Genomic DNA, 121,306 nt, shown 5'->3' with positions numbered 1-121,306 from the left:
CAAACTGCAGGAGAGGAACAGGGTAGGGGAAGGTGAGTGAAGAGGTGGTGTCCCGGAAGGGTGTGGAGGTTTTTACAGGAAGGGCGGGGTTGAGGAATGTGGCTGGAGGGCGTATGTTGGGGTGCTCATGGATGAGTATGAGGTAGAAAGGACTGGAAGGGAATTTTGAAATGCTTTCTAAGGGGAGCACAAGGATGGAGATCATTGAGAGAATGTTGATGAGAATATATAATGTAAATGCCAGAATGTTCATGCCGGTGGGGGGAAAGACCTGGTGCACTGAGGTCTCTCCCCACTCTCTCAGATATTATCCGTTCCATTTTGTGGGCAAAAAAACTGAGGCTGAGAGCTACATGACTCTCAGTGTCACCCCATGAGGGTTTCAATGAGGAGTCTTTCTGCTGCAAGTACCCAAAGCAACCCAAACTGGTCTAGATGATCAGGAAATTCATGCATGGTCAGAACTGGAAGTTCAGTGGTAGGCGGGCTTCAGGTCTGGCTGAATCCAGGCACTTCATGCCCCTGAGGCTGGATTCCTTCTCAGTAGCCACAAAAGTTCCAGGGGTCACCTAACAATAACTAACAGCTAGGATTTCTTGAGCACTTATGTTCCACACACTACGCAAAGTGCTTTCTTATCTATATTAACTCATTTTATTGTTACAAATTTAGAGTAGGTACTATAATTACCCCTATTTTAGGAAGGGAGGGGCGCCTGGCTGTCTCAGTCGGAAGACCATGTGACTCTTCATCTCAGGGTCATGAGATCGAACCCCATGTTGGGTGTAAAGATCACTAAAAAAATAAATAAATAAACCTATTTTATAAATAGGGTGTTGAGTACCCTTCTCAGGAGTTCAGAGTAAAGGATAGGGCTGGGATTTGAACCCAGGCTGTCTTGCTCCAGAAGGCAGGCTCTTAATCATGAAGGTGGCTGGGATCTTTCACATAACCACAGCTTTTTCCTCCCATAAGTCTGATCAGCCTTTTCTCTGCCCAGACATGGGCTCTCATCCTTTCTCTCAGAAGCCTTATTTCTAAGGTGAGGTCTCTAACCCCCACCCCCAATAGTTTCCTTCTTTTTCGCCCCCAATACAAGGCAAGAGACAATGCTATGAATTCAAGCCCCTTTTCATTTTCTTCATCCTTGGCACCAGAAGGATTGCTTTTATACAGGTAGCTTGAGCTGTGTGACTATTTCTAGCCAGTGAGGTGACAGGTGTAACTTCTGGGCCAAAGCAGAGAAGGCCAAGCGTGACACAATAAAAAGGAAGACTCCTTTTTGGATGACTGGCCAGTGATAGTTTTCCAGCCCCTTTGGCGCCACAACCAGGCAAGCCGGTTAGAAATCACATACCTCCTCCCTTGGCGCTGATGGGCAGCGCAGACCATACAACTGCTCTGCTGACCCCAGCCTGCTCTGTGGAAACCTCACTCTGGCCCCATCATCACAGTAAGAGCCAAAGCCACACACCCCTTCATCCTTGCCGCTCACACCTCCTTGCACCTGTCCTGAAGTTTCCTGTGTTCCAGTAATCAATCTTTTCCTATCGTCTTGGTTTGTGCATGATAGGTCCCAACATCCAAACCAATATGGGATGAGAGTTGATCTCCCCCTCCATGAAACACCCAGAAAAGCTTTGAGTTCTCCAGTTCTCTTTTGCCATGACCAGGTGGTGGGATAAGGTGGTGGCTGGGGAGTGGGGGCGCAGTGCCTGGGTCACTAAGTCACTGGGTGAGGGACGGTGACCCCGAGAGTGTCCTGATTCACAGCTGACTTTGCACATGTGTTCACAAGTGTGGTGTCAATCCTCTGTGATTCCTGGGTACTTTGTTCCCACAGCATTACCTAGCTTGACTTACCAGCCTCTAAGAAAATGTCCGGCTGCTCTGCCCTCTGTCTTACCAGCTGTTCCCACCGCCAAGGCTGTCACTTTGTGGACTGTCTTCACTGCAACCCACTCACAGTCTTGGAATGTCTGGCTTGGAATTCTTCTGCTGGCCTGCAGAGATGCCTCCAGGCATATAGGAATTTTCCCAGAGGGGGAGTTATTGAAATTCTAATTGAGGGGCACCTGGGTGCTTCAGTCGGTTAAACATTAGACCCTTGATTTCAGCTCAGGTCATGACCTTAGGTCCTAGGATAGAGCCCCACCCCTGGGCTCTGCACTGAGTGTGGAGCCTGCTTAAGATTCTTTCTCCAGCGCCTGGGTGGCTCAGTTGGTCAAGTGACTGCCTTTGGCTCAGGTCATGATCCCGGGGTCCTGGGATGGAGCCCAGAATCAGGCTCCTTGCTCAGTGGGGAGCCTGCTTCTCCTTCTCCCTCTGCCTGCTACTCCGCCTGCTCTGTCAAATAAATAAATAAAATCTTAAAAAAAAAAAAAGATTCTCAGGGGCCTGGGTGGCTCAATCATTATGCATCTGCCTTTGGCTTAGGTCATGCTCTCAGGGTTCTGGGATTGAGTCCTGAATCAGTGGGGAGCCTGCTTCTCCCACTCCTACTCCCCCTGCTTGTGTTCCCTCCCTCTCTCTCTCCATCAAATAAAGAAATAAAAATCTTAAAAAAAAAATTCTCTTTTTCCCTCTTCCTGCTCCCCCCAACCCCTCTTTCCCATTGCATGCTCTCTCTCTCTCTCAAAAAAATAAATAAATAAATAAATAAATTCTAATTGAAGGCCTCTTGGGGGAGAGAGTGGAAAGATGACAACTAGAACCTCATTTTCTGTTAATTGATAGCTTTGTGACTTTGGGGAAGTTTGGCAACTTCTCTGGGCCCTAGTCACCTCATCTGAGAAACAAAATATTCATAATACTGTTTATTAACAATAACATACAATCGGATTACATGGAAGATTCTTTTCAAATCCCTCGAACTCGAAGAACCTTGAATTCTAAAGATAATGAGAACCGCTTCCATATATTGGGCGCCAACACCCAGCGAAGCACAGTACCTGTTATTTACTCTGAAAGTTCCCTCCACCCCTGCGATGACTGCGTTAGCCGACGTGTTGCCGATGGAGAAGGAAAAGCAAAGCCTCACTCGGAAGTTAAGAAGTCCCCCCGAGATCACACAGCCAGTAGGCAGCAGAGCTGGGATTTGAACCCAGGTTGTGCCAGGGCCAGAACCTGAGTGCGGACTAGACTCTTCTGTGGGCGGCCGGATGAGCACAGAAAATGGTTCAGGACACAGCAGCTCTTCTGGAGAAACTCCCACTTTACCCCCATTGCTTGTTCTTCTGTCCCTGGGAGCTGGCAGCCGCCTCTCCAGTCAACCCTAGGAATGGGCATTCACACCTCATTAGCTCCCCTCCAGGCCCGAGTCACATGGCAGGGCGCTCCGATGGTCCTTCGAAGCCCACCACCTGCTCGGGGCCTTGACGCCCTGCTACTGCCCCTGCCCGTCCTCACCCTCCTTTTTGCTTCCCCCTCATAGCAGCTCATTTTTACCAGGGACAAATCGATTACTGGGCAAGGACCCGGAGCGTACAGTCACCTCCATTGCCACTGTGCCCAGACCCGTGCTGACTGGGGAGCTGGGTGGGCACAGAGGCTGATGCAGGTGAAAGCCGGAAGACACTGGCAGCGGAGAAGGTAGGGGGGAGGATGTCGGGGAGAAAGAAGAAAACCCATCCTAGTTGTGGGAGCGATGTCAGGACTGTGCTAGATGCTGCCACCGCACAGGTGAATATGACTCAGGACTCCCCGCCCCAGGCTCACATCTGGTAAGAGAGACATTCATTCATTCATTCAACAAATTTTACTATATATGGAAATTATCTTTCTAGGTGCTAGGGATGGGGCTGTGAGCAAGACCAAAAAGCTTTGCCCTTGTAGAGCTGACATTCCACTGGAGGAGGCAGATAGGGATAATATTTATATAGCACAGGCGATACACACCTGGTGACAAAGCAAACAGGGAAGGGGCTTCAGGTATGGGGGTGTAAGGAGAGGGTGGAGTTTGAGACAGTGTGCGTAGGGCAGATCTTATGGACCAAGTGCAATTTCAACAAAGACCTAAAGGTATAGAGTATTATAATATTCTCACTTACGCAGCACCTAAGCATTCAGCACGTACTGTGTGTGAGGACTTTAGTCCTAGGGGCTAAGAAATATGGCAGTGAACAAAATAGGGAAAGAGACTTGTCCCCTGGAACTTAGGTTGGAGCAGAAGGGAGACAGAAAGTTAAAAACAAAAAGAGAAAGAGAAAGATGAAGATAATTTCAGAGAATCCTAGTGTTGTGAACATAATGAGGCCAGCTGACGGTGGCTGCTGGAACTGGGTGTTCAGGGAGGCCTCAGTGGGAGGCAGCCAGATAGGGTTCACAGGGCAGCATGTTCTGGGTAGAGGCACCAGCAAGTGCACATGGCCGGAGGCCAGGTGAATCTGGTGCATTCAGATCCCCAGTGGTGGCTGCCGGGTGTATGTGTGCGCATGTGCGTGCGTGCGTGCGTGCGTGCATGCATGTCTTGGGGGTAAGGCAGCAAGAGATCTAGTGATGGGCAGGCAGCCCTGGGATGAGGAAACCTTGCAGGTCCAACAAAGCGTTTCAGTATCTAAATGCCCTAGGAAGTCCTTGCAGGCTTTGAAGCAAGGGAATGACATGATGGGGTTTACCTTTAAAAAAAGATTTCTCCTGTTCTGGGAAGAATTGGGGAAGGTGGGGGTGGGGGGAGACCCTTGAGAGGTGGAGGTCAGAGTCCTGGGCTGGGTTACCAGGAAGAGTGGAATCAGGGAGGCCAGTAAGAGGCTATTGCCAGTCCAGCCCCCTTCTGCTTTATTTCCTTTGTAGTACTTAGTCAAACATAATAGAGATGATCACACATATATAAGTAGTAATTATTAATTAATACTATCTAACACATATATGTTAGGTAAAAATTAGGTACAGTAAAATGCCCAAATGTTGATTTTACATTAAAATCAGTGAATTTAAAACCCATGAAAACATCCTCATAAACACCACCCAGATCAAGATACTTCCAACAACCCTACAAGGCTCCCTTACTCTGGCTGCCAGTCACTGGGTCCCAAAGATAATACTCTCCAGACCTCTTTTGTTGTAGATTACTTTTGCTTGTTTTTGAACTTCGTATAATAGAATCACACAGTATTTTTTGCTTATGGCTTCCTTCTTCAATGTTTTGTCTGTGACACCCGATCTATTTCACTTATTTATTTTTTTTTAAGATTTTATTTATTTATTTGACAGAGATCACAAGTGGGGGGGGGGAGCAGGCTCCCTGCTGAGCAGAAAGCCTGTTGCGGGGCTTGATCCCAGGACCCTGGGACCATGACCTGAGCCAAAGGCAGAGGCTTTAACCCACTGAACCACCCAGGAGCCCCATATTTCACTTATTTATTACCTGTCTTCTCCCCCAGAACTGCGTGCCCTTGTCCAATAGCGTAGTCACCAATCCCTGGAGTTACTTAAGTTACAATTAATTAAAATTAAGGAAAATTTAAAATTCAGCTCCTCAGTACCCCATCGCCACATTTCAAGTGTTCATTAGCTGTATGTGGCTAGCGATTACCAAACTGGAACTGGCAGGAAAAGCACATTTTGGTCATTGCCAAAAGTTCTACGGGACAGCTGCTCTGGAACGTCAGCTGGAGGAGGGCAGAACATGGCGTTTCTGGGCGGTTCTGTTTGTTTTGTTCCCAGTTGTATTCCCAGTGCCCGACAAGCTGCCCGGACACGGTAGGGGCTCAGCACTGAATGCTTGTTGAATGACACTGAGCCTGTCTGACAGAGGGATGACGGTGGCAGTGGTAAGTCGCGTCATGTCCTAAACCCCAGCACTGGGGATCACTGATATGTGTGTGTGCGCGTTTGCGTGTGCGTGTGTGTGGTGGAGGAGGGAGCCTGGAGGTGACAAGCGAGCTCCCCTTTAAGGATTAAGTAGGAGGGGCGCCTGGGTGGCTCAGTGGGTTAAAGCCTCTGCCTTCGGCTCAGGTCATGATCCCAGTGTCCTGGGATGGAGCCCCGCATCGGGCTCTCTGCTCCTCGGTGAGCCTGCTTCCTCCTCTCTTTGCCTGCCTATCTGCCTACTTGTGATCTCTGTCTGTCAAATAAATAAATAAAATATTTTTTAAAAATGGCAAAAGTCGACATTAAAGGGAAAAAAAAAGCATTAAGTAGGAGTTCGCGGCGAGAAGGTCGTGCAGCTCAAAGAACCGCGGGAAGCAAAGACAGGAAGGCCTGGATCGGGCGTGCGAGAGAAGTAACCTCTTTGGGGGACACTAAAAGTAAACCTGCAAAATCTCTTTAACCCCCTCCCGCACAAGTGAGGGGCCGCCGACGCACCTGCGCACCGACATCCGCGGTCCCCAGCTCCAGACCGCCGGGCCTGGCGGGAGTGGGGGCGGAAGTGAGCGTGCGGCGAGGGAAGTGGGGCGGAGCCTGCAGGTGGGAAGACCCGGGGCGCCGGCTCCCCGCAGGACGTCGGGGAGCTCTGCATCCGGAGCAAGAAGCGCAAGGGCGAGTGCTGCCGCCCGATGTCCGAGGGCTGTGAGTCGCATTGCGCCACCAAGAGGTCTGACGGCAGCGGGTGTCGCATGCTGGGGTGTCAGCGCCCTGGGTGGGGTAGGAGTGAGCGGGGAGGGCCCCCGGAAAGGAGGGGCCGAGGCGGTCAGGAGGGTGGCAATGACAGGGAGCTGCGATCGCACCTTCTAGCTGCCGGGGGGGAGCCCGTGGACTGACCCAAGGTGGGACACCCTCCCCCCACCCAACCCCAAAGGCTTGGAATCCCGGGTGGGAGGTGTGGGGCTTGGCGAAGCTTCTTCTAAGTTCCCGCTTTCGAGGTTTTATCTCAGCAAACTTTGAAAGTAGCCCTGTAAATGGGCACAGCTAGAAGGTCTGGTTCCAATCACGGTTCTCCGCCCATCCTTCCCAAGGGCTCCAGGTGTTCCTGGCTGGAGGTGGTGGGCTGTGGTAGCCTCTGAAATGGGTGTGCAGGAGAGCGTAATTGGTTTGCCCGTGAAAGGACTTAAGGAAAAAAAGAGGCCCCCTATGGATGAGTGTTTATTCACTCAGGATAGGCGCCTGGGTTAATAACAGGAAAGATAATGCCAGAGATTAGACTAGGAGGGCACCAACAATCCCAGAGGTCAGCCTGGAGGAGGCAACCAGAGACACAGACTGAACAGGGTCTGGGGGGGTCCCTTAAGCTCAGGCTCCACCGCTGTGTGCAAGCAGATGGACCCCAGAGCTAAACTCGGGTGGGAGTGGGGGCTGCCTCTTAGGGCTGAGGGCAAAGCCACCCCTAAGGTCAAGGTCAAAGTCCTCCCTTTCCTAGACATTCCTAGACCTGTATCATGAGTTGTCTCTGTCTGCTGGACCTGGCTTGTGTATTTCTGAAGATGAGAAATCATTTAAAATGATCTATGGCCAGGGGTGCCTGGGTGGCTCAGTGGGTTAAGCCTCTGCCTTTGGCTCAGGTCATAATCTCAGGGTCCTGGGATCGAGCCCCACATTGGACTCTCTGCTCAGCAGGGAGCCTACTTCCCCCTCTCTCTCTGCCTGCCTCTCGCCTACTTGTGATCTCTGTCAAATAAATAAATAAAATCTTAAAAAAAAATCATGTATGGCCATTATAAGAAAATTGATAAAAAGAAGTCAGCTAAGAGCATTTTCTCCTAATGCTCCTTCTTCTTTGCTGCCTCCCCCTCCTCTTCCCCCTCCTCCTCCATCCGTTCCCATGCCTACCCAAAACTATGTTCTTGCCCCTAGCTCTGAGAGCCTCCACCAGCAGGAAAGTGTGGGATGGAGGGATGATGCATCATCATTGAAATAGTTTTCAATGTTTGCTGCCCCTGGAACTGGGGGCTGGGGAGGCCAGGCTGGAATGGGCATTATACAGATTGCTGGGGGGAGTGAAGGGTCACAGAGAGGCAGGAAGCTTAGGCTTGGCCCAGTCCCCTGTTGTGGCATGAATGAAAGTCCCCAGAGGAGACTTGAGCTCCCCTCCCCACCCCAGTGGGCTTCAACCCATTCCATAATCCACCCTCCAAAAGCTCCGTTTACACCAGAACCCTTGGTTTCCCCTGACCTTCAGTACCAGAAATGTGAAAGAAAATGTACAAGACAAAAGTGTATAAAGAATTGCTGGTCTCAGTTGGTAGAGCATGCAACACTTGATCTCCGGGTCATGAGTACAAGCCTCATATTGGGCGTAGAGATTATTTAAAAAAAAAAAAAAAAGATTTGTCAGTGTTTATGGGGCATTTACTACATGCCGGGGTAGTGCTAGATGCCTTACACACATGATCTCATTTAATCCTACAAAAAACCTTATGAGGGATCAGAACTGTTATCACCCCTATTTTATGGGGGGAAGGAGGAGCCCGAGACAGATTGAGCAACTTGCTCCCAGTCACACAACTTTCAAGCTGGACTCTGGACTCTTCTGGGAGACCAGAAGAGAAAGGAGGGTTGAGAACGAAAGGAGAGCCAAGGAAAGAGCTTGAGGAAAAGAAAGATGGAAACACCTGTTGTGCTGTGGGGATTTCTGGGCAGAAAATGAATCAAGTGGAGTTTCAGGAAATTGTACAGCTGGTTGTGAGAGCCTTTCGAGCCAGATGCTGGCTCTCTGGCTGCATGTGTCACGAATTCTCAGCAGAAGCAGGCTTCACAGCAGCCCTGCTGTATTTGGGTGACATTTTGGAGATAAATAATTCAGATTATGGACCCAAAGTTCCCTACTTGGCTACGCTTCTGGGTAAGTGAGCCCCAGACCTAAGCCAAGGGTGTCCCCCAGGATGCAAGAGCTCAGGAGTTGAGAAGGAAACTGAGGTTCACTTAGAGTACCCCCTGTAAATCCTAGTGACACTATAACTTAACCCATGTCTTGGTAGAAATGGCTCCTGTACTCAATATGTCAGACAGATACTCAGTGTTACATGTACATCAGAAAGACACGGGTTACAGTACATAGCAGTACATGAGCTCCCCTTATTTGGAGAAAGTCTAGGAAACGCCCTTGGAAGGAGATATTGCAGGCTGAAAACCCAGCCTCCAAGGATTCCCAATGTCTTCAAATTTGGTAGGGGAGGGGGATGATATTGCTGATATTGCTGATTCAACTAGTTTCATGCAAGGCAGGAAAACTTTCCCTCTACCCTCTTAGGTTCATGTTTGGGGGGGGTCTGTAAATTAAACTGACAAAAAACAGATTGGCGGGGCATCTGGGTGACTCAGTCAGTTAAGCATCTGCCTTTGGCTCAGGTCATGATCCCAGGGTCCTTGGATGGAACCCCACATCGGGCTCCTTGCTCAGTGGGGAGCCTGCTTCTCCTTCTGCCTCTCCCACTAATCATTCTCTGTCTCTCTCTCTCAAGTGAACAAATAAAATCATAAAAAAAAAAAAACCAGATTGGCAAGAGAAAAGATAGGTTTGGGTTTTTTTTTTTTTAAAGATTTTATTTATTTATTTGACAGAGAGAGATCACAAGTAGGCAGAGAGGCAGGCAGAGAGAGAGGGAGGGAAGCAGGCTCCCCGCTGAGCAGAGAGCCCGATGCGGGACTCGATCCCAGGACCCTGAGATCATGACCTGAGCCAAAGGCAGTGCACTGCCTAACCCACTGAGCCACCCAGGCGCCCTTTTTTTGTTTTTTCTTAAAGATCTTATTTATTTATTTGACAGAAAGAGAGACAGCAAGAGGGAACACAAGCAAGAGGAGTGGGAGAGGAAGAAGGAGGCCTCCTGCTGAGCAGAGAGCCCGATGCGGGGCTCCATCCCAGGACCCTGGGATCATGACCTGAGCTGACGCTTAACCGACTGAACCACCCAGGCACTGCACCCCCCAGACAGATTTTTATTCACATACATATGTGGGGGGAATTTACAGAAAAAGGTGACTCAATGAGGCAGTTGGAATCTGGGACATATATACCATCTTAATTGGAGAAGGGGAATGGGAGAAGGACACTTTGGAAAATGGCTTCTTAATAGGGGAAGGGATGGGAAGAAAGGGCACTTGGGGGAAGTGAATTACTTTTAAGAAAGATAAATGGGCCCTTAGGAGAGTAGATGATAGATATGATAGTTTTGTTTTATTTTTTTCAAAGATTTTATTTATTTGACAGAGAGAGAGAGAGAGATCACAAGTAGGCAGAGAGGCAGAGAGAGAGGGGGAAGTAGGCTCCCTGCTCAGCAGAGAGCCCGATGCGGGGCTTGGTCACAGGACCCTGAGATCATGACCTGAGCCGAAAGCAGAGGCTTAACCTACTGAGCCACCCAGGCGCCTATATGATAGCTTTGTGACAATGTCTGTTTAGGTGTGGTGCTGACTTCTCCAGTGGTAAGACTCCAGGGATAGGAGTCAATCTTTCCTGGTTGCAAGAAACCTCCCCAGAAGGAAATTTATGAGTTGAGTTCTTTTGGGAGGCTCTGTTTTTAGGCAGATAAGGGGCTTCAGAAAAAAAGCTTATTCTCAATTGCTTTCAGCTTAAAATAGCTGCACTGTTCAGTGGAAATGAAATATGAGCCTCACATGTAATTTAAAATTTTCTAATGCCCATATTTAAAAAATGGAACCAATTTTGATAGTATATTTTATTTATTTTTAAAAAATTCTTTATGTTCAATTTAGTTAACATACACTGTACTATTAGTTTCAGGGGCAGAATTTAGTGATTCATCAGTTACTTATAACACTCAGTGCTCATTAAATCAGGTGTCTTCCCTAATGCCCATCACTCACAGTTAATCCAACCCCTCCAGCAACCCTCAGTGTGTTTCCTATAGTTAAGAGTCTCTTGGGGCACCTGGGGAGCTCAGTGGGTTAAGCCTCTGCCTTCGGCTAAGGTCATGATCTCAGGGTACTGGGATCGAGCCCCGCATCGGGCTCTCTGCTCTGTGGGGAGCCTGCTTCCCCTCCCTCTCTGCCTGCCTCTCTGCCTGCTTGTGATCTCTCTCTGTCAAATAAATAAAAAAACCTTAAAAAAAAAAGAGTCTCTTATGGTTTGTGTTCTTCTCTGTTTTCATCTTATTTTATTTTTCCTTCCCTTCCCCTATGTTCATCTATTTTGTTTCTTATATTCTACATGTGAGTGAAGTCATATGGTATTTGTCTTTCTCCAATGGACTTATTTTGCTTAGTATAATACCCTCTAGTTCCATCGTCAGTGCAAATAGCAAGATTTCATTCCTTTTGATGGCTGAGTAATATTCCATTATATATATATATTCCATTTTATACACACACACACACACACACACCCCACATCTTCATCCATTCATCTGTCGTTAGACATCTAGGCTCTTTCCCTGTTTTGGCTATTGGACATTGTTTTTATAAACATGAGGTGCATGTGCCCCTTCAAATCACTATGTTTTTAACCTGGTAGTGCAATTGCTGGGTCATAGGATAATATTTTTAGTTTTAACTCAATCAAAAATGTTATTTCAACATGTAAAATATTTGAGATATTTTGCATTCTTTTTTTGGTAATGGGACTTCCAAACCCAGTTTGTATTTTACACTTATCCCAGTTCAGGTGAGCCATACCTCAAGGGCTCAGCGTGTGGCTAATCGATACCATATTAGACAGCATATGTCTACTACAGTGTCCGGCATTAGGAATTTTTTTATGGATTCAAGCCTGCAAATACCCCTGCTTGCTTATATAGCTGAATTTCTAGCAGATCTAGAGAAAAAAGTTACAGCAAGATGGGGAGCTCCTGGGATTAGGATATTAAGATGAGGCATGTCAATTGCAAGGCTACAACCCATAGGACATCTTTTTTTTTATGGAGAGAGTGCGCATGCGGGAGAGGGGGTGGGGGGTGGGGAGGGTGCAGAGGGAGAGGAGACAGAATCTTAAGCAGGCTTCATGCTGAGCTCAGAGGCTGACATGGGGCTCGATCTCACAACCCTAAGATCACAACCTGACCCAAAATCAAGAGGCAGACACTGAACTGACTGAACCACCCAGACATCCCTCCCCCCACCAGAGGACATCTTTATGGGAGTTAGACAATGAAGACTCCTCTGGGCTCCAGGCTTGGTGAGAGGAAGGTGCTTTTGAACAACAACAGGACAACAAATCCTCCCTTTCTCCCAGCAGTCTTGTATTAGTGCAGAAAAACAAGAACCACTCCAAAGAGTTCAGGTAGAAAGGATTTAATACTTTATTAAAGGAACAGGGGGTTTGGATCTTTGCCTTTTACTTCCCACAGAGCCGAACTTCGCACTCATCCCGGGAAATGAGGGACATTTCCCTTGAGTCCTTTACAGTCTGTAACACAGTGCTGGACACTATGGTCATTCGGATGTGTGAAGAAGCAAATGAATACAGATTCTTCCCAGGGCTGAATGTGGGCACCAAGGAGTATGACCCAACCCTGTCTCAGGGCCTGAGACCCCTAATGGGTTACAGTACTGAAAGCTACTCTGGGACGCCTGGGTGGCTCAGCCCATTAAGTGTCTGCCTTCAGCTCAAGTCAGCGTTCCAGGGTCCTGGGATCGAATCCTGAAGCGGGCTTCTTGCTCAGTGGAGAGTCTGCTTCTCCCTCTGCCTCTCCCTCATCATTCCTTCTCTCTCTCTTTTGCAAAAATAAATAAAATCTTTTAAAAAAAAGAGCTATTCTGGTTGAGCCCTCACTTAGGCATGACAGACACTTACTTGGCTCCCCAACAGCCGTTGCCCACCTTGCTTGGTCACTGAACCCTGGTGCCGTTGGGGCAGTACTGTGCCCAGCCCTAGGAGAGGGATCATATAGTCCAAGCCAGTTATGGCGATCCCATACCCTCTGCCCAGCACTTGCTTTTCCAGCTTCCCTTGGGGCCAGAGGTGGTCATGTGACCCAGTTGGAGCCATTCAGATAAGGAGAAGTCAGCCTGGAGGCTGACGAGATAAGAAGGCCTGCTAAGAGAAACACTCTGCCTTCACCCCTCCGTACACCCACCCCCTACTCTATGCTTCCTAACTTTGAATATGGGGGGAGAACATGACGTTAGGAGCTGCCGGGAAGGCACCTGCCAGTTGAGAGGAGGCTCGAGAACGGCAGGGCAGCCAGCATCCAAACAGATGCCCCACTTCTACCTCCAGATGTCTGGATGTGTGGGAAATTTGTGTCCCTAGTCGTTTAAGCCATAATGACATGGACTTTTTGTTCCCTTCAGGTAAATCCAGTCCTACTTCAGAAACCAAATTCATTGACCACAAGCTACAAAATCCTGAGGCTGGGAGAACATCTCAACTTTAATTAGTTCACTCTCTTCTTCTTTTTAAAGATTTTATTTATTTATTTGACAGAGACACAGTGAGAGAGGGAACACAAGCAGGGCGAGTGGGAGAGGGAGGCTTCCAGCAGAGCAGGGAGCCCGATGCGGGGCTCAATTCCAGGACCCTGGGATCATGACCTGAGCTGATGGCAGACACTTGACTGAGCCACCCAGCTGCCCCTTACTCTTTTCCTTCTTTGCGTGAATCTTCTCTCCTGCATCCCCATTGAGGGTCAGTGAATTTCCACTTGTACAGCTCAGTGACCGGGACGTCAGTACTGCCTAAGGCAACCCAGGCTTGGTGGCTCCAGGGGCTATAACATTTTTGTATCGAACCAAACCCAAGGTGAGCCGAGTTGGGCTCTCTGCTCAGTGGGGAGCCTGCTTCCCTTCCTTTCTCTCTGCCTATTTGTCATCTCTGTCTGTCAAGTGAATAAATAAAATCTTGAAAAACAAAACAAAACCAAATTCCCTACAATTCCACTCATTTGTCTCAGTATGAGTAATTGAGAAAGAACCAGGAATTGTAGAAAGGGTAGGGGGATGGAGTTTGATGGATGTAGTGCCAACTTTTTTGAATTATGTGACATTGAGAAAGTTACTGAATCTCTCTGAACATTAGTTCATCTAGACAGTCAATAAATTCTCCCTCCTGGATCATTGTGAGAATTTGCTAGCACAGAGTCAGCCTGCAGCCATTGTTAGTGGTCTGAGCCCTTAACACATCGGTTGTGTCAGCTTGGGAATTTGGCCCAGAACGAAGGTATGAACCCAGGACAAGGACTGGGAAGCTTTGATGCAGGCAGGAATATGGGCCATTCTAACTCCCCACTAGAAGTGTGTGCATGTGTGTGTGCACACATGAACCTGTCTGAGAACTTGAGGGCCAAGGAGGGCATCCCAGGGAGGTGTGACTGGGCCCCAGAGGGAGAGATTCCCAGTGTGGCTGTTTCACAACCTTGTCTCCAGGCTGTCCAGCCTCTCCCCACCTGGTCCCAGACCCATCTGTCCTTCGCCTGATCTGACACCTGCCTTGATGGGACATCAAGGAAGACACTGATTCAGCAAGAACATTCAGGATCCCGGGGAAGGTTGCAGGAAGAGCTTTAATTGCTGAGAATCCAATCAGAAAAGGGAGGTACTGGTCAAGGGGGTGTGGGGGGACAGCCAGGGGGAGGTGGTCGGGAGGAGCATCCTTCAGGGGTTCTACTCTCTGGAGCGGCCGGCATCGAGGCAGACGCCGAAGTTGGTATTGGTGATGGAGCCCACGATGGTCTTGTCCACCTCACAGGTCAGGCCCCGCTCACAGGGACACTTGTAGTAAACCCCATAGAGCGTCTGCAAAGACACAGAGCCAGTGGAGTCACAGGCTGGTGGGGGGCTCCTTTGGGCATAGCCCACCCACCGGGGCCTGACCCTGAAGAACACCAGGCCCGTGTCCCTTTTCAGTCTGTCTCCTCCCGACTGCGACGCCAGGGGGCGCTGTGAGCCCGGAGGACCCAGGTTCTGGGTCCCACTCAGCCTCATTTGCGCTTACTAGCTAGATCTCCCTGGGGGAGACTCTATTTACCCATGCGCGAAATGGGCAGGACAAATCCCCGTCCGCACCCACCTCACTGGTCAGTTGTGAGGATCAAAAGAGTTGAGCGGATGGGAAAGTGCTCTGAAACCTGTTGACCTCCCCCTCTTAATCGCAGCGTTCAGTGTCCGGGATCCCCCTCCCCGCTCCCTGATTCTACCCCCAAGCCAGAGGGCCCTCCTCCTCTGAGCTGTCCCCCTTCCCGCCGGCACCTACCTTGGCAGAGCACTCGCTGTTCTCGCTGGCCTTGGGAGCGCAGCGGGCCAGGCTCAGCCCGGTGTCCCGGTGGCAGCACTTGCTCTTGCACTGGGCGCTGTTCAGGCAGAGCTCGCCGTCTTCCTGCCGGGCGAGGGGGTGGGGGGTGGGGGCGGTGTTAGCTCGGGACCCCTCCTCTTTGTCCCTCCTCTGCCCCACCCCCCACGCCACCACCCTCTACCGCTGACAGTGCCTCCCCCGGTGCGGACGTGTGTAGAGGAAGCCAGCCCGTGGGGTTGGCGGCCAGTCCGTTCCCCCTCCGCCCCCAGTAGTGGGAGAAGCGGGCAGGGTCGTGGCTGCGAAACGGGACACGGGTTCTAGTACCCGTGGCGCTGCCAGCTCCCTGGGTAATCCTGGGCAAGTCACGCTCTGCCTCAGTGTTCCCTTGGAATGTGCACAAGTGACCCAGAACAGGGTCTCCAGACCCTGGATCCCGCGTTCCCCTGAGGAGTCTATGGATGTGGAGGACCACTTCCCTGGAAAACTCCCCGCTCCCTGGACAAACTTTTACCTACAACCTCAGGCGGATCCTGGCCCCTCTGAGCCACCCAAGGCCCTGAGTTAAGAACCTTTGGGTAGGGGCGCCTGGTTGGCTCAGTTGTTAAGCGTCTGCCTTCTGCTCGGGTCATGATCCCAGGGTCCTCGGATGGAGCCCCGCATCGAGCCCCGCATCTGGCTCCCTGCTCAGCAGGAAGCCTGCTTCTCCCTCTCCCACTCCCCCTGCTTGTGTTCCCTCTCCTATCTCTCTGTCAAATAAATAAAATCTTTAAAAAAAGAAAAGAAAAGAACCCTTGGGTACAGAGGAGGCAAGGGGCAGTGGGAGAGCAGGGCTCTGGGGCCATCAGCCAGGGCTCCCCCATCCCTGCTCAATGCTTTCCAGCGGCGTGACCTCAGGCAGGTGGCTTCACCTTTCTCTACAACTGCTTTCCATCTGCAAATGGGTTTGATGCTAATAGTAGTTATCTCGCGTGCTTAGTATGAGAACCAAATGAGTAAATGTTCCTGAGGCATTTGAAACGGTGTGTGTCACTCAAGGTCAGAAGCCACAGTCACTGGGGGAGCTTTTTAAACTTTAGCTGGACCTTCTGAGCCAGGGTTTCCAGCACAGGGACCTAGGGTTTTTGGTTTTTTTTTTTTTTTTTAAGACTTTATTTACTTATTTGACAGAGAGAGAGAGGCAGTGAGAGAAAGAACACAAGCAGGGGGAATGGGAGAAGGAGAAGCAGACTTCCTGCAGAGCAGGGAGCCCGATGCGGGGCTCGATCCCAGGATTCTGGGATCATGACCTGAGCTGAAGGCAGACGCTTAACCACTGAGCCACCCAGGCACCCCAGGGCTCTGGATTTTTATAAAGCTCCCTCAGCCAGGTCCAATCACTGCTCTGAGCATGCTCCCTGCTGATCAGCTTAGTTTGAGCCACCCGCCCCACCACCACCACCCCAGCAGGGAAGAGGCACAGGGTAGACCTGGGCAGTAAAGGGAGAGATGCCTCACCTCTAGGGATCCAGGCAGCCCCGGGGCAGAGACATTAGAGGTAAAGATCTAAATTTTTAAAATCCCCACCTGGATCTTCAGATGACTCCTCCCCCGACGGCCCTCTTACCAGATTGATAATGATGCCCCGAGGGTCAGGAACTGCATAGACCACTGCAAGGGCCACGAGCAGAAGAACGAGGATCTTCTCCATGATGAACGGGCACAGCTGGGACAGGTGGCAGCTGGCGGGTCAGGTGGCAGAAGATAGCCCGCTAGGGTGGCAGAGCTATAAAAGGGGCTCTGTCCACATGTGACCCACCTTCCCCCGACCCACAGGGCTTGACGTGAACAGAGGCCCAGGTGTAGCCAATCTGCTGGGGGGAGGGTCCTGATAAAGCCACTGGGCGGCACCAGGCACTGTGTGTGTGTGTGTGTGTGTGTGTGTGGTGATGCTGCATCATCGTTGGGTGTGGACTTCTGGAACACTCTTACTTGTACAAGTTATAAACTGGGCAAGTTTTCTGTTCTGAGTCTCAATCTCCCTATCTGTCAACGGGGGATCCTTTCAAGAGTTGGGGGTGCTGAGGGAATGAATATGTTAGATGTATCTTAACACACTTATCTCTCACTCTGGGTGTTCTGCCCTCCTGCCCTCAACCAGGGGGCTGCCTCCATGAGAGATCTCAGGGGTCCTTAGGAAGGTCCTCCTCAGATAAGCCCTTCCTGTTTCCTTTCCCCTTCTGTTAATATCTGCAATCCCAGAGTTAGAGACTCACCCCTGCAGGGAAGGCTTCCACTCACCCTGTCCCCTACCCAAGGCCATGTGCGGGCATGAACAGTAAGTCAGTCCTGGCTGAGAATGAGGAGGTCTTGTGAGCTTCAGGTGGCCCCGGGGCTGGAGGCTGGGAAAGGCGCAGCTGCCCAAGTGTGCTCAGGTGTGGGACCAGAGCAGCTTTCCCTGGAGGACTGGTTGTTGCGGCCAAGGACCCTTCCCCATCCCAGGGCATGGAAGACTGCTCCAAGGGAGGCCCCCGATCAGGTTGCTGAGAGCAAAGCTTTGATCCAGACTTGGCTGCCAAACTCAGTGCTCACAAGCGGTGTGACCCTGGGCAAGTCATTTCAATTTGTAAGCAGTCTGAGCCTCCATTCCAGTTATCTACCTGAGAAAAATGATGGCTCCTTCTCTGTAAGGTCAGGATTGAACAATGTCTATGGGAGTGCCTGGCGTGTAGTAGACACTCTGCCCATGTAATACCAGCCCCTTCCTGTCCCCCTGACACCACTAGAGGGTGGAATATAGGGGAGAAGCTGGAGGAACCAGCCAGGAGACCCTCAAAATGGCAGAAACCTATCAATTCCAGACACAGAAATACCACTGATTTAAAAAAAAAAAAAAAACCACTGTTCTCTCTTATATATTTATGGATCTCAGTGTTAAAACTGCTTCTCCCCCATGAGCTCATTCTGGTCCCTCCTTTGCTCCGCACCTCCTCCACCCCAACACCCCTGTGAGCTGAGCCACAGGAAGGGTGATTATGCTTTCCTTGGCACAAGTCAAGGCCAGGAGGCGGGGAAAGAGACTGGAGGAGCTATTTCCATCTGTGAAGGGAATTGTGAAAAATGCACGAGTCCTATGTCTAGCTGGTCACAGCCAGCTTCCCAGAGGAGAAAGAATGGGTTTTTCTCTTATTAATGAAGAGTATAGCAAAGAGAACTTTGACCAATGTTTGTGCTTCCAAAACATAAGGAAAAATTAAATAGTTTTTTTTTTAAAGATTTTATTTATTTGACAGACAGAGATCACAAATAGAGAGGCAAGCAGAGAGAGAGGAAGCGAAGCAGGCTCCCTGCTGAGCCTGCTGATCCCAGGACCCTGGGATCATGACCTGAGCCAAAGGCAGAGGCTTTAACCCACTGAGCCACCCAGGTGCCCCGGCCTCAGTGTTTTTTAAAAAGCAGATTTCCCCCTGGCCAAGTCCTAGCACACGGATAGTGAGGGTTGGGGTGATGTCATGCCTCTTGGGGTGATAGTGGGGTTGGGGCACAGTGGCTGTAGACCTAGAAATGCGGCCAACTTCTTTTGGGTGTTCCCTGCTCTATATTCTCCAAGATCTCCCAGGACATACATACAAAGACAGGCCTCCAGCAGCCGTTCTAACAAATGAGCACTCTTGCCCCTATATCTATCTATCTATCTATCTATCTATCTATCTATCTATCTATCTATATATATATATCTCCCACATTTTCTTTATCCATTCATCAGTCAATGGACATTCGGGCTCTCTCCATAGTTTGGCTACTGTTGGTGATACTGCTATAAACATCGGGGTGCATGTACCCCTTCAAATCTGTATTTTTGTGTTAAGATTTTATTTTTAAGTAGTCTCTCCACTCCAGGTGGGGCTTGAACTTACTTAGCCAGTCAGGAGCTCCTGATCCCTTGTTCCTTTTGCTCTGGGTCAGGATCTCTGCTGATTAGAGTTCTTCGGGCTGTGTCATGGCCCAGACTTCTATTCCGGAGATATCTGGGTCTTGATGGGTCTGTCCCTGTGCTGGGTTACTAAAGTCTTTACTAACTGATTCCTGACTTCCATTAATTTTCACAACTGCATGTGACAGTAACGGGAGGCAGCCCAGGCATTTCCTGAGCTCTGCGTGCATTCCTTCTGCTCCCTCTCTGTATTACCACACTCTCCGGTCTAGATTGTCAGGATACCCAATCAAAATCAGTAATCTCTTTTGAAATATTAAAGTATAAGTGACACAGAAAAATTCGCGCTTTATAGTGTATAGTTCTATGACAAACGCATATATCGTGTCACCACCACCACCACAACCAAGATGCAGAACACTTGCATCATCCTAAACAATTTCCTCCGACTGCCCCTTTGTAATCAACCCCACCACCAGAGCCGTGCTGGCAACCACAAATACGTTTTATTCTCTATAGTTCTGGCTTTTCCATAATGTAATAGAGATGAAATCAGACAGTATATACTTAAATTTTTTCTTTTTCTTATGGCCTCTTAGCATAATGCATTTGAGATTCATGCATGTTGTGTCAGGCTTAGGGAGTTCGTTTCTATTGCTGACTAGTGGTCTGTTGTGTGGATGGAACCACAGTGCGCCTATCCATTCCCTGGCTGAAGGACAGTTGGGTTATTTCTGAAAAATTTTGGCAATTATTAATAAAGCTGTTATACATAGGGGCACTTGGGTGACTCAGTGGGTCAAGCGTCTGACTTTTGATCTCGGCTCAGGTCTTGATCTCAGGGTCTGATCTGAGGAGTTCTGATCTGATCTCAGGAGTTCAAGCTCTGTGTTGGGCTCCTGGGCGTGGAGCCTACTTAAAACAAAAACAAAAACAAAACAAAACAAAGCCCCCCAAACCAAAAAGGGGCACCTGATGTGGCTCAGCCAATTGAGGGCTGGACTCTTGATTTTGGGTCAGGTCATGATCTCAGGGTCATGGGATCAAGTCTCTAGTGGGGTTCCACGCTCAGCAAGGACTCTGCTTGTGATTCTCCCTCTCCCTTTGCCCCTCCCCTACCCATGCACACTCTCTAAAGTACATAAAATAAGTCTTTACAAAGAGAGAGAAAATAAAGCTGTTATACATACTCATGTATAAATTTCTGTGTGTGTACAAGTTCTCAGTCCTCTGGGACAAACACTCAGAAGTGAAATGGCTGAGTCTCATGGCAAATGTTTGTTTCAATGTCTCAGATATGTCAGACTGTTTTCCAAAGGGGCTGAACTAATATGTATTCCTTAAAAAAAAAAAAAAAAAAAGCATTCCTACCAGCAAAGTAAAAATGTTCCAATTGCATTCCACATCCTCACCAGCACTTGGCACTGCTGATTTTTTTGTTTTTTGGGTTTCTTTACTTTTTTTTCTTTTTTCCTTTTTTTTTGTTTTTTTACTTAAAAAAATTTTTTTAAGATTTTATTTATTTATTTGACAAAGAGAAACACAGTGAGAGAGGGAAAACAAGCAGGGGGAGTGGGAGAGGGAGAAGCAGGCTTCCTGCTGAGCAGGGAGCCTGATGTGGGTCTCGATCCCAGGACCCTGGGAGCATGACCTGAGCAGAAGGCAGACACTTAATGACTGAACCACCCAGATGCCCCTGTTTGTTTGTTTGGTTTTTTTTAGTAGTGAAAAATCAGAAACTGACAAAATACTCTAGAAAGGGGAAATGATTAAACAAATGATTAAATGATTACATACTCTGTATTAATATACAAGCATTAAAATCATGTTTTTGAAAAAATAGTAATATGAGAAAATATTAATGGTGTACAGCTAAGTGAAAAAATTAGGTACTAAATTGTCCAACTGTGTAAAGCAGTATATGCAGAAGGAGGGAAAAGCACCAAAATGTTAACAGAAGTAGTAACAGTGATAAACATTTTGAGTACTTTTATATGTGAGTCCCTGAGCCAAACAGTTTACATATGTTATTTTACCTAACCTTTATATGATAGACACTATTTTTAAAAAATATTTTATTTATTTATTTGAGAGAGAGAGAGAGTGAGCAAGAGAGAGAGCATGAGAAGGGGGAGAAGGTCGGAGGGAGAAGCAGACTCCCTGCTTAGCAGGGAGCCTCATGTGGGACTTGATCCTGGGACTCCAGGATCATGACCTGAGCTGAAGGGAATCACTTAACCAACTGAGCCACCCAGGCGCCCCATACTATTTTTTAAAAGATTTTGTTTATTTATTTGAGGGAAGGGGAGGAGCAGAAGGAGAGGGACAAGCAGACTTCCAGGGAGTGTGGAGCTCCCCAGCGCCCCCTTTCCCCATCTCAGGACGCTGAGATCACCACCTGAACTGAAACCAAGAGTCAGACACTCAACCACCAACTGAGCCACCCAGGCACCCCTATGATAGGTACTATTATCCTCCCCACTTTACAGATGAAGAAACTGAGGCTTAGGAAGGTTAAATACACAGACGGTCACATAGGTCGTAAGTGGCTAACTCAATACAGATCTGTCTAAAGTCAAACACTGTGTTTTTAAGATGATCATGGCTCTCCCTAGTTCTTGGGGTTGTGCGTGATTTATATTCTTCTATGTAACTTTCCGGAATTTTCCTGTTTCTCTACATCAAACATGTTTACCTACGCAGTCAGGAGAAACATATATATATATACATATATGTATATGTGTATATATATATATTTAAGATTTTATTTATTTATCAGATAGAGATCAGAAGTAGGCAGAGTGGCAGGCAGAGAGAGGGGGAGGAAGCAGGCTCCCTGCTGAGCAGAGAGCCCGATGTGGGGCTCGATCCCAGGACTCTGGGATCATGACCTGAGCCAAAGGCAGAGGCTTTAACCCACTGAGCCACCCAGGTGCCCCAGAAATATATATTTTGAAAAAGAGGGGTAAAAAAGAAATATGCAGGGGCACCTGGGTGACTCAGCGGGTTAAGCCTCTGCCTTTGGCTCAGGTCATGATCTCAGGGTCCTGGGATCGAGCCCCGCATCGGGCTCACTGCTCAGCAGAGAGCCTGCTTCCCTCTCTCTTTCTCTGCCTACTTGTAATCTGTCAAATAAATAAATAAAATCTTAAAAAAAAAAAGAAATATGCAACAAAAAGATAAACAGGAAAAAAACATAAAGGAAAAATGTACTGCATTGAACAAATCATGTGTAAGGTTTGGGAGGCTTCCTTTCAGGTACTTCATAGTTGTTATGACACTATCAGTCTGCATTGCAAATATACATATGCATATACATGTATGTAAGTATCTCACCATCTTTGAGGGCAGGGGCTCTGTCATTTTTATCTCTGTGGTTTTGCTTAGGGAAGATATCCTCCAACATAGGGCTTAGGACATAGTACGCTCTTAGTAATTGTTTGAGAGAAGCCACAGAGACCAGAAACCAGTGACCGGAAGACACAATCAGAAAAGGTTTTGCTGCTGGGGTGCCTGGGTGGCTCAGTGGGTTAAAACCTCTGCCTTCGGCTCAGGTCATGATCCCAGCGTCAGGTCATGATCCCAGCATCCTGGAATCGAGCCCCGCATCGGGCTCCCCGCTGAGCTGCTTCCTCCTCTCTCTCTGCCTGCCTCTCTGCCTACTTGTGATCTCTGTCAAATAAATAAACAAAATCTTTAAAAAAAAAAAAAAAAGGTTTTGCTGGACTCCAGGGGATTGGAAGTTCTGAGAAGGCGACTAGGGAGCCAGGGAGGGTTTGGATGGGCCGGTGTTGGGGGTGGGGGAACAGATAGTGCTCAGGACAAGGTTTTGGTTTTGCGGCAGGAATTGAGCGGGAGGACTGTGACAGTGACAGTCGCAGCCCCAGCCTCCCAGTTTTTGGAAGCTCTCCCACCCACACCCCGGCCCCGGCGCTCAGGGGGGTTTAGAAAGGTCTCAGTTTCCTGTGGCTGGAGTGCGCGATGGGCTGGGCGGGCACTCCCCGCCCCTCCCCCGGCCGGGTCTCGGTTTCCAAAGCCTCCTCTGACCCGATTCCCGAGGCGCTGGCCGCGGTGCTGAAGCAGCACTTTCGTAGGAGGGAGGAAGGAGGGACCGAGCCGCGCGAAGAGGCGGAGCTCTCTGGAGTCGGGAGCTGGAAATGGGGGGAGGGGCAGGGCGGCGCCAGTAGGCCCAAGACCCTGGCAGGCTGGAGAGGAAGACCGGAGACAGCCTGGCTAGAGCGGACAAAGGCATCTGGACAAGCTTACGCTGAAGAAACCAAGGTTGTCTTCCTGGTCTTATTAATCCTCTTTCTTCTTCTTGGAGGAATCCTCACCTTGTATCCTTACCTCAGCCTCCTTCCCCAGCCCGGCTAAGGAGTGACCCACTCTTAGGCCTCTGTCTGCTAAGCCACTGGCTTATAGCCCACAGGATCCCAGCCTAGGGCCTACGTCCTCACCATGGTGAAGTTGCTGCCTGCCCAGGAGGCAGCCAAGATCTACCATACCAACTATGTGCGCAACTCCAGGGCTGTGGGTGTGATGTGGGGCACACTCACCATCTGCTTCTCCGTACTGGTCATGGCCCTCTTCATCCAGCCCTACTGGATCGGTGACAGTGTTAACACACCCCAGGCAGGCTACTTTGGCCTTTTCTCCTACTGTGTGGGCAACGTGCTGTCCTCTGAACTCATCTGCAAGGGTGGCCCGCTGGACTTCTCCTCCATTCCCTCTAGAGCCTTCAAGACTGCCATGTTTTTTGTGGCATTGGCCATGTTCCTCATCATTGGCTCCATCATCTGCTTTAGCCTCTTCTTTGTCTGCAACACGGCCACTGTCTACAAGATCTGCGCATGGATGCAGCTGGCTGCAGGTGAGCAGGATTAATGGGAGGACAAGCAGGGGCCCAACCCAGGCCACCAGGGAAGCTGCAGCATTCCACCCTCTGTGGATGCTCTGGGTCTCTTACCCAGGTGCTCTCCTTTACATTTATTTTATTTTTTTTCAAAGATTTAATTTTTTTAAAGTAATCTTTACTCCCAAAGGGGGCTTGAACTCACAACCCCAAGATCATGAGTTACACGTTCTACCGACTGAGCCAGCCAGGCGCCCCTCAGCTGTTCTCCTTTAGCCCAGCCATACTCAGTGCTCTGCAGAAGCTTCTGAGGAGTAGAGAATTTTAGAATGGCTGAGACCGAAAGAATTGTTGAGATCAAATTGTTCAACCCCCTCATCTTGTAGATGGAACTGAGGTCCAGAGAGGGGAAGTGACTTGCCCAGGAGCACACAACTAGTTGATAGAAGGTGTCCCGACTCCCGGGCCACCACATCAGAGGTTGTTTGCTCTGGGAAGGAAAAAGAAGGAAACTTCCATTGTCGGCCATGTGGGAATAGGATCCAACCTATTGGATCCTATTGGCAAAACTGTCAAGCACATCCTAGATGTCTCCATATCCCACTTCTGGGCATTTGCTCTTTCTCCTTTAAGGATCCACAGATCCCTGTCCTCACTCCTTCCCTCCCACCCCAGATTGCTCTCAGGGAGATTCTAAGGTCAGTTATTGATTTGGTGTTATGCTGTGACCTTTCCCATAGAAACTTGCATTTAAGTTCCCTTTCATGGTGGAGTGAAAGTCTTTGTTCCCTAGTTATAGGTTTCCATACTTGAGGCAATAAATGGGAGTGGTATTTTGTGATGGGGGAGTAGGGTGGTGGCTAGGGTCTTTTTTTTTTTTAAGATTTTTTTTATTTGACAGAGAGAGAGAAAGAGAGAGAGAGGGAGGGGCAGAGGGAGAAGCAGACTCCCCGCCGAGCAGGGACACCAATTCGGGGCTCTATCCCAGGACTCTGGGATCATGACCTGAGCCGAAAGCAGACGTTTAACCGACTGAGCCACCCAGGCGCCCCAAGTGGCTAGGGTCTTTAAAACTGTGTGACTACTTATCTTGCCCAGAAGCAAGGCCTTCCCTGCCCCTTTTTCTTGCTCCTGGCCCAGGCAGGCCTCTCAGCCCTTGAGCCTGCTGGTCCTGTTCTCTAAGCCTTGTCCTGCAGGCCTTGGTCCTGTCCTATCCCAAGGACCAGGCACAGGCTGCCCATACTGGAAAATGTCTAGGAGCAGTGCTAGGACTGCAGACTAAAGAGAAAACCATCTTGACATCATTGGTTAGAATGAGAAGCAGTATTATCCATAACAGGGGGAATGGAGCAGGGATCAGAATCCCAGACAACCAGACACATAGCCTCAAACGCTCTGTCAGAGTTGGAGGGGGACCCCAGAGAGGTGTAGGTACCCCTGCCAACTACAGTGAGGAATCTGGGAATAAGGAAAAGACTTGACCAAGTCTATAGCAAATCAACCGGCGACTAAGGACCTAGGGGAATTAAGGCAGTGGGTTCCAAGAAACTGGATGTATTCCAAAGACATTTTTATTGAGCCACACATTTACATAGGTATAATGGCTGACGAAGCACTTTCATATATATCATCTGGAGGAACCCCATCCCTACCTTAGTGAGGGAGATATTCCTCTTATTTTATATATAAGCTCTTAGTGGGTAACTTATCTTTTAGCACAGGTAGTGATGGACAGAACCTTTGATTCAAAATCTTGTACTCAGGGTAGTCACCTGGCTCCGGAGCTTCTTCCCCAATCCATCTACCTTCTCCCTCTCCTCTGGTCTCTCTATACATTGAGGGAGAGGCTGGGACAGGGCTAAGGTAAATCTCGGTGGGCAGTGGGGAGAAGGTGGGAGAATGAAGATTTAGCAGTTCTGTGACAAAGAAGAGTAGAATGGACCCTGGCATGGTTACCAGCTGGTCCACCGTATCAGAGCTATGGAAGGCTGGAAACACAACCATTTCTCTCATTCTCCACACTGCCCCCTCCCACAACATCCTGCAGCAAGTGCCATTTGCTGAACAGGCAGTGTGCTTGGGAAGGCCTGGGTGGGGGAAGCATCAGGAGGCCATTTGAATTAGACTCCAGATCATGAAGCTAGAGACACTGATAGCAGAGGTGGCAGGATGCTATCCTGTGAAACATTTATGTTGGGGGAGGGTAAAGGTGGTGTCATGTTCCATTCTTTAATGGAGGGGAATGAAAGATGAGCCAAAGGGGGGGGATGAAGAGGGCAGACAGCAGATGGGACTAAACCAGTTAGTTTACCCTTGCCAAGAAGCCTGAGACCAGGGAGGGGAGCAGGAGAAAGGAAAGAGGATCGATGGCTGGGGCAGTGTGAAGCTGTAGTTTAACAATGTTAATCCAGCTTCTGGATGCCAGGTGTAAGCTGTGTGTGGTTCCAGCTCCTAGAAACCCAGGTAGGGCAGGTTGCTTGTCTCTCTGAGTCTTGGTAACCTCCCCTTGTAGAACGTAGCAACAGACCTCCTATCACAAGGTTCTGGTGAGGATGGGATGTTTAATACACATAAAACACCTTCTCCAGCACTTGACACATAGCAGGTGCTCAGTAAATGTGAAAAAAACACAAAAGCCACTTTATCAGTCAGGATGGATGAGGTGACAAATAACTCCCAAATCTTAGTGGCTTAAAACAAAGCTTTAGTTTTTGCTTGCAGTGCGTGCCCACTGAGGACCAGCTGGGGGCTCTGCTCTCACTGTTCTCTCCTGGAACCCTGGCCAATGGAGCATCTGCTGTCATCTGGCTGGTGTCATTGCAGAGCGAAAGGATGCTCTGGAAGGTCTCTCTCTAGTGGTTAAATGATCTGGCCTGGAAATGCACACATTTTGTTGTCTAAGGGAAGTCTTATGGCCTTACCTAACTTGAAAAGAGGAGAGCAAGGAAGTACAACCCTACTATGTACATGAAATATCTGTGAACATCTCTAATGACATCCACATCCACTGAAGTTGCTTCCATTCATTTCGCTTCAATGCCAATAATAATAGCAACGATGAACAGTGACTGGCTGCCTACAACGAACCAGATGCTGCCATGAGCATTTTCCCTACATGACCACATGTAGTTCTTACAGCTCTGCTGTAAGGATTTTTTTGGAAATTAGTATTTTAAATAAATATTAGGGATTCATAAATTCAGGGAAGTGTGAGCAGCTGCACTGACCTGTACTGGGTCAGGATGAAGAGACCTATTTGCTTGAATGAAAGGTTCACAAAGGAAGCAGTCATAGATGGGGCTGGAAAACTTTGTGTATTCATTAAATCTAAGATTCCAAGTTGTAGGACATGCTGTTATTCTATGTGCAAATACTTGTTCTTTTTTTTAAGTAGCCCAGTGCAGGGCTTGAACTCACGACCCAGAGATTAAGACCTGAGCCGATATCAAGAGTCGGATACCTAACCAACTGAGCCACCCAGGTGCCCAGGAAAAATACTTCTACTCGAACCACAGCCTGAAGCTTTCTTATTATACGTATTTCAGAGATACTGGAGTATGAACAATTGTGCATCTTAGAAGTGATAAGTTCTCTGGGCTGAGACCGGATTTTGCAGGGGTTTGAAGCCAGGGTCGCTAGTGCCTCATCAAGTCCAAAGTGAGGGGCATGGCTGCGGGCCTGGTAGGACCACCTGGTGCCATGGCAGAATCTTCCCTGGGCTGGGGAGTTCTGCTTTCAGCCTCCGCTCCTGAACAAGGGAAGTCATTTTAGCTCTTGGATCCTCAGTTTTCTCCCCTGGGTTCTACAAGAATGATGGTAGGCACTGCCCCATACCTCTCAAGGCTGTTAACATGAAGAGAAGGGAGGTGACAAGATAGCAGCAGTGCAAGGTGGGAGGTGGCAGGATGAGCACACCCAACCTGATGCCGTCTGCCTGCCTTTCTGCCCCCTTAGCCACAGGCCTGATGATTGGCTGCCTGGTCTACCCTGATGGTTGGGACTCAAGTGAGGTGCGGCGAATGTGTGGGGAGCAGACAGGCAAGTACACACTGGGCCAGTGCACCATCCGCTGGGCCTTCATGCTGGCCATCCTCAGCATTGGAGACGCCCTCATCCTCTCCTTCCTGGCCTTCGTGCTGGGCTACCGGCAGGACAAACTCCTCCCTGATGACTACAAGGCAGACGGAAAAGGTAATTCACCATCCCCCGGGAGGTGGGGCTTCCTCTCAGCCAGTCACCAGAGGATTGTTCTTAGCCTGGGGTTGGGGACACCAAGAGCAATCAGACACAGGCCTTATTCCAGAAGCCAAGGGCCAGTGGGGGTTTACAAGCCAGCAGGTGATGAGAGAGGCTGTCTGTGATAAAAAGGTGTCCTCCTGCCTCCCACACACCCCCACTCCCATCAGGGTCTACAGGGGAGAGAACTCTGATCCAGCCTGGGGACCTAGGGATGGCCTCCAGTAGAAGGTGGCACTGAGGCTGGGTCTGGAAGTTCACTGGGAGTTTGGTAGAGAGAGAAACTACAGGTGAGCAGAGGGGCTGAGTTGTTGGGGCAGGAGGAGAAAGGTAGGTTAGGGGGGCAGAAGTGACAGCTCTTGGAGTGCAGATGGTGGGTGCTCCCTTGAGCTGGGGAGAGAACCTTGGGGTTCTCTGTATGCCATCCTGTTTCAATTTCCATCTGCCCAAGTTCTATCCCTGAGTTATAAGAGTCAGTTGTAGCTGACCCAAAGCCAGGCAGACCCTTCAGCCTTTTCTGTTTCCCATTGACCTTTCTTCCTCGTAGGGTACTTTCTGCTTCTGTATCTCATTAGGCACTTCTCCTGTGTTAAGGGGCTTTTTAGGGGCATAAATTTTATCTCCTAGTCTTAGGGAAAGTCCTGTCTCACACCCTTGTCAATCCCAAAATGCCTACTTCCAGCCAGCGGCCGCTGTGAGGGGCCTGTGGCTCCACAGGGACCTCTCCAGTCTCCTTTCCCCATAGTTGTCTTCACCCAATTGACCTGAACTAGAAGAAAGGGGCAAACTTCCTTGCCCCCCTCCCCCCATGACCAAGGACCCTTCCCAGATAAGGAACTTGAACAAGCCCAGGAGGGAGACCCACCCAGGGGTACACAAAAAGGTGGTGACAAGGAAGACCCAAAATTCTGGTCTTCTCTAGCTCAGCCCAGCACCCACTTCTCCACAAGGAAGTAATCAAACATCTCGTCCTTGTTCAGGAGGTTAAGAAGACTCACACACCCAAGTTTTGTGGTTAAAGATGAAAACAAATTACCAGAGTGAGCTGGGCCAAGGAGGAGAGAAGAGCAAGGTATCTTTCCATTGCGGGAGCACTTAAGGTCTGGGTCCCTTGTAAACCCCATAAGGGGAAGGGAAATGGAACTAGATTTACTGAGCCTTTTCCATGTGCAGAAGTGATGTGAGTTTTGTTCACATTTTTATTTAATCTGCACAGCAACCCTGTGAGGACAGGTTGGAGGTGGGGAGTCCAGCAGCAGCATTTTCTCCAGTGATGGAGGGTTTCTCAGAGAAGTTTCAGCAGGAGCTGCTGGAGGCATTTTGTTCAGCTCTCAGCCTCAAGGCCAGCCCAATCTGCCTTAGAATATTTTACATTACTCATTTGCATTCTTTCCTTTTCAGAAGGGATTCTTTCAGCTGGAAAGAAATTCTATTGACATCATTGATTCATTCATTCAGTAGGCTCCACACCTAGCATGGAGCCCAAAGCTTGCAACCCTGAGATCAAGACGCAAGCTGAGATCAAAAGTCAGACACTTAGGGCATCTGGGTGGCTCAGTTCTTAAGCATCTGTCTTTGGCTCAGGTCCTGATCCCAGGGTCCTGGGATCGAGCCCACATTGGGCTCCCTGCTCAGTGGGAAGGCTACTTCTCACTCTCCCACTCCCTGTGCTTGTGTTCCCTCTCTCACGGTGTCTGTGTGTCAAATAAATAAATAAAATCTTAAAAAAAAAAAAAAAGAGTCAGACACTTAGCCAACTGAGCCACCCAGGTGCCCCCACATATTCCTTTTAAAGAGGTTTTTTTGTTTTTTTAAGATTTTATTTTTTTTATTTATTCATTTGACAGAGAGAGAGAGATCACAAGTAGGCAGAGAGGGAGGGGGAAGTAGGCTCTGCACTGAGCAGAGATCCCAATGCGGGACTCAATCCCAGGACCCTGAGACCATGAGCTGAGCTGAAGGAAGAGGCTTAACCCACTGAGCCACCCAGGTGCCCTTAAAGTGGTTTCTTATGAAGAGATGTTTTTGTCCCTTTGACACTTTTCTTTATAAATCAAAATGTCTGTTCACTCTTTTCTCCTTCCTTGTCCTTCTCCTTTCAGATCCCATGCACTTGCCATCAATCTTTTCAGATTTTTTTCTCTCCATATTTTAGTTCCTTCACTATCATGGAGGACTTAGTTTATCCTTTTAGTTTATTGCCTGTTAGAAAACACTCACATAACCTTTCTGAATAGATCTAACTACTCAGTGACGTAGTTATTGCCTCTGTCAAAGCACAGAAATGGGTCAGGAAAGCAGAGGTTGAGTCCCAGTTCTGCCAGGTCACTTTCTTCAAGGGGAAAAGGGGGACACCAACTCCTGCTCTGCCCCCTCCATTATTGTGTGGCATGAACGAAACAATGAAAGCAGAAATGAAATCTTGCACAAGTACATGGTTGTCGAACCACTCCCTAGGGGTTAAGGAGGCAGAGCATGAACGTGGGCTTTGGAGTCAGACCTGGGTTTAAAATTTGGGCTCTGACAAACCATAAGGGACTCTTAAGCATAGGAAACAAACTGAAGGTTGCTGGAGGAGGGGGTGGGGGATGGGGTAACAGGGTGATGCACGTTAAGGAGGGCCTGTGATGTAATGAGCACTGGGTATTATATAGGACTGATGAATCACTGACCTCTACCACTAAAATCAATAATACATTATATGAGAATTGAATTTAAATAAAGTTTGGGCTCCATTGTTATCTAGTTGTGATTTTGCAAAGATTACTCAATTTCTCTGAGTCTCAGTTTCCTCATCTGAGCCTCATTTTTATGGAGATAAGGTGGCAGGTTTCTCCTTATTTGTAAAAAATACCTGCTTCAAAAAGTCATGAACAAGAGAAGGCTCAGTAAGAAGATGAGGATGTCTGCTCCCGTCACTGCTGTGGAAGATTGTACTGAAGATTATAGCCAGGGTGATTAGGCCAGAAAAAGAAAGGAAAGAAAGCCAGTTTGGAGACGAAAAAGTACAACTGTCTGTATTAGCAGATGACATGATTTTGCATATAGAAAATCCTAAATAATCCACTAAGAAACTATTAAAGCTAATATACAACATCAGCAAGGTTGAGGGATATAAGCAGTATACAAAAATTTGTTGCATTTGTATACACTAGCAATGAATGATTTGAAAATGACATTAAGAAAACAATTTCATTTATAATAACATCAGAAAGAATAAAATACATAGAAATAAATTTAACGAGAAGTTTAAGATTTGTACATGAAAATTAAAAGACATTGTTGAAAGATATCAAAGGCCTAAATAGATGGAAACATCTATATTCATCGCTCAGAAAACTTAATACATTAAGATCGCAACGCTCCCCAAACTGATCTACAGATTCAATGCAATCCCTATCAAAATCCCAGCTGGCTTTTTGCAGAGATTGATAAGCTGATTCTAAAATTCATATGGAAATAAAAGGGACCCAGAAGCAGCCAAAACAATTACGAAGATCAAAATCGGAGGACATTCATGTCCCGATTTGAAACTTACTACAAAGCTACAGTAATCAAGATGGTGTGGTACTGGCATGAGGATGGACATACGGATCAATGGAATAAAATTGAGAGTCCAGAAGTAAAGCCAAACATCCACGGCAAAATGATTTTTTTAAAAGATTTTATTTTGAGAGAAAGAGAGAGAGAGAGCACAAGTGAGGGGAAAGGGCAGAGGAAGAGGGAGAAGCAGGCTCTCCGTTGAACAGGGAGCCCAATGGACGTAGGGCTCCATCCCAGGACCCTAGGACATGACCTGGGCTGAAGGCAGACGCTCAACTGACTGAGGCACCCAGGTGCCTCTTGCAAACTGATTTTCATTTTCTTTTTCTTTTTCTTTTCTTTCTTTCTTTTTTTTTTTTTTTTTAAGATTTTATTTATTTATTTGACAGACAGAGATCACAAGTAGGCAGAGAGGCAGGCAGAGAGAGAGAGAGAGAGAGGAATGGAAGCAGGCTCCCTGCATAGCAGAGAGCCCGATGCGGGGCTCATCCCAGGACCCTGGGATCATGACCTGAGCCAAAGGCAGAGGCTTTAACCCACCGAACCACCCAGGCGCCCTGCAAACTGATTTTCAACAAGAGTGCCAAGACCATTCAGTGGAGGGAAAGAATAGTCTTTTCAATAAATGGTGCTGGAACAACCAGATATTTACATGCAAAAGAATGAAGTTGGATTACTCACTTCACATCATACACAAAAAATAACTCAAAATGGATTAAAGACCTAAATGTAAGATGTAAAATTATAAAAATCTTAGAAGAAAACATAGGTATAAATCTTTGTGACCTTGAATTAGGCAGAGCTTTCTTAGATGGGATGCCTAATACATAAGCAACCAAAGCAAAAATATATATAAACTGGATTTCATAAAAAATTGAAAACTTCTGTGCTTCAAAGGACACCAACAAGAAAATCTAAATATAATGCAAAGACTGGGAGAAAATATTTGCAAATCATGATTCTAGTATCCAGAATACATTAAAAACTCCTACAACTTAACAAATAATAAAAATATAGATAACCCAATTTTTAAAGTGGACAAATGATTTTTTTTTTTTTTAAGATTTTATTTACTTATTTGACAGAGAGATCACAAGCAGGCAGGGGGAGCAGCAAGCAGAGGGAGAGGGAGAAGCCGGCCTCCCACTGAGCAAGGAATCTGAAGCGGGGCTCAGTCCCAGGAATCCCAGATCCTGACCTGAGTGGAAGGCAGACGCTTAACCCACTGACCTACCCAGGCACCCCTGGGCAAAGGCTTTGAATAGACATTTCTCCACCGCAGATATCCAAATGGTCAATAAGCACATGAAAAGATAGTCATCATCATTAGTCATTAGGAAAATGCAATCAAAACCACAATATTATTTCACAGCCACTAGGATAAATTAAAAAAAACAAAAAAACAAAAAACGAACAATAACAGGTGTTGGTGAGCATGTGGAGAAACTGGAACTCTCATATGCTGCTAGTGAAAATGCAAAATTGTGCAGTTGCTGTGGAAAACAGAAGGGCAGCTCCTCAGATGGTTAAACACAGAGTTACCACTATGTGGCTCACAATTTATTTCTTGGTATGTCTGCAAGAAGACTGAAAACATGCTTGCACAACTTGTATACAAACGTTCATAACAGCATAATTGCCAAAAAGTGGAAACAACCCAAATGTGCATCAGATGATGACTTGGATAGATGACCTGTGTATATCCATACAGAGGAATAGTATTCAGCTCTAAAAACGAATGAAGTACTGAGAATTACTACCGTGTGGATGAACCTTGAAGACACTGTAAGTGAAAGGAGCCACGCACTAAAGACCATGTGTTGTATGATCCCAATGATATAAAATGTTCAGAATAGGCAAATCCACGCAGACAGAATGTAGGTTTTAGTAGTTGCCTGCGGCTGTGAAGAAGGGGTGATTGAGAGTGATTGATAATGGGCACAGGGTTTCTTTTTGGGGTGACGGAAATATTATAGAATTGGATAGCAGTGGTGGTTGCACAACCCAGAGATTATATTCACAACCCACCAAGCTGTACAGTTATTTATTTAACAGAGAAATCACAAGTAGGCAGAGACAAAGGCGGGGGCAGGGGGCCCGCGGCAAGCAGGCTCCCCGCTGAGCAGAGAGCTCCATGTGGGGCTGGATCCCAGGACCCTGAGATGATGACCTGAACTGAAGGCAGAGGCTTAACCCACTGAGACACCCAGGCGCCCCCTAAGCTGTACACTTTAAAATGGGTAAATTTTGTTAGTGAATTATAGCTGAATAAAAAAATGATAGTGTGAAGGGTTAGATAGCGCGTATAAAGCACTGACAGCGCCTGCACACTATACAGGTGATTAATAACTATTAGTTCTCTCACCCTTTTGTCCTTCCAGGGTCTCCAAGTTTTTACACCATCCATCTACCCACTCAGTACCAGCTCCTGGGCTCCACGTGCCCACCGACACCTTTAGGCATGGGGTGGGGGTACAGCAGTGAGGGAAGAAGTCTCATTGGACCTTGCCATCTGATAAGGGGCACCACATGCCATATGGAATTACAATCTGAGAAGCATTATGGAAAAAAAGAAGCCTTCTTGAGATCGAATAAATGGCATCTGATCTAGTTTGGAGAGGGAGTAGTGTGTAGGGACTTATCCTGAAAAGAAGGAGGCGTGGTTGTAAACAAATAATGTTCTCTTTTTCCTTGCAGAGGAAGTCTGAAGCAGCTGAAGTTCGGTGAGTAACCACATTGTTGGGTGGTCTGTGTGCCTTTGGAAGGGCTGTGGCCTCCGTTTCCTTATTGACTCAGCAGGGTGCATGGCTGGTGGGGGGCTGGGCTGTGGGGGCTGCAGTGGAGCCTGGGAGAGGAGGAAGGACTCTAGCAGGAGTTAGCTGGCATCTGAGACCCTCTAGTTCTTCTGTCTTGAGAAGTAGACAAAGAACAGGAAGAAATATTTAAAATAGGAGGTGGTTTCATAAACTCATCTTTTTCTGGAGCCTGGCAAACAAGAACAGACTGTTTACAAGTTGGCATTCTAGTTTAGGCCTTTATTTTCAGAAAGATTTTAAGTGATTTGTAAGAAACAAACAGAAAACTTAATAAAATAAAAAAAAGTCACAGAGAGGAAAACAAATATTCCAGAAAGCTAGGCTAACAGAAATACTGTATTGAGTATTAAATTTAGCTTTATGCTTCCTAATAGCCAAGGCAAAAAGAAAAATATGATGTAACCTGTTTTAATGTTGGTTGAAAAGGAAGCACACATATCAATTTCCTTGTCGTTAAGTTTCCAAAATGTGATTTGACGAGAATATTGAGGAACACATTAAAAAACGGGCCCATCATAGTATCACCTTCCAAAAGCTGCCATTTATTGAGGACCTCCAGCAGGCCAGGCACTTTGTGTGGGGAGGAGGGATTATCTCCATTTCAAATATTTTAATTTTTGCAAAGTACCTCCCAATCCTTGACCACTTAGATGTACTTTTCTGAATAATTATAAACTAGCACTGCCCTTTCCATACTTACTAGATGATTCTCAAACTCAAATATGCATACAACCCACCTGGAGATCTTGTTAAAATGTAGATTCTGATTTAGTTCGAGTGGGGCCATAAACCCTGTTTCTAACCTGCTTCTCATAATGGTTGCACTTTTGAGTAGCAAACTGTTAGAGTGCATGTGAACACACATGGGGAAGTTTTTTTGTTTTGACTGGTTTTTTAAAAATGTCAAATTTTATATTCTTGCAATTTTTTCTTTTTAATACCACAGGTCAACTATCTCCCTGACAATGGAAAATTAAGGAATTGAATTCTTCAGAGACAAAAACTTGTTCCTTCCATGCTTCCCTGTCCCTGGGTACTATAGACCTGATGTTCTGAAGCCTTTTGCTATAGGATTAGAACATGGCGTGTATAAAGAAAACTTTTAGGGGCAAGCAGCCCCGCAGTGACCAACATCAGAGATATTCGGAGAGAAATGGGTGGTACTCTTCTGATGGGGCCCCAGTTCTCTTTGTATCCCTTTTACACCAGCGATCACTTTATCTCCTCGAGGCCTCTCCTCTGTAAAATGAAAGGGCTGAATGAGTCCCCATCTCGGGGCCTCCCAGTCTGAGTTTCCCACAGCCAGCCTGCCTGAGGATATATTCGTGTGAAGGCACACTAGAAACAGCCACCCAGCTCTAAAAGGGTAGGGGAGGAAGAGGTGCTTGTAAGTGTGCTAGATCATTTCAGGTGGAGGTTTTAGGGGTCCTCTGTTTCTCACATTTTTTTTTTAATTGATGATCGGGGTGGGTAAGAAAGGGAGGGGCCACCAGAACCTGAATCCATCAGAAAGCCCTATGGAGATTGGGTGAACACAAGATCTAAAAACTTAGGAGACTGACTTTCTCTCCCTTGGACCTCTATATTACCTTCCCTTAGTGCCCACACTGACCCAGTCAGAACTGGTCACTGACTTGAGAAATTTGTTATAGTAGACTGTCTTTCTTGCAATTAAAAAAAAAAAAAAAAAAAAAAAAGCTCAGTACTTTCGATTTGGCACTCTAAATGGTGCATCTTTTGCCAGCCTCCAGAGGGGAACTCAATTTACGTAATATCTCCTTGTAGCAAACACCAAGACAAAGAGGTTCTTTGGGCTATTCCCTGCCTGGGGATGGTGCACGGAAACCGGGTTTTGTTGGTCATCCACAGTGCATAAACCTGACGAACAGGTGTTTTTTTCCTGGTCTTGTGCAGCACTCAATAAAAAGTGGGCACTGGTAAGAGAGGGGAGGAGGTCAACACTGAACAAAACTTTTTTGGATCTTGTTACTTGATCAAGGTGCAGACACTGACACAGCAGGTTTCTCATTCCTGGGCTGTAAGGGACGCTTCTTTTTTTCCCTTTAAACTCAACTCTACCCCCAGCATGGGGCTTGAACTGACAACCTAGGCAACAGTCCGAAACTTTATGGCTGAGTCAGCCAGGCGCCCCCGCAGGGCACACTTTTTCATCAGTCTTGACAACCTGTCCAGTGAGTGTGGTTTCTTGCACAGTTCAGATGGATTAGGAATGAGTACTACAGCACTGTCCTGTTGTTGGTAATGGGAACTATTAGGCTGGGACTTAATAATCACATTTGTATTTCCTTGTGTTGATGGAATTATTTCAGTCAGGCACTTCGTGCAAACCTGATGAATGACAGAATCCAACAAATTCTGTAGCTTAGTGCCTTTTCTAGTTATATTTACTTCTCATAATTTTACTTTTTGTAAGTAGTAACTTTTCTAAAAGTCTACCTTCTAAAGATTTCTTGCTAAAATAGTAACTATGGTGGTCCACTGAAGCTTCTGGGGGACTCAGGGTGCATCTGCCAACAGCCTGCACCTTGCTCTTGTCAGGAACAGCCAGCTTTACCAAGGTGCTCCGAGTTGGTTTAGGAATGACGCGGTGCTGGGGAAGGATCTGCAACTCTGTTTATGAGTCAGATGACCCGGATGACCTTTTGCTTTATCTTCAAAGAAACTCATTATTCAGTCTCTCCAATCACAAGATTGATTTTGGTTGCTATCTAGTAACTGTTTATCAGCTCAGGTAGCTTTACTTTTACATAAATTCCTAAAGGCAGGAATCTCCTCTTTGGAAGTATGTAGAAGATCAATAAAATCAGCACTCCTCTAACCAAGTCACCTTATTGCTTTCTTGCTTCTGGCTTGCCTCTGGCTTGGGCTGGGTTGTTGGGATGGTTGTGATGCCCAAGCTTTACCAACAATGAGTAGGCCTGAGCAGATGTGGTCAAGAGAGGATTAGTCATTTACATTTGAGAAGTGAACGGGAAGGCTATTTTAAATGCTTTGTTTCACATCCCTGTATTAGTTACCTATTGCTGTATCTGTAACATATTGCCACAGACCTCCGTGGCTTACACGTTTTTTTTTGTGGGTTAGGGATCTGGCAAGAGTTAGTAAGGTGTCTGCCTCCAGGTTTCTCACAGGGCTGCAGTTAAGGTGTCAGATTCTTCCAAGCTCGGTGGTTGTTTGCAGGATGCAGGTTCTCACAGGTGGTTGGGCTGCGGGCTTCCCCATAAGGCAACTCACATGGCAGCTTGTTTGCCCAGAAGAGTTCTAAGATGGGGGGGGGGCAGCACAGAAGACAGCAGCCACAGCCCTTTGTAACCCAACCTCAGAAGTAGTACTTGCTACTTTTGACTTAACCTGTTAGAACAGTCATCAAGTCCAACCCATATTCAAGGCGAGGGGATTATAGGGGCGCCTGGATAGCTCAGATGGTTGGGTGCCTGCCTTCAGCTCAGGTCATGATCCCAGGGTCCTGGGCTCCTTGCTCAGCGGGGAGTCTGCTTCTCCCTCTCCCTCTGCCACTCCTCCTGATTGTGCTCGATCTCTGACAAAAAAAATAAATGATCTTAAAAAAAAAAAAAAGATGAGGGGATTATACAAGTGTGTTATACAAGGGGATTATACCAGGTGGGAATCACCGGGGTCCTTTTTCCTGAAGATCAAATAAGTGCTCTAACCCTCAAAACTCATCCCACTTTTGTTAGCTTACCTCAAGAGGATTTGTAGTAGGGTCCACTAATTTCCCACACCGACGGTCCTTTCCTCTACATTTACAAAATCCAAAGCAACCAGTGCAGTCTTAAGGGCACAACTTCTAGGAACATACCTCAGGTGCGGGCAGCCAGTGGACTTCTACAATAGTCCGAAGTTCTGACAGCTGGAGGACAAGCCTTGTTACTGGGTTAAGGTGGGCAGAAGCTAGACTGGAATTAAGGACAAAAGATTATGATAAAGAAGCCTCCTCCCTCAGAAGGAATGATACAGCCAGCAACAGAACTACCTACTAATGTAAACTTGCTTAATGAAAACTTCCAAACACTCAAATTTTCTGGCTTTTTAACTGGGATATCTGGCATCACAAGGACTTTGTGTGGACTAATATTTGTGCAGAGACTTAAAGGCAAATGTGTATCACACATGTAGTTCCTAAATTTCAACGTTTAAAAACCAGACTTTAGGGGCACCTGGCTGACTCAGCCAGTTAGGTGTCTGTTTTCTGCTCAGGTCTTGATCCCAGGGTCCTAGAATCGAGTCCTGCATCGGGCTCTCTGCTTGGTGGGTAGCCTGCTTCCCCCTCTGCCTGCTTCTGCTTGCTCTCTGACAAATAAAACAAAAACCAAAATCAAACCCCAAGACTTTAATGTCATGAAAACAAACTTCCTCCTCAGGTCTCAACGCTCTCAGATTATATATAAAAGTTTATATATTTAATCTTCACATACCGAAGACTGCAAGAGATCTGGTAGTTACCAATGACTTGCTGACTTCTAAGGCCCCAAATTGGTGGGCAAAACACAAAGGACTATTCAAGCTCTCTGGTGTCATTAGGCCTTATTTTTGGGGATAAATATAATTCTTTAAAAAATTATTTATTTATTTAACAGAGAGCGAGCGAGCGCACAAGCAGGGGGAGAGGGAGAATCAGGCTTCCTGACTCCGTGGGGCTCAATCCCAGGACCCTGGGATTATGATCTGAACTGAGGGCAGACGTTTCTAGAACATACCTCAGGTGCAGGCAGCCAGTGAGCCACCCAGGTGCTCCTGGAGTAAATATAATTTTGACTCTGTTATCAATAAATCACAAGTTTTCTGTGATATTGTAACCTAACAGCAAATCTCTTTCCTCATAAGAGCAAAACTCTAGTCTTCAAAAACAGTGTTCAGAATAGCCTTCAAAAATAAAAGAATGTAACCTGGGCCTCTCTGGAGCAGGCAAATGGTTCCCCTGTGGACACTCAGAGCAAATGAACTGACTGAAAAGCAGGGGCACTGTGGGGGTGTGGAGGATTAATTCAAACCCCAGTTTGCTGGCTCTTTTAAAATAGCTACACGTTCTCCTAGGACAGCACTTAAGTTTTCCAAAACCCTCTGAGGTCATACATTTAAGACAAGGCTTGGAGACCGTCTAGACTTGTCAGTCTGGTGAACACACTGGTTTGATGAATTCCAGTTCAATTTTTTAGGTTTAAAAAAAAATATCTGGGGTGCCTGGGTGGCTCAGTGGGTTGAAGCCTCTGCCTTTGGCTCAGGTCATGATCTCAGGGTCCTGGGATCGAGCCCTGCATCAGGCTCTCTGCTCAGCAGGGAGCCTGCTTCCCTTCCTCTCTCTCTGCCTACCTGTGATCTCTGTCGAATAAATAAATTTAAAAAAATCTAATAAAAAATATCTTATTTATTTGGCAGAGAGGGAGAGAGCACAAGCGGGGGAGCAGCAGGCAGAGAGAGAGGGAGAAGTGGGCTCCCATCTGAGCAGGTAGCCTGATTTGGGGCTTGATCCCAGGACCCTGGGATCATGACCTGAGCTGAAGGCAGACAGATGCTTAACTGACTGAGCCACCCAGCGCCCCTAGGTTGTTTTTAAAATGTGTTATATTCTCTTCTGGTCAACACTACAATATGAACACACTACATAGGTCTTAAATATGATGCAATTAAATTAACTAGAAGAGTTAATGTATGTAGCCCAGGGGTGGGGAAGGACTTTCTATGAGTAACACTAAAAAACACCACAAATAAAAGTGAAAGGCAAATTAAGAACTGTTGAAGTATATATGATGGGAAAAAACAAAAATGCATTATCTTTAATACAGAACAAACCCTTACCAAATAAAAAGGGAAGCACAGGGGCGCCTGGGTGGCTCAGTGGGTTAAAGTCTCTGCCTTCAGCTTGGGTCATGATCCCAGGTCCTGGGATCGAGCCCCGCATCGGGCTCTCTGCTCAGCAGGGAGCCTGCTTCCTCCTCTCTCTCTCTCTGCCTGCCTCTCTGCCTACTTGTGATCTCTGTCAAATAAATAAATAAAATCTTAAAAAAAAAAAAAAAAAGGGAAGCACACAAAAACAAAGCTGGGCAACACAGCAAATAACCAAAAACCACAAATGGCCAATAAAACCCATGGAACAAGTTTCTGACCTGTCATCCAATATTCAAATTAAAACATGGCAAAGATGCTCTTGTTTTTTGGCACTCAAACTGGCTATTGGGAAAAAAATGAATGTGACTGTAACAAGCCCATTCAAATGCTGCTGGTCACAGCAAAACAGTCCAACCATTCTCCATATCCGTTACCTGACATTTATTATAAGCCATGAAAATGTGCTTACTCTCTGGCCCAGCCATGCCATTTTGGAGAATTAATTCTAAGGAATGAATCTATGAAAGCCCCTGTACAAGAGGGTTTGTCATGCCAGTGCCTTAGGCAGAGTTCACAAATCTTTGGCATTTTGCATCTACTGGGATTGTGATCATAATCTGAGGGGGGAGTGGTAAAGGACACACCACCAATATTCTGGGAAAATGCTACTGGATATAGGGAATGATACCCTTTCTACGATTTTCCAAAATGTACGTTGTTAGTCTCACCTACCCCCAATTTAAAAGACAGAAGCAAAGCTACAAATGGCATAAAGTGGTGGCAGGTGTTTAAGCCAGGCGGTTTCACTACATATTTAAGTTCAAAAACGACATTCAACCAATCCTTCTCTCCAATCTGAAGTGTGGGTCAGACCAACTTGGGCAACAAAGTAAAATAAATGCTCTGGAAACATATAGATTATTAAATAATTTGTTTATTGTACTGCATTTATAAAGAAAACAGACAATGCACCCAGTAGAAAGAATAAAAATGCATTTGGGGTTGTAACTGACAGCAATAGAAATCCTTTACTGAGATCGTGGCAATTTGACAGCATTATGATTAAGTTCAATAAAGGTACATGGGGTATTTGGGAGATCAAATTCTATAGCTGCCTCTTTCTACGGCTTCTAATTCATCTGGCTCCTTAAATGATAGGGGAAAAGCCCTTATTTGGTGGGAAAACATTTTCAGAAAGAAGTTACAGGTTCTCTCTTATTAAATTTCTTTTCACATCAGTTGTTAAAATGGGGCCTTCTATTTTTGTTTTGGTTATTTCACTTTAATATTGTCACCAGAATTCTTGTAATTGCACAACTATTATTTTACAGTGTAAACAAGAATTCAGTTCTAGTCTGCTATTGCTTTAGATATATGTATCGCTGAAAAGCCAAAGTGGATTAGAATTGCCGAAGGATTTTCCCTGCCGTTGTTGGATACAATCTATTTTCTTTATTCTTGATAGGTGCATAGACAGCCTCACTTAGAATTCTTTCTACAGGAACATGTCTGATTTCAGGACTACCCAATCAAGGATCCGATGAATGGCTGGCCATAGTTACTCGGGGTTTTGTGTTTATGTGTTAAATGGATTGCATAATTGCACCACTTTTTCCTGTTGTTGGTGGAAAAAATGGCAGAATCTGGACTCCAATCTCCAATACAGAGTTGGCTACCTGAAAGTCTTGTCGGCAGCTCTGCTAGTAGAGCCTCAAGTCGCACTTCCTTGGCTTTCTGTAAATCAGTCCTGGAGCCGCCTCCGCAGAATGCTGTAATCCCCAAGGCCCACTTGGTCCATGCTGAACAAGCGGCTGTGACCCCAAACCTGCCCCCTTTTGCTTTTCAATATGACCCAAGGAATATGTGATGTCTAGGGCAAGTCTAGGAAAGGCCCATTCTAAAGTAAGATTCACAAAGCCTTTTCTCATGGGGAAAAAAAAAAAGCCTCAAGTACATCTCAATTATCTCAGAATTGCAGTTAAAAACTTACATTATACAAAGAAATAGCAGCAGAGAATGGCTAATCTTAAAACAACAACAACAAAAAATCCCAAAAACCAAAAAAACCCGAAAGTGCCATCCCCCCACCCTTCCCCTTGGCCTTGGCTCTTTTATGCTGGGATTTCATTTAAGACCTGAAGCCTCTGAGAAAATGAGAGTGGCAAAGCCACAGAGGAAAACTGCTTCAAGATTAAATTTTGGACAAGGTAAAGAAAAAGCTGTAAATAAAGTAGAGGACTAACTGGAAAAGAACTGGGAATTCTAGTACATTTTCTTCCTAGAGGGGAAATCTCTGAAACCCAGATCCCCTTTCTGGAGTCATCCTGAATTCTTTTGCTTTGGGGCAGTAAACTCAAGTGCAATGAGTAAAGTGCCAGCCAGGGATTAAAACAACAAAAACCAAAGCAGCCAATCAAAGTAACTCTGTGGTTAGGGTAGCAGAAGACACAGAGGAAAGGACTGTTTCTGCAGAACTTCTAATTCTGAAGAAATAGCTAGTCAATGGTTCCGTGTCTGTTTCCACCAAAAATCAGACCAAAGATTTAAGGATCTTAGAGTTATGGGAGGATAAAAGGAATTTGATAGTGCTTTGAACAGTGATAAAAGTGGTATTCAAATTTGGTGTTGATACAGCTCATTTAAAATGATAGTAGCTTCAAAGTTGCGGGACAAAACGTGAACACAGAGAACAACAGAAACAATCCAGGAAGATGATGCAGCCTGGATACAGGAAGTTTAATGTCTCTGCTGTACACAGAAGTAACACCCTTTCCCCTTCTCATCCTTATGCTGGCAATAGGAGATGCACTAGAAAATTTGACTCTTAGAGTCAATGAATAAAAGGATGAGCTCATCATCTTCATAGCTCTTTTTAAAAAGGATGCCATAGTTTAAAGGGTGTTTTAATGGAAAGACAAGGGTACAGGGTGAGAGGCTGTTTCACATTTTAGTCTATGAGTCTTTGGCAGAGCTCAATCAAGGCCAAATTCACCTAGAATGCCCAATGGCTGTGGGGGATCTCCACAGGGTCAAGTAAGCAAACCCAAATGAACATGTTGGATTAAAAAAAGAAAAAAAAAAGCGACAAAAAAACAAAAAACCTAGGAAACCCTTGAAGGAAGAGCTTCACCCTGAAAAGGGAAGAGGGAAATGCTTGGCAGGGAGGGGCGAGGGTCAGCATGTGATCTCTGCTGCGGTGCTGGGCTGGGGCTTAGGAGTTAAGCCAAGGGTGCCGGAGACAATCGGCGGCAGTGGCTCTCTTCTCGGGTATCAGCTCCAACATGGGCAGTAAGAAATCCGTGAAGCCAGCTGCCTCTTCCTGAGACCACTCATACTTCTCCACTAGAACCTCAAATAGGCCCCAGGGTTTCAGTTTCGTGATGTGTTTCAGGTCACCTATGATAAAGACAGTACAAAAGAAACTGACCGATATTGACAAGTGACAAGATCCTTTTGTGGAAATCCAGGAACTAATCCGGGTGCTCTATAAAGAACCAAATTTTGCCATCAGAATCTGATCCTTTTCTATTCACAAAGCTCTTCTTTAACACATTCCTTGGAGTGTCTCCACTTTCCGTGAGGGCCTAAAATCTTAATTTGTTTGCTCCATCACTCTAGGATATTTTGTCCCAGTAAAATTGGGTAGGCCTAGCAGGAACTAGGTATTCACTAAAATGAGTATTAAATGCCTATATATGCAACACAGTCTCAAAGGGTGTTTAAAAACAGTTTATCATCACATACCAAGAACAACTGTATTTTGGGGGGGGCTTAATAGTCTACTAATGTTGCTTCCAAATAAGGCAGTAATTTAAAAATAAAGAGCTAATACCACGTTAGACCTGTATAAAACGTAACAAGACTAAAACAACAAACCCCATACAGCTTTCAGATATAGCTACATCAACACTTTGTCCTATTCTGAAATGTCGTTCTAATTCTTGCTTCTTTGACATAACCATTTTAACTTATACAACACTTATCTGAAGTCTCTTTCTGTGGGCAGTGAGTGCCTGATTCATTACCCACTTGATATACACATGCCATTAACTGGTCTTTGCACAAGGAGGAACTCTTAGGAAGCACTTCACTATTTTCCTGCCAAAAAGAAACATTAATGTTTCTGAGGATGCTTGCTGTCAAGTGTAGAGGTTGTGAGGAAAAAGGGAACCATGGCAAACAGGGAAAAAAGGCAAGACAGTTTTCTAAGTCCTTCCTAGGTCAGGTTTTCAAATTTCAGCTTTTAAATTTTATTTGGATGCATAAGAAATACATACTTAACTACATACGTAATACTTAAATACCTACTTAATTGAGTCAAAAATTTCAGGTGAGAGCATTATCTTTGTTTCTTTCACTAATTGGTGATAACATAAACTTATAAAACTGCAAAAGGTAAAGTTAATTTGCAGGACTGATATACTTCACTGACTCTATTAGTTATCACTGGGCTACAAGATGAGTAAGATGTAGTCCTGCCCTTAGGAAGCTTAAACTAAACTACTTGCTCTGTTAGAGGCAGTTCTTAGATCAAATGCTAGCAAACATCTGCCCATTTTTCAGAAGTACTGAGCAGGAGTAATCAACCAATTATGTGCCAGGCACTATATACACAGTAACATTTAGTGTGAAGTAAACACTTAAAATCTCCATTTAGAAATCAGCAGACTGAGGTTGTGTGGCCGCTGGGATTTGAACCCAGATAGTCTGGCCCCAGTCTCTGCTCCTGACCACAGCATTTCACCTCTCTGCTGTTACAGTTCAGCATCCAAGGCAGGACCATTCTTCCAAAGGTGTTGGGAGCATGTACACGGCTGCACTTACCTCTTCATTTTTAAACACTTTGCTCCCTTAATGTCTGGGAACAAGCACATTTATTTTACCTTTTTTGGTGAAAAATTCCTTGGAATATTTTCCTGCCACAATGAGCTTGCGAGGCACCTTCCCCAGAAGTTCTATGATCAATGCAATGTGATCTGTATGTTTCAAACATTTCAGGAGGGGGGAAAAAAAAGACATACATAACAGGAGTAACAAATGCAGTTCTAGACAATGGCAGAAAGAGTAGCATGCACACCTCTTTGTAAAGCATTTCAGCCTTGCTTTCTGTCCTAAATAGGAAGAGGACTCTATCCATCTAATGGAGAATCCAGAAAACTGTAAAAAAAAAAAAAATCAGGTGCCCACTTCAGTGGGACTAAAGTTATAACTAAAAACAATCTTGGTGTGAATGCTCTGCTTCCTGAAGTTGTATCCCTGGGGCCTAGATGAAAACTCATGTTAATAATACTACCTCTGCGGTTGAAGAAGTCCTGTGAATATTTCCCACTGAGGGCAAAGCGTCTTGGAATTCTGCCTATCAGCTCTATAATGTGCGCAATGTGGTCTAAAATAGAAGGGTAAGAAGAACAGGATCAAGGACAAGCTATAAAAGAGGTTTTTTGTTTGTTTTTTTTTTAAATGAATAGCTTTTTCAGGCCTAGCTGTTTAAAAGTAACTACAAATATAACCAAGGATACTCCAGGGGAGACTGGGAAGGTCAAGAATTATTTCAGGTGGTTGGTCACCTGATAGCAGCTGGCAAGGCCCACCCTTGAGTTTAGAGGCTTATCTGTATCTTTATTTCTATTTTGTCTATACATCTAGATTCAGGTGGATTTTTCAGTTAAGGTTAAAAAAACTACCAATACACTTTAGACACTGTTATTTATGATACTACTCTAGACTTCAAGTAGTAATAGTATCACTTTATTTAACAAAGTTCACAACAATTAAAGCACTCGTATGTGATGAGTTTTTACAATCACCCTGTAAAACAGGTCAAAACTAATAGATGCCCCATTTTTAACAGTGAGAAAACAGAACGTCAGAATAAATGGCCTACTTGAAGGTACAGGGCAAACAGGAGCTAGAACTCAAAATGAATCCACATCTTATCATGTGTAGTTCAGAGCCGGGTAATTGTTTTAAAATACATCATACTTTTAAAGTAGAAATTGGCACAAACATTTTCAAGTATAACTACTTGACTTCTGTGGGCCAGTAAAAGATGCCCACGTCGTAGTAGTGTCTTGTAACTATCCCAGCATGAATGTGGACTGTGAGCACTGCCAGGGAAGTGTGCCCCAGGCGGTGAGCCCGGGACCAGCCAGCATCCACATTTACAGGAAACTCTACTACTTTTTTACTTTGCAGGTGACAGCAACTAAGAATAGGAAGGAATTTTAAAAAGTGATGGCACAAAAGAGCTTTATAAATGACTTTAATCCTGTAGGGCAGTAATGATATGCCAGAGACATCACTATCTGTGGGAATTTGTGATGGTGTCAGGTCCTATCTGTTTCTCAAGTAAAGGACTCAGTGCTGTCATTTTAAAACAGCTTTGCATTCAGGAAATCATTACAAACTCCTGGCAGTCTTGACTGAATTTGTCGTTTGCTAACAAGACTTGGCCGTCAAGAAATTTCTGCTCATTTTAGGCAAAACCTGCAAATAAATGTTTTTGTATAAATGAGACTACAGTTCATCTTAATATAAACTTCCAAGTGAAGTATTGGTTCTTTTAATATTTTTCCTGTACCAAGAAATTATTTTTCTCTTGAATGTGTTATTTTACATTTAATTCCAGCAGCCTGTCTCTGGCTTATCAATTAATCATAGGAATGATATACCTGATAGGCAAAATTATCAAGTATTATTCCAAGAGTTAGGGCTGTAGAACATCAACGACATCAGAAAACATGCCTCTTAGGTAGGCCCCAGTCCTACAGTGACTTATAACAAACTATGCATATACTTGCTAGGGAATAAGGGTTTAGCTTTTTTTCTTCTCTTACGGACCAAACTACAGTAGTTTCCTCTAAGGACTATTAGTACTAATTGGTACAGGAGGAAATAAATTTGAATTTAAGTATCTAGAACAGACAGTTCTCCCTTGCCCCTTATTTGGGACTTTTTAGATACACTTCAATTTTCAGGTTTGGTAACATAAGACCCTACAGAGTATAATTTCAGCTGTTATATGTGTTCCGTACCACAACTATTTACAGGGAGTCTAGGAAAGTAAAGAGAAAAAAATCAATTGTTCAAACAGGTATAACAGAGCATTTCTAAAAAATGTCCAAAGCCCCAAACTTATAACTGGCAAAAAAAAAAAGAAAGAAAGAAAAAAGAAAAAGAAAGCAGAGATTAGGGAAAATTTAATGTGTACATAGATAATTATTACAGTATATTCTTAAAAGGGCTTATATATAGAAAAACATCCAAACTGTACTCACTACAATAGACATTTGGCAATCAGAATTATCATAACTTTTTCCAAACAGATTATGTGTTAGAGGAGTATCAAGAGGCCCTACTAACACTACCTATTACTATCCCAAGGGACCATGGTTTAAGAAATGGAGAGCATTCTTGGTTCCACACAGCACAAAACCTGATTTCCCTAAGAACTGAGGGAAGCACAGAAAGTAAAGGACATATTTTCCACATTGGGAGGCTACATTGCTAGTGTTCTCTCAAAGTAATCCCCATTAATCTTGAAAATAAAACCTGCTGAAACTGTATAATAAAGAAGGCAAGACATTTCTTTAATAGTTCTTTCATTCACATTATTATCTAAGTTATTTGGACATGACCATGATAAAAAAAAAAATCACATATTCAGTTGTGTGCTTTCACAGCCTCTCAGATGGAGCAACTGACAGCTTGGGCCTTTCCCATCAGCTATCACAAAATGTAAATCAATAACACTTTTATTTTTTTAAAAAGATTTTTAAATGTATCAGAGAGAGACAGACACAGAGGGAGTGAGAGAACACAGGGAAGAGGAGGGGCAGAAGAAACAGATCCTCGCTGAGCAGGGAGCCCAATGTGGGGCTCAATCCCAGGACCCTGAGATCATGACCTGAGCCAAAGCAGACGTTTAATTGACTAAGCCACCCAGGCGACCCAATAACACTGTTTTAGAATGGAATTCTAAATGTCAGTATCATTTACAAAGAAAAAAGTATGGTTTTAATTTTTAGAAAAGGGAAAAAGAATGCTAAATATTGTAGAGTTTATATAGACAAACAAGCTCTAGTGTCTGCATTCACAAACACCACTCAAGTAGTGTGTTTGTATGTAAAATTACTGACTTCCAAATAAAGTTGCAGGCATAACTGAGCAACAAGCTGATGAACAGGTTGTTCACAGTGGGTGAAGAATCAATCACTGATTCGTACAGAAAGGAAGATAACCAAATGTTTTAGAAGAAATTACCTGGCAAATATAAGTTTTAGTTTATTAACCAACTGTGGTCTCTTCTTTAATCCTCATATAGTTCTTTAATAGCTATTATGAAATATCTAGTGTATCTAATACTTAATATAAAACATCTTACATTTCTATCTTTTCTGGGATTTAAATATTCTTAGCACACTAAAAAGACTAAGCTCTTCAGTACTAACAAACCATGTTAATCACACATGGAAAGTGTAACTGCCATGCACAGAGACTCTCAGTTAAGGAGACTCACCTTCATCTCGAGTGTACTCTTCCCCTGAATGAGGCTCAAACAAATAGTCGCCTGTGGCCAGTTCAAAGGCCTGAGAAAAAGAGGACAGCATATGAAAGCATTAATACAAGACAAAACAAAACAAACAAAAAGGTAGCCTTTGGGAAGCTTATTGCTTACTACCTGACTCAATATGAAGTAATTTTTTTCTTTTTTAAAAAAGCCACAGATGATCATTTTTAAAAATGTCTGAGATTATATCTAAGGAGTTTTCCTTCCACACCAGTTTCTTAGTAAAATGGAGCGGGAAAACAGCAAAAACTATTAATATCAACATATGGATTCTTCCATCCTATGCTCCTATCAGCAATTCGGCTCTCCTGAATTTCTCTTTTTGCTTAGAGAGGGCAACATGTGGATATTAAGCTAATTCTAAGTTATTAAATTATTCATGAAAAGGGTCTTCTTATGTTATAATTTCACATAGCTAGAAATTAAGATTCTGTACACAAAATCAAAACCAAGAAACTCAGACAGACATCTCTCTACCTATGACTCTTAATTATTTGGCAAAAAGTACATTTTTAAGTTTTGCTTTGGGAAGCACCCCCTAAACTGTTCCAGTAGAATCCTCAATTCCTAGACCTAAAGGAAAATCAGAAAAAGATTAAGTGTAGGGGCACCTGGGTGGCTCAGTGGGTTAAAGCCTCTGCCTTCGGCTCAGGTCATGATCCCAGGGTCCTGGGATCGAGCCCTGCATCAGGCTCTCTGCTCAGCGGGGAGCCTGCTTCCCTTCCTCTCTCTCTGCCTGCCTCTCTGCCTACTTGTGCTCTCTGTCAAATAAATGAATAAAATCTTAAAAAAAAAAAAAGATTAAGTGTAAATGTAGTCAAGAGCCATTCATGTTTTATGTGACTGGCAGGTATGGCATTCACATACCAGGAAAAGGCAGGCACAGGTCTTCTACATGAAAACCTCTTGTAAATAGTGTTCAACAAGTATGAAAAAGTGATTTCCTTTAGAATATACACCAAGCATTACGGAAAGACAGCATCTGAGTGATAGGCCTATATTAATCTTTCACTGATTAAAAAATGGGTCAAAAAATGTAATGTAACAGTAATTTTTATAAAGGACTATATTGGTATAAAAGTACAGTTGTAAGTCAAGTGCCAGTCACAGGTCAATTTTGATTAAGTCAACAGTCAGACAACTTCAAAAACTGTGGTGTGGTTTGTACTCTCTAATTCAGTCCTAGGATTAGGTCTCTGTGGCTTTTCAGAGTCCGCTTCTGCAATTTCACCACAGGACAGCTTTTCTCAAAACTGTATTACCTGAACTGTACTACCCTCCAAGGCATTAGCTGGTTTTATATTCTAGAAGTTCATCAAGAAACTGAAGCTGATAACTTGTTCTACCCTTATCCTGAGGCTTATAGTCCCAAAGGAGAACAGGAACAAACTGTGATTCTCATTCATTAAAATTTGTTAATCTCTTCTGAAACCAGTACTTTTTCAAAGCCTCATAATGGGAGTGCAGTGAAAATACTGAAATTAAAATTCAAGGAAATAAAGAAAAATTTCTAAGATTTCAATGTTTTCTAAATTTTTCACCCAGACATTTAACAACTAGTTACCTCAAGTTCTCTGAGAACTTTATTTTTTGGAACATATGGCAGTTGCTCGTAGTTACAATTTTGTAAATAAGATAATAGCAGAAAAACACAAATGAAACCAAACAATCACAATGTCAGAAGTGAAAACTAGCAGAAGCTCTAGTTAGAAACGAAACACTTTAGTTGAACACCCTTTTCTTTGTAGATGAGAAAACTGTAACCAAAAGTGACAGGCAAGAAAGCCCATCCTAGAATCCAGGGTTCCCTATTCCCACTCTTGTGCTGGTCTTACACTGACTAAAGAGCCTGTTCTGTGACAGTCAGCGTCATGCTCACAACCAGAGGCAACAATAAGTTAGGAAATCCTGTGTTCTGGTATATATCCAGACAATGTAGTATCATTTACTGCTAAAAATGCAAAAGAGCTATCCAGTCATGAAAGGACATAGGCAAACGTTAAATATTAGAAGTGAAAGAAGCTAATCTGAAAAGCCTACATACTTTTATGATTTCAACTCTAGGACATTCTGAAAAAGGCAAAACTATAAAACACAATAGAAAGATCAGTGGTGGCCAGGTACAGGGGGTAGAGAGGGAGGGATGAGTAAACAGAGCATAGAGGATTTTTATGGCAGTGAAACTATTCTATATGATACTACAGTGGTAGACAGAAGTCATTATACATTTTTCAAAATGTATAATTTTGAATGGAGGATTTTACAGAATGGAGGATTTTAAAGCATTACTTCTTTGTCAACTCCGAAGTGGTCTTCATAGAACTCTCCCTTTTTGTAACTGCCCTCTAACTTGGTAGTCTCAATCACTAAGGTGGCAGGCAATCTCTTTATCTCTCAGAAAGGGCTCCAGTCTTTCCATCAATTAATTGCACTGGATACAGGATGATCCATCTTTCCAGACACTTCTGATATTACAGGATTTATTTTTACTTTCTGGTTATGGCTAAATAGAAAGCAACATTTCTACATCTATTTGCAAAATAAGAGAAACTTAACGGCGAAGGGCGTTCAAGTTTCATGATATTGTCTTATGTCAGGTAAGTGCTTTCCCTCCCTTGGTTGAGAAAATTCCTACTTGTGAGCTGGTCCAAACAGGGGGCAAGGTTAATTCCCCTTTTATCTTTTGCCTTAGTATTAACATACTACATAGCAAGCAGGACCTACTGCCCCCAAACAATTAACCCACTACTAAGAACCACATCATCATAAACCAGATGTCATCTACAGACTAGTTATATTTTGTAGTTGGTGGCATCTCTACCACTTATTTTCTCCAGCAAATCAAATTCCTGAAAATACAAAGCTTTAAAGTATGGCAAGAAAAAAGTTATTTATTTATTTATTTTTTAAAAAAAGATTTATTTATTTATTTATTTGACAGACAGAAATCACAAGTAGGCAGAGAGACAGAGAGAAAGGAGGAAGCAAGCTCCCCGCTGAGCAGAGAGACTGATGTGGGGCTTGATCCCAGGACCCTGGGATTATGACCTGAGCCGAAAGCAGAGGCTTTAACCCACTGAGCCACCCAGGAGCCCCAAGAAATTAGATTTTATTCCAATGTTCTTTCATCTTATGCACACAGTACCAACCCTCACATTTCACAAAGTCCACCATCTTAACAGGCCACTGATATGCCATAACACAATGATTTACAAGGTCATGCCATATTAACGACATGGTTTTAACTCTATTACCTCTGGAAGACAAAGTTTTTTAGGAATGTGGGTCTCAAGAAATCTATGACCTAAAACAGGCTGGGGCTTCTAGTCTGTAGTTTCTCAAGTCTTCGCCAAAGTTGACAGTGAACAATGTCAACTGAAATGACAGTTTAATAGGCTTCTGGTTTAGTTTACTCATTTGATGGTCCACCAATATTTAAGTATTGCTATATAATAAAGAATTTGTTTGGTCTTTGTTCCTGTTTCCTGAGAGGAAGCATCTAAAAGTCTGGCATTTCCAAGTGATGATGCCTTTTGTCATTCACGTTGTCCCCCTGTACCCTAATCATTATACCAATGAGGTGACTCATGGTGGGCTCCTAGATAATTATAAGAGGAGGGCTGGATATGCACCCTAACTGGACAAGACCCAACTGTGTGAGGACTGGGGCTTTGAGCCTGCGTTATCCTAACCTCCAGGGAAGGAAAGGGGGCTGGAGATTGAGTTCAATCACATGATCAACAATTCATTCAATCAATCATGCCTAAGTGATGAAACCTCAATAAAAAACGGGGCACCTGAAGCCCATGTGAACTCCCTGGCTGGTGGTACACACTGATGTCCTGGGAAGGTGACATGTCCTAATGACACAGAAGCTTCAGCTTTGTGACCCTCTTAGGCCTCGCCCTATGCATGTTTTCATTTGACTGGTTCTGATATGTAGCCCTTATGACAAAACTGCAATAGCAGTTTAGTACTTTCCCAAGTTCTGTGAATCCTTTTAGTAATTTACTGAATCTGAAAGGATAATGGAACCTCCCAATAGGTAGCCAGCAGGTCGGAACTGTAAGTGGCCTGTGGACTCCAGAGCTTGCAGCTGGTGTTTGACTGAGGGGCCCTCTGGGAAACTCTGCCCTTAACCCATGAAGTCTGCCCTAACCTGGGATAGTGAGCATCAGAATCACACTGTAAGCATCTACTCAGAATGTGCCAGGCCCCGAACCAGACACTTAGCTATACATAACAGACATGGTTCCTGTCAGCATGGCATTTACAACCAAGTACAAGAGAAATAAGTGAAGAAACACAGAATTACAAGTCAAATTGATGAGTATACTCTATTTAAGGAAACAGTATAACACATTCCAACAAAGGTTACCTGTGGGAAACCATTCAATGTCAACTAAATCTGACTACCTGAGTACTTGTTTGACAGGGACAAAGCAGCAATTTAAGACTCTTTGGATGACTGGGCTTTCACATCTTTGGAGGTGCAAAGATAGCTGAGGAACTGTCAAACTATACAGAATGAAGTAGTTTCCACAGTTTCCCTAATCTGAAAACAGATCAGAGCCGAAAGGGCAAGGGTACTATTATCTCCTAATCAAAAGCAGTACCAGCTTGGAGCAGTTATTTTTAATCCCCTCGGCCGAAGCCCATGCTAAGAAACATTTGGTGCCTTCAACCAGCAGCAATTTGGCACACCAAAACAGAATGCCAGATGCTCTTTTTTTGAGACAGAGAATTTCAAGCAGGCTCCACGCCCAGAATGGAGCCCAAAGTGGTGGCTCAATCTCATGACCTTGAGATCATGACCTGAGCTGAAATCAAAGAGTCGGACACTTAACCGACTGAACCACCCAGATGCCACAGAATGCCAGATGTTTTTAATCAGCTTTTGAATTCCAACCTCTCCAGACATAAGATTTAGAGTGCTAGTGGTACATCATAAAAAATCTGTTTTCCTGTTTGTAAATTTGCTGGTCTACTGAAATTAGCAAGCAGGGCAAGGTATAAAACTACCACATAATTAAGTGAAGGTCAAGGGTTTGGAAAAACATTACCATGCATGCTGTGCTCCAAATGTCAGCAGGGGTATTGTAGCCAGATCCTATCAGAACTTCCAAGGAGCGATACTGCCTTGTTTGAATATCTTCAGTGAAATGTTTGTGCTGAGTAAATGGAGAAGGACACAGTATTTTAAAATTCACTTATTCTAAAAAGTAACAAATCATAAAAAAATGGAGATTAAAATAAATCTCTTATTTTCCTCAAACCAGTCTTTTTTTTTTTTTTTAAAGATTTTATTTATTTATTTGACAGACAGATTACAAGTAGGCAAGAGAGGCAGGCAGGGAGAGAGAGGAGGAAGCAGGCTCTCCACAGAGCAGAGAGCCCGATGCGGGGCTCGATCCCAGGACCCTGGGATCATGACCCGAGCCGAAGGCAGAGGCTTTAACCCACTGAGCCACCCAGGCACCCCAAACCAGTCTTCATTTAGCTAGTTTACTAAAAGTATCATATTGACGCTATTAGCTCCAAACAGTACTTTGCTTTAATACACCATCTACTCCAAATTATTTTAACGAACATGTAAGTCTAACCATAAGATAGGTATACAGATTAGGGAATAACAATTGCTTTTTAAGAAATGGAAAACTATTACCCCAAGCAAAAATTAAGTTGGTCATTTGTCTATAGTAATAAGCGCTTCGACAAATAAATGCCACCAATTTAGATTCAATTCAAACTTTCCTTGTTATGTGCTCATTATGAGGAAATAAAAAATTAGGCTTCAAGTTTCAAGAATCTTGTAAGCACCATCTATAAAGAACTCTTGCTCCCATTCTCCTTCATCCCCAACACTCCTCTAAAAACTCAAACATGATTCTCGGGGAAAAAGAGATCATATGTTAAGTACCATGGGAATGCAATCAGCAGAACAATCAGAATCTCTTTAACACATAAATTGCATGGGAAGAAAAGGGGAAAACTATGGTAAAAGCAATTTAAGAGACATAGTATCCAATTTTGGATTCATAGATTTTATTTGGATCCTGTTTCAAACAACAAAAAAATTAAAAGAATGTTTATAAGGTACTGGCAAAACAGACTGAATACTTGATATTGGTGAATTGCCAACTTTGTAGGTGCAGCAACAGTGTCATGGTTGCCTGAAAGAGTCATCTTTTAGAAAGCCATATTTAGGAATGAAAATAAGATACCTGGGACATAATTCAAAATAATCTGGAGTGGGTGGCAGAGTGGGGGTATAGATGAAAACAGACTGGCAGTGAGTTGATAATTGCTGGGTGACACTAGTATCATGACACAGGGTTTCAGGGTTCTATTCTCTCTACTTTGGTGTAAGTTTGAAGTTGGCCATAATAAAAAACACTGCAGAAAAAAGCTTAGAATGAGTCATAGCCACAACACAAAATCCAGATAATATTAAAAAACATGTAACAAAAAAGTGTGGAAGATGACTCTTTAATCCTACTGGAATTCAAAAACAAGGAAGATCATTTGTTTTTTGATCCTATTTTTAAAGTTTTATTTATTTAAGTAATCTCTACACCCAATGTAGCTTGAACTCACGATCAAGAGTCACTATCTTCCTCCAGCTGAGCCAGCCAGGCACCCCAAGGAAGAACATTTGTGAAGAGGAGATATTAGGCAGAGAAAGCTTCAGGTAGGAAACTGGTATTGACCAGAGCTCCAAAGGGACAAAGACTGATCAGAAAGAGCGACTTTTGTACTCCTCTACCAGGAGGAGCACATCACCAGGAGAGGCACAGAAAGATACCTGCTAAAGCCACATACGGTTAATTGCTAGGACGGAGTTTGGATTTCATCTGGCATCACTTCATGTTAACACACAGAAAAGTGTGCTCCAGGGAGAACGACAAGATATCTGAGGATATCATTCCAGTCATTTGCTGGTTGGTGGCCAGTAATGAAAATCTGAGCACTGGTTGTGGAAAGAGCAGTGGGAAGAGTAAACCCAGGGATAGCCAAAGAAAGAACAAGCAGAATTTAAAAATTCAAAGGCTGTATGTAGGAGACAGTAGGAACTCAGTGGCAGAGGCCTAAAGGGTTAGCTGTCTGCTGACAAAAACAGAGACTGACAGACTTAGGGAAGTGGTTCTACAGGAGAACAATGGGCTCAGATATGGAGTCTGAAGTGGAAATGTACTGCTTGCAATTATACTGTAATTTATAAGACAGATACATATACACATATAGCCATTCAAGTGTACGAGTCATTAAAAATGCATTTCTCATATATATTTGGTCTTTATCCACTCTTCTTGGCTAAAACTCCCTAAACCCCTGGAATTTCTGGAACAATAAGAACAAAAGGGAGTATATTTATTATATGTCCTCAGTTCCTGAAAGCACTTTAGAGCTGTAAAAGTAAAATGGGTGTCTTATTATTTATAAGCCCCTTTCCACAACTGAGTTTATGTTAATGAGCTGACTTGGAAAGCACCTAAGGATGGGGGCTGGTTGCTAGAGGAACTAACCATGAACAGAGGGTGGGACCGAAAGTTCCAATCTCTGATTTCAGGGGAGGGAAGAGGGGCTGTAGACGGAATAATCACTAATGGCCAGTAAGTGAATCAACCATGCCTATGTAATGAAGCCTCCATAAAAATGCAAAAGGAGGGGTTTGGGAAGCATCCACAATGAGGAACCAGAATGCTGCCACATGCCACTGGGGCAGGTCCCAAGCTCTTTTGAGACCTCACCCTCTGTATCTCTTTTTCTGGCTATTGATTTGTATCCTTTAATATCCTTTGTAATAAATCGGCAATGTAGTGAGTAAATGGGTTTTTCTGAGCTTTGTTAGTCATTCTAGCAAATCAGCCAAACCCAAGGAAAGGGCTGTGGCAATCTCTGATTTACAGCCAGTTGGTCAGAAGTACAGGTAACAACCCGGACTCGTGACTGGCATCCTGAATTGGAGGGGGTTGTTGGAACCTCCAATTTATAGCCGATTGGTCAGAAGCAAAGGTAACTTGGGCTTGCAACTGGGATCTGAAGTGGAGGGAGGTCTTGTGGAACCGAGCCCTTTACCTGTGGAATCTCATTTTTCTCCAGGTAGATAATGTCAGAATTGAGCTGAATTCTCAGACTACTGTCCAAGAACTGCTTGGTGTGGGAAAACCTTCACACACACACGCTCTTTAGAATTGGGTTCAGGCATCCTTTTCAGTGATACATTTAGAAAAATGGACATGCTGTTCAAGGGAGTTGTCTTTACTACTTGTGCCTCACTATTGCTTTAGAAAGATGCTGTAAATGATAAATGAGGCCAAGAATCAGCGAAAGTAGAGAAGGTGGATCAGATACAAACACACACATCCTCCCACTCCTGAAACCCCACCTTTGTAAGAATTCAGTGTTAATTCTTTTTTTTTTTTTTTAAAGATTTTATTTATTTATTTGTCAGAGAGAGGGAGAGCGAGAGAGCGAGCACAGGCAAGCAGAGGCAGAGGGAGAAGCAGGCTCCCTGCCGAGCCAAGGAGCCCGATGCGGGACTCGATCCCAGGATGCTGGGATCATGACCTGAGCGGAAGGCAGCTGCTCAACCAACTGAGCCAGGCATCCCGAATTCAGTGTTAATTCTTAAAACACGAACTAACAAAGACAGAGAATGACAAAGAAGTTAGAGCAATAAAATTTACAGGTTGAAAAACAGATCACTGGTAAACATCTTAGTGGATCCAGGAAAACTGAATAAGCCACCGGTGCAAGTTGAGAAGCAATGGGATAAATACCAGAGTACTCCTTGCCTCAGGGCTCAGGGTTTGGCAGTATCACGTATCACTGCAAGTGAGGGTGGGATTTAACCCAGAAACACTGCCTTAAACATCTTTTAAAGATGACATGCCTGGCTGGCTCAGTTAAGCACCTGACTCTGTTTTGGCTCAGGTCACGGATCTCAGGGAGATGGAGCCCTAGGTCAGGCTCCATGTTGGGGGAGTCTGCTCCTCCCTCTCCCTCCACTTCTCTCCTTCCTCCACCTCATGGTCTCTAGCAGCATTCTCTGAAATAAATAAAATCTTAAAACAACAACCACTCTCTTAAAGAAACGGCTCCACCCCAAACCATAAGATACCTAGGAATAAACCTAACCAAAGAGGCAAAGAATCTATACTCAGAAAACTATAAAGTATTCATGAAAGAAATTGAGGAAGACACAAAGAAATGGAAAATGTTCCATGCACATGGACTGGAAGAACAGATATTGTGAAAATGTCTATGCTACCTAAAGCAATCTACACATTTAATGCAATCCCTATCAAAATACCATCCATTTTTTTCAAAGAAATGGAACAAATAATCCTAAAATTTATATGGGACCAGAAAAGACCTCGAATAGCCAGAGGAACGTTGAAAAAGAAAGCCAAAGTTGGTGGGATCACCATTCCAGACTTCAAGCTCTATTACAAAGCTGTCATCATCAAGACAGTATGGTACTGGCACAAAAGCAGACACATAGATCAATGGAACAGAATAGAGAGCCCAGAAATAGACCCTCAATTCTATGGTCAACAAATCTTCGACAAAGCAGGAAAGAATGTCCAATGGAAAGAAGACAGTCTCTTCAACAAATGGTGCTGGGAAAATTGGACAGCCAAATGCAGAAGAATGAAACTGGATTATTTCTTTACACCACACACAAAAATAGACTCAAAATGGATGAAAGACCTCAATGTTATAAAGGAATCCATCAAAATCCTTGAGGAGAACACAGGCAGCAACCTCTTTGACCTCAGCTGCTAACTTCTTTCTAGGAACATCGCCAAAGGCAAGGGCAAAAAGGAACTATTGGGACTTCATCACGATCAAAAGCTTTTGCATAGCAAAGGAAACGGTTAACAAAACCAAAAGACAACTGACAGAATGGGAGAAGGTATTTGCAAACGACATATCAGATAAAGGGCTAGTATCCAAAATCTATAAAGAGTTTAGCAAACTCAACACCCAGAGAACAAACAATCCAATCAAGAAATGGGCAGAAGACATGAACAGACATTTCTGCAAAGAAGACATCCAGATGGCCAACAGACACATGAGAAAGTGCTCCACATCACTCGGCATCAGGGAAATACAAATCAAAACCACAATGAGATACCACCTCACACTGGTCAGAATGGCTAAAATTAACCAGTCAGGAAATGACAGATGCTGGCAAGGATGCGGAGAAGGGGGAACCCTCCTACACTGTTGGTGGGAATGCAAGGTGGTGCAGCCACTGTGGAAAACAGCATGGAGGTTCCTCAAAAAGTTGAAAATAGAGCTACCTACGACCCGACAATTGTACTACTGGGTATTTACCCTAAAGATACAAATTTAGTGATCCGAAGGGGTACGTGCACCCAAATGTTTATAGCAGCAATGTCCACAATAGCCAAACTATGGAAAGAACCTAGATGTCCATCAACAGATGAATGGATAAAGAAGATGTGGTACACATATGCAGTGGAATACTATGCAGCCATCAAAAGAGATGAAATCTTGCCATTTGTGATGACGTGGATGGAACTAGAGGGTATTATGCTTAGCGAAATAATCGGAGAAAGACAACTATCATATGATCTCCCTGATACGAGGAAGTTGAGAGGCAACGTAGGAGTTTGGGGGGTTAGGAAAAGAATAAATGAAACAAGATGGGATCAAGAGGGAGACAAACCATAAGAGACTCTTAATCTCACAAAACAAAGTGAGGGTTGCCAGGGGGAAGGGGTTAGGGAGAGGGTGGTGGGGTCATGGACATTGGGGAAGGTATGTGCTATAAAGTGTGTAAACCTGGCGATTCACAGACCTGTAACCCTGGGGCCAGTAATACATTATATATATATATATATATATTTTTTTTTTTTTTAAAGATTTTATTTATTTATTGGACAGAGAGAGAGATCACAGGTAGGCAGAGAGGCAGGCGGGGGTGGGGGGAGCAGGCTCCCTGCTGAGCAGAGAGCCTGATGTGCATCTCGATCCCAGGACCCTGAGATTATGACCTGAGCCAGAGGCAGAAGCTTTAACCCACTGAGCCACCCAGGCGCCCCAATACATTATATGTTAATAAATAAATAATTTTTTAAAAATGTAAACAAAAAGAAAAAGAAAGATAAAGAAACAGGGCTCCGGAACACAGGGCATGATGCAATCTAACAGCGTCTTCCCTGACCAGACAGACCATTTAGAGGTTTTCTCTGGAGTGGGTAAAATAGGGTCTTTGAAGGATGCTCCACACAATTGAGGGGAGAGTACCATTTTAAAAAACAGGGAAATCAAGTGACTAGTAATGGCATGTTGAACCCCCTGTTTTCCTTCAGAAAGAAGGCAACTGACATCACATAGGAAGAAACAATGTGAAAAATGGGATAATAAATTATATCTTCTGAGAGATAATCAGAGAACCAAAGAACTCTTGAGAAGTAAAAATGTAATGAGAGAAATGAGAAAAAATAAGGCATATAATAACTAGTCAAGAAATCTCCCAGAAAATAAAGCAAAAAGAAAATGACAGAAAATAGGAGTGAAGTAAGATAATACCTGCACAGGAGGTCTAACATTTGAATAATGACATTTCAGAGCTAGAGAATAGAAACCAAGGAAATAAAAGAAAAGAAAACAAAAAACCAACCAACCTAACGACAAAGAAAGAGTGAAAACGAAAGAACTAGAGTTTCAAAATTAAAAGTGCACACCAGGGGTGCCTGGCTGGCTCAGGTGGAAGAGCATGTGGCTCTTGATCTCGGAGTTGTGAGCTCAAGCTCCACACTGGAAGTAGAGATTGTTTAAATAAACTTAATAAATGAATGAATGAATAAACAAACAAATCTTAAAAAAAAAAAAGTGCACACCAAGTCCTAAGTATAATGGATAGAAACAGACCCAAGTGAGGCACAGCATGGTGAAATAATGATCCTAGAGACTTTCACAGGGGAAAAGGTTTCATACAAGGGATCAAGAATCAGAATGGCCACGGTCTTTAGCAGCAACAAGTCAGGGGAACTAGAAGATAATAGAGCAATGACAAACATTCTGAAGGAAAATTGTTTTCAACCTAAAACTTTGCCTGCAGCCAACTGACTGTGAAAGTAGGACAGAGACATTAGCAAACATGCAAGGTGCCCCCTCCCAGTCTAACACACCCCTTCTTAGGAAGCTACTTCAAGTTGTATATACTCCAAAAACAAAACAAAACAAAAAAACCACAAACAGAAAACAAAAAAATAATAATTTTACAGTAAACCAAGAAAGATCAAAGAGACAGAAAGCAGGGGACATAAAGAGAGAGTAAACATAATCTCCAGGATGATGGTGAAAGGAAATCCGAATGGCAGTAATGCTGCAGGCCTACGGGCAATTCAACAGGTGAACACAGGTTAGGAGACTCCAGGTTCCAGACAGAGCTCTTCAGGAAGAAGTTGAAAGAATACTCAAGGTGTCTGCATGCATTAAAGTGTACATATTTATACCACTGGGTGAAAGTGTGGAATTGAATTAAGTAATAAATAGTATAAAGATGAGTAAGCAAATGAAATACAGTTTAGGCAGAAATGGAGAAAGAATCAGTACAATGTATCCTCAAGATAGCACTGGGTCCCAATAATGCAAACATAGAATGATTAACTAGCCCAAATCATCTTAAGTCGGGAACATGGGGGCTGGATGTAGTGATGGCACGCAAATCCTGTATAATGCCTCCCCCCAAAAAATTGGGAGCAGCATAGCCAAGTTATTTATCAGCGATATGAAGGTAAATACTGTTGTGTGGGGAATAAAAAACTCGCAAAGGGAGGGGACAGATTTTTAAATCAACTTAAACTACATACATGCATAACTGATAAGAATATTTTAAAAAAATCAAGCAATCTGAAAATCATACACAATTCCATCACTGAATGCCAGATGCTGCTGATGCTGCAGAGATCAGTAAGATGTGACGTCTGACTAGGATCCAGCAGGATAAGACACTGATGTCTTGTTCACACTGTGTCCTAGTACCAAGGTCAGAGCATGTGCCAGTATGTTTGCTGAAGGAGTGAATGAGTGAAAAGAAGGTAAAGTCATTTTAGCATAGGGACACATTTTTTAAAAAGAGGAGAGACATGCAGACAAAAAAAGAGTAATCGTGGTAGTAAAGGTGACATGACAACTTGTAGCAGAATAAAGAAAAGTATGCCAGCTGGGTAGACAGTAATGGAGAAAGGCATTCTAAACACAAAGGCCCAGAAGCCTGAAGCATCTGATGTTCGTACCACGTGACATGTGTGACAGGCCAAAGCACAACTCACAATTTGTTGACTTAAATATTTATTGAGCACCTCCCTAGGTTCTTTTCTAAGTACTGCAGATACAGAAGTGAACAGAAGAATCTGTTGTGATGGGGCATACATTTAGGAAAAGGGACAGTAAGCAAACAACTATATAGTATTAGACTGTGTGTAACAGGTGCTATGGAGAAAAAAAATTGAGGGGGGAGAGGAAGAGAGAGACAATACATGAATGAATATAATAAAGGTGTATGGGTTTGGAGAGTGGTGGTTTGCTTATTACATTAGGTGTTCAGGGAAAGATCTTCCCGATGACAGCTGAATAGGAACTTGAAGAAAATGAGTTGTACATTGTCTTAGGAAGAGAATTCCAGGCAGAAGGAAGACATCATTTGCTTGGTGGTAAGTGGGACATGGTAAAGACTTTGGCATTCATTTTGAGGGAAGTCATTCTGATAGATGTGCTGACAACAGTCTTATGGGGACACGGGCAACCTAAGGGAGAGTGAATGGGCTACTGCAGTCATCCTGCAGTTAGTCAGGTGAAGACTGGCTGGCCTAGATCAGACCGTGGTATGGTGGAGTAGTTCTAATTACCTGAATGCCATATGGAATAGAAAAATCTGAAGTATAAAAATAAATGTAAAACATATTATTATGGATTTTTAATAATGCAGTTTTTCCTTCGGCAATCTTCAACATTCCTGTTTACAAGGTATATGACTCCGAGTAGTGTCATCTATGTGCAAATCAATCCTAGATTTTTGAGGTATCCATTAAAAATAATGCCCTCCCCCAATTTCTTAACTAGGTAAACAATATTATTAAAGGACAGTATACATCAAAAATTCATTTTTAAAAAAAGCACTATGGGGGCGCCTGGGTTGCTCAGTGGGTTAAAGCCTCTGCCTTTGGCTCAGGTCATGATCTCAGGGTCCTGGGATCGAGTCCCGCATCGGGCTCTCTGCTCAGCGGGGAGCCCGCTTCCCCCTCTCTCCCTCTGCCTCTCTGCCTACTTGTGATCTCTGTCTGTCAAATAAATAAATAAAATGTTTAAAAAAAAAAAAGCACTATGTTTAGGTTCTGTTCTAAGGACAACCATATAAAGATTTGTGAGTAAAGATGCTCACTGCAGGGCGCCTGGGTGGCTCAGTGGGTTAAGCCTCTGCCTTCGGCTCGGGTCATGATCTCAAGGTCCTGGGACCGAGTCTCACATCGGGCTCTCTGCTCAGCAAGGGAGCCTGCCCACCCCAACTCTGCCTACTTGTGATCTTTCTCTGTCAAACAAATAAATAAAATTTAAAACAAAACAAAACAAAACAGATGTTCACTGCAAAGAGCTACCAAATATGTGTAAAAAACTAAGTACATTAGGGAATACTACATAACCAACTGAATTTGATACAAATTTCTGTTTGACAAAGTGTCCAAAATATTAAATGAGTTAAAGGGTTACAATTAATAATATCAATATCAATTTTGAAAATATCGGGGAAGTACGAACATAAGCATCGTTGAATATGAAAATGAATTAGAATACAGATAAAACAAGATTGACCCAGGGGCGCCTGGGTGGCTCAGTGGGTTAAGACCTCTGCCTTCGGCTCAGGTCTTGATCTCAGGGTCCTGGGATCAAGCCCCGCATCCAGCTCTCTGCTCGGCAGGGAGCGCGCTTTCTCCTCTCTCTCTCTGCCTGCCTCTCTGCCTACTTGTGATCTCTGTCTGTCAAATAAATAAATAAAATCTTTAAAAAAACACACACAAAAAACAAAAAAAGAAGACTGACCAGGAATTAACATTGTTGCACCTGGGAGATAGGTAACTGGAATGGGAGTGGGGGCTGTTTTATTATACTACTCTCTCTACTTCTGTTAAGTATATAAGAAAAAAGTGAAAAAATTTTCACTAAAATGTTAACTGGCAATCTGGGTACAGACCTACAGATGTTTTCTTCCTTAGCACATTAAAGTTCAAATTTTCCTTCATTCCCAGTCACTTGAAAACACAGCACTAAGTTTAACTTACCACCCAACAGGCATTTCCAAGATCAGCAATCTTCACTTGGAGCTTTTCTGCATTTTTTGGCTCAAGGGGATTAACAAGAAAATTTCCAGCAGTGGATTTTCCTACAGACAAAGGGTATCATTAATAAGAGTGTTTAGTGAACACAAACATACCCAAAGGTTAATAAAATTCTCTGAGGCAATATACCCAGGCCTCTGACTGGAAAAGTTCACTAAATTTTGTAAGATAAAAAGAGTAGAGCAACACCTTCAGTTTACACAATTAAAATCTACCTCTGCCTTCAGGACAAGTGAAATGCTGTGCACCCACTACATGACCAATACAATTCACAGTTAGCTAAAAATTTACAAATTGAAGGTAACCTGGGAACCTGTTACGAAGTTTTATTTATAAAAACAATGGTGGATTTAGACTAGAAATTCATGAATATGCTATTCAGGGAAGGAGTACTGGGGAAGGATGTCTGTTTAGGTACCTTTGTTGTCCAATGGTCCATTTTGTTCTTGCTCATGCTCATCTTCACAGGGTATCTCTGCCCGAATGCTTTCTTGAAGTTGGCTGATGTCCTGTTCACTGAATGACTGGTCTACATTTGGTGAAGCCTGGCACATCATGGTATCTGACACCTCAGAAGTTACAGGTGTACAAGAGTCTGTTTCTTGAGATGTGCTGCTGTCTCCATTTTGGGAGCTTAGGAAACTAGGTTCCTGCTTCAAATTTTGGACATCACAGTCATTAGCATTATGTAGATCCTCTTTAAGCCTCAATGTTTCTTTATTACTGTTTTCAGTATAATTAACGATTTCAATTACTCCATTGCAATTAATTTCTGCTGCACCACCCTCTACACCACGTTCCATAAGTGTTTGATTCTGGTCAATGGTACTTGACTCTTCTAAGGAACAAACAGACAAAAAGGATGTATGTGTATGTGTATGAGTGAAAGAACAAAAAGATTTCTCCACAAGATTAAAAATGCTTTCTAGAACTTATACAGGGTGACATAAAAACATGACTGAACATCTAAGACCTATTTATGGAAGGACAAAAAGATCTTCTTATCCTTACTCAACTGCAAAATGAAGTCTATGTTGCATTTCCATAGAAAAGTCAGAAATTACGTTTGAATATTACCTGCCTGACATTTATGAAGGTTCTGTACTCTTACTGTATAAGGACACCCCCAAGATGTGTTGTATGCATGAAACCACTATATTATAGAACAATGATAAAGTAATGTTAAAGTAAATTTTTGTGTATGCTCTATTTATACCAAGTTTTTCTTGGGTCATTTTATTAGGTGGGTTCTCTTTCAAGGGTCTTTCAACAGGACTCTCTGATTCTTCTTGCTTGTTTGGTCTTTTTTGCCCAGGGCCCGACTCTTTCTCCATTTCCTCAATTTCCTGCATTCGCTTCTCTAGTAATTCTGCCTGGCGCTTCTGCTTCTTCTTCAATTTCTTCTTCTTATTCTTTGACATTTTGTCAGCCTGGGCGGAGATTACAAACAGATAAAGCCTTCAGGTGGCTAATCCATTACCCCCAGTTGGAGATAACTGTTAACTTTAATATTTCCTAATTAAATTTCACTCTTTTCCTAACATAGCACTTAAGTTTCTCATTAACTTAAACAATGTGGATACTCTTATGAAACCAAATAGAAACAAACTTAACAATAAATTTTGGTCCTCTAAGCCAACTGTGGGGCTGGTACTTTTAGACACACTCAAGTTTATAGGAGCCTCACCAGTACAAACTTGTCAAAGATGCATGGGCATTTACTGGAGAAAATATAGAAGCGCAGGAATATTTTTTTCTTTGGTTTTCAAACTCTACCCAAACTGTGATCCCTAACAGAGGAATCCCTGCCCATTGCCCATAGATCAGAATTAAACATAGAAACACCTTATACTTACTGGTTTAGGCTGGGGCGCAGTACTGACTGAAAAGAAAAGAAAACCAAGTAAGAATCCTGGCATTCAGCAAGCCATATAAGTTTGTTACAGAGAAAACCACTGTTTTTAAAAGCAACTCTGGTAGAAGTACCATCTTTTAAAAAAGAATAATACACATAAAAGTTGGCAAACTTAGAATGAATTTAAATAAATTAAATTCCTCTCCAGATAAAATCCATACATGCAAAGATCCAAGTCCCAATTTCTGGTTTCCACTACTAATGTTGCAAAAATCTCATTCCTATGTATGCTTAAAATAGAAAACGATAGGCAAAAGCCCTCATCCCCACCTATAATCCCCATCTCTTAATTCTTCCCCTTGGCAATGGTCAGTTTTAAAAGGAGAGCAGCATTAAGAGCTATATAATAATTTGTAACATAGCATGTTATGGGTGTTAGTTTAGATTAGGTGGGAGGTAGAATCTTTCTTAAAAATTTTTTTTTAATTGTGGTCAAAGCCACACAAGGTAAAATTTCCCTCTGAACTATTCTTAAGTGTACAGTTCAACAGTGTTAATTATATTCACATTGTTGTGTAATATTTCTAGAACATTTTCATCTTGGAAAAATGAAACTCTATGCCCATTAAACAATTTCTTATTTCCCCCTTCTTTAGTCTTCCTTTTTAAAGGAAACCTATGGTAACTGACATTTCAACTTGAGGATCAAGTTCCTTAAAAAAAAAAAAAAAAAAGTTCCTCAAATATAATAAAACTACTAAAATTAAAATCTATACCCCAAATGGCAAAAAAAAAAAAGCATCACAAGCATAGCCATCATTTATTTAGCACATATTACTGTGTGGCAACCTATCAACTGCTTTAACATGGAACTAATCCCAAGAACTTCTTCATGAGGGAAAAGGAAGTCAAGACACTTGCTCAAAACACCCAGCCAATGATGAAGCCAGGATTCGAATTAGGTCTGTTCAATCCAGTGCTTAAACTCAAGTTTTTTTTTTTAATTAATTTTTTTTTAAAAAAGATTTTATTTATTTATTTGACAGAGAGAGAGAGATCACAAGTAGGCAGAGAGGCAGGCAGAGAGAGAGGGGGAAGCAGGCTCCCTGCCGAGCAGAGAGCCTGATGCGGGGCTTGATCCCAGGACCCCGGGATCATGACCTGAGCCTAAGGCAGCGGCTTAATCCACTGAGCCACCCAGGCGCCCCTAAACTCAAGTTCTTGATAGCAAAGTTATCTTGCCCTTCTATAGATCACACTGCTATAAACAAGCATGTATGTATGATCATGGTCAGAGGTAAACACATCAAAAATAGCCACTGAGTCACAAGAGAAAATATTTTAAAACAAGAATATGAATCATGAATAGCTTTTATAGTATACAAAATATCTGTATCTAGAAGACACAATTTCTAGATGACTTCTTTCTATAGGAGAGCAATACTGAAGATTAAAATTTAAAGTCTTGAAGGCTGAGACTTTCTTATACCTAAGTATTTACTGTATCTTATTGTTAAATGAGAGATGCTTTACTTAACTGCCTGGTAATAGAATAAAAATAGAAACTTCTCAACTTTTTTCTTTCTTTTTTTAAAAAGATTTATTTATTTGAGAGAGAGACCGTGAGACAGAGAGTGTGAGCAGGGAGCCTGATGCGGGGGCTTGATCCTAGGACTGGCTCGAAGGCAGACGCTTAACCAACTGAGCCACCTGGGTGCCCCAGAACTTTTATTAACTTCTAATGAGACCAAAATTAACTTTCTAATTAACTTCTAAAGTCCTTAAAGAAAACATACCTGCAGATCCAGAAGGTGGAGGAGCTCCAGATCTCTGCCATTCGGTTGCTTCTGCAGCCAGTCTTCGGATATACTGCTCGTTCACCGACAACAAGATGTTTTCTGGTTTAATGTCAGTGTGGATGATACGGCACTTGGTGTGTAAATAATCCAGACCCTGTAACACCTGAATGGGAACAGAGCAGTAGACTTGCAAATACAGAATACAAGTCCTTTCTGGAGAAGGAAGAAATCACAATACAACATTTTAAAAAATAAAAATATAAGAACAATATGGTAGTTTTCAACAGAGAATAAAGCATTTTTAATAAGGCACCAAGGAAACTTCCCCAGAAAGATTAGCTGTAAAGTATGAGCAAAGGCAAGAGTTCATCTATTAATAAAAAGTTTTAAAAGGCTAATTGTTTTAAAAAGCTAATAGTATTTGGAGATATTTAATGAAGAACATTAAGGCTGAGAATAAAAGTCAATATGCTCTTAAAATGTTGAAATATAGGTGATGAAAGATTTAGATATCTTTTTTTTTTTTAAAGATTTTTATTTATTTATTTGACAGAGATCACAAGTAGGGAGAGAGACAGGCAGAGAGAGAGGAGGAAGCAGGCTCCCCGCTGAGCAGAGAGCCTGATGCAGGGCTCGATCCCAGGACCCTGGGATCATGACCTGAGCCGAAGGCAGAGGATTTAACCCACTGAGCCACCCAGGCGCCCCTAGATATTTCTTAATTAAAATTTCCTTGTTGATAAAGAACTGAGGTCTTTTGATTCCCAGGTTAGAGCTCTTTCCACCAAAAAACATTATCCAAACAAATTATTTGCCCTCTGAAGTATTAATATTTTCCTGAGAGTAAACTTCTTTATTATATATTGAAAGCTATTCAGAATATTAGAAAATACCCTTGAATAATGTTCTACAGAGAGTAATAATTTGACATAGCAATTCTCTATTAACAAATAATAAATATTTGCTACCAGAACTTCCAGATAAGTGCTCCAAATTTCCAACACCAGTCAATGAACACATCTTCCTCTCTAATGATTACTATAGGAGATGAATCTGGGAAAAATGATTATTGCTAAATCACTTAAAGAGAGAATAAACATTAGGGGCTGAATAAAATACCTAATTTTAACAATTAAAAAAAATCCCTAGTTTTTAAAATAAAAATTCTATTGGATATAGGAAACTCCTGATACTTTAAGAATATAAAACAATCACCCCATAGAAAAAACTAGGATACATACTTGCTGGATAATTTTTTTGACACAAGGCAGTGGAAGCCCTTGGTAATTGGACTTGATGATCCACTTGAGCAGATGATGCCCCAAAACTTCAAAAACCATGCAGATATCTAGGAGTTTGTTAAGGAAGGAAAAGGGAGGCACAAAAGAAGAAAGAGGCAAGATAAAATGTGTTCTGCCCTCCAATGAAACTGTTACTGTATAATTCTTCCAGTATAAGAAGTAAGAGTATGACTAAAAAAATAAGTAGCTGTCAATATTCTGAATTCCAAAGGTTAAGTGAATGCTTTAGTTACTGAAAACATCCAAGAAATGGGGGGGGGGGGCTGGTTTACTGATAAAACCATGTACATTAAAACACTCAGTAGTTAAAGAAAAGTGAAACCTGCATATTCAATTAGTGAAAGCACTAGCTTTAAGTTGTTGATTAGTTTCCCTGATGCAAAACTAATGCCGAGGGTAACAACTCCTACTCTCATGGTCTCAAAGCAAGAAAAAATAACTTCTGCTTTAACTGCAGGAAATAATGTACCAAAACTTAACCTAAAAAAATGTGAAGGCCAACATTTTTTAAAAACAGGCAACCGATTTGCTTTATGCTCCGTAGTTTACAAAACTAATCTTGATTCTAGTGCCACCGTGTGTTCTCTTTATGTATCAACATCCCAATCACCATAAACAGGAATAACTAGGTGCAGGGCATGGCTGGGATGTTAGTAGTATGTTGCTACCTTGCACCTCCAGAAATTTCTACATATGGGAAAAGTCAAAATATACATATGTAATAATGAACTAGTGCCTAGAATTCTCCTTTAAATAAGATTTTTCACTAAAGGAAAACCTGGGCTCCTTGAAGAAATGGCCAAATTCCAGGTGAACCTGGAAACCTAGTTGTGTGAAGAGTAATGGAACACATCAAGAGAACAGCTTGGAAAGGATGACACTGGCCAAGTTGAAAGCATTTTTAAAAATGAAGTTATGAATTAACTTATAAATAAAAACTGAGTGAGTCCAAACAAAGACTTTAAAAAGTATGTGTTGTGGACAGGGAAATATCTTTTTAATTATTTTTAAATTTTTAAAAAGATTTTAATCTTCATTCTAAGTAATCTCTACAACCCAACATGGGGCCCAGAATCAGGACCCTGAAACTGAGGTAGCCAGGTGCTCCTGGAAAGATCTTTTTTAGAGAAAAAGTCAAGTAACAGATATACAAAGACAGAAATAGAAAATTACCATTTTATAATTACTGTAGTAATAACTGGCTCAAGTAAGAATCAATGAACACTAAAACTACTGAGTTAGACTGGTTGGAATAAAGTCACAATGTCACAGTATCACCCCAGATTGCTTATTAATTGTGAAAGGAAAAAGGTATCTAAACAGGGAAATCTGGAAGACTGTGCCTTAACCTAGTGATCCAACTTATTACCCACTAATGCTAAAGTACCTACTGATAATCAGGTACCTTCTGATTTAATACACTGAGAAGAATAAAGCATCATCCATGTAGTATATTTGACCAAAATAATTAACTTGGAATTAATTTTCAGGAAACCATCAGACAAATCCAAATGAAGAGATAAAATATCTGCTCTGGGTTCTTAAAAAAAAAAAAAGTCAATGCCATTAAAGGAAAGCAATGTTCTAAATTAAAGAAGATTAAAGGGACATACTATTCAGGGAGACACAAACAAAATTTTCATAGGATAGCGTTTCAAATTCACTAGAATAACTAAAATAAAGAGGCCAACAGGACTAAATATAGGGAAGGATATGGAGCAATGAGAACTCTCTTATTTGCTAAGAGAAGTATAAAATGGTACTACCACCTTGGAAAACTGGTTGGCAATTTCTCAAAGTTAAACATCCCTAAGAACTTCCTTCTGTCAAGATGGAGTTAACAGGGCATGCATTTACCCTCTTGTTTAAAATGACAACAACAAAAGCAGACAAAACACATAAAATAACAAATTTATTGACCCTGACATCAAGCAAATAAAGGCAGTGATCCTTGAGAAAAGAGAAACAAATGAGCTGAATCCTACGACTGCCCCATCTTATTGCCTTGAGACTTTCCAGATCCCTTGAGTTTAAGAGATGGAGTTAACAGTCTTGGGAGACCAAGGCAGCTACAGAAAAAGAGAATCTTGGAGATCTGCAGAGGGATCTCCTTAAGTATTTAGCAGAGTACTACTAATCAACATAAGTATACAAGGAAACTACTGGAGGCAGGGGGAAAATATCATCTGAGGGGATTAGAGAGAACAGTGACCAGCGTTCCCAAAAGGCTTCAACAATGTCTGTTCTCATCAAAAAGGCTAGATAAATTCATAGTCATAGTCATGGGCAGATATAAACTCATACATATAGTCAATTCATTTATGACACACTGGGGAAAGAACAAATCTCTTCAATAAATGGTGTTGGGAAAACTAGTCAGCCACATGCAAAAGAATGAAACTTGACGACTATCTTACAACACATACAAAAATCAACTAAAAATGGAGACTTCATTGAATGTTAAGACCTGAAACCATAAACTCCTAGACAAAAACATAGGTGATATACTATCAGATTAGATACTGGATGACTAAAAAACTGGTCCTAATTTTTTTTAGATATAGTAATTATATTGAGGTTATATTTTAAAGTCCTTGTCTTTTGGAGATACATTCTAAAACAATTATGGGTGAAGTAATATATCTAACGTTGGACACAAAATTAGCAGGAGGCAGAGACAAAACAAGATTAAACAAGATCCTAAAATGCATAATGAGTGTGTGGAGATTAACTATTCTACTTTTGTATACACGAAATATAACAAAACAGGACTTTTTTTTTTTTTTTTAATTTATTTATTTGTTAGAGAGAGAGCGAGCGAGCACAGGCAGACAGAGTGGTAGGCAGAGGCAGAGGGAGAAGCAGGCTCCCCGCGGAGCAAGGAGCCCGATGTGGGACTCGATCCCAGGACGCTGGGATCATGACCCGAGCCGAAGGCAGCTGCTTAACCAACTGAGCCACCCAGGCGTCCCCAAAACAGGACTTTTAAAAATGCAAATTGCTTAAAAAAAAAAACCCAGAAAATGGAATTTTTAAGTTATTCTATTATGCTCCTAGTTTCAATCTTTGATTTGTTGAGAGAAGCATTGTAATGTGACAGAGGGATTTTCAATCTCTACGCAGTGATACAAAAATAACTGAACATTTAGTAGCTTAAGAGGGGCGCCTGGGTGGCTCAGTGGATTAAGCCTCTGCCTTCGGCTCAGATCATGACCTCAGAGTCCTGGGATCGAGCCCCACACCAGGCTCCCTACTCAGTGGGGAGCCTGCCTCTCCCTCTGCTTGCTGTTCCCCCTGCTTGTGCTCCCTCTTCGTTTAGGGTCCCTTATATTTCAGTATGAGAAGGACAGTGCTCTGGAAATGCTCAGAAACAAAGAAAAATACAGATATATGGCTCCATGCAGACATGCTTATCTTGTGAGAAGAGAATGGCATAACCCATTAATCCTTAACGCAGTGCTCTTTTATCTTTTTCAATCTCTAGTAGCAGCAAATAATGCGGGAGCCAAGACAGTTGGGAGACAAGTAGGAAGAGCAGAGAAATGGGCTCAGGACAAAGAGGGACTCAGTGGATAGAACTACAGAGAAACTACCTGGTAATATTTGGAAAATATCTTGGAACTTGAAATTCAAACCCACTAAGATTTCAATAGTTTAAAAAACAAACCAACAAAAAGAACACCCTTCTTCATTAGAGTCAAATCAAGATACTCAAGCATTATTGAGGAGACTAATTAGAATATTTCTAGTTTTATTTGTAGCTTTCCCAAATTAGCAGAGAGAGAGTTGGCATGACAATCATTACAAGATCAAACAACAGGGAAACAATCTAATGGCATCCTATGTATGTTTTGTATCTTGGTTAGCCTTATTATATACATACAGAGTAAGCCATCTACAGAGTGATCACAACAGTCACAAGACTCTGCTTTAAAATGGATGATTCTTGAAGCACTTTTCTTCAGACATCAGGGATATGGGATTTATACTTCTCCAAGGAAATAACAACTGAATTTAGAATGACAGAAAAAATCTTTTCACATTATCACCTGTTCTCGCTCATTCCTCCATTCCAATCTCTTACCACAGTCCACATGATTCCAGAACCATATGTAGCCCACCTCCTTAAAAAGAGATAACTGGCAATTAACAGTGCATGTTAAGAGAAGCTAAATATGCAGAAAAAGTAGAGTGAGAGATGAAATGTCTTTAACATTTTTAAATAGTTTATGAACAGGTAGTTTTAGACTCTCCAATCCAAGTGAGATTCTACTTTATCTTTTATTCTGAAAAGTCTGATGAGCCGTCATAAGCATGGCTGTTGCAATAACCTCTTAATCAGCTCACACCATGTCACTGTGATATTAACTTATGAAAAAAATCAGCTAAGGCTCCTTCAAGAAATTCTAAAAATCCAGATAAAAACATTAAACAAGTCAGTTTTTTCATTTTGACAGAATTCAATCACACCTGTTTAGATTCTAAGCATAACCTATATGCACACCCTCTTCAATGTTGAAGGCCAGTAGATAATACAATGTTTTTTCTTTTTCCAGTATTTATCATGAAAAATTACTCCCATTAAGAACCTTTACTAATACAAGCCTAATTAAAAAAAAATTTTTTTTCTTTTGACTTTGGTTTAATTTGCCTGGAAAGGGGAAAAAGCCTAAGCAATACCCTGACAAGTCACAACATATAAACACTATTCATATCTGTGTTCAGAAGTCTACAATAACCCAAATAGTTTGATTATACTTTGCCTTGAGAAAAGAGACCAATGCTATTTATATAAATCTGGTTTCCTTTCTCGGAGATAAGGTTATTCCATGATTTATTTTCAAACATTTCTTTAAAGGATACGTGTTCCGTTAACTCCTGATATTTTAAAGTCATCTAGTAGTTGAACAACCATTTCTCTATTTGGATCGTTAGGGTCTGAATTACGAACCTATAGTGGGAAAGAGACAGTATTTAGCAAAAGGGAAAGCATGGAAATCAGCCAATTAGTGGGAGAGGGAGGGAATACCTGTAGCACATGTAACAAAGGAATAATTACTCCCAAGAAAGAGATCACACAAATTATGAGAAAAACATACTAAAATTTTAATTGCTCAAATAGGCAAAGAAATAAACAGTGCACAAAAGGAAATACAACTGACAAAGACTATTGCTCTAATTCAACCATTTTTCTACTAAAAGTGTGACTCTCAAATTAATGCTGGTTACCAGGCCATGAGGAAATAAGGAGCCTTCATAGGATGCAAAACAACCACTGAATCAACATTCCTCACACTGTTTACTCAGCAGAACTTTATTCCCCCCCATAACAAACCTTCTCAATCAAGGAAGCAAGCAGTATCGATTTAACTTTTGGGCACAGGCTCCTAACCTGTCAGACTGGCACTCTGAAAATTACTTTCTTAGAGCTCTCCTGGTCTAACACCCTCACTTTACAAATGAAAACTCAAGGGCTCAAAAGAAATGACGTGATGAGCTAGAGGATATACTGGACGAGGGCTGATCTTAAAGTCCAGGTTTTCTAACTATGAGTTTAAGCTCCTTCTACCATAACTTCCTTATTTTTAACAAAACTAAAAATAAGTTTTCTAAAATTTACCTAAGTTTTCAGATATATAAAAGGAATTAATAAACACAGTGTTTATTTTATGTATTTTTATAATATCTTAAAGTATAAAATAGATATTATATACTTATTCACACAACTTTACTTTTTTTTATTAGTTTCAGAAGTAGAGTTTAGTGATTCATTAGTTGCTTATAATACTCAGTGCTCATTATATCAGGTGCCTTCCTTAACACCCACCTCTCAGTTATCCCATTCCCCCACTCACCTCCCTTCCAGCAACCCTCAGTGTGTTTCCTATAGTTAAAAGTCTCTTATGGTTTGTCTTCCTCTGTTTTTATCTTATTTTATTTGTTTTTCCCTTTCCCTATGCCCATCTGCTTTGTTTCTTAAATTCCACATAAGTGAAATCAAATATTTGTCTTTCTCTGACTGACTTATTTCGCTTAGCCTAATACCCTCTAGCTCCATCCATGTCATCGCAAATGGCATGATTTCATTCTTTTTGATGCCCAAGTAATATTCCAGCGCGTGCATGTGTGTGCGTGTGTGTGTGTGTGCACTCTCTCTCTCTCTCTCTCACACACACACACACACCCCCAATATCACATTTTCTTTATCCAGTCATCTGTTGATGGGCATCTGGATATTTTTGGCTATTGTCAGAAAACTTTAAACTACAGTAGGAAAGTAAAACATTTTTTGTGCTTTCTGGTACATAAAACATGCTCCATAAATATTTTCATTTATTTGAAAGTTTTTTTTAATGCTTTTGATGGGAATCCACCACTTCCCCTACCACAAGCACAGAATTTATAAATATTGTCATCTACCTCTACCTCTTTAAGGATATTGTAACTTTACAATAAAAATTAGTCATGCTAAAGAGTCTACATTTGGTGTGTCTTAATTCAGCAAAACTTTGTTTATGATGCTTTGCGGTTCACACATGTGATCTAATACTCACTGATTTCAGCAACCGGATTTCATCTAGTGCTGTTTCAGTATAATGTTCAGCACTTTTAACTACTTTCATTGCCACAAACTTCTTCCCCCTAAGAAACAAACACAGGCAGTTAAGACCTAATGCCCTATCCTCACTTTAGGAAGGTAAAATTTACCTGTAACTGGGAGGCAGTGACAAAAGTACAAATACTGATTTCATGTCTTCCTATACTTAAACACAGGCTATTTCTATGTAATCACTTGTAACTGTTAATGGCACTAACTGGCCGGGTTTCATTTATAGAAGGAAGAAAATCTGTTCTTAGGTAATCTCAGTCAGCACACATTTCTCCAAGTTAAAGTCTACCTTCTGAATGCTTCTCTGAATCCAAGAAAAATTATGAAATGGTAGTAAATATGGGGGACAACCACATCAAATCAGAAGTGTCCTGTATATCTGCATGTCAAAAGCTAAAAGGTTAAAAGCTTTAACACCTTCCTAGAAAAAGCCAGAAGAAATATTTCATGTAGGTTGGTATATGACATCATTTAAAAACTTACTCCAGTAAACAAACAAACAAAAACACCCTAAAGAATTTACATACCATACTTTCATTGAATATTTGTAATGTTTTGAATTTCCGAGTTCCAAGTGCCTTATGGATACTAATCGAATCAATCTTTTGTCTCCAAGGCTCTTCTTCCCCAGATGAAAAATAAATTTGCCCAAGAACATAAAGATTATCAAAAACAAAATTCTGATCAAGAAATTCGTCTAGAGATAGACTGAAGGCTGGATCATCTCTGGAAATTCAGATGAAAACTCTTATGCATCACCTAATTCTTTTGCAGGACCGTTACAACTTACTGAATATCCCATGATAACCACACTGTTGAAAAGTGTCCCCAGCCCAACTTTCTGATCACATGATATCTCCCATTGAATAGATCTCCGATTTTCACAAGATGATAACCTCCTGGAAGAAACAATAAGAAAGAAACATTGTCACTTAAGTAGTAAAAAAAGATATCTTACATTCCATTTTCTAACATCTATACACCGTTTATCAAATAAAAATGGTTTCTTCTATATAATCAATTGAACAGAAAAAAATTTTAAGTCAGCCACACAGTATTACTGAACTCATGTTATGAAAAAAATTCTTAGGAGCACCTGTGTGCCTCAGTTGGTTAAGCATCCAACCCTTGATTTTGGCTCAGTCATGATCTCGGGGTTGTAAGATGTGAGACAGAGCCCTGCATTGGGCTCTGCACTCAGCAGCAAGTCTGCTGGAGAGTCTCTCTCGCCCTCCCTCTGCTCCTGCCCCACCTATGCCCCACCTCCTGCGCACACATATGCTTGTGCTCTGTCTCTAAATAAATAAATAAATCTTCATTTAAAAAAATAAGCAAATCTTCAAAAAAAATCTTAGAAAATAAGGTTAATGATTTAGAGTAAGCAAATTGTTGAACAACCATGCTACTTAAAACAGTCATTCATTTTTTTTTAAAGGTTTTATTTATTTGTGTGTGCGAGAGAGAGAGACAGAGTGAGTACACAAGCAGGGGGAGCAGTAGGCAGAGGGAGAAGCAGACTTTTTGCTAAGCAAGGAGCTCAACACAGAACGTGATCCCAGGGTTGGGATCATGACCTGAGCTGAAGGCAGCCACTTAACCAACTGAGCCACCTAGGCATTCCCAAATAAGTCATTCTCAAACAAAAATAAGGTTATGTATCACAATATTCTTGCTCCTCAATAATCTAGTAAGTAGATTTACCTAAACATGTAAATGTTTATATAAAATCTACTTATAGTTGCAGTCTCAGGATGTATTTTTATGTGGGAGATCAATGAATCCCATTTACTTAACTTAAAAAAAAAAGTTTATTTTCCTAAAACAACAAAAACAAGGAAAGCCTGAAAAGGCTGCCAACAGTGGCAGGAATCAAGGTATTTTTACATTTTTGCTTGCTGAGAATAACACAAACCAGGTACTCCCAGAGAGTTAGATACATTCTGATATCACTTGCTATTAAGTATCTGTAATTCCAGTTTAACTTATCTTAGCAATCATCACTATGAGAAAAAAGTAATGAAAAGGTTTTCTGAAAAGTCTATATGCCAAATCTCAAAATTGGTTACTTCTGGGTGATACAGTGTTACAGATGGCTTATATTTTTTGTTTAATGTACTTCTGAAATTTTCTAAGGTAAATACATACTACCGTTTTTAAGGGAAAAAAGGGTAAAAACAGATTTAATATAAAACCAAGTTTTAATACATTAAATTGAACTGAGAGGAAATACTATTTCTTATACTTCAAGTAAAGGATGCAAGAAGCAGAAAACATCAAAACAGCTTACACTCATAAACCAAATAATTAAGTGAGATACTGCTTGTACATGAATCCTATCTTACTTGGTATCTCCTTATGAAAAGCCTTACCTTTACAATAATCATTGGGATCTTCCTGCTCATCATCATCAGACCCCAGAATCTCCTCTTCCTGCTCTGGTAGATCACTTTCAGAGTGGGGAGCAGAGCCTCGGTGCTGAGTTTCAGATCTAAGAAATAATACAAACATGTTCATTCCACATGGACAAAATAAAATAGGACATTAAGAAAATGTCATTATCAAAATGTCTCCCTACTTAACAAATAACATAGACAGAATATTATTTAGTGGTGGCCTAAGAAAATATTAGCTATCACTTTATCCTATGTTAGGAAAATAATACCTTTTTAAAAAAAGATTTGAGAGAGACGGAGAGAGGGAATACACATGAGTGAGTGGGGTAGAGGGAGAAGGAGAGAGAATCTCAAGCAGACTCCATATTCAGCCTGACACAAGGGCTGGATCTCACGACCCTGAGATCATGACCTAAGCCGAAACCAAGAGTTGGATGCTAAACAGACCACCTAGATGCCCCACAAAAATTAAAAAAAAAAATTAAAAAAATTAAAAAAAAAGAAAAGAAAAAAAATCAGTACATGATTAAATAAAATCTGGGAAACACATAAAAGTACAAAGGGAAAAAACTACTTGAACTCAATATCCAAACAAATTACTGATAAAACTATTATATTTTCTTTCAGTATTTTCCTGCATTTTTATGAAAACATGTATCTGTAATCACATACTATATAAACAAATTGGTATCCTGCTTTTCCCATTATATTTTAAAGTTTTCTCCTCATTCCTATGCCATCTCTTAATCTTACATATTTTCCTTAGCCATATCACCACTTACTTTGGCATATTCTGCTCATTTGGACATTTAACTTGTTTCTAATTTTTTACCACTAAAGATAAAGCTGATGAGTATTTTTGGATAATCTTTATTCTGCATTCAGAATTATTTCCCTGAAGTTAAACCACCAAGAAAGGATAGAAACACTCTCCCTATTTATAAAAACAACAGTTAGGGCGCCTGGGTGGCTTAGTGGGTTAAAGCCTCTGCCTTCAGCTTGGGTCATGATCTCAGGGTCCTGGGATCAAGCCCCGCATCCGGCCCTCTGCTCAGCAGGGAGCCTGCTTCCCCTTCTCTCTCTCTGCCTGCCTCTCTGCTTACTTGTGATCTCTGTCTGTCAAATTAAAAAAAAAAAAAGTTTAAAAAAAAAACATGTAAAATATAGAAAGTTTGGGAAACAATTATTTTAAAACACTTCTATTCTGAACAAATTAATATTTTAAACTGTTTCTTTCCAGCCTGTAGCCATGAACAGCCTTTAGAATTATTATGTAAGTATGACTTTTCTAAAGAGGTTGTAACTGAGTTACATTTCCTGCCATGTATGTGCTTTTGGTACTTACATATTAACATGTTTGGAAAACTTAGCTTATCTGATAGGTAAAGATGGTTTCTCAAGTTAAAATGAATTAAAAAAATTTTACTAATTCCTTTCTCTACATGCCATCAATTAGTTGCATCAAAATTTTTGTGCACTGAAAAGTTCAGAGGCAGAAAGGCTTGGATTTGTATTCAGGTTGACACCTCTTAGTTGCCTGCTTTATAAAGTTTCATGCAAAATAAGCTGGTACACAACATTCCTATCAGTAGTTGCAGGAAAAGGAATTTTTTTTATTTTATTAAATTTATTTATTTGACAGAGATCACAAGTATGCAGAGAGGCAGGCAGAGAGAGAGAGAGGAGGAAGCAGGCTCCCCACTGAGCAGAGAGCCCGATGTGGGGCTCGATCCCAGGACCCTGAGATCATGACCCAAGCCGAAGGCAGAGGCTTTAACCCACTGAGCCACCCAGGTGCCCCAGGAAAAGGAATTTTAATCCCTACTTTTCAATATTTTATTTATCTTTTCATCATTCTATTTCATTAGATTGTTTTTAAAAGACACAGTTTAACAGAAAAAAATTTTTAATAGCAAAACCAGTTATATGGGCTACTGAGACATACGGAATACCTTGGCAAGCATAACTAATGATTCAGATTTAGATTTTTGGTGACCTTTCCAACCTGCCTCAATTCTGGGTACTTTTTTGTCTTCCAGGAATACAAAAGTAGCTATAAACTACACTATTCAAAGCATTCATTTTTAGTGAAAACATGTCTTTGGGAAACTTATTTAGTAAAGAACTGGCCCACTTTCCTATGTGGAAATATGAGTCTGAATGAATATTCCTGAATTTAAGATTAAAATGAATTTCTAAAACAGATTCCCTAATTTCAAACTTGTACCTTATACAAATAAAATTACAAAAATAAAATTACAATTTGATAGATTACTATAATTTGAAACTTTTGAAAAGTAGTGAAATATAATAGTGAAAACCAGACATAAAAATGCTGAAATATTAGGATTCTACAAACATCATGGGATTCATTAAAAAATTATTTTTTAAAAGATTTGGACATTCTTGGAAACAAATATATTTGTGAAGAGTTTTTTATCTTTAAGTAGAATTCCCAAAGGATTCAAGATTGAATAATGAATTGCAAGTCACAATTTGAAATACAAGTCTCTACCCTGACATGTGTTGGGACAGAAGAAACTATCCTGTTATTCTAAAACAATAGAGAAAGATTACTTAAGTGGGGAGGGATCCTACTTTTTAACTTTGGAATGTCATTTAAAAAAATATACTAAATTTACATTTAAGTATTAATTTCAAATATATAATGTCTTAATATCCAGTCATCTCTCTGTGGTGGATGTCCTGTCCCTTCAGGTCCACAGTGATTTACTCCTTCACTTTCATAGTGCACATTTCTTAGTAACTTCTGGAGAATGAGCACATGGGAGGTAAATTTAAGATCTGTCTTACTATTTTATCCTCACCCTTGATTGCTGGTCTGGGTATAAAGTAAATCCTCTGTCACCTTCTGGTTTTCAGTGTTGCTGTTGACAAGTCCAACCAATGCCTTCTGATTTCTTGAGTCTTCTGAACAGGGCTTGTTTTACTCCCTCAGTGTTTTTTAAAGATTTTCTCTTTAATTCCCATGTTCTGAAATTTCCTGAATGGCTTTTTCAAAATCCAGCTTGCTAAGTACTTTCTGTGTAATTACTTGCAAGACAGAGATTCATTCAGTTCTGAGAAAATTTCCTGTATTTCAATGTAAATTTAATCCTCTTCATTTAGTCTATTCTCTTTGGAACATGTTTTTTCAGACACTGGACCCTCTGACTCACTACATTAATTTTCTTACATTTTCTATCTCCTTAGATTCTGTTGCTGTTCTAACTTGTGTTGTCTATTACATTTCTACCGTATTTTTAATTTCTTACACTTTTTAAGAAAATAAATTCTATGCCCAACACAGGCTTTAACTCACAACCCTGAGAGTAAGAATCATATGCTCTACCAACTGAGCCAGCCAGGTGTCCCGTTTTTGCTCTTGAATGTTCCTTTTTTATAGACTCCTGCTTAGTTTCAATGAGGCACTATCTTTTACCTTAAGGATACTAATTAAAGTTTCCTTCTGATCCTGTATCATCTTGGCTTTCTCAAACTACCCATGTTTTACTAATGCCATACTTATGTAACATCAGACAACTGAAACAAAAACAGAAAGAAAAGAGAAATTCTGAGGAAATAGAGACAGTTACTAGTAGATAATGAGGATAATATAGTGATATGATTAAAGAATTCAAAATCACTTTAACTTCCATTGACAATGGGTGTTAAGAGTAAAGAACTGACAGAAATGCTACAGAAAGAAACTTCTGCTTATTAATATTAGGAACTAAAATCCATTCTTCCTAGAACAAAAAAGGGGAGTTCTAAAATAGTTTCTGTCTGTGCTTTGAAATTCTTCATACCTACACTTCAGGTCTCAAAATTTTGCTATTCATGTTCAGAAGGAAAAAATTATGCCAGCACTTTAAAGCTCTCAAAGCATATAAGATTAAACCCAGTACATCTACAAAATCTCATAGAAATTGAAATGGACAATGGATCAAATTTTTTTTTTTTTTAAGATTTTATTTGTTTTTATTTGACAGGCAGAGATTACAAGTAGGCAGAGAGGCAGGCAGAGAGAGAGGAAGGGAAGCAGGCTCCCCGCTGAGCAGAGAGCCCGATGCGGGGCTCGATCCCAGGACCCTGGGATCATGACCTGAGCCGAAAGCAGAGGCTTTAACCCACTGAGCCACCCAGGCGCCCAATGGATCAAATTTTAATAGCAGCATGATTTCAGAAGAGATAACTTGATCCAAACAGCAGTACTGTTAGAAATAGGAATGTACTTGACAAGGGTACAGAATGAAGCCAAGGCAAAAATCTGTGAGGAAGACAGAAAGTAGTGGAAAAGTTTGGCAGTTTTGTTCCTCTTGTATTTCCAAGCAAGACTTGACACAAAAGGAGTACAAACAGATAAGAACCATATTTGTCAGGGTATTCCCCCTTATTTCTAAGGATCTTTTCAATTTAGATTCCATTTCTGGTATAATCCTCATTTCTAAGCATCCTTTACCTCAGTCTCTAATCAGCCAAATAAATAATAAAACCCAAGTGCCAAAACTACTGTCTTTTGTGAGCAAATACTATATATTTATAATTCCTATTTATATCTATAATTGCCATAAATAATATGCTACTTATGAGTTTTTACTTATACTTTTTTTTAAAAGATTTTATTTATTTGACAGACAGAGATCATAAGTAGGCAGAGAGGCAGGCAGAGGGAGAGGAAGGGAAGCAGGCTCCCTGCTGAGCAGAGAGCCCGACACGGGGCTCGATCCCAGGATCCTGGGATCATGACCTGAGCCGAAGGCAGAGGCTTTAACCCACTGAGCCACCCAGGCGCCCCAGTTTTTAACTTATACTTTACTTACACTTTACTTATACACTCTCTCTCTCTCTCTTTTTTTTTTTTTTTACAAAGTCTATTACTAACCAACTAAATTGGTTTGTAACCTATTAGAAGGTTGGTTTGATAAACAGTGACCTAGAAATTATTTTTAACTTCTTTAGGGAGATATCATTCACATCCCATAAGATCACTAATGTAAAGCATAAAATTCAGTGGTTTTAGTATATTCACAGAGTTGTATTACCACAATCTTAATTTAGAACATTTTCATCACTCCCACAAAAAAACCAATCCAATTGGCAGTAACTCACCGTTATACTCTTCTCTTAGACTCTGGAAATCACTAATCTACTTTCTGTGTCTATGAATCTGAGTTTTCTGGACATTTCACGTGGAACCACTCAATATATGGTCTTTTATGACTGACTTCTTTCACATAGCATAATGTTTTCCTAGGTTTACCCATGTTGTGGGATGTATCAGTACTTCATTACTTTTTATGAATAATATTCCATTATATGGATAGGTCACATTTCATTTATCCATTCATCAACTGATGGGCATTTGAGTTGTTCCCATTTTTTGACTATTATGAGTCACACTGCTATGAACACCCCAGAAGCAGCACACGTGACTATGTTTACAGCAGCACCATCTGTAATAACATTAAGCAGGAAACTAAATGTCCATCAAGAAGAGAAAGGATAAGTCATGGTATTTTGATATAGTAAAATATTATATCCAACAAAATGAATGAATTACACTCATAAAACAGCATGAATTAACTGCAGCAACAAGATGAAATGGAAAATAGCAAGATGCAGAATACATATATCACTTTAACCAAATTTAAAAGACACACAAAATGGCCAATATATAGTTAAAATATAAGGAAATAAAGAACTGCAGCTAGTAAAGATCTAATACACAGTGAGTGATTACAGACAGCAAAACTGTATTACACACATTAAACTTTCTTTAAAAAAAAAGTTTATTTATGTAACATCTACAGCCAATGTGTGACCTGAACTCATCACCCTGAGATCAAGAGTTGCATGTTCCTCTGACTGAGCCAGCCAGGTGCCCCCAAACATTAAACTTTCTCAGAGACTAGATCTTTTTTCCTTTTTAAAGATTTATCCATTTATTATTGGAGAGAGAGCACATGAGCAGGACAAGGAGCAGAGGGAGAGACTCTCACACTGTGTTGACCCTGACACAGGACTCAATCCCATGACCCTGAGATCATGACCTGAGTCAAAATCAAGAGTTGGAAGCTTAACCAAATAAGCCAGCTAGGCACCTCTAGACAAGATCTTTTTTTAAAATTTAAAACACTTACGTATGCTTTTGCTAAACAAAAACAAAAACAAAAACAAAAAAACAAAAACAAACCAGACCAGCATGGGGCTTGAACTCATGGCCCTGAGATCAAGATTCCCATGTTCTAGGACTGAGCCAGCCAGGTGCCCTGAGACTAGATTTAAAAAAAAAAAAGATTTTATTTATTTATTTATTTGACACAGAGAGAGAGAGAGAGAGAGAGAGAGAGCGAGCTCACAAGTAGGCAGAGAGGCAGGCAGAGACAGAGGGGAAGAAGTGGCTCCCTGCCGAGCAGAGAGCCTGATGCGGGGCTCAATCCCAGGACCCTGGAATCACGACCTGAGCCGAAGGCAGAGGCTTTAAGCCACTGAGCCACCCAGGTGCCCCCTGAGACTAGATCTTAATTGTCCCCACCACTAGAAGAAATGATAATCATCTGACACAACAGATGTTAGCTAATGCTGCAATGGCAATAATACTGCAATATAAATATATTAAGTAACTACATTGTACAGTTTAAACTTATGCAATATTATAGGTCAATTGTATCTCAAAAAAAGCTGAGGGAAAAAAGTGATTAAAACAAGAAAAAAAAGAACAAATTCAGGGTAACTACAAATTCTACAGTGGAGCTACAATATAGGGTTATGATCAAGGAAGAGTACAAATGGGCACCAACTATCTAGTAACTTAACATATTAAACTGATATACTTACATGTGAACTTTATATTTGGTCTTCCCAAACATCCAAAAATAAATCCCCAAAATGGGCATACCATAAAATACAATAAAAATATCTTAGATCTTGATTTAAAGAGGAAATGAAATTTAAAATTTCAAAGTAGGGCTGCCTGGGTGGCTCAGTCGGCAAAGCATCTGAGTGGCTCAGGTCATGATCCCTGAGTCCCAGGTTGAGCCCTGCATTGGGTTCCCTGCTCAACAGGGAGTCTGGTTCTCCCTCTGCCCCTCACCCTGCTTGCTCACTCTCTCAAATAAATAAATAAAATCTTTAAAAATTTAAATAAAACTTCCAAGTATTTAGAAATGGGTACATTACATGTTAAAATCTGTGACAATTTCACTTGAGAAAAATTTGTAATCATGAATACACCAATTATAAAACAATTGTTACTCATGAAATATTCACATCATTTAAAAAATAGATAAAATTTTTAAAAAGATGCAACTCATTGTTAGGTTAGTAAGCGTGCAAGGATAGGACTGCCACTTTCATACGCTTCATCTTCTATCCAGCATCATTTCCTTAATGACCCTCTACAATTGCCAAGGCTGCAATCATATGGCCCTACCCATCCTCTCTCTCTACAGGGGGGGGACACATGATCCAAGCAAGATCTAGGATCCTTTTGAGGGGGAAATGACGGCTGTTGGGAGCTCTATTTCTGAAATCTTAAGCACTAAGGGCCAAGGAGTTGTCCAATATGTTTACTGCTGCCAAGTAGGGAGAGAATTCTGAGAATGAAGTCAAAATAAAGAAAAATAAAGCAAAAGTATTTATTGGCTAAGTGTGGAGGAAAATGGGCACTGAATGTATCTCCAGGGTTTACAGACAACTCCCTACCTATTAATCCCTCTGGATACAGCCTAAGTGAGTTTGAATTTGGGTACTTATAACAAGAAGCATTCTAAATAAGACACATACATAAACATAATTAGGCAATAATCACAACAATTTTAAATTATTTCACTTCTAAATACTTATCCTAAAAATTAAGATAAACACACACTTTATACCAATGTCAACTTCCTAGTTTTGATATAGTTACATAAGAAGCAACTATTGGGGGAAAATAGAACCTCCTTATATTATCTTTGCAACTTCCTGCGAACCTGCAATTATTTTAAGATTTATTATTTTTAGGGGCGCCTGGGTGGCTCAGTGGGTTAAGCCTCTGCCTTCAGCTTAGGTCATGATATCAGGGTCCTGGGATCCAGACCCGCATCGGGCTCTCTGCTGAGCAGGGAGCCTGCTTCCCCCTCTCTCTCTGCCTGCCTTTCTGCCTACTTGTGATCTCTCTCTCTGTCAAACAAATAAATAAAATCTTAAAAAAAAAAGATTTCTTATTTTTATTTTTTTAAAAAATATTTTATTTATTTACTCGACAGAGGGAGAGACAGCAAGAAAGGGAAAAGCAGGGGGAGTGGAAGAGGGAGAAGCAGGCTCCCTGCCAAGCAGGGAGCCTGATGCAAGGCTCCATCCCAGGACCTGGTACTATGCCCTGAGCCAAAAAGGTAGATGCCCAACGACTTAGCCACCCAGGCACCCCTATTTTAAAATTTAAAAAGCTTTAAAAATTTGTGGAAGAAATTAAGATATGTATGGACAAAGACTTGGACATAATAATGGTTATCACAGCATTTATTATAGCCAAAAACTAGGAACACACTTTAAGATGATGGACTGCACAACTATTTATATCATTTTCCTGCTCAAAGCCAACAAAACTAAATAAAGGAATAAGGTTATAAATCTAAAACAATGTGGAGGAGACAGTAAGAGCAATGTCCTAGCAACCCAGAAACACAAAGGTAGGGTGAGCTACAGTGGTAGCTCACCTGTGATACCTGATTAAATGATGGATACAGGTATGATGGAATGCAGGTATGAGATGAGGGATAAATAAAGAGATTAAGTGAAGGTTTGTAAAATAACTTTGACACCCTAACACAGCAAAGTAGATAGTCCAGCATTTACCCTGTAGGGCTATTCTCTAAAGAAAATGAACACAAATGGAATAACAAAGGCTGTCAGTGTGGATGCTGGTACTCCAGAGTAAAGTTCTCTGGATTCAGGTGCCCAGAACCATGGATGACTCTCTACTTATTCATCTTAGAGAAAAATCCTTGCTAGGACACAAAGCTTTCAATCAGTTCTCTAATGGCTCATCTCATAAAAATGAAAAGTTGAGCAAGTATTAGCAAACATTTGAGAAAAGCCTCCAACCCCTAAAGATAGAGACCAAGATAAACAACTGGAAAACTGATCTGAGAGAAGTGCATTCAGGAAGAACACATTAAAAAAAAAAAAAAAAAAAAAGGTTTTCATTCATTCATTCATTCATTCAGAGAGAGAGAGAGCATGCAAGAGCACAATGCATGAGCAGGGGGTTAGGATTAGGGAGGGACAGAGGGAGAACGAGGGGAAGCAGACTCTGCTGAGCTGGGAACTCAACAAAGGGTTTGTTTGATCTTAGAACTCTGAGATCATGACCTGAGCTGAAACCAAGAGTCAGGCACCCAACTAACTGAGCTACCTGGATGCCCCAGGAAGATCACAATTTTTAAAACTACAGTTGGGCGTGCCTGGGTGGCTCAGCTGGTTAAGCATCTGCCTTCAGCTCAGGTCATGATCTCCAGGTCCTGGGGTTGAGCCCCATGTTGGGCTCCCTGCTCAGCAGGAGTCTGCTTCTCTCCCTTTCTCCCTTTCCCTCTGCCCCTTCTCCCTGCTCATTCTCTTTCTTTCTCAACTATATAGATAGAACTCTCTAAAAAAATTTTTTTTAAATAAATAAACTACACTTGACCCTTGAACAACATGGGTTTGAACGACATGAGACTACTTATATGCAAATTTTTTGATGATAAATACAGCATAGTTCTGTAAATGTACTTTCTCTTCCTTATGATTTTCTTAGTAATATTTTCTTTTCTCTAGCTTACTTTATTAAAAGAATACAGTATATAACACATGCAACATACAAAATATGTGTTAATGAACTATGTTACCAGCAAGGTGAGGCTTCAGTAAGCTTTTAGTAGTTGAATTTTTGGGCAGTCAAAACATACATGGATTTTTCACTTTGTTGGGGTTGGCATCCCAAACCCCTTTGTTTTTTCAAGGGTCAATCATAATTTATATGAATAGAGAGATTTAATATCTTAAGTGATATTAACTTCCAAATGGAATAAGGTGCTCTAAAAGATAAGTAATATGGGAAAGAAGCTTTGGAATATAAACAGTCTTCTAAATGTACGGGGGGAAAATCACCTATGGATATGATAGATGAACCAAAAAGAGGTCAGAGACAATCAATTCAGGAGGTCCAACATCTGAATAAATGGGAGTGGCAAAATAAGAGATTTCTGTTTGGATGGGAGGATATTATTAAAGGAATACAAGAAATGTCTGGGGATTAAACAGAATCTCCATTTAAATCAAAACAGCCCCTCGTGGTGCTAAACAGGATTACTCTTGCCAACATATAGATATATTATTAGGGAAATTTCAGAATCCAGTATTAAGGTCCTAACAGCTTCTAGGGGGGAAAAGGATTTAAAAGAACAATAATCACAGTGGCATCAAATGTCTCATTAGAAATCCAGCATACGAAAAGACAATGACAATGACTTCTAAATTCTGAGGAAAATAACTTTTTTTGTTTTACCCAATGTAGCTTTGAATAGATTTGAGGGCAGAGTCTTTTAAATATAGAAGGATATAGAACTTATTTATCATTCACCTTTTCTAAAGAAGTTGCCTGAGGACAGGAAACAAAAGGTTAAAGAAAGAAGACATGAGATCCAAGTAAACAGTGAAGCCAAAAGAGATGACAAAAAAAAAAAAGTTTCAAGAGAACAACTGTGAAGAAAACCTATGGCAACTAAGGAGTGCACTTGTGATGAACAATGGGTCATATATGGAATTGCTAAATCACTGTATTGTGCACCTGAAACTAATGACACTGTGTATGTTAACTATACTGTAATAATAATTTAAAAAGCCCTAAAATGCATTTACTCTGAGATTACTCTACAGTGAGAGGCTGGAGGGCTCTAAGAGGGAGGTCTCAGGGAAAACACACAGACAAGAAAGTATACTCAAGATATGGGAGATACACGGTAAAAGAAAATGACACAAAGGGGAAAAATAAAAATTCCAGAAAACCACCAAAAGCCAAACAAAAAAGTATATATAATTATAGGTATAATAGTTAAAGTAATGTAAGTTATTAATAGATTACTGATTTCCTACTTTCAAAATCAACATAATTAAACATGAATCTAGGGGCTGACTATAGTCCTTTCCAGAGACTTCAGAGGATGGACACCACTTTTGTACTCTCCTGCCATGCTCTGGAGCACTGGCCTCCTAGAGGGGAATTTTGCATGCAGTTGGTGCCCCTGTTTTTGCAGCTGCTGTCCTCTGGGTTCTGGTGGCCAGTGGGGCTTGCATTTCATGGGACTGTGGCAATCAAAGAGATGAGTCCTGGCAGGAAGCTACCTCCAGGGCACTGTGTAGACTGCATATCAAGGCACAACCCCCAGTCTTTCTGTGAAGACCTGTTGGCTTGTCCAGGAGCTTCAATCTGAGGGGTGGCCTTCAGGTATGGCACACATTTAATAGACTATGGAGCTGCTCTCAAGGAACATAGCTGTGGGCGCCTCTTAAAACTCTTCTGCCATGTTCCAGGTCGCCAGTATCTCCCAGAAAAGAGATTATACACTCACCTGGAGGCCTAATTTTTGCAACTGCTGCCCAGGTGACACTGTCAAATTGTTTGGCCAGTGAGACTTATTATGCTTGTGGTCCCACAGGAATATATACATATGCACACACTTAAAAACTGCTGCCTAAGGGTCTGGTTTCCAAAGAGCCTCATTCTAGGTGCTTAAATCCTCCCCTCAGGGTTATCCTCAACTACTGGAGCTATTAAAAATTGTTTAGCATACTCTCAACTACTAGGATCTATTAAAAATATAATAGGCTGCTTGGACAAATGTTTGAAAGACAACAAAGAGTTGGGGCAGGGTTAAACAACAAGGTTCATATCCTACATTAGGCCACTCCTTCAAGACTTGGAGAGGTGGTTGTTTCCAACCAACCAAGAGAGAACGAAGCAAAATGATGAAGCAGGGAATATGTTCCAAACGAAAGAACAAGATAAAACCTCAAAAAAATAGACCTTAACAATGGAGATAAGTTCAAAACAATGGTCATACAGATGTTCACCAACCCTGGGAGAAGAATGGATGAACGCAGTGAGAACTTTAATAGAGACTGGAAATACTAAAAAGTACCAAACAGAAGTCCTGGAGCTGAAGAGTACAATAACTGACCTGAAAAATACACTAGATCCAACAGCAGACTAGATGAAGTAGAAGGAAGGATCAATCAACTCAAAGGTTAAGACAGTGAAAGAGAGCAGGAAAAAAAAAGTGAAGACAGACTAAGGGGCTTGTGGGACAACATCAAATGGACTAACATTTGCATTAGAGGAGTCCCAGAAGTTTGAAAGAGAGAGAAAAAGGCAGATATCTTGTTTGAAGAAACAATGGGTGAAAACTTCTCTAACCTGGGGGAAGAAACAGACATCCAGATTTAGGAAGCCTAATGATTTCCAAATAAGATGCATCCAAAGACGGCCCCACTAAGACACATAACTGAAATCTCAAAACTTGGGGCGCCTGGGTGGCTCAGTCAGTTAAGCATTTGTCTTCAGCTCAGGTCATGATCCCAAGGTCCTGGGATCAAGCCCCATGTCAGGCTCCTTGCTGAGTGGGGAGTCTACTGCTCCCTCTGCTCCTCACCCAGCTTGTGCTCCCTTTCTCATGGTCTCTCTCTCACACTCTCTATCAAATAAAATATTTTTTTAAAAAAATCTCAAAAGTTAAAGACAAGGAGAAAATTTAAAACAGCAGAAGAAAAATAACTCATTATGTGCAAAGGAAGCCTCATAAAACTATGAGCAGACTGTTCAGCAGAAACCCTGCAGACCAGAAAGGAACAGCACAATATACAGAAAGTACTGAAATAAAAAACAAAACAAAACAACTTCCAGCCAAGAGTACCCTACTCAGCAGTTATCATTCAGTATTGAAGGAAAGATAGAGTTTTCCAGTTCATCATCATTAAACCAGCCTTACAAGAAATGTTAAAGGGACTTCTTTAAGCTGAAAAGAAAAGGCACTAATTAGCAACAAGAAGTCATATGAAAGATTGTATCTCACTGGAAAGGTAAATATATTGCAAAAGAAATGAATTAATCACATATAAAGCTAGATGGAGGTTAAAAGACAAAAGCAGTAAAAATAACTAGGATTACATTGATTAATTAAGGGATACACAATAAAATGTGACATCAAAAACAAAATATGGGGGAGAGTAAAAATGTTAAGCTTTAGAATGGGCTCAAATTAAGCTGTCAGTAACTTAAAATAGATTATTAGATAGAAATTGTTACATGTAAGCCTCATGGTAACCACAAAACAAAAATCTATAGTGTATACAAAAAAGGTAAGGAGAAAGGAATATATAATTATACCACTAAATAAAGTCATCAAATCACAAAGGAAGACAGCAAGAAAAGAACAGACAGAAACTACAAAACAGTCAGTAAACAATTAACAATAAGTACCTACCTATCAATAATAAATTAAAATGTAAATGGAGGAAATGCTCCAATCAAATGACACAGAATGGTTAAAGGGATAAAAAAGATGAGACCCATCTATATGTGGCCTACAAAAGACTCACTTCAGATATAAGGGCACACAAAGACTGAAGTGAAAGTATGGAAAGGTATTCCATGCAAATGGAAACCTAAAGAAAGCTGGAGTAGGTATACTTTTACCAGGAAAAAAAACAGACTTAAAAACAAAGACTATAATAAAAGAAAAGATGGCATTGTAAATAAAGGGTTCAATCCAACAAGGGGATATAACATTTGTAAATACTTATGTACCTAACATAGGAGTACCTAAATGTATTAACAGACTTCAATGGAGAAAAAAAAAACAATAGGGAATTTTAATATCCCACTTACATCAACGGACAGATCATTCAGACAGAAAATCAATAAGGTAACTGTGGCCTTAAATGACTCATTAGACCAGATGGGCTTAACAGGTACATACAGAATATTCCACCCAAAGGCAACAAAATACACACTCTTCTCAAGTGTACATTCTCCAAAATAGATCATATATTCACAAAACAATATTAATAAATTTAAAAAGCCTGAAATCATATCAAGCATCTTTTCTGAGCACAATGGTATGAAACCAGAAATAAATTACAAGAAAACTAGAAAATAGAGATTAAACATGCTACTGCACAACCAATGAATCAAAGAAATTGAAGAGAAATAAAAAATACCTTCAGACAAATGAAAACTGAAATGTACCAAAATTTATGTGATGCAGCAAAAGTGCTTCTAAGAGGGAAGGTCATAGTGATAAATGCCTACCTTAAGAAACAAGAAAAGTCTCAAACAACGTAACTTTACACTTCAAGGAACTAGAAAAAGAAAAACAAAGCCCAAAGTTAGTACAAGGAAGGAAATAACAAAAACTAGAGCAGAAATTATATAGACTAAAAAGACAATAGAGAAGATCAATGACAAAAGCTGACAAGCCTTCAACTAGACTGAGAAAAAAAGAAAGATAACTGAAATAAAATAAAAAATGAAAAAGATCTTACAACTGTGCTACAAAAATATAAAAGATTGTTAAGAGACTACTATGAACAACTATATGCTAATAAACCTAGAAGAAACTGATAAATTGCTAGAAACATACAACCTACAAATACTGAATCATGAAGAAAATAGAAAACCTGAACAGATCAATAGCTAGTAAGGAGATTGAATCAGGAATCAAAAATCTCCCAACAAACAAAAACCAAACAGGTTCACTGGTAAATTCTACCCAAAAGTCAAAGAACAATAACAATTCTTTTCAAATTCCTCCAAAAAAACAGAAGAGGAGGGAACTCTTGTGAATCCATTTTATGAGGCCAGACTTACCCTGATACCAAAACCAGACAAGGATACCACAAGAAAGGCAAATTACAGGCTAGTATCCCCAATAAACATAAATGCAAAAATCCTCACAAAATATTAGCAAACCAAATTCAACAGTACATTAAAGGATTGTTCCCACAATCAAGTAGGGCTTATTCCGGGGATGCAAGGATGGTTCAACATTCACAAATCAGTCAACATGATACACATTAACAAAATGAAGGATAAAAGTCTTATGACCACCTTGATAAAGAAAAAGATTTAACAAAATTTAACACTCATTTATGATACAAACTCTCAGCAAAGTAGGTATAAAGAGAAAATACCTTAACATAATAAAGGCCATTTATGACACAGCCCACAGCAGACACTGTATTCAACAGACTACTGGATGTCTTAGCCAGAGCAATTAGGTAAGAAAAAAATAAAAAGCCATCCAAATTGGAAAGGAGCAAGTGAAACTGTCACTGTTTGCAGATGCCATGATATTATATATAGAAAAACCTAAAGACTCCTCCAAAAAACTGTTAGAACTAATAAATTCAGTTCAGTAGAATACAGAATCAACACACAAAAACTGGTTGTGTCTCTATATACTAATGAACTATCAGAAAGAGAAATTAAGAAAATAATGCCATTTACAACTATATCAAAAAGAATAAAATGCCTAGGAATAAACCAAGGAGGTGAAACGCCTGTGTACTGAAAACTATAAAACATTAATGGAAACAAACAAACAAACAAACAAAAAACCACACAAGTAAATGGAAGACAGTCCATATTCATGGACTGGAAGAATCAGCATTAAAATGTCCATACTACCTACAGCAATCTGCACATTCAATGTAATTCCCATGAAAATTCCAAAAGCATTTTTCAAAGAAATAGAACAAATAATCATACAAATTGTGTGGAACCATAAAAAATAATCTAAATAACCAAAGAATCTTGAGAAAGAAGAACAAAGCTGGAAGTATCATGCTCCCTAATTTTAAACTACATTATAAAGCTATAGTAGTTAAAACAGTATGTTACTAGGGATGCCTGGGTGACTCAGTTAAGCACCCAACTCTCGATTTTAGCTCAGGTCATGATCTCAGGGTTGTGAGATTGAGTCCCACACTGGGCTCTGCACTGAGTGTGGAGCCTGCTTAAGATTCTCTTTCCTCAGGGCGCCTGGGAGGCTCAGTCGTTAAGCATCTGCCTTTGGCTCAGGTCATGATCCTGGGGTCCTGGGATCAAGTCCCACAACAGGCTCCCTGCTCAGCGGGGAGCCTGCCCCTCCCTCTCCCACTTCCCCTGCTTGTGTTCCCTCTTTCACTGTGTCTCTGTCAAATGAATAAATAAAATCTTAAAAAAAAAAAATCTTTCTCCTTCTTCCTCTGCTCGCTATTGCTCTCTTTCTCAAAACAAAAACAAAACCCTATATGGTACTAACATAAAAATAGACACATAAATCAACAGAACAGAATAGAGAACACAGAAATAAATCCATGCATCTATGGTCAATTAATTTATGACAAAGGAGCCATGAATACACAACGGGGAAAGGACAGTCTCTTCAAGAAATAGTGCCGGGAAAACGAACAGCCATAAGCATAAGAATGAAACTGGACCACTATCTTACACCATACACACTTAAACACTTAAACATTAAGACCAGAAACAATGAAACTCCTAAAAGAAAACATAGGTGGTAAACTCCTGGACAAAGGTCTTGATAATTTTTTGAATTTGACACCCAAAGCAAATACAAAAGCTTTTTAAAAATAAATAAGTGGGACTACATCATACACCAAAAAGCTACTACAGAGAGAAGGAAAATCAAAGGTAAGCTATAGAATGGGAGGAAAAATTTGAAATCACTTATCTGATAAGGGGCTAATATCTAAAATACTAAGGGATTCATAAGACTCAATAGGGAGAAAACAAAATTCCTTTTAAAAATGGGCACAGAAGATCTGAACAGGCATTTTCCCAAAGAAGATAATACCGATAGCCAACAGGTACAGGAAAAGATGCTGAACATCAGGAAAATACAAATCAAAGCCGTAATGAGACACCACCTCACACCTGCTAGGAAGGCTATTATCAAAAAGATAAGAAATAACAAGTGTTGGTGAGCATTTGGAGAAGCTGGAATACTATATTGCTCATGGAAGTGCAAAATAATACAAACACTTTGGAAAAGAGTTTGTCAGTTTCTCAAAATGTTAAATATTAGAGTTACCATTTGATCTAATAATTCTACATCAAGGTCTATATCCAAGAGAAATGAAAACATATGCCCACACACAAAACCGTACACCAGGGTTCACAACAGCATTAATTATAATAGTCCAAAAATGGAAACAACCCAAATGTCCATCAACTGATGAGTGGATAAATAAAAGATCATATATCCATATGATGGAATACTATTCAGCCATAAAAAGGAAATAATTCGCAACATGAATGAACCTTAAAAACATTATACTAGGTGAAAGAAGTCAGCCACAAAAGACCACATATTATATTATTTCCTTTACATGAAATGTCCAGAATAGGCAAATTCACAGACAGAAAGTAGATTAGTTGCAGAATCTGGGGTAGGGGTATAATGGTGACTGCTAATGAGTTTGTTTGTATGTTTGTTTTTAGTAGGGGAGGGTGCAGGGGTGGTGAAATGGTCTAAATTTAGATTGTGGTAAGATTGTACAACTCTGTTGTAGGAAAGGCGAGAGTAGAGGTGGGAAAAGTGAATTAAATCTTCTTTAATCAAGCACAAATTGGTGGTAATAGCTAAAGCCAATCAATCAAGAAACAGCAATAAGCACGACGGATATATGCATTAAACAAAAGAATATGAAATGAATATGTTACATGTCAATTATATCTCAATAAAACAAAACAACCAACTACAAAGAAACAGGTCAAAATGGTTGCTTTAAGGAAGTAGGCCCACGACTGGGGAAAGAGTAGGACAGAAGACTGAATAGCTTTTATGCAATGGGCTTCCATTCTATATTTATTTTTTAATACTGAAAGACATAATTCCTTATGGAACAAACTAGAAACCTAAACATCCAACAAGAGAGGGCTAAGTAAGTTTACTGGCTGTTTAAAATCAACATTTATGAAAAATCTAATTGCCAATTTGTTCATTTAACATAAAAAATTTAATTGCTGAAAAGATTATCTATTTGTACCGCTTAATCAATACATTCCATTTTAAATGTTTACTATTTTAAAAAATGTTTCTGTGTAATGAACTTCTAAAGTATATATTACGGTCGTCACCTTCTTTTTTTTAAAGATCTTATTTATTTATTTGTCAGAGAGAGCCAGAGAGAGCACAAGCAGGGGGAGTGGCAGGAAGAGAGAAAAGCAGGCTCCCTGTGAGCAAGGAACCTGATGCTGGATTCAACCCCAGAACCCTGGGATCATGATCTGAGCTGAAGGCAAACGGTTAACCAACTGAGCCACCCAGGCATCCCATTACTGTCTTCTTTTAAAAAGCTAATTTATCATACTGTTACAAATTTCAACTCATAGACCATGTTATGATCTCCCCTCTTCAAAGAGGGATCAGATTTAAAAGAAGCAATAGATTTTAAACAAAAACATTAACCTTAAAAGCTGCACACATATCTACTTTTCAAATTAGTGATAGCAAAAAGACCAAGTTTGCTTGTTTCAGTCTAATTCAAAACACAAGGATATTAAGCTCCACCACTGCTTTATGTAATGGGTATATACATAATGAAGGAGAAGTTATTTTGAGTATTTTACCAAACTATATGGAAATACAGGACAAAACTGCATCACTGATCCAGAAATAAAGCTTATTACTTCCTGTCTCTTCTTTACGCACTACTCAAGATAGTAGTCCTGGAGGAGAAAGCATGCAACAAAATCAAAATTTGCTCTTCCATTTGGGGGACAGAAAAAGCCATCAGGTTATATTTATTTATAAATATTAGTATTTTCTAATTAATCAAAGGGATTTACACTGTAACAAGGTTCTACCTTAAAAATTATTCAAAAACTAGATTCCAATAGCCATATGGTTAAACTTCTCATTACAGATAGTGATTCAAGATGGGGTGGCTGGGTGATGGACATTGGGGAGGGTTATGTGCAATGGTGAGTGCTATGAATTGTGTAAGACTGATGAATCACAGACCTGTACCTCTGAAGCAAATAATACATTATAATAATAAAAACAAACAAAAAACAAAAAATGATTCAATATGAAGTACACACCATCATCTTGACTACTCTCATCAAAATGTTCAACTGAAAACTGAAAAATCTTTTAGTCTGAACTTCCAGTTTTAAGGAAATACAGGGAGAGAGGAACAAGTTAAATCCAGAATGTGGGATATTTTCCAAGATAACTGGCCTGATCTCTTGAAAAAAAAAAAAAATCAGTTACTGGGGTGGTAGGGGGTAGGGGGGACTGTTTTAGATGAAAAGAGATAAACTTACACACCCAAAATATGTGAACCTTGTTTTAATGTCTTAAACAGCAGACACTTACAAAGGCAACTGGGGAAATATGACCATAAGCTGGCTGTGAGACGATACTAAGGAATTACTGTTAACCATAATACCATTACCACAGCCAAGACAAATACATAAAAGAACATCCATATTCTTAGGAGGAGCAAGCTGAAGTATTTAGGGATATGGTGTCATAGATTTTGCAACTTAGTTTCAAACAGTTCAGTCAAAAAATAAAAAGCATTTACATATATATATAACTAATACACCCAGATGGATAAATATACAAAGTATTTACTATGCTAGTCTTTCAACTTTTCTAGATTTTTGAAATTTCTCGTAATTGAGAAAAAGGATTAGGACAGAATCAAGCTGTTTTCAATGCTTTATATGTATTTTATTCAATATTTTACAGTCATTATTATTATGTTTAAAAACAATATTCCACACAGATACATTATTTGTTATTTCTACTTTATTGGATATTTAGGTTTCTGTGATTAACAACTTCAAACATTAAAAAAAAATGGGATATACAGGAAAGCATTAAATCCACTTTCTTTCTTTTTTTTTTTTAAAGATTTTATTTATTTATTTGACAGAGAGAGATCACAAGTAGGCAGAGAGGCAGGAAGAGAGAGAGGGGGAAGCAGGCTCCCTGCTGAGCAGAGAGCCCAATGTGGGGCTCGATCCCCGGACCCCGAGATCATGACCTGAGCCGAAGGCAGAGGCTTTAACCCACCGAGCCACCCAGGCGCCCCTAAATCCACTTTCTTGACATGGTCCAACTCTAAACTAATAAATGATTTTCTTGTGGCTTATAGAACTCTAGTGCAGGTATAGTTATGAATTCCATTTCTGTAAACTATGAATTCCATTTATATAAACCACCAGAATGCCAAAGAAGAGATTTCCTTTTATAAAGCAGATATATGTTCGATAATGAAAAATATGCTCTTTTTTGTGTGTTTTCTTTAGAGAGAGAGAGAGAGAGAATCTCAAGTAGGCTCTACACTCAGCGCAGGCCCAACTCAGGGCTTGATCTCATGACCCCAAGATCATGACCTGAGCTGAACTCAAGACTCTGACGCTTAACTAACTGAGCCATCCAGGCGCCCCAATGAAAACTGTTTCTTTTCTGACACCTGGTTAACTAGAGTTAGTCAGCAGTTAGGAATATCTGTGTAACAATATTAATTTTTCTTTGCTCTCAACCAATGTGAAACTAGGCTGAATTTTCACAAGGACAGGGACTGTGTCTTACCCATTTTTGTTTTAGATACTCCCTAACATTTCATAGGTATTCAAGAGTTTACTGAATTGAACAGACTTTATTTCTTTGGCCCCTGTTAATAAATCATAATTATCCTTCAAATTTATAAAAGGTTTCATTTTATCTACTGATTTCCATGAAAAGGAATGTTTTCTTGTTGAGTTCTTTAAGAAAACACTTTGATGTTTCTCCTAAGTCCAATCCTAGTGAAAAGATATGTTCAAAGATTTATACACAAATTCATAGAAACTTGATTCATAATAGGCCTAAACACGAAATTACACGAATGGCCACCAATGGAGAAAAGACTAAAAACTGAGGTATAGTCATTGATTAGTATTCAGCAATAAAAAGGAATAAACTACTAGTACAGGGAGCAAACTACTAACATAGGCAACAAACATGGATGAATCTCAAAATCAGTATGCTGAGCAGAAGACAGACAGACACTGAAGGGTACATCCTTTATGAGTCCGTTTATCTCAGTTTGTTGACCAAACTAATCTACAGTAACAGAAGGAAGACCTGGCTCAGGGTCAGGATCAGGAGGGGGTGTTACATGGGTGTATATGTTTGTCAAAATATACCGAACTATGAAAATGGGTTCATTTTATTGTTTGTAAATTACACAACAGAGCTGACTTTAAATAAGGCACGGTATTCCCCTCCTTCTGTTTTTGATAGAAATTAAACCTATCCCCGGATTAATACAAAGCCAAGGAACTGAGATTCTCCTTGCTTATTGAGAGTTCTTGCCATCTGGCCAACAGCAGCAAACTAATAGCTTTTCATAAAGAAAGGTCCTGCGATGGAGCAAGAACAGTAGCAAGAGAGACAAAAGAAGCAGTAACAGCAGATCTGGGGACAAGCACTTAATTTTCAAAGGGCACTTGAAAGAGCACAAAGAATGGGGTGCTAACTATGAAAACAAGTAGGAGCAAAAATGTGGGCCAGCTTAAGTCTCTACAAAATGCAGACCTTCATGAGAATACCTCGCAGAACAATTTTCCATAATTTAGTTTGGAAAAATTCATAAATTTGAAAGTCTGCTTAATTTCTATGACCTCATGGGTTCCTTTTAATAAAACCCACTTGAAGGGCACCTGGGTGGCTCAGTCCGTTAAGTGGCTGCCTTCGGCTCAGGTCATGATCCCAAGGTGTTGGGATCCAGCCCCACATCAGGCTCCTTGCTCAGCAGGGAGCCAGCTTCTCCCTCTCCCTCTGCCTGCTGCTCTGACTACTTGTATTCTCTCTATCTCTGTGTCAAAAGAACAACAACAACAACAACAACAAAACCCCAAACCAAACCAAAACAAAAAAAACCTTTAAAAAATAAAATAAAACCTACTTGAAAATGTTTCCATACCTAATACTTTTTGGAACTCTAAAGTTTAGTTTAGTGTCCTGTAGTCACTTGAAATCCCTCTATGATTTCAAATGAATTCAAGCAGCAGCCATTCAAAGAAACTATTTTCAGGGTAAAGTAAAACCTCTTTATACTAATTAACTATTTAGCCATGTGGGTTACTTAACCTTCAGGCTGGAAAAAAAAAAAAGGTTTAGGTTATCAGATCAACTTAGTTTGCTTACACCACAAAAACTTCAAACTTTAACAATATGATATTATGGCAGAGACTGTTACACCACTTCCCATTTTATTCTACTTTTTTATTCCTCTCTTTTTTTAAGCTGGACACATGGACTACCAGAAAGAGACAAATTTCCCAGTCTCCCTTGCAGCTATTTATGGGCCACGTAGAGGGAAACTCTCCTCAAGGAACTGGCAAGTACCCTACACCCCTTCCTATGACTGAAACAAGATGCTCCCTTGGCCCCAAAGCACAACACCCAAAATCCAGGATGGCGGGACTGGTGAGCTAGGAGTTTGTGGTCACATGACACTTCGTGGTGTGGAGCAGAGCCACTGTAAATGGCTAAAGATACATCCCCAGAGTTTTAACCTTGGGAAGAAATAATCTTTCAGCCACTTACTACTTTGGATCTTTTGCTATTCACTGTAAAAAATAACTCTCTTGGGACACCTGGGTGGCTCAATTGGTTAAGCCATTGCCTTTGGCTCAGATCGTGATCCCAGGGTCCTGGGATTGAGTCCCACATCAGGCTCCTTGATCAGTGAGGAGCCTGCTTCTCCTCTCTCTATCTCTCTAACAAATAAATAAATAAATAAAATCTTAAAACAAAAACAAAAACAAAAACCTCTCTTATCTTACTCCAGCTTCCCCATCCCCCTTTTCCCTTCTCCAAAGGGATAAGTCCGTTTCTCCTATATCATTCTATATAATCAATGTATATATGGGTATATATGCACATATACACATATTCTTATTTTTAACTATTGTTAGCATGCAATACAGTGTTCAAAGCATTCTTTTTTCATTCAGTAACATTTTATAGTAATTCTTAAAGTAGGGATGCAGGTACTTCATTTTTAATGGAAGCAGGGTATACCCTAATTTTTAAAAAACATGCTTTCTGTGGGCAATTTCTTCTATTGTCACAAACTTCTAAACCTTGTATTTAATACTTCTTTACACATATTTCACTATCAGTTTAACAAATTCCTAGAACAGGGTATGTGCAGGGGGGGTGGGGTGGGGTGAGCTTGGTGGTGGGTATTGTGGCAGGCACGTATTGCATGGAGCACTGGGTGTGGTGCACAAACAATGAATTTTGGAACACTGAAAAAAAAGGGTATGTACAAATTACTTTTTGATAATACTGCTGATGGGCTTTCATAGATGCTTTATCAATTTACACTCCCATCAGCAACATATGACTGTGTCTCTTCATTTCCTTTTCAATACCATATATTATTTTTTGTTCTTTGCCAACCGGATGGGGAAACACAGAATCTCAAAGGATGGTAAAAGCCCTATAATTCAAGTTGATCACACTGGTATCTGTGTTAAGCGAAAACACTGGGTAAAGCAGGTAATCATACATATACTGTAAGTAGTTATTATAACCTAAAAAATGTAAGTGAACAGGCCATTTCTTGGATATAGGTGTACCGACTCCTGTTCCTAGCCACCTTTCTTGCAACCATCACACCCATATGTATCAACTCTAATTTCCAGCTGGGGTTTCTCTGAAGTAAAGTAAGAATTCGAAAAAACTTGGGAATCCATAAAAAGAACGATGATCTCTAAGAACTGGTATGAAGTGATTACCAAGATATACTATTAAGGAGGGAAAAAAAAGCTCACTGCAAAAGAATGTATGCTTATTATTTTATGTATAAGGCAGATGAAGAAATAATACATATACACTTTTTTACAAAAAGAGATAAATCAGAAAAGCCACTGGGTGGCTCAGTCAGTGAAATGTCTGACTCTTGGTTTCGCCCTAGGTCATGATCACCTTAGGTTGTGAAATCAAGCCTGGTTTTGGGCTCCCCACTCAGCATGGAGTCTGCTTAAGATTCTCTCCCTCTCCCTCTGGCTCTTCCCCCCATGTGGATGCACTCTCTCCCTAATAAAATAAAATCTTAAAAAAAAAAAAAAAAGAAAGGAATGAAATGGTCACCTTTAGGTGGGGTGGGGGACAAGGAAAAGGGGAAAGGGATGGGAACTGGCTCCCTAAACCATGTACAGTATCTATATTACTGAAATTAAAGAAAAAATGATGAAAAAGCAAACCTTAATATTGAATGTAAACAGATATAAAAAATAAATTAACTGAATATTAAATCAAAAAAACAGGAGAAAAAGTTAATTCAATTAATTTTGGACAGCTGTCTATGCATCCTTAAGTGAGATATATTGCTAGGACTTGAACTACAAGGAAACGTTGCACTTTATCGATTTAGTGTTGACAGTGACACGTAATCCTGAAAGTACTTGTGTATAACTGGAGGAAAGCAAAAGGAATAATACAGATTCATTGAGAACAAAGAAGGGATATACCAATATAGAATGAGAGGAAGTAAAGAAAACCTGTAGTACACTTGAATTGAAAGTACCATGAAATAAATACACACACACACACACACACACACACACTATTAAAATATATATTTAAATGTATTTCTTAGTTCTACCCTCAACTTCCACTTTAAAGGCCTAGAAACAACAGAATCCTAATAGCAATGAGCAGGACCAGTACCTAGATCTTGGTTTCCAAATATAGTTACTCACTAAAATGCACCAGGGGGTTCTTTGGGGCAATGGATGAGGCCAGTCTGAGGCAGGGAAAGCACAGAGGACGTGGAGTATCTCCTTATGTAGAAACCTAGACATAACTAAAGCTGAAGAGACATAACCAAATGCAATGCTTGAACCCTGACTGAATTCTAGATCCAAAAAAAGAAAGAAGGTGTAAAAGACATATTTGAGATAACAGAAAAATCTATATATGGTCAGAGTATTAGATGACACTGAATTAATATTCACTTTCTTAGGTGTGCTCATTATCAGTGTAATAACATTACTTCATTTATTAAAGGAAATATCATTCTTCAGAGATGTATCTTGAAGTATTTACAGATGATGTGTCATGAGACCTGTAACTTTCAAACGGTTCAGCAACAAAATTACCATGTAGACAGCTTTAAGGCCAGAAACTGGAAACCAGCAGATGATCATCAAAAAGTGAATGGATGAACAAATTGTGGTAAAGCCATACCCTGGAATACTATGCAGCAATAAGAAGAAATAAGTTACTGATAACACAGGAAAAATGGATGAATCTCAAAAATCATTATGCTGAATGAAAGAAGCCAAATACTAAAGAATACATGACGTGTATTTACATTTATATAAAACTCTAGAAATGTAAACTGATGCATAATGTCAGAGAATAGATCAGCCATTGCCTGGGGCCAGCAATATAGGAAGGAATGGACTACAAAGGAGCAGGAAACTTCTGGGTACAATGAAATTTTTTGTACTTTGATTACAGTGGTAATTTCATGGATGCACACAGCTGCTGTAAGTCATCAAATTGTGTTACTCTGATGCAGAAAGATGGGAGAAGATATGGCAAAATGTCAGCAGCTAGTGAATACAGGAGAAGACAATTACAGGTTATCATCCCATTTTTTTCAACTTTGCCACAGACTTAAATTTTTTTCCAAGACAAAAAGCTGGAGATGAGACAATTTACAAAAACAGGTAAAAACAACGCTCTACACATATTAAAGGTGAAACTCACCGAAAAGAAAAATGTAAATTAAATACTGAGATACCCTTTCTCACCTATCAGACTGCCGAAAAATACATTCTTTTGGTGAAGCTCTTGGAAGATAAACTCCTGATACACTGTTAGTAAGAATGCACACAGCACACAATCCTGCTGAAAGGAAATGTGGTAATACTTAATGATAAATCTACTTGGGTTCCAACTCAGTAACTCCACTTCTAGGAATCTACCCTGAAAGATACACCTTCAAAAAACTGGAAATAACATTGGCAAGAGGCTGTTCATTGCAGCCTTGTTTGTAATTGCAAAATATTAAAAACAACCTAAATGCCCACACATGGGAGTGGTTGAATACAGTGTGGTATGTGCACACAAGTGAGCACTATGCAGCTGCAAAAAAAGAATAAAAAAGGGGCTGAGGAAGTTCTTTATGAACTGATATAGAATAACAGACAACCATGACATACAGTTGAATGGAAAAAGCATAGTGAAAAGGAGTAGCTAGAGTATGTCACCATCCATGGAAGAAAGAAGAGGATATTAAAAAAATCCATGCACCTGCTCATTTGTGCAAAATGAAACACAGGAAGAATAGAGAAACTAAAGTAACAATGGGCAAGCAGGAAAGAGACAGAAAAAGCAGGGAAGAGGGTAAGGAGAATGAACAGGAAGTGCACTTCTGATTATATCTTCTCCTATAGCTCTTCAAAAACACAGTAATGTATCCTTTGGCTCCCAAAATAAAAATATAAAACCAACCAGGATGTGGGAGAACCCGAAATGGAATGCAAACACAAATGAACCAAACGGCATGCCCAATGAACATCATCACTTCAAGCACAGGTTGGAAAGTACTTTTCCCCCAGGGGTGCCTGAGTGGCTCAATGGGGTGGGGCCTCTCCTTTCGGCTCAGGTCGTGATCTCCGCGTCCTGGGATGGAGTCCCACATCGGGCTCTCTGCTTGGTGGGGAGCCTGCTTCCTCCTCTCTCTCTGCCTGCCACTCTGCCTACTTGTGATCTGTCTGTCAAATAAATAAATAGAATCTTAAAAAAAAAAAAAAAAAGTATTTTTCCCCCAGTGTTTTTTGGTTTGACTTTCCTGACTTTCTCCTTTTTGACATGTATACATTTTTTATTCTTATAAAATATTTCAATCTTTAGATACAGTTTTTGGTCATGTCTTGCTCCAAGATTATTTTACTTTTAACATTCACATTTTTTCTTATATGTTGTTTCTTTTTTAATGTTTAAACCTTTGCTCCACCTCTAATTAACTGTGTTAAGAACAGGTCAAGAATATTTTTTTAATCCCAGTTCTTCCAACAGCAGCTGGAATCCATTTTTCTGAATTCATTTGAAATACAACTTTTATGGTGTTAAATTCCCATGCCTTTACTGTTTGTTGGATTCTCTATTCTGTTCCACTGTCTTGTTTATTCAAGGGTAAGTATCAAGCAAATTTAATTATTACAACTTCACAGCATTTAAAATAGCTGGGCAGTTCCGATCCCATCCTTATTATTATACTTTTTACAATTTTTTTAAAAAGATTTATTTATTTATTTATTTGTCAGAGAGAGAGAGAGAGAGGAGCGAGAGTGAGCACAAGCAGACAGAGTGGCAGGAAGAGGGAGAAGCAGGCTCCCTGCTGAGCAAGGAGCCCGATGCAGGACTCAATCCCAGAATGCCGGGATCATGACCTGAGCCGAAGGCAGCTGCTTAACCAACTGAGCCACCCAGGCGTCCCTACTTTTTACAATTTTTATTACTCTTACATTTGTATTTTTTCATAAAATTTAAAATCTCCTTTAGTTCTTAACTGAATATTGTTACTAGATAGGACATTAATGTATTAATTTGGGGAGAGTTAATCATTATTTAAATGAGTCTTCATGTATTCAATATTTTAGGGAACTTATTAATCACAAATTCTACAATGGTATTGTTTCAAGAATAGAAACATGGAGCTTTCCTACAGTAATTATCATTGCTCCAGCAACCTAATCAGTGTAGGGTAATACCAAAGAACAGCGTGAAGGCATGAGGAGGTTATCACAGGTTCTGCCACCTAAGATTTTCATTGGAAATAAAGAACTGTGATGTCACAGAAACATCCTACTATGCCAACATACTGTCCAACATAGAATTTTTTGGGCCTTAAAATCATACCCAAATCTTGGTATCTAAGTCTTCAAAAAAAGGAACCAGGGCTCCTTAGAGAAAGGACTGATTCCAGGGTTGGAGCAGGCAAAGATGAGCCTGGAACATTTTGTTGTGCTAGAAAGTGTAAGTGCTCAAAGAATGCAGAAAACTTGTCGAAAGACAAGGTGCCAGCTTGAAAGGGCTCCCACTGGTCAAATATGAAAGAATATGAGCATCAAATAATGAGAATAATGGATTAAAACTCACTGAATAAAACAGACTCCCCAAATTCATACCAAGAATTAGGACTATGATTATGAATGGGGAAAGGGGAAAGTTTTTTCTAACAACAGAATGCTGACCAATAACTCGAGCAGAAAATGGGAGAATTAGGCAATCACTATTTGCAACTGTCATAATAACTGATTTAGGCAAGAATCAACAATGGATACTAAAAGTGAAATTTCAATGAGGAAAAAGTTATTTACACAGGTCAAAGTATCTCCCCCCCAAAGAACTTGTGATTTGCAACTGAGGAAAACGTAACATTATGCTGGAGAAACTGGGTAGTCACCACCTTAATTAAGCAATTAAAGGGAACAATGTCAATTCTGAGACAGATATGATGTGATACACCAAGGAAGATACAATTTACTTTGGTGGCACCAATACACAAAACCTAAATCATGAGGAAACAGACAACCCCAAACCGAAAGACATTCTAGAAAATAAATGGTCTATATTCTTCAAAAATATCAATGTCAGGAAAGACAAAGGCAGGCTATGGAACTGTTTTAGATTTAAGAGACATAAAAACTAAAGGCAACGCATGATCTTAGGTTAGATACTAAGCCAGAAAAAAATTTGTTTTTCTATAAAGACATTGGGACAGTTGGCAAAATCAAGTAAGATCCAGATTAAATAATAATGTATCAATGTTTTATTGCTTATTTTGATAATTCTGGTTATATAAGGGAACGTCCTTGTTCTAAGGCAATACATGAAATATTTAGGGATATGGGGGACAATGTTTGTAATTACTCTCAAATAGTCCGTAAATGAAGGTTTTCTTCAGGCATCAACATTTTACATTTATATGACTGAGCTGGCAAAAACCAAACTACTGTAGAGCCTTCTTACAGTCTGGAAGGCTCACCCACATTTATGATCAACAACCACTAGATGGCACTTTGTGACCTTCCAATCCCAGCAGCCTAGGTTTCCATACACAGCATTTTTGACTTAATTATACTTAGAAAACAAAAACACAATTGATCTTTAAACAAGCACCAATACCAGGCAAGTACTACAATCAAAACAGATTTTTTCACGATGGCCTTACAAGGCTCTTCATGACCCAATTTTTCACTAGCCCCCAAACTCATCTCTGACTACATCTCTTTAGTTCTGAGTTTAGTGCTACCTTTTCAGAGAACTTTCTTGACACTCCTATATAAAACATCAAGTGGCTGCATGCCCTCCCCCCATCCCCTTACCCTGCTACATTTTTCTTCAGCAGTTGACATTTTCTTGTCTTCCTTCCCACACTCCCAGAATATAAGTCTCATGAGGACAGATTTTATTTTGCTCAATGCCTGTAACCCAAATGCCTAGAAAAGGGATACATACAAGGCATGTAACTTCTCTTTCATCCCTAGCTATTACTCACCATCCTTCGATTGTTCGTGACACCCCCCCCACCCCAAACCAATCCCCTAACCGAAGGAGACTGTGAAGAGCCTTAAATGTCAAGCACTGAATTATTTTATGTGGAAGTCATCAAGACATGCAAGCAGCAAAGTAACCCTATAAAAACAGTGTTTTAGAAAAATTCCTTTGTCAAGAAGGTAGTAAAAGCTAGCAGAAGTAGAAAGCAAAAATACAAGAGACATTGCAAAGATAGTAGTTCCAAGCAAGGCCTCTGATGCCATGAGACTTATTAGGTTTGATCCTGGCTCTATAGTTTACCAGAGCTCCCTGGCTTTGGATAAACTGCTAGGTTAGGAAGTTCTTTGTCCGTCAGCTGTGTAAAAAGAGGACAGGATAAAAATCTACCTTATAGACATTATGCTTATCCTCTACTTAGTACAGGTCCTGATACATAAATTGTAGCACTGCAGGAAAGAAATAAGGGAAAAGGAATAAGCAATTATCTGTTCATTAGTTAACTAATTTTTACTAAGTATTTGTGCCAGGCACTTTTCTAGGCATTGGAAATGCAACCATGAGCAAAAAAAGAAAAAGGAAAAAAAAGTCTAGGGTCTTCATCATGTTTACATTTTAGCATGAGGTGAAAAAATAGCCCTAAATAATCTGAATCTATCTGGTTCTTGAGTTTTTGCCAATGCATAGCTAAAGCTGGGACTGCAACGTCCCATCAAAGTCTTATCTCAATGTCTCTCAAGGAGATACAAGTTCTACAATGTCAGGCTACAAGAAGGGCTAAGAAGAAAAATTAAGCTAAGGGGACAGAGTACACCAATGTTATTATTTTTTTTTAAATATTTTATTTATTTATTTGACAGACAGAGATCACAAGCAGGCAGAGAGGCAGGCAGAGAGAGAGGAGGAAGCAGGCTCCCTGCTGAGCAGAGAGCCCGATGTGGGGCTCGACCCCAGGACCCTGAGATCATGACCTGAGCCGAAGGCAGAGGCTTTAACCCACTGAGCCACCCAGGTGCCCCACCAATGTTATTTTAAATAGGGTTGTAACATTTGAGTAAAGAGGTAAGAGATGCCTAAAAGCTGACTAGAGACAGCACCCAGCAACTCTAGGTTACATACTTGTAAACTTTAGTCTTCATTTCTTTTGACTGTGGGGAATAAAGAATTATAGAATCTCCTAATGCAGAGAACTGTCTTCCAGGGACTGTGTTATGGGTTGAACTGTATCCCACACCCCAACCGCGAAAAGATACACTGAAGTCCTAGCCTCCAGTATCTCAGAATGTGACTTTATTTGGAAACAGGCTCTTCATAGAGGTGAACAAGTTAAGATGAGGTCACTGGGATGAACCCTAATCCAATATGACTAGTGTCCTTATAAAAGGTAAAAATTCGAACACAAATTGAGACACACACAGAGGGAAGATGATGCACAAACACAGGGAGAAGATGTCCATCTTCAAGACAAGGACAGAAGAGGCCTAAAAACAGATTATTTCCTCTCAGCCCTCAGAAGGAACTAACCCTGCTGATACCTTGATTTCAGACAAGCAGCCCCCAGAACTGTGGGACAATAAATTTCTGTGGGTTAAGTCATACTGTTTGAGGTACTTTGTTACAGTAACCCTGGGGAACTACTACAGACGAAGAGAAAATCATTATCTGTACACTCATCTCCCTTAAGAGCTTATATGCCCCTTCAGGGGAAGAGGCGAATGTGCACGAAACCATCTTTGCATCTCTTCTGCTGAAGTACCTGATCTGATGCAAAATTTTAATAAGATTCTATTTTAAATTCCAGCACTTAAACACAGCAGAGCTCAGTAAGTACTAAAGTTCTCCCACTACTTTTCCATATCTATTTTTCCTGACAGGTATTTTTTTCTTTTGCAAACTGACAAGCTGAACTTAACTTCTGAGACATGCTCAAGTAGTAACCTCAACTCAGTAATCCTAAACCGGAGCTAGGATCTGGCACCATCAAAATAAAAATTTGAGTGCCTAAGTTTATCAGGTGTTAATTAAATATAAATTATACCTGATCTTTAGGCCATTATATCCCAAATCAGACTTTATATATACAGATTAATATAGAGGAAACACCAATAGGGAAGTTAAAACCATTAATTTGATACATGAATAATAATAAGAAATGTCACATAAAAGTCAAAGGTAATCCCATGTAAGGTAAGGAAGAAAGCATGAGGAAGGAAGTAACCACCAGCACTTTACTCTAGCTTCATACTAGGCTAGGCTAGGCACTCCCATGCAGTTTCACCCTCAGGATCTCACCATCTACAGATAAGCCATGTCAGATTCCAGAAGTCAAATGACATTGTCCAAATCTACCCAGCAATGGTGCTGGAGAAAAGCTGGAACCTGGGACGGTGTTTTAAAAGGACAAGTTCTTTTTGGCGAACCACACACAAGCATATACACCTATACCAACCTTCCACCTAGAAACATGAGCACAAGTTAACTAATTTAACCACATTATATTATTAATACTAGCAAAGAAAAATGCAAAATACAGTTTCTGTTAAATCTACTCTCAAAGGCACAGACAGTTGTAGAAGAGAAAAGGAGTATCAAGGGAGCTTGCCATCAAGCTCATGTGTAAAAAGAACCCAACATCTTTGATCAAACTCCTTGGTTAAAAGGATATTCAAGAATATTCACAAACTGAAGCAGCACCATAATTAAAAGCAAAGTGAATGAGAAGATACAGTTGCCACAAACTACATTTATAATCAGTTACAAAATAAGATTACCTTAGTATTTCAGGAAACAAAAGTTCACAAAATCACCCTGAAAGTACTGGTAGCCTTTTTAAAAAACACCTAGCCACTCAAATCAAAGAATTTAGAATTTGAGTAAATCAAATACAAAGGTCATCAATGTGACTCATGGTACCTACCAACACCAAACTTCATGGCATTGATGTCTGTTCATCACTATTTGTGACAATTCTTATATGGTAATTAAAAATATGTATTAAGGGGCAACTGGCTGGCTCAATTGGTGTGGTGTGTGACTCCTGATCTCAGGGTTCTAAGTCTGAGCCACATGTTGGGTGCAGAAATTACTTAAGAAAAAAAAAGTCCTTAAAAAACATATGCATTAAATGTTCTCAAACTTCTTGATAAGCTATCCTAAAATACCCATCCATATTGTCCAAGGCATTTAGGCCACCAATGAACTTACTACCCAATAGCAACAAATTACCCTCGACTTTAATCTTTATCTATACAACTGAAGGTTCGTCATGGTACAAATGAACATGATTTTTATTTATCTAGCTCCTGCCAACTGACTTTTATGTCCAGTACTACTATACTTCCCTGAAAATGAACAAAGTATATTTATTTTGTGGCTTCTGATAACTTTCTGAAATCATTCTTTGTCAAAAGAGTTGAAAAACTGGATATGCCAGTCTTCATAGCTGATCTCATGTTTTTTCCCCAAATTCCCAAAGTACATTCTCCAATAAGAGGTACACAGAACCACAGGGCTCTTCCACAACTGTGTTTACTGTAACTTTAGGAAAGGGTACTTGATATAGTATTAAGCCAATTAATTAGGCTATTAATACCTACTCACCCTGTTCAGACTCTGTGGCAGAGATGACAAACTGCAGACTGTAAGGCAAATCCTGGCCCTAAACTTTTGTTTACAATGGTTGAAAAAGAAAAAAAAAATCAAAATAATCTGGAGAATCACAGGAAAACCAAGATTTCCAGGGTCTCCTGAAAAATCTGAAGATCTGATTACACTGGACTCATCTTCTCACAGGACAATGAAGGAGAGTTAAGAAGTCATTTCTTCTTCAGATACAAAGGAGGAGGTCTACTCCACACATTCTAATAACCACTCTTCCCTTTTGGCTTACTCAGTATGTTTTATAAGCCACATTCCAAAAATAAATAAACACAATTGCATATTACATACAATATTCATTTTAAATTAAAAACACAGGTGGACTCAAATTCTGTAAGATTTGGAATCTTAAAAAACACCAAAGATGCTATCAAATGAGAGCAAAATGACAAATGAAGCTGTGTTAACCAGGTGGTAACATAATTACACAGCAAGGAACTGGCCCAAGTAACTTTAAAACTCAGTAATTTGACTCTACATCCCTAGGGAAATATATCCTAAGGTTGAAAAACAACAAAAAATCATTAGCTTTCTTTAATAATCATATGTTGGTGGTAGTGTTGGCATTGTTATTCTGTGACTCTTTTGTATTTATACTGTGGGAAAAGGAAAACAAGTAATCATGTTGGTACTGTTGAGAATAAGGGGTTTCCAGTGTGGGAGAGAGGAGATGGGAGATGTAAAATCAAAGAAGGCTAAGAAAAAGTCCCTGGGTCATTTAATTTGATTTTTAAGTATAACATGAACTCATGATTTTTTTTAAAAAGAAAAAAAAAAACTTATTTCCTAGCTCCAATCACAGACAAGGCCTAGAAACAATGACTAACTCAGTAGGAATAAACACTTTAAGTGCCTAGATTGTGATTTTGAAATGCCATTTCCCATGAAAAAGCTTCTTAGAGAAAGGCCTATTTCCTGGTCTGGGCAGAAAATGCACAAGATAATTCTAGACAAATTGTCATACCCGATAGCAAAAAAGCTATAAAAAATGCTTCAGATTAAGTCAAATGGACTTTGGGGCCAGGCCATCTCAAAGGGACTCCAACTGACCAAAGATGGGGCAATCAATAAAAATGACTATACAGGGGCACCTGGTGGCTCAGTCGCTGGGCATCTGCCTTCGGTTCAGGTCATGATCCTGGGGTGCTAAGATCAAGCCCCACATCAGGCTCTCTGCTCAGCAAGGAGTCTGCTTCTCCCCGCTCCCTCTCCCTCTGCCTGCTGCTCCCTTGGCTTGTGTTCTCTCTCTCTCTGTCAAATAAATAAATAAAATATTAAAAAAAAAAAAGACTATACAGGCTACAAAAGCCATAAATATTGAAAATATTATGCTAAGGTAAAGAAGCCAGTCACAAAAGACCACTTATTATATGCTTCCCTTTACATGAAATGTCCAGATAGGCAAAAAAGTGGATTAGTCATTGCCTAGGATTGGAGGTAGGGTACTGTTGTGGGGTAATGAGGAGTGACTGCTAATGGGTACAGTGTTTCTATTTGGGGTGATGAAAATGTTTCAATCTTATTCGATCATGGTGATGGTTGCACAACTCTGTGAGCATACTAAAAACCACTGAATTATACACATTAAACAGGCAAATTTCATACATAAATTATACCTCCATAAAGCTGTACCAGCAAAAAAAAAAAAAAAAAAAAAAATCCAATACAATGAACTGAAACACAAATGTTTAAATCTGTGAGTTTATATTAAAATAAATCTTTCTTGGTCATTTTGGAGGATGCTGGGAATCTAATTCATTATATGAAAATTGGAAAGTATTTATCCATGTCTTACATATATGAAGTGTCTCTCTGGGTAACCAAAGAGACGAGGTAAAGTTTCTCTTCGTAGAACAATATAATAAATCAAAGAACAGACTATTACCACTTTGCAACCCTAAATAAGATGGATCTAGGAAATGACCAGTGGCTGCTAACATCACAAAAAGTTCATCAGACAGCAGGTGTCCCCTGGTAGAAGTATACAACACCACCTATGAAGCAGTCTAGCAAAAACAAATTTGCAGGGGGAAAAAAAACCCCTGAAGAACCAACAGATAAAAAGACCAGAGAGACTTCTCAAACAATAGCAATGTAATGATTTTATGAATCCTGATTTAAACAAACTTAAAATTAACCAATAAAGGCCTTGGTTCAAAAAATTTTAAGTATGATAACAGTACTGTAGCCATGTTTAGAAAATTAAGAGTCTATATCTTATATAATGATATGATGTCTGCAGTTTGCTTTAAAAAAAGATGGAGGGGAGCAGAAGCAGGAAATAAAAATGAAACATTAGCCATAGCTGATAACAGCTGAAGTTGAGATGGATACACAAAAGTTTATTTTGCCATTTTGTCTTTCATACAAATTTGAAATTTCCCACAATAAAGCTTTTAAAAAGAAAAGGGCTCCCAATTCCACACATCACTGGTATTACTGCATTTCACAAATTCAAACACAAACAGGTCTCCTAACATTCCCACATCTTTGAAATCAAGACACATCTTACAGCAAACGGTGTGTTTAACTGGTAGTTCTTTTTCTACGTGATAAATATAAGATGGTGTAATTTAAAAATGATAGCGTCTCAAATTCAATGAAAAAACCCCCAAGATTATAAATACATCCAGTTATCTATCTCTCCTTAGCTAAATCATTATTTGCCTTGTACTGGAATGAAGAATTCAAAAAAACCTCTTGGCCATCTGAATTTTCTTACTTACTTGGAATTAATTCAGTTACAATAATACTTTAGACGATGTAAGAATAAAACTAGTCCCTAAATTAGCATTAGTGACAGAGAAGATCTGGGGAGCATGGAGCAAAAAGTCTCCCTAAGATGGGGGGAAAAAGACTGCCGCGGTTATCTGGCCAGGTCTAAAAAATTTATTAAGAACTGAATCTAGTTGACCAGCCTATCTTTTCTTCATTTTTGATAAAGGAATTTCTAAGTACCTACCACTTCAGCACCTCCGTAAGTTACTGATTTCAAGTAATCTAAAGGAATAAAGTAATCTGGCAAGCCTATGGGCCTCACTATAGCAGAAAGACATGTAAACAAAACTTACTAACATAATATAAACTTACTGAGGAAGAAAATATAACTTTGCAACCACACACTTTAATGGAATCACAAACATAAAACTTTTTTAAAGATGACAATTGACACTGAAAATTTCAAAAATAAAAAGCAAAGGAAAAGACAGGTTTGCCACATTTAAACAAAATCAATTTATGTCAAGAACACATTATAAATGAAATTAGAAAGGCTTGAGAAATATAAATCTGCCACATGACAATGGTATATTCTTAATAAATAGCTCTTAATATCACAAAAATGATCTACAACCCAATATAAAAATGGGTAAAAGAAAGGAACAGGCCAATAAATACATCCCACAAATGGCTGACCTTATTGGTAACAAAAGAAATTAAAATTATAGATTACCTATCCATAGGTATATAGATTATAGACTAACAAAAAAAATTAAAATTATAGATTACCAAATTTGGGAAGCTTTTTAAGTAACACTGCCCAGTTCTGGTGCCCAAGCAGGATGTGCAAGAATATTCCCACTTCCAACACTGTGTCTGGAGCAGTCCTCCTTCATTCTCCTCTTCTCAATATGGCTTCAGTCACCCTATTTAAAACTGCACCGCCATCCCCACTCCTCAATTCCCCTTATCTTCTTCTATTTTTCCAACTAACTGCCTAACATACCACATAAGGTACTTACTATGTGCACTGTTTATTCTCTGTCTCCCTCCCCCATGAAAATAAAGTTCCCAAGGACAAAGAGGTTTTTCTTTCACTGATGTACCAGAGGATGGAAAACTGCTAGGATATCGGAAGGTGTTAAAAAATCATTTGTTTAATGAATAGGAAAATTCAACTAGTTAATTCCTAATTAAACTAGATAATGTTTCTGGAGAAAACTTTGTTGACAACATGAATGTAAAAACCTTTATTTATTTATATTTATTCATTTGAGAGCAAGCGAGTGCGGGCACGAGCACAGGGGGAGGATCAGAGGGAGAGGGAGAAGCAGACTTCCCACTGAGCAGGGAGCCCAAGGACGTGGGGGTTCATCCCAGAACCCTGAGATCATGACCTGAGCCAAAGGCAGACGTTTAACTGACTGAGCCACTCACACATCCCAAATTTAAAAACCTTTAAAATCTACATACTAGCAATATCACTTCCAAGAATTTATCCTAAGTAAATAATCACTGATGTGAGCAATGGTTGTCATTCAAAAGCTTATTTATTTTAGCTGTGAATTGTGAAAAACTGGAAACAACATACATTAGAACAATGAAAAGGATATGGAATATTTAGTGTTATGAAAAATATGCATGATAATGCTAGCTGGGGAAAAGTATACTCATGATTCCATTTTTGGATGTATATATAGATATGCTTAATAGGAACTAAATACATGTGTATATATTACTTAATAAGAGCTAAAATAAATTATGATACAACCAATTAATGGAATGATGGAATGCTAGATGAAGCTACTCAACTGTGCCCTAATACGGATTCATTTCTTCTGTTTTCTTTTTTTTTTTAAATAGGTCTCATGCCCAGCATGAAGCCCGGTGTGGGGCTTGAAATCACCATGAGATCAAGACCTGCAAGAACTGAGCTGAGATCAAGAATCGGATGCTTAACTAGCTAAGCCACCCAGGTGTCCCGATACTGAACCATCTCTAAGCCTTAGTGAAAAAGGCAGACTTTAAAAAAATAGTAAGGCTACACTATAAGGAAGTGATACAGAATCAATTTCCAAGGTACATTGTTAAGTGTAAAAAGCATCCAACCATTTAACTATAAAAAATTGTTTCAAGTTTATGTACTTTACTCTCTACTAGTTAAAAATGTTAGAAATTTTCCACTATCTTTTCTTCTAAATTTTCAATGTAACAATTAAATCTTTTGGAAAACTAGGAAATAAAGCTGTCTCTCCTTTAACTGCATTGATCAGTGAGTGCTAAAACAAGCAAAAATCACTTTTCCAGTGCAAGTAATTTGACTACGAAATTCATAAAGTTCTTTAACTTCAAAGAAAGTAAAAATTACTGTCCCAACTAACTTCCTAAGCTAAGCAACAAAATTATTAAATATGAAATCCATTCTGGAATCATGTTCCATAAGAAATAATGTCAAAAGCAAACATAAAAGGTGTTAAATTATAAAAGCTTATGACAAACAGATAAAGGCACACACCTATTGATATATATATATTGAAATTACCAAAGAAACTTGAATGACCAAAGACAGACAGAAAATTGTGCCCTTTTAGAAATATAGCCACGAGCCAGTAGGTACTTAAACTTTAACCCAGGCATCCTGAGGTACCTTATTTAGAAGCCCTAGTTTGCTCAGTTTCTACCTTGTCTGTCCTGACACATCGGAAGGAACTGTCACTTGAGAGACAGCAATGGTTAGTACCAAGGACTTTGGGATCCATGAGACCCAGGGTTGAATCCTGGCTTTATACTTTTCTATGGGAGTAATATGGAAAAATCTCAATTTCTTTATCTGTAAAGTAAAACAGAGATTATCATCCACTAGTTAATATTAGTAAATAAGAATACAATGTCTGAGGAAGTGAAATGGAGGCAAAATTCTTCAAATAAGACAACTAAAAATCCCCAAAGTCAACCTGAAGGAAACACATGCTAGAGAGCACTGGGCTGGAAGGCAGGAACCCTGGATCCCAGTTTTGACCCTGCTACAACTAGCTCCAGCTTCATGGAATATTATTTCGTGTTATGTAGGTTCTAGTTTTAACATCTACAAAATTAGGAGACTGAAATCCTTTCCACCTGTACTTCCAAAAGTCTCTAAACTTTTTCATTTAAATACTTAATTTTTGTAAATTCTTAATCAGTTCCATCATGACTCAGCTACTAGTCATAACAATATATAAGACCATAGCCTTAACTAAATTATCCAAAGTCAGATTGCTGTAAGTGGCAAAACCGCAATTCAAACCAGATTTGACTCACTCCAAAGACCAAATTTTTCTTTTTCCAAAGACCAAATTTTATGTCATGCTTCTTTTTTTAAAAAAAATTTTTAAACTTTATTTATTTGACAGAGATCACAAGTAGGCAGAGAGGCAGGCAGAGAGTGGGAGGGGGAAGCAGGCTCCCTGCTGAGCAGAGAGTCCAATGTGGGGCTCCATCCCAGGCCCCTGAGATCATGACCTGAGCCAAAGGCAGGGCTTAACCCACTGAGCCACCCAGGCACCCCTTATGTCATGCTTCTTCCTCAGACCTTCTCCCTGACTAATCTGGTAACTAGCAGTTTGCCTTTGCAAAAGGACTGGAAATCAGGAGTGCAGTCAGGAATCATGGAGCAGAGTCAAGTTACGTGAGTCAGGTGGGGCTTGAACTTCTGACACAGTACTCTAACCAAGTTAATTAGACATTTCAGCTACTTAAAAGGAGTCTGAAGAACAAACAAACAAAAAGTTAAAATTGTCAAGAAAAACTATTAACTGAAAACAAAAGCAAAAATAAAGCATCTTTGGGGCCCCTAGGTGGCTCAGGTCATGATCCCGGGGTCCTGGGATAGAGCTCTCTGCTCGGCAGGGAGCCTGCTTCCCTTCCTCTCTGCCTACTTGTGATCTCTGTCTGTCAAATAACTAAATAAAATCTTTAAAAAAATTTAAAAAAAAATAAAGCATCTTTAAAACTATAAGTAAATGAAAGTTACATAAAAGTTCAGGAGTTAAAGCTGTACAAGATCAAATAGTCAGTAAAATAACTGCTATGCTATTTAACTGCTTTTGTGCAAGCATGCAAACAACAAATTATACGCCAGTGAGTGAAGGAGTAACATAATCCAAAGCACATACATTCGGCTTTAGAAATAAAGCACATGGTCTAAATAGATAATCCAAAGTAATGAATATCTGGTACTAAAAATATATGATCCAGGGGTGCCTGGGTGGCTCAGGTGGTTAAGCAACTGCCTTGAACTCAGGTCATGATCCCAGGGTTCTGGGATCGAGCCCCGCATCAGGTTCCCTGCTTGGAGGGGGACCTGCTTCTTCCTCTCCTGCTCCCCCTGCTTGTGCTCCGTCAAATAAATAAATAAAATCTTTAAAAATAAATAAAATAAAAAAATATTAAATAAAAATATATGATTGGGGTGCCTGGTTGGCTCAGTCCGTAGAGCATGTGACTTTTCATCTCAGGGTGGTGAGTTCAAGCCCGACACTGGGTGTGGAAACTACTTAAAAAAAAAATAAATAAATAAATACACCCATCTATACTTTCCTCCCAAATTATAGGCTATTCAGGTTGGTACAAAATTAATTTCCATGTGGACAGAGGACAGATCTTTTCTAAACAGTACAGTACATAATAAAATTATCATCTCCCCACATCAGCAGAAAAGATAACGTTTTATAACACATCTCAACATCTCCACAGGGACTAACAAAACTAAGGCACATACAAAAAAAAAAAAGAGTAACATTTAAATTCCCACTGCAGACAAGAACCAGGTTAGCTCCTCTGCTGCTTCCATTAAGCCAATCTGGGATTAAAAACTGGTTTTGAAATGATCCACACATGGATAATCAAGAGTCAAACAAACACATGTAGATAAACTCATATTTAAATGTGTAGGTTACCAAGCACTTTACGAAATAAAAAATTTCATAAGATAGTTGACAGAAATGGAACAAGAGGTGAGGTCACCTACCACTTTAGCTCTATTGATAGAAGTCATTATGTGCTCTTCTCAAACATCAGGGAGCCACCAAAAACCACAGACACACACCACATCTGGCAGTATCGTTCAGAAAGGTAACCCAGGAAAACCTCAGAAATGCTCGCTTCATCAGCTCAAGAAGAATGAAGCTGTATGCAACTCCACATAACATCAAGTAAATGGAAGTGTCAAGAAAATAATGCATTTATTTTTCTCAACACAAATTGCCTATAAGACAACTTCCAAGACACGGGGCAATTAAACGTCAGCCCCAGCTAAAAGTTCTTTCGGCTAAGCCTCACTGGCAGAAGCCCTCTACTGGGCGTTTCTAAGATGGGACCAACTTTTGTGTTTCCCACAGTGGCGCTAAACCACGGTTATGCATCCTGCTGATAAACCCGGACATGTGGCACTTCACACACCAAACCAGCATCGCCGACACCCGTCACTACTGTTAGGCCCACTCCAGAAGGTAATGTGCACTGAGCGCGAGGACTTGAGGTTTTGAGAGGAGAGTAGCGGTAAGAGAAGCCGGTTGTATACACAGTGGTCTGCCCGCACACTGCAGGGCCAGCGATGCGCCGTGCAGGCTCAGGAAGTTGGCTAACCCAAGGGAAAGCTCCGTGCCCTCCTCTGTAAGCGAGAGCGCGTGGCTGGCAGACCAAAATGCGGAAAATTCATTTAAAAACTCCCTGACGGCCTGCGGTGCAGACGTAGGAGTCCAGTTAAGACTCGGGGAAGCAGGTACGGAAGAGACCAACAGTCCACAAACTGATACTGATCAACCAGCTCCGCCGGGAGGCCCAAACTCGGGGAGCGGTGCCTCCTCTCCGGAGTTGGTGAGCTAAGGAACCGGGCGGGCTCTGGTCCTCCTCCAACAGCCCTTTACAGTAGGCCCGGGGCTGTTAAGACCCAGGCCCGGCCCTCAGCAACATCGGCTCGGTTCCACACGGTTCATTGAGTGCGACCCTCCAAGGCCACTCCGGGGCCATGTGGCCGGGGCCGCGCGGTGCCCAAATCCGGCGCACGTTCAAGAGGTGAAACCAGAGAAAAGGAGGTGCGGGAGGAAATCCAAAGAATGGGATGTTGGGGTACAAGACTCACTTCCTTTGGGCTTTGTCCTTCTTGGCCTTGGTCCTTTTCTTTCGGGCCTGGAGCGCAAGCACTGCAGGAGAGAGGGATGGATGAAGGGCGAATGTGGAGGAAAGGAGGCAACCAAGGTGAGGGTGGAGACCCAGCAGGGGCGCGAGGCCCGGGTGCGGGGCCCGCCTGAGGGGCGGCTCTGGGGCGAGCGCCGCGGCTTGGGCGAGGCGGCCGGCCGGGCGGCGGGCGGCCCACGGGGCGCAGAGCAGCGCCCAGGCGGGGTGCGCCGGCGGGGGCTCGGGCCGGGTCAGGGGGCCGGCGGGCGGGGGTCTGTCTGGTTCGCCGAGCGCCGGGCCCTGGAGCGGCCCCAAGGCGCGGGTCGGCCTGGCGGGGAACAAGGGGCGATGACTGCCGGCGCGGAAGGACGCCCGGTCTGAGGGGCGCGGACCGGCAGCCCAGAGGCGGGGGGTGAGGGGCGGCGCCACCTCAGAGGGGGGGCGCCGCACGCCCGGGGACCGGACTGCGGCGGTTAGGCGAAGCTCCAGTGCTGACTCGGGCCTCGCCCCGCCGGCCGTTGCCCCTCGTGGCGGAGGCCGCTCCACCGCTCACCTTTCCGCTCCATAGCGAGACCGGTAACCGCCAGGCGCCTGCGCACTCGAGTGGCGGTGACTCCCGCTCCCGCCGCGGCCCAAAACCAAGCCCGCGCACCCCGCCCCCCAGGTCCCGCCCCCGCCCCCGCCCCACGACGGCGCGCGCCTGCGCGTAAAGCGCGGAGCCTACCACCTGCTCGCCAGGAGAGGGGGGCCTGTATAGAATCGGGGGCTGGGAGGAGGAAAGAACGCCGAGTGTGAATGCTGAAGAAGTGCTGAGAACCAGCTTGGAAGCCTGGCGGGGTCAGGTTCGTTCTCTCTGCAGGGCGGTTGTCCTTGAGGAAAGGAGAAGAGCGTGGCTTTGAGGATTCCCTGGGTGGTGGTGAGTCGGTGCTCCGCAGCCCACTGGAGTCCGCCTCAGTTTCCTGGTCTGTAG

At 41.2% G+C, this 121,306-nt stretch overlaps 3 protein-coding genes across 4 annotated transcripts; 1 reads left to right on the top strand and 2 right to left on the bottom strand.

The window, feature by feature from the left end:
* Nucleotides 1–14,436: 14,436 nt before the first annotated feature.
* CLPS (colipase) lies at nt 14,437–16,751 on the bottom strand (the record flags this gene model as incomplete). 2 transcript variants are annotated; one of them, XM_080806834.1, is made up of 3 exons in its annotated part: nt 14,437–14,568; nt 15,026–15,148; nt 16,668–16,751. In XM_080806834.1, 3 exons carry the CDS (start codon nt 16,749–16,751, stop codon nt 14,437–14,439), a joined length of 339 nt encoding a protein of 112 aa, XP_080662960.1. The 2 variants fall into 2 exon arrangements, with proteins under 2 accessions (XP_080662960.1, XP_080662961.1); XM_080806835.1 differs by lacking the exon at nt 15,026–15,148.
* A 6,681-nt stretch (nt 16,752–23,432) lies between these two features.
* Nucleotides 23,433–36,094, top strand: LHFPL5 (LHFPL tetraspan subfamily member 5; the record flags this gene model as incomplete). Its single annotated transcript, XM_080805132.1, has 4 exons — nt 23,433–23,844; nt 27,781–28,017; nt 34,303–34,328; nt 35,368–36,094. 3 exons carry the CDS (start codon nt 23,433–23,435, stop codon nt 34,311–34,313), a joined length of 660 nt encoding a protein of 219 aa, XP_080661258.1. The 3' UTR covers nt 34,314–34,328; nt 35,368–36,094.
* Nucleotides 36,095–41,205: 5,111 nt separating this feature from the next.
* Nucleotides 41,206–121,011, bottom strand: SRPK1 (SRSF protein kinase 1). Its single transcript, XM_080805798.1, has 16 exons — nt 120,890–121,011; nt 120,302–120,362; nt 78,170–78,288; nt 76,591–76,699; nt 75,745–75,832; nt 74,054–74,141; nt 69,131–69,237; nt 67,887–68,052; nt 66,092–66,117; nt 65,452–65,665; nt 64,654–65,073; nt 64,179–64,279; nt 53,922–54,029; nt 48,808–48,877; nt 45,173–45,265; nt 41,206–43,685 (listed from the first exon to the last, which is right to left on the bottom strand). The coding sequence occupies exons 1-16, from the start codon at nt 120,900–120,902 to the stop codon at nt 43,501–43,503; spliced, it is 1,968 nt and encodes a 655-aa protein (XP_080661924.1). The 5' UTR covers nt 120,903–121,011; the 3' UTR covers nt 41,206–43,500.
* Nucleotides 121,012–121,306: the final 295 nt, after the last annotated feature.

The sequence above is a fragment of the Martes martes genome (genome assembly GCF_963455335.1).
Source record: "Martes martes genome assembly, chromosome: 6".
NCBI lineage: Eukaryota > Metazoa > Chordata > Mammalia > Carnivora > Mustelidae > Martes > Martes martes.
The sequence above is the reverse complement of the archived record's forward strand: the minus strand, read 5'-3'. Positions and strand labels throughout refer to the sequence as shown.

Coding starts and splice junctions, on each gene's coding strand:
- SRPK1 (XM_080805798.1), bottom strand. Junction 75,833..76,590: donor TGGTTATCATGGGATATTCA/GTAAGTTGTAAC, acceptor TTTGTTTCTTAG/GGGGAAGAAGTTTGTGGCAA. Junction 48,878..53,921: donor TTTGGAGCACAGCATGCATG/GTAATGTTTTTC, acceptor TCTTTTTCTCAG/GCCTTTGAACTGGCCACAGG.